Genomic DNA, 138559 nt, shown 5'->3' on the forward strand with positions numbered 1-138559 from the left:
CTGCCCTTATGAGGGCCAAAGTCCTGCTGGTTCAAATCCTTGCTTCACAGCATTCTAGCTGTGTGGCTTGGGGCGAGTCATTAACTACTCTGTGCCTTAGTCTTCTCTTCTGCAAAATGGGGTAAGAATGGTATCTCCTTTCTCCCTTGTGGTGTTCTTATAAGGATCAAATTGAGTTAATAACACAATGCGTTTTGAATGGAGCCTGATGCGTGCTAAGTGCTCCATAAATGCAGCTCTTGAAGAGACCTGATGGCTTGAGAATGTTCCAGCATGGCCCTCACAGGCACTTATGCTCACAGTGGTCCCTCCCCACACCCCAGTACCTGCCACGGGATATGTTCACTGAGTGAATGTGCATATTGGTAACAGGTGAAGGGAGGAAGGAGAGAAGAAAGGGAGGGGAGGGCAGGAGAGCTAAAGAGGTTCCAAGAACCTGGACTTGTATGTGAATTGGAACCGATGTGGCCAGCGGAAGGGACAGAGCCTGCAGGCACTGGGACCTCTCACAGCCCCACCAGGGACTGATGACACAAGTTACTCAGGGGGCCTGAGCTGCTCTGGATGCTTCCTCTGAAGGGTGGCAAGAAAGCAGCTCCTTGTAGAACCTTCTATGCTTCAGCCTCGGATGGTGCGCCCCTGGAGCTGGACCAAACTGAACTCCTTGGAGGGAGGAGCCCTGGCTATAACAATATTTTGAGGACCCTCTCCCCAAATTTACACGTATATGTTGAAACTTGGGATTCTGTGTGCCTTGGACATTTCGTTTTTATTGACTATCTGCCTGATGGCTTGCATGTAGAGTGACACTGTTGCTCTTTCATTTTATTCTTAAAATTTTATTTTGGGGCAGAGTCCAGGGAGGAGCACAGGACTGGCAACAGGTAATTTGGATTGAGTCTGTCCCTGTTGCCTGACCTCCCTCCGGCCACCTTGGGTTTCCAGCTCCCAGGGTGTTCTGGGAGCCCCTGCTGCTGGGAGGGACCGCACAGTGGAGGAGGCCAGGCTGGGTGACACACGAGGAGTTTCCATTCTGTGTCCCCAGCTGACTGTGGCTTGAGGAGGCACGGCTCAAACCCCAAGCCCCTGATCAGAAGCCACTTTCCTGACCTCTGACTGGGAAAGCTTCAAAGGGCTGGGCAGGGGCCACGCCTGCGACAGAGGCCAAAGGCCAGGGCCCAGGGTGGGGACAGGAGGGGTGAGGGGCCCAGGAGTTGTGGCATGGCAGGGACAGAGGGACACACACACGGCGGTCTGGGGGCTCGACCACCAGGGGGTCCTGAGTTTGAATCTAGCACTTCTCGGCTGTGTGATGGAGACAAGTGACATCTGCTTTCTGAGTCTCCACTTCCTTAGCTGTGAAATGGGGTAAGTGGCCATTTCTTTTTACAGGGGGATGTGGCCTGTCCTGCGTCTGGTTGGCTGTATCACAAAGCTAGTCTTAGGGCCTCCATAAGGGTCCCAGAAGCCCTTTGGGACCTCGCATCCCCTATACAGGTGAGGGAAGTAGGGCCACTGAGCAATGACTCCCGAAAGGTCTCACACCTGAATCGATGACCGGCCGTCCTGGTGGAGTCTCATCCTGAAACACTGAGAAGCACCGTCAGTACTGCTGAGGGCCTTGACCTCTGCCTGCTGCTGGGAGGACAAAGGGGCGTCTTCCCCCAGTGAGCTGCATCCCTCAGAAACCAGATGAGGCCTCGTTTATTTCTTTGGCCTGGAAGCACAGCCCAGGCTGGTACCACGTTGGTGCTGACACCTGGTTAATAAGTGAGTGAGCAAGCGAGGTGCAGTGCTGGACAGAGGTGACAGAGATGACAGAGGCGGCCTCCGGGGACCCTGCCTGGCCACCCTTGAAGGCTCTGTTGAGACCATGGGAAAGCTGTGTGCAGCTCACAGAGCTTCCTCTCCTTCCAGTCACAGGAGGGCTCACAGGGAGGCCCCAGGGGCCACAGGAGGGAGAAGTGACAGGCGACACCTGTGTGTGGAGGGGAGGGGAGTGAGTGTGCTAGTAGCTCAGGCATAGAGATAGAACACGCTTCAGCAGTGACATGAGGACTCAGGGTTACATGGACCTTTGGAACGGCAGCCCGTGGCTCGGCCAGTAAGCAGCCTGTCCCCACCTCTCGCCCCATCTGGGATGGGTTGGACTGTGTCCCATAAAAAATATGTTGAGGTCCTGGTACTTCTGAACGTGACCTTGTTTGGAAATGAGGGTCTTTGCTGAAGTAACTCAGGTGAGGTCCTTAGGTGGGTCCTAATCCAGTATTACTGGCGTCCTTACAAGAAAGTAGGGACAGAGAGGCAGACACAGGGCGAAGGCCCTGCGACGACAGAGGCAGAGACTGAATGAATGGCAAGGGTTGCCAGCCAGCTTCGCAGCTAGGAAGAGGCAGGAGGCATCCTCCTGTAGAGCCTTCAGAGGGAGCACGGTCCTGCTGGTCCTGCACCTTGACCTTGGGCTTCTAGCCTTCAGAGCTGTGAAAGAATGCGTTTCTGTTGTTTTAAGCCGCCCCATCAGCCGTACCTTGTTGGGACAGTGCTCGGAAACGAATACCCTACCTTGGAGCCTAGAGGAGCTCGGTCCCCCAAATACCTGTCTAGACAGCACTGGCTGGAGCACTTGGAGCCCGCCCCCTGGGCCCCCACTGCGGCGCCCCCCACCCCCAGGCCATGAGCCTGCCTCAAAGGGATTCAGAGGGAGGCTCAGCCGGCAGGACACCCCCCCCCGCCCGGGGAGGGCTGGATGCCCAACTCCACTCTCAACCCCAGCCTTTGTGGGCTCTGGGGCTTGGCTGACCCACAGCACAGGCTGACCAGGAGGGTGGCCCTTCCATTGCTCCCAGGCTAATCCCCTCCAGAGCGGCCCCGCAGTACCACCACTTCCTTCCTGCACCCGATTGAATAGTGTCCCCCCCCACCCCATTCAGGCCCCCTGGGAACCTGTGAACGTGACAATGTTTGCACACAGGTCCCCTTGCACGTGTAAGTAAGCTAAGATAAGGTCACGCTGGACTAGGGTGACCCTGACATCCAACAAGATCGGTGTCCTTATAAGTAGGGGGATATTGGGCACAGAGACACAGGGAAGAGGCCCCATGAGGAGGGCGGCAGAGGCTGGAGGGATGCCTCCACCAGCCAAGAAACACCGAGGGTGGCTAGCAACACCCCAAAGGCAAGAAGAGGCGAAGAAGGAATGTTCCCTAGAGCCCCCAGAAAAAGCACAGACCTCTGACATCTGGTCTAGGCCTCCAGAGCTGTGAGAGAATGCATTTCTGACCTTTTAAGGGCCGGATGATGGTCATTCCTCGTGGCAGCCCGGGAACACGACACGCCTCCCATCAGGGGGTCAGGCCAGAGCCCCTGGGTTGTGGGACCCGGGGCACATCAGCCTTGGTCCTCCCAGAGCCTCGGTCTCCTCCTCTGCTGAGCGGAGACGGGGGCTTGTTCCTCAAGGCTGGGCCTGGGGGTCTCACTCTGACCGCCCCCCTCTGTGCCTGAGCTGCCCCCACTTTTCCACCCTGTGGCTTAAGACGTGGCACTGCCTGAAGGCCGCCCGTAAAAACGCAGGTATCTCGGCTCTGCAGCCTCTCTGGTGGGCGCCTTCCTCCGGAGGGCTGCGGGGAAGACCCGTTCCATGTCCCTTCCCCGCTTCCTGGCGCTTAGCCGGCCGTCTCCGGCCTCCCCCGGCCAGTGGACACACCACCTGATCTCTGCCTTCATCTACGCAGAACTCCCTCCGGGTGGCATTTCCCCATCTGTAAGGACATCAGGGGGACCCCTGCTCCATCACTCCGCTAGGACCTCATCTCCATAAATGATAACGCTTTTTCCAAATAGGGTCATATCCAGAGGCCCTGGTCAGGACTTCCATCTGTGAATCTGGGGCGCACATCAGCACGTCCAAGCGCCTTCCCTGTGCCCCCCGGGAAGGCAGGCAGCACCCCTCCCGCTGAGTGGAGGTCAGGGCTATGACTCGCTGGCCTGGTGGCCTCTCTCCTTGGACCCGAGCCCATCTTTAGAATGTCTTACAAGGGGTGCCTGGGTGGCTCAGCGGTTGAGCGTCTGCCTTCGGCTCGGCGTGATCCCGGGGTCCTGGGATCGAGTCCTGCATCGGGGTAGGGAGCCTGCTTCTCTTACCAGGTCACTGACAGGGGAAGGGACTAGACTCCAGCCAGGTCCTTTAACTCTCCAACCCCTGGCTAGATCCTTGTCACCTGAGTGCAGTGGGCCCACTGAGGCCTGTCCCTCCTGTCCTGCTGGCTTGAGCCCTCTCTGCCAGCCTCCCGGCCTCCAAGCCTCACTGACCACCAGGTGGCTTCTCTGCCCCTAGAGCCCGAGGGCCCAGGGTTAGGTGACAGGCAGAGAGCCTGGGAGCACTGAGGCTCTCATCCGGTCTATGTGTGGATGTGTCCCTCTGCCACCGGGAAAAGGGTGTCCTGGGCACATGTTGCCCAGTTCGCAGAGGGAAGCCTTGACTCGGGGGGCAGACTGTGCCTCCACCCACAGCTCTCTGAGCTCTTGGGGAGTTGGTGCCACCGTCCCTTGTACCCCTGCCTTCAAACACCCCCCTGAGTACTTTGCTGCCCCTCATGCCAGCCCCTCCCCTCAGGCCATGGTTGATCAATGGCCCTGTGGCCGCCAAGTACAGAGGACCTTGATTGCACAAGATCTTCTGCTTCTCACACTGTCCAGCTACTAGCCTGCCTTGCCCCGGGGCCTGGGCCACTTTGCCTTCTGAAGGACAGGATGCGGTACAGAGACAGGGCTGGGGTCTCTTCGCTCCCTGCCCCCCACCGAATCCCATTCCCCTTTGGAAAGCTTGCAGCAGCTGTGGGGGGTGTGAAGGGAGCAGGGCCAGGGAGGCGGGGAGGAGGGAGGAGGAGGGGACATCCTGGGGTGGGGGCCGTGGAGGGTGGGGCAAAGCTGGGGGCCTGGGTCCCCGGGTCCCTGCAGGCTGAGGAATAGGAGGAGTGGGGGAAGGAGCCCCCCACCCAGGTTCCCCAGCTAGCCCCACCACAGCCAGCGAGGTGCAGAGATTGTGCACCCAGTGCTTGGACACTGGATCCTGATGGACACACTCGAGAACACACACTCACACAAGCACACGTGCACACACGCATGCACGCTGGCACATGACGGGGACACACACGTTCAGCAGGCCCCTTTAGAGCCCACGAAGGAGCGCTCCTTACCCTGCAGCCATCCTCACCCTGCCTGCTCCTCGGGGCGCCTGGCAACCTGGCCCAGACACGCTGGACACACTCCTCCCCTCCACACTTACACACACCCCTTACATTTCACACTGAAACCTCACACCTCCCCTTCCACACACTCACCTCACACTCACACCCCTCCCATTCCACTCATACCTCACACCCCATACTCCTCACACACACGCACTTTGCACTCCGCACACACACATCTCACGCTCCACACTCATACATTACCCTACTTCACATTCACATACACCCTGGGACTCATATAACACAGGGTTCTGGTGAGCAGCCCCCCACAAGGGATAAACACGGACCAGCCTGTATATACCCGGGAAATCCCGGTTTATAGCACGTGCTTCAGAGCACACTCGGTGAGCCCCTCTGTGTCCACTGCAGCTCACCAGCTCACTAGCCCTGGAATGTGAGCCACACTTGTGGTTTCAGGGGTCTAGGAGCCACGTTACAATTATAAAGAGAAGCAGGTGCGTTGAATTTTAAAAATGTTTTTATTTAATCCAATACAGCCCAACTGTGCTGTCTCAACATAGCATCGATGTGAAATATTCTTGTCGAGGTAGTTTACATTCTTTGTGTGCACCAAGTTTTTGAAACCTGGTGTGCATCTTACCCATGAAGCACATCCTCAGGCCAGACTGGCTGCATCCCAGGGGCCCAAAAGCCACGCGTGACCAGTGGCCACCAAGATGGAGAGCACAGCTCTAGAGAATCATGCAGTAATTCAAACAATTTCCAGCTGAACAGAAAATAATATCAAACCCCATCCCCACCCCACTTTCTCCTTTTCTGTCTCTGGACCACGTGGGCCCAGCCTCCCCTTCTCTCTGCACTGGCCCCTCCGGCCTCAGCAGTCTAGGTAAGGAGACCCGTGTGAGCCCCCGCCCCACCGCCTGGGCCCCTCTGCGCAGCCCCCCATCTTCAGCCATCCCCGCCTCGTGCTCTAAGGGACCAGGGGCTGTAACCAGGCAGGAACATCACCAGGCAACAGGCCTCAGGGGAGAGCTCAGATCTCCCGCACCTGCCTGCCAGGCTCTGGGGTGCCCACGGGGCGGGCCGGGGCGGGGCGGGCACTGCCTGGCTCCTGCCTCCGGCCTGTTTACCTGTGCTCAGTCACAGTGCCGACCTGAACCCGGCAGAAGGCCCATGGAGCCTGGGGCCACAGGCCACAGGGGACAAGGGCCAGACACCCTGGCCATGGCTCTGGGCCATTGATCCAGCCCAGGCTGGCTGGGTGGGGGTGGGGAGACCTTGGCCCGGACAAACAGAGGCTCTGTGGCCTGCGTGCAGGCCCGGCACCCACCTGCCACTCCCAAAGGTAAGCGGGGGCCTCCGGAGCAGGGGCCCAGGAACCAAGAATGACCTGGTGTCAGTGTCCCTTCTGAGAGCCAGGCCTGACTCGCTGGGGCTCAAGCCATCTGCCCCGCTCTGAGGCCAGGTCTACGGGGCCTCATCGGCCAGACAGTGACTGGGTAAGCGGGAGGCCAGGGGTCCAATCCCTAGAGCTGGGGTTGAGGCAGGACAGGGTGGAGTGAGGCCAGGCTCAGGGACGGTACAGGGGCAGTGGAGGGGCTGCAGGTTTTGGGTGCTGGGGGCCTGGGCAAAGGTGGGGTTGGTGGACTCTGGAGCAGGGACTGAGTGGACGAGAGGCCCAGTTTGCCAGGCTGAGCACCCTACCCTCACTCTGCAAGACTGGACATGCCCTCCTCCTTACCCACACACTTACCTGGGCTCCCTGATGTGGGAGACAGGCCCAGTGTCTCACACTGCAAAGTAGTCTCACCCTTAGTGCCCAGGCTCAGAGTTGAATGCAGTTGGCTCTGCGTGTGTGTGTGTGTGTGTGTGTGTGCATGCTCGTGCACATGCACACATGTGAAGTGTGAGCAATGCACCCATGAGTTTGTGTGTCACGACAGATGTGTATGTACCTCAGTGTGTACACTGTGTATGAGTTTATAACGGATTTGTGTTTGTGGAAGGGATTTCCATGCACAAACCCCCACTCCTGGGCACACACAAACTGCTTGTAGTAGGGATCTGCTCTAGGCCCGAGGAGGTGCCTCCCATGGCCCAACATCAGATTTCTGGTTCTTTTCCTCCCTGTTCTGTCCTGCCTTGGATGAGTGATTTTGGTAAATCATTTTAGTTCTCTGTACCTCTTTTCCCCAGCCATTAAATAGAGATAACAAAGCAAACATCCCAGGCTCCTGGAGGCTGAAAGAGATTGTGGTTTGTGGGATTGTCCAGAGAAGAGCTTATGGGCAGGAGGAGGCCCGGCCCTGCAGCCCCCCATGAGCTCAGCTTCCAGTGGGCAGACTGAGGACACCCCAGTGGTCGGAAAGCAGGAGGAGCAGGTGCCAGGTGCTCAGGTCAGAGAAGAAGCTTCAGGCCCTGTGTCGGTTGGGGTCAGATCCAGCCTCTTTCCAGGGGCTCCCCATTAGGGGGCAGAGAATGCCCCCAAGGTGAACTGTGCAATGATGGGGGTGGCCCAGGATGCCTCAAGAGAGGCAGCTGCCCCACCTGGGGCACTCTGGGAGAGCTGCCAGGAAGTGGTGGGAGCTGTGCTGAGGTGTGCAGGGGTCAGCTGGGAGCTGGCCAAGTCAGAGGAGGGATACAAAGCCAGAAGGAAGAATGCGTGGGAAAGCCAGGTGACAAGTAAGCATTTTCAGGGCTCAAGAAACAATCTGTGTGATGCTCTTCATGCAGAGCGAGCGAAGAGCCCTTGATCTAAGTTTTCTACCATCTTCATTATTGATAGAATTGATAACCAGCAAGTCCAATGTCACTAGGGTGCAGAAGGGAAAAGAGGGAGCCAGGAGAAAGAAGGCAGGACAGGCTGGCCAGGCCACGCGTGCCCGCAGCACACTCCAGCTCCAGCTGTTGGAAAGGAGCGGGGATCCTAGCGTTCACTGACTCGGCAACAATTATCAAGTGCCGAGCTCTGCTGTCGGGACAGGGCACACGGCAGAGAGCAGCATCCCACCCCTGCTCTGGAGCAGCTTACAGCCAGAGAGGAGACAGACAAAGGACACATGAGCATATCATGCCATTTGGGCCATGGGAAGTGCTCTGAAGAAATCTGAGCAAAGAAAAAGGATGGAACGGAGCAGGCAGTGGGGCAAACTGAAGGGAAAGCGTTCCTGGCCGGGGGAACAGCAAGCTCAATGGTCCTGGGGTGGCCTGTACTTGATATTTTGAAGGGAGTGGCTGCAGTGGAGGGTGGGAGAGGACAGAAAGACCAGGACTATGTCACATAGGCCCTTGTGGGCTGGCATCTGGGCTTTGGGCTCTGTTCTGGACAGATGAGAGCCGTGGGAGGCCCACGAGCAGGGAACACGGTGGGAAGTCCAGTCTGGCAGTGGTGTGGGAATTTGCTAGGGAGGGTGACCAGATGGCTGGCTACTGCAGGGGTCAAGGTGACAGATGATACTGACCTGGATGATGGTGGGAGCCATGGAGGTGCCAGGAAGGGGTTGGGTTCTGGGGGTGGTTGGAAGTAGAGCCACAGACCTTTCTGATGGACTAGATCCTGAAAATAATGGGGGTGGGGGGAGAGGTCAGCTGGGAGCTGGCCCAGTCAGAGGAGGGCAGTCTAACAGTAAAAGACAAGAGCAGTGGGTCACCTTCACAGCTGTCAGTTGTCACAATTGTCTATCTCCTGCTGGGCTCTCAGCCCCAAAAGGATGAGAGTGAGGTCTCTTATTCATGTGAGCCCCCCCGCCACCCTGCTCCATGGCCGTAGCAGAGCCTGGCACCAAGCAGTTACCTGACAAAAATGGGATGGGTTAGTAACCGAACCCAGGCCTCCATAGACAGGCAAGGGATGTAAGCCTCAGCTCCTAGCCCCCCAAGTCCCGTGTCCTGGAGACAACAAGGTGTAGGAGAGAACACTGCACCAGGAGCCTGGAGAGAGGGAGGCCCTAGCCATTCATTCTTTCATTCCTGTAGCAGAGCCTGTCCTGGGTCCAATGGGAAAGCAGGGGTGAATAAGACACAGACCTGTCCTTCCTGTGGGGGAGAGACATGGAGCCAAAAGCCAGGCATACTAGGGGCGCCTGGGTGGCTCAGTCGGTTGAGGGTCTGACTCTTGGTTTCAGCTCGGGTGGTGATTTCAGGATCATGAGACTGAGACCCACTTCGGGCTCCACACTCGGTGAGGAGTCTGCTTGAGATTCTTTCTCTCTCTCTCTGCCCCCACTCCCCATGCTCTCGCTCTTTCCCAAATAAATAAATAAATATTTAAAGAGTGCGTGTGCGTGTGTGTGTGTGTGTGTGCGCGCACATACACACACAAGCCAGGCATACTGTTGATCTGACCAAGGGCTGCCCAGGAGAGGAGGCCCTTACTACTCAGGGCCTGGGGGCCTATCACTGGGCAGTGGCCTTGCACAGGGCCTTTGGGGAATCCCTGTGGTCTTCAGGCAGAGGGTGTGGCTGCACGAAGATGTGGTTTGTAGGCCTGCCGGGTGATGTGCATGATGGAAGTTAGGGCTACAGGAGAGGGTGGGCAGCAGACTGGCCATGGAGGGTCTTGGGGTCCAGAGGTGGCTATTAGCCATGAGGGGATTCTGAGCAGGTGGATGGCTGGACATGAAGAGGGTGTGCTGTCTGGAGACACTGTGAGGACATGGCGTGGAGTAGAGGGGAGACAGGGAGCCCAGGGGGGAGTCGGCCCTGGGGGTCCAGGTGGGAGGTTCCTGACTCGGCAACAATTATCCCCCGCCAACTTGGACTGTATCTAATCTTGGGTCTTTACACAGTGGCCTTTCTTTCTTTCTTTCTTTCTTTCTTTCTTTCTTTCTTTCTTTCTTTCTTTCTTTCTTTCTTTCCTCTTTTTAAAGATTTTATTTATTTAGTCATCAGAGACAGAGAGAGAGGCAGGGACACAGGCAGAGGGAGAAGCAGGCTCCCTGCGGGGAGCCCAATGTGGGACTCGATCCCAGGACCCTGGGATCATGCCCTGAGCCAAAGGCAGATGCTCAACCGTTGAGCCACCCAGGTGGCCCTACACAGTGGCTGTCCTAAAAATGAGCTCCTAATACGCTCACAGTCCTCCCAGACGGGTGTGAAGGAGCTGAAATCCATGGAGTGAAGGCCTGGCCTGGGGAGTGGGGAGAAGAAGAGAGGGGAGGCCTACTGAACACCCTACCCTGGACTCTGCTCCCCTTGGTGCCTTCTCTAATAGACCTATGACCTTCTCTGAGCCTCGTTTTCCCTGCCAGTACTCTGATCACGTGTGAGGGGGTAGAGCATAGGGGTCAGGACAGTACTCTGGAGACACACCGCTTGGCTTTGCAGCCTGGTTCTGCTGCTAACCCAGTGTGAGACCTTGGCCAAGCCACTCAGCCTCTGTGCCTCCACTTTCTCATCTGTAGAATGGGGATAATAAGAGAACCTACTTCCCTCTCTGAGGGCGAACATGAGACAGTGTGTATAAAACCGTTGAAGTAAATGTCCACTATTGTCACCTCTGTGCCCCAAGTCCCCCTGGCTCTGCAAGTCATCATGAAATAGCTCCTTAGCTATTCATGATCCAGACTCAAGAGGAAACCAGGGATGTGGCCACCTCTGGCAGAAGGGGTAGACCTGGGCTGAGAGAGGGCAAGGAGCTGGCCTGTCACCTGGGCTCCCCCGGATCCAGCGCTGCTCAGCTTGTCAGGACAGCCAGGTTCTCGCCAGGGATGCTGTGGACACTTTGGGCAGCGGGCAGGGCTGTGCCAACCATTGCAGGATATGTACCATCCTTGGTTGTGGCCCCAGGAGAGCCAGCAGGACCTGGCCCATATGTACTGATGCCCTCTGGTTAAGGGTGGATGGGGTCTCAGCACAGCTGAGAAGCTGAGAATTGCCAGCAGTCCCTCCTCCCTTGCACTGGGTGGGGACACTGTGAGGGTCACTGTGACTGGTTGCCAGACACTCTTACCTGGGAACCGTGCTAAGAGGAGTGACAGGGAGCAGGGAAGCAGGGAGGAGGGCCAGGAGGCCCCTTGAATCCAGGTGGGAGGTCTCTGAGCTCCACTGAGGAGCCCCATTTTCAGAAAACCCATGACAGCCCAAAGGAAACCCCTACCACCACCCACATATCTGGGGGTATATTTTTATTTTTTAAAAAATATTTTGTTTATGTATTTATTTGACAGAGAGTGCACAAGCAGGGGGAGCGGCAGGCAGGCAGAGGGAGAGGGAGAAGCAGTCTCCCCCGCTGAGCAGGGAGCCCGACATGGGGCTCGATCCCAGGACCCTGAGATCATGATCTGAACAGAAGGCAGACACTGAACCGACTGAGCCCCCAGGTGTCCCTGGGGATGCATTTTTAAAGCCACCGTGGCATTTATGGATGTAGTAAGAGGAAACCTCTCGGTGGCCTAGAATCCTCGCTCTGCTGGTGGGTGGGTGGCTGGAGGGCATTCTCTGTCCTGTGGGAAAACCTGCCTGAGAACCCGAGTAACTCTCAGAGGTTTCCTTGGGGGGCAGAGGGTGGTTCCTGAAAATACAGCCGTAGACCGGGGGCACTGAGAGGGCAGAGCTCAGTTACTATTAAATCATAATTTGTTCATTAACAGCTCATTTCAGAGGAAGCAGCCCAGGGTGGTGGGAGGAGCAGGGAGTCCGACGCCTGGGCTTGACCCATGCTGTCGTCTGTGGGTCAAGCTCAGGTGTCAAGCCATTGCCTCCAGTGACCCTGGGCCAGTGGCTTAGCCTCCCAGGCTTCGGTTTTTTCATCTGTACAATGAGGCTGATGGTGAGTGACAGGTATTCAAATCACATAGGGAACACGAGGTTAGGAAAACCTTGGGCTGAACTGTGGCTAAAACACCCTGGGTCTCAGTTTCCTCATCTGTCCAATGGGTACAGAACCTCGAACGGTGTTTGGAGGTTTGAGTGAGATAATACACATCAGGTGTCCACTCAGAGTGGGCCTGAGGGAGAAGAGTGCACGGGGACCACGAGCCCCGCGTCCCTGGGTGAACAGGAGATTAAATGAAATGTGTCCCATTGAGGCTCAATGAATGTGAGTCGGTGCCTCTGTCCCGAAGAGACCTTTGGTGAAGTGAGGAGATAAGAGGTATGGGAGCCCTGGAAGGACAGGTCCCTGGCCCAGCAGGGCACTGGCTCAGGGGCTTCCAGGGAGGGTTCAAGTGAGTGGAAGGCATCAGGATTTCGGGGAGTGTGCTGTGGAGAAGCTAGAGGAAGGAGAAGCACCCGAGTGGAAGGAAAGCTAGAGGCACCACGAGCTGGCTTACAGAAGTTGTGTGCTCTGGTTGTGGATGTCATCTCGGGGAGCCTGGGGCACCTCAGGCACCGAAACCTCCATCTGTCCTCTGATCACAGAGGGGCTGGTACGGCTGCAGGGGCGGGGGCTCCAGAGCCACATGGAGTCCGGCTCTGCTGCTCGCCCTCGGGAGCGGGCCCCTCTGAGATTTGTTTCCTACTCTACGAGCTGACTCGGTGTCCTCTCTCAATCGCTGCTTCCTGCAGCTATGGTCTTCCTCATCCAAAAGGTGGGGGCGGTGTGGGGGGTGCCCGGGCGGCTCAGTGGTTGAATATCGGCCTTCAGCTCAGGGCATGATCCCGGGGTCCTGGGATCGAGTCCCGCATCGGGCTCCCCACAGGGAGCCTGCTTCTCCCTCTGCCTGTGTCTCTGCCTCTCTCTGTGTCTCTCATGAATAAATAAATAACATCTTTAAAAAGCAAAATACAAAAGGCGGGGATGCTGTCTCACTTCTGTGCACCATTGGTCTTTGGCAAAAGCCCCCCTGCAGATGCCAGGCCGTGGCCAACCCTGATCTGCTTCTCCACCAGGATGCCCATGGCCGAGGCCCCCCAAGCGGCCGGCGGACAGGGCGACGGAGGTGACGGTGAGGAAGCAGAGCCGGAGGGGATGTTCAAGGCCACCGAAATTTCCAAGAGAAAAGTTCGGGACTACCTCCGCCTGGTGCCCCTGTGGCTGGCCCTGGTCGTGCTAGCTTCGGTGGGGGTCCTGCTCTGGTATTTCCTAGGTAAGCGGTGGGCCCTCCTGGGAGAGGCCCCTGGGGGCGACCTGGGAGGCTGTGGGGGCTGCAGCAGGACAGAACGCATTTCCAGGCTCAGCGGTGCCTGGCAACACCCTTCCTTCCGTCCCGTGAGATGGGAGAGCTACCTCACCTGTGTTCTAGTCCCGGGGCTCAGGCCAAGTGCAAGTTCCTTGCTGGAGCCAAGTGCCCCCAGCTCCCAGCAGCTGGGGAAGAAGAGCTCTCACAGCACCCTGGTCTTGTGAACCAACAAGCAGAAGGAGTGTGAACATTGCCTTCATTTGCCTGAAGCCCTCCTGGGCTGCCCCTGGGCTCGGAGCCAGTTGGCTCAGTGGGAGAAGGCCCAGTGCGCCGGTGGTGCCTGGCACGAGTTAGTGCCTCTGCTCACTTGAGCCCAACTTGAGAACTTTTCCAGGGTGGGGACCACGGCTCTGTCACCTCTGGGTCTCCAGGGCCCAGCATGAGTGGGGAGAAAAGGGAGGGAGACGCAGGACTCAGGTACCCAGGGGGTGTCCTTGCACAGAGCTGGTTTTCACACCCCGGTGCGGGCACGCATGCACGCGGGCAATTCAGCACACGGTGCAAGGGGATGGAGAGTGTCCAGAGCAGGCAGCCCGGGGCTCCTCCTGAAGCCTGGCTTCCCACTCTGGTATCACAGCCCTCACCTCGTCCCCTGGCTCCAGGAGTGAATCACCCCTCAGGGAGTGGGTGCTCCAATGGGGCTGAGGGGACCCAGGGGAGGAGCACTCCAAAGCCTCTGCTAGGGGGAAGCCAACTCCTGCGCCCCCAAAGGGATTAGGTTAAAGGCGGCACTTCGGGGAGCTGTGTGAAGGGCTCCTCCCGCCCAGGCTCAGGCTGTGCTGCGGGTACTGGGTGCAGGGCAAAGAGATGCGTCTGGAAGGGGAGAGACAAGGGGCCTATCCTACGGGGGCCGGAGAAGCCCGAAGTGAGGAGCCAATGACTGGTTAGTGGCAGTCTGACTCAGAAAGGGGTCCTGGAGAGGAGAGGTGGGGGTGGCGGCTGGCTCCCCATGCGGGCGGGCCCCGGGCCTAGGGTGACCTCTGCTTGTGGTGCGAGCCCTTGGTACTGCCCAGTTATGTGCCTCACAGTTTCCCTCCTGCTCTCCTGGCTGACAGTTCGTGCTTTCTTCCCAGACCTGCCCTCTCCACACCCACACCCACACCCACACCCACACCCACACCCACACCCCCCCCCACCCACACACATACACACACACACACTTTGCCTCTGGCTTCAATGAGCAAATGGAACCACTCGGAAGAGAAGCCCCATGGATGCTGGCCGCATGCCTTTCCAGATGCACCCATGGGACCTGCCCTCCTGCCCGACCCCTGGATGAACCCTCGCCCTGCCCCTCCCAAAGGCAGCCATCCTTCAGAGCCTGGGGTCCCGCACTGGGGCCGGGCTCCGCGACCCATCCCTGTACAAGCATGCTCCTTGCTCCCACACCAAACCCCCGCTGGTGCCCCTCATGTCTCTGCTCCTCTTTGTGGCCAACTCCTAGAAAGAGCTGTCTGCAGTTCTGCACTCCCGGCCTCTCTCGCACCCTTTCCCATCTGGCTCCCCGCCCCCACCCTCTCCAAGGATGCCAATCCTCAGGTTGCTAAATCCAACGGCCAGTCCCCAGTCCTCCTTGCGTCTCACCCATTGGCAGCATGTGACCAGACATCTCACTCCCTCCTCCTTGAAACCCTTTCCTTCCTTGGCTTCCAGGGTGGCTGTCACTTCTTTCCCCCCAGCTCGTGGCTGCAGCTTCTCCTCCCTGACTGTGACCTGCTCCACCTACTTCTTTCAGGGTCACATCTAGCTGGCTTTCAATGTCGCTGACACCCTGATGACCTCGAATGTGCATGTCCAGCTTGGGTCCCTCTGTGAGCTCCACTCTGTCGCTGGGGCCCGCTCTCTCCGCCGGGATGTCTAAGGGCACCTCAGGCCCCACTGTCCAGCCTGCAGCTCTCCCTCGTTCCCTCCAGACCCACCCCTCTCCATCCCCATCGGTGGCCATTCCATCCTTCCAATTGTTCCCCCTTACTCCTCTCTTTTACACCCCAGCCCCAATTTGCCAGCAAACCTGGTCATCTCTAACTCCAGACTATATCCTGCCTCCCATCACGTACTTCTCACCACCTCCACCGCGCAGCCTGGTCCAGGTTCCGTTGTCCCTCACCTGGCCACTGGACAGGTCATTGTATGACTGTAGGAGCCTCCTGCAAGTCTCCCTCCTTTTGCCCTTGCTTCCATAGAGCCTGTTCTCTGCACGATAGCAGAAGGATCATTTTAGAAAGGTCCCTAACCTCTCTGCTTAAACCTCCCATGGCTCCCACCTCACCCACAGTAAAGCCAAAGTCCCCTATAGTCAGCAAGACTCCGTGGCTATCCTCTCCCCCATGTCATCTCTTCCTACTTTCCTCTCCTTCATTCTTTGTTGCTTCTCAAATACACCAGATGAGCTCCTGCCTCAGAGCCTTTGCACTTGCCGGTGCCTCTGCCTAGACGGCTCTTCCCATAGACTGACATCCACATGACTGATGTAACCACCGTCTTCCCTGGCGTCCGTGTTGCAGCCCGCCTCCCTGACTTTCACAGCACCCGCACCTCTAATTTTTTGTTTGCTCTTCTTGTTAATTGTCTGACTCAGTCAACTACAAGCTCTTAAGGGCAAGGCTTTATCCTTTATTATTTTATTCATGGTTACACTGATGTATTCCTGAGTGCTTTAGGTCGGTTCCTAACACAGTAGGTCCTCAAGTAGCACTTGTGGGATGACTGCATAAACGAATGAATAGGAGCATAAGCCCGGGGCTATGAATCTAGTCTCCTCATATCAGCCAAAACGGTCTTTACAAAGTGGAAATCTGATGACATCATCCCTGACTTCAAACCCTTCGTGGTTTCCTTTGTGCATCGGTAAAGACCCAAATCCTGCCCTGCTGAGGTCCCAGCCTCTCTTGTAGCCTCTCCCCTTACCTGATTGCTCCAGCCAAAGAGGTTCTAGCTCAGTCTTTACCATGATCCCTCTGCCTCAGGCCCTTTGCATTTGCTGTTCCCTTTGCCCTGAAGGTACTTCCCTCCCTCCTCTCTTTGCAGCTGATGCTCCAACTCTCCTATCCCGGAGGGGGGCGGGGGGACGGTGGGGAGGGGGGGTGTCACCCTGGCCCAGGGCCAATTTCTTTGTGATGTGTCTTCAGTTGTACCTTGGGCATCCCGTTGAAGTCACTCCTCCCAGATGGACCCTGTGTGCCCTGAGGGGTGATGCTTGGAGTAATGCCCGTCTTCCCCGCCACCGGCAGCTCCGCAGGGGGAGACGCAGCGGTCTAGGTTTACTAGCGTACCCCCACAGGAGGTGTGGCCAGGCCGCCCTGGGGAATGGAAGGGTGCACAGAGGTGCTATCCCACAAACTTGACCTTCGAGGCCGTGTGGGTCTCCCAGCTTTCGTGTCCTCTGTATCCTGGACTGATTATTGCATCAGCCTCTGCCTGGGAGCCTTCAGGACACCATCCGTCTATGGGCCTCCTTCCTCGCTGTCACCAAATACATGGGGTGACATGACGACAATGACAGCGATGATGACAGTGGTGGTGCCTCGGAGCCCACGATGCTGGAGGCTGAGCCGGGGGTTTGGGTGGCAGGAGAAGGCGTGGGGGAGACAGGAGCTCCCCTGTGGGTTGACCCTGTCGGTTTCATCCTGGGCAGGGTACAAGGCGGAGGTCACCGTCAGCCAGGTGTACTCAGGCAGCGTGCGCGTGCTCAACCGCCACTTCTCCCAGGACCTCGCCCGCCGGGAGTCCAGTGCCTTCCGCAGCGAAACTGCCAAAGCCCAGAAGATGGTAGGGAAGGACCGCGGGGATTGGAGGGGATGGATGGGGCGGGGGGCGTGGGAAGGGCCCTGATCACACCAAGCCGGTTGGTCAGTCCCTTCAGAGCACGCACTGGGAGCAGAGCCCCATTCCAGGCACGGCGGAGAGGGACGTGGGACAGGGTGGTGGGACAGTCAGTGGGCTCTGGGTCCAATACACGTGGATTAATCCTGATTGTGCCCCTTACAGCATAAGCAGGGGGGTGTGGGGGAGAGACAGGGCAGTGCAGGGACCCTGTCAGGACCCACCCCCAGCTCCTCCCGACCCCAGCAGTGGTTTCCTGCCCTGGGGATGGCCTCTGGTCTCCAGCACCTTCCACCCTCTGGCTGTGGGTCTGCACCCCGCCCAGTAGGGTAGACCAGAAGCGCAGAGGGGTCGCTATTCCTAGGAACCACCCCTGGGTGGCTTAATACCCTGGCTCCCTCGGCCTTGGTGCGGGGACAGTCCTGAAGATGCCCCACCATCGCCCAGGGCTCCGTGTTGGCCTCTGCCTCCGCGCCCGCAGCCCTGCCGCCCCTTCACAGCCGCCTTGGCGGTGCCGCTGCTAGCCCGCCTGCCTCACCCCCGCCAGAGCTCTCCAGAATCCACCCCGAACAAACCACTCTCCCACGGCCTCATCTCAGGACTTGCTTTTGGGGGACCCGCCCAGGGCTCTCTTCCCTCCTCTATAAGGTGGATGAAAGTGGTGCCTGCCCAGAGGGTTGTGGGGTGCCGGTTTCTGCCCCATGCAAAGCGCTTTGCAGGCATACAGTCCTGCTGCCCCTCCTGTCCTCAGCACCGGCCTGGAGCAGGTGCCCAAACTGCCCGGCCCAGCTCCCGTGGCTGCTGGCTGGGGGTGGGGAACAGACTCCAGAGCCTAGTGGGGCTTTCCAGAGCTCAGGGCGACTTTTTTTTTTCTTTTTCTTTTTTTTTTTTAAGATTTTATTTATTTATTCATGAGAGACACAGAGAGGGGGAGAGGCAGAGACACAGGCAGAGGGAGAAGCAGGCTCCATGCAGGGAGCCTGATGTGGGACTCGATCCCGGGTGTGGGATCACACCCTGGGCTGAAGGCAGATGCTCAACTGTTGAGCCACCGAGGTGTCCCCTTTTTTTTCTAATATTACACAAATTTTTTCCCAATTTAAAAATTTAAATTCAATTAATTAACATAGTGTATTGTTAGTTTCAGGGGCAGAGGTCAGTGATTTGTCAATCCTACAGAATACCCAGTGCTCATCCCATCACGTGCCCTCCCTTAATGCCTGTCACCCAGTTACCCTGTCCCCCCACCCCCCTTCCCCTACAGCAGGCCCCTGTTTGTCTCCTATGGTTAAGAGAAGGGTGACTTGAGCAGAGGGAGAGAAGCCGTTGGTGGTGTGGTGTAGGCCAGAGCTGGTGGAGGGGGCAGTGCTGGGGGGCAAGGCCTAGGTCGACGGGGAAGGGAAGGTATTGGGGGTGAGGTTTGTTTTCCTGCATGGCTACCGCTTCCGGAGGGATAGGGACAAGCCTCTCTACCCGGTAGGTTCCTCCTCCTGCAGGGCTGCAGGGAGGAGCAAAGGGCACCCCAAGGGAAGAAGGGGGTTTCTGCAGAGGGTCACAGCGGGCTCTTGTATCCCCTCCTTTTAGCTCAAGGAGCTCATCGCCAGCACCCGCCTGGGTACTTACTACAACTCCAGCTCGGTCTACTCCTTCGGGTGAGTCACCCTGGCCCCCCAGCTGGCCCTCACTAGAACCTTAGACTCAAAGAATAGGAGGGGATGCTAGAGGCTTCAGATGCAATGGCCTTTTTTAAAATGGTGAAACTGAGGCATGGAAGGGCAACTCGGCTGCCTGTGTGTGACCTCTCTTTGCTGAGCTTGGTTTCCTCACCTGTAGAATGGGCGCAAGGATGGGGTAGTGGCCACAGCGTGCTTGAGCCTGGAGCGTATTGGGTGAGGCCATGGTTGGAGTGGGAGCAGGGGTGACCCAGCTGTGCCACACATATCTGTCTCCGGTCGGTGGCATACCCCTAACCGCCTGTGCTTCGGTCCCTGCCCGTGACATGGGGAGGTAGAGAACACCTGGGGGGTGTTAGGAGGCTTCCAGGTGAAGGTGGCAGCAGTGCCTGGGAGGTAGTAAGCGGGCCGTACTTGTGGTGTCTCCCCAGAGCAGAGGGGAGGGCAGGGCCACGAGTTCGGGCCCCCTCCCACCCCTCTCACGTCTGTCTGCCTTAGAGAGGGGCCTCTCACCTGCTTCTTCTGGTTCATCCTCCAAATCCCCGAGCACCGCCGGCCGATGCTGAGTCCTGAGGTGGTGCGGGCACTGCTGGTGGAGGAGCTGCTGTCCACGGCCAACAGCTCGGCCCCCGCCCCCTACAGGGCCGAGTACGAGGTGGACCCCGAGGGCCTGGTGATCCTGGGTCAGTACCAGGGAGGGGGACGCGGGATAGTCTGGCCCGGGTGCTGCAGGCCCCCTGCCAGGGCTGGGTGCTCTCAGGGGCCGGGCCTTGAGGGGTCAGTGCTCAGGGTAAACCTCAGTCAGGCTGGCTCAAATGGCCTCTTCGATTTTTATTTTCATGTTTTTATTTTGTTTTCTTTATTTACTTTTGGTCTTGTTTATTTGTTTGTTCCTTTCCTTTTAACAGAAGCCAGCGTGAAAGACATAGTTGCCCTGAATGCCACGCTGGGTATGCTCTTTGGTTTCTCCTCTCCACTTCCTTTTGAGTTGCTGTTTTGCTTGGCTTGGTCAAGTGTCTTTTGGGGCTTTTGGGGGGTACAGGGAGCAGTGACCCCAAGGGACCCAGGGGATGCCATGGCAGACTTGGTGATGAGTCCTGAGCAGGTGGGGGGGGGGTGGAGGGATGTGAGGGGAGGGGAGGTATATCACGTGCATGTGTGTGTGCACGTGTGCGCCTATTGCCCGTGTGGGGTGTGAGAGTGAGTAGCACGTTTAGGTGCACATAAATGTGACTCTGCTTTTTTTTATTCCTGAACACAATTAGCTCACAAGCTAGTTTCCACTGATGGTAGAAAATCATCTTGCCAGGCCGAAGTGTATCGGTCCCTTTGCCTGTAAACTTGGTCTTTTGGAGATACTCCTGTCACATTCAGGGATATTCCCTTCACATGTTCCTTCCCCTTCTTCACCAGGCTCATCTGCCCCTCCTCCTACCCCACACCCTTGCCTTATAACCAGAGTCACCTGGCTTCTCTCCCAGAGGTTCCAGGGCTTCCTCCTGAACCCTGGGAAGCAAAGTACCAGCAGGGCTACCGTGCTGCTGCTCAGTGCCAGGGAGCACTGTCTACATTGTAGTTGTGGGACTGGAGACTCCTTAGTTGTGCAGTGCACCACTTGTGCTACTGTACCCTGTCATCCTGAGCCCTTGATTTCTCAGATTCTTCTTATACTACCTAGAGCTTCTACCCAGAGCTGAGGCCAGGCTGAGGGCATCGGCTACCTCGCAGTGAGGGAGGCAGAATTTGAATCCTTGTTATGCCCTCTCTTATCTTCTGGCTGGTCAAATCCTTACTTCCTTGGTGGATGGAGGCGATGAGGTCAAAGTACAATTTTCAAATAGCTGAAATTCTCAAGCAAAACTGTAGTGAGCACACACCAAAGATTTAACTTATTTTTTTCCTTTTTTAAAAAGATTTTATTTATTTATTCATGAGAGACAGAGAGAGAGGCAGAGACACAGGCAGAGGGAGAAGCAGGCTCCCTAAGGGGAGCCCGATATAGGACTCGATCCCGGGACTCTGGGATCATGACCTGAGCCAAAGGCAGACGCTCAACTGCTCAGCCACCCAGGCATCCCTTCCTTTTTTAAAATTTAAATTCAACTTGCCAATATATAGTATAACACTTATTATTGAGGAAGCCAGTAGAATAGGAGGGTGAGAAGCTGATCTATCTATCTGTCTACCTACCTACCATCTGTCATCTGATGCTGCACTGGTGCCCACATCGTCCTGACTGTTGGTCTGAGATGGGCCTTTTGGCTGCCCTTGCCTCTGCTGGCTGCCCGTTCGTCCCCAAGTTTCTGGCAGTTGCTTTGTACTTATCTTCACGTGGTTCGGTGTCCAGTCTAGAGTCCCTGCCCTCCAGGAGCACAGCGTCCAATGTGAGGGGGGGGGTGACAGTTCAAATCCTTTATACAGGCCTTGTGAGCTTTTCCCCCATGCCAGCCCCCATACCTGCTCTGGGGACACAAGATGACCGTGTCCTCACCCCTGCCCTCAGAGGAGCTCTGAGCCCATGAGAGAGACAGACAAATAAACAGCATCTCAAAACACCAAGTGCCAGAGCTAGAATAGAGCTCCCAGGGGCAGCGGAGAAGGGGAATTATGCTGCTCCGGGGATGGAGGTGGACACCAGGGGCCACAATCCAAAGCAGAGGAAGGGACCTGCCTCTAGGGGGAAGGAAAAGTTTCTCCTGACTGTGGGAGGTGGGCGGAGGGGGGGTGTCCTGGCTGCCTTCATGGGGGCCAGGGGGCAGACTCAGGCATGCGACGGGGGTAGGAATCTGTCAGATGGAGAAGAGGAAGAGGCTCTCCAGGCAGAGGGAACAGCATGAGCAAAGGCCAGGGGAGGAGAAGGCACCAGGCGTGTTCACATACTTTCTCCCAGTGACCAGAGATAACAGGTCACCAGAGATCTTTCTGATTATCAGCAGAGACTGACCAGCACATACCTCTCTGCTTAATTAGCCTAAAAATAAATAAATAAATAAATAAATAAATAAATAAATAAATAAATAGAATGGCAAAAGTGAAGCATCAACTTGGAGCAAAATTTAAAGACTAGAAATGATCAACAACAGCTGAGCAGCTTTCCTAGTTGATGGCTCAGGAGGTGCGGCTGAGCGTGGGTGCCGCTGGAGAAGGAGGCGTGAAGGGAGGGGTGAGGGCAGGCCCACGAGACTGGCTCTATCTGAGCCTCAAGGGGGGCCAGCCGAAGGGTGACAGGTCTCAGCGCTTGCTTCCCAGCTCCACCCCCTGCCTCTCCCCACACCTACCTAGAGAGCAGTCACTCCGGGCACTGAGCACCTACTTAGAGTGAGGTTCTATGCTGGGCACACAAGCATGCGTCATCCCCAAGCATGTGACCCCCTGCGAGGCTGGCTTCATGGCCCTCGTTCTCCAAGGCCCAGGGAAGGATGCGGTGAGCCTGGGTCTGTCTGGCCCAGGTCTGTAAACAGGGACAATCACAGCAACAAGGGGCACCTGGGTGGCTCAGTGGTTGAGCCCAGCCTCCTCAGAAGTGTCTGTGACACAAGTCCGGCCACGTCCCAGCTCTACCTAACACTCCGTGGCCGCGGGAGAAAGCACCTCCTCTCCTGGGCGTGATCTGGGCCCTGGCTCCCTTCTGCAGCTTGCTCTCTGGCCTCAAACTCCACCCTGGCCCCCGGCCCTTTGCTCACACTGCGACCCTGCACCCCACCCCCTAGGTCTTCCCTGCCCTACCGCCAGGCTTGGGGTCCTCGCTGCCTGAGCTAAGCTACTACCGCTGGGCTCTGTATCTGTCCTCGCTGTTCTTGGCACTCCCAGGCAGCGACTGGACCTTTCTCTGGCCCTCCTCTGGCATAGAGAACTCAGTGAGTGCTGAATGAATGAATGAATGAATGAATGATTGAGGAGACGAGAAGGAACCCAGCAGGACATGGAGGGATGGGACATAGCACATCTGGGCTGATCCCCATCCAGCTGCTCTCCCTGCACCACCCCCACGCAGGTGAGCACCAGCTGGCCCCCCGGGTCTCTCCTCCTGGCTAACAGGGGTCAGGGGGCCTGTCCCTCTCCCTCCTCCAGGCTGCTACCGCTACAGCTACGTGGGCCAGGGCCAGGTCCTCCGGCTGAAGGGGCCCGATCACCTGGCCTCCAGCTGCCTGTGGCACCTACAGGGCCCCAAGGATCTCATGCTCAAACTCCGGCTCGAGTGGACGCTGGCCGAGTGCCGGGACCGACTGGCCATGTACGACGTGGCTGGACCCCTGGAGAGGAGGCTCATCACCTCGTGAGTCCCGGGAAGGTGGGAGGGAAGAGGCGGTGTGACACTGGTTTCTGAGAGACAGCAAGGCTTAGCCTGCAGAGAAGCAGAAAGGAGGCTGGAGATGGCTATGTACTGTGGGCAGGCCCGCTTCCCTCCCTGAGCCTCAGTTTCCCCATCTGTAACAAAGCAGTTGTACTAGACTACCCCTCGGGTCAGCTCTGGGAGGCAACATGGCTTGTTAGAATGCTTCAGAGTCTGGCAGCCCCAGACTTCCAACCCCCTGCTCGGTTGCTTCTTAGCTGCATAACCTACAGCAAGTCTCTGCCTCCTCGAGCCTCGGTTTCCTCACTTGTAAAATGGGTGCACAATCACACCCACCATGCAGGGTTATGGTGAGGACTTAAACCAAACCATCTGGGGGATGCCTGGGGGGCTCATTTGGTGAAGGGTCCAACTCTTGATCTCAGCTCAGGTTTTTTTTTTTTTTTTTAAGATTTTATTTATTGATTGATGAGAGACACAGAGAGAGAGGCAGAGACACTGGCAGAGGGAGAAGCAGGCTCCCTGCAGGGAGCCCGACGCGGGACTCAATCCTGGGTCTCCAGAATCATGCCCTGCTGAAGGCGGCGCTAAACCGCTGAGCCACCTGGGCTGCCCTCAGCTCAGGTCTTAACCTCAGGGTCGTGAGTTCAGGCCTCGTGCTGGGCCCCACGCTGGGCGTGGAGTCTGCTTATGCAAATAAATAATCAAACCATTTGTGCCAAGATTCTCACACAGAGTGATGCCATCCATTTTTACGGATGATGGATGTTATCCACATGTTAAATGTACCCATTAAATATCCAGGAGCTGCTCTCCGTTATTACTATGATTACATATAGTCTAGTTGGGGCCAGGTCACAAAGGGCATTGAATGCCAGGAGCACTTTGAACTGTAATACTTGGAAAGTGGGGAATGTAACTGAAAGTTCTCAAGCAGAGGAGCAGGGCTTTAGGACATGGGACTTGAGGATTGCTGCCTGCCTTCTCTGTGTTGCTGGGGCTGGCTCAGCTTCCAGGCAGGAGCCAGAGTGGGATCTGTGTGTTCAGAGCAAGGGCAGCCCTTGAGGGTGAGCGGGGACGAGGTTCTCCCCAGCGCTGCCCCCCTCCCGGGCGTCTCTGAACTCCTGGCTCTGAGGCTGCATGCTCATTTGCAACACCTCTGACGTGGTGACCTCAATCTGGGGTGTGCGTGGGCTGGGTTCCTGGAGGGCTCTGGGAAGTGCAGAGAAGCTACACACCATCTGATTTCTAGGCCTGATGAGGGTGGGGATGCTTACAGGCTTCCCCTGGGGCTTCTTCAAGGACCCCACCCCCTGACCACACACACACACACACACACACACACACACACACACACACCCCAGCCAGTTGTTGGGGGGTGGGACTGGGCTCACTGTGGCACCCAGGCAGCTCATCCCGTCTCAGATCTTTGGGAGGTCTAAAATGATGGCTCAGACATGATCAGGGGATCCTCGGCCTTGCACCCAGAGTCACGAGGAGGTCTTCAGTGGTGATAAGGAGACAGAGCAGAAGGGCCCTCAACCAACTTTGACCACGTGGTCTGTTTTCTGGGCTCCACGCCCTGGGAGACTGGGGGACGTTTTAGTCTCAGCACCGGCTCTGCTGCTAAGTAAGGAAGAGAAAAGAAACCCCAAGATGAAAGCCTGAAGTGTCCATTGCAGGTGACCTCAGGTCCCTTAACCAGGAAACTTCACCTCCCTGCAGGGTAGAGGCTGGGCACTCGGGGGGCACAGGCATCCAGGCACAGGGGTGGTGGGGCAGGCGCTGAGGGACAGGCTGAGTCAGCTGGCACATCCTGGCCTGTTTCCCCTGAGGAGCTGGCCCGAACCTTCCTTACAGGGCCTCCGGCTTCCTGGGCCAGAGAGGGTCGGAAGCCCGCGCGCAGACGCACAGCAGGCTGGCCGCAGAGCCCCTTCCCAGGCCCCACCCGCCCTGGCCACCTCTCTCTGTCCCTCCAGGGTGTACGGCTGCAGTCGCCAGGAGCCCGTGGTGGAGGTCCTGGCATCCGGGGCCGTCATGGCTGTGGTCTGGAAGAAGGGTCTGCACAGCTACTACGACCCCTTTGTTCTTTCCGTGCAGCCCGTGGCCTTCCAGGGTGAGGGGCCAGGGGTCCCTAGGGATGGGAGGGGTGCCGCCACAGAACCCCGGGGGGGCCGGCCGGCAGGACCTTCTCCTTCTTTGCTGTAGTTGGGGGTGGGATGGGGGCAGAGGGAAGGTTCCGGAAGCTCCTCGGCTCTCCGCCCTCCCACGCCCTTGGCCCCTTTCTCCTGTCCTCTGTTCTCACTCCATGTCCCCACCTTCTACCTCCCTCTCCTACCCTCCCTGGCCTGGCCCTCTCCCTCATTCTCTCTCCTGCCATATTCCTGTTTGTCTGGTCTGTCCCCATCCTGGACCCGTGTCTCCTCTCCTGGCTCCTCCCCTGATCCTCTTCCCTCTGCTCCTGCCTGAGGTCTCCTGACCACAGACCTGAGAACCCCAGATTCACCCCCAGACCATCCTCTCCCACTGAAGGTGAACCCCACAGGTCTCCCTGGCGATGGCCCCCAGCTCAGGGAGAGCTACTCATAGCATTTGCAGGAAGGGTGCACCAGGCTGCCTGCTGGCCTAGCCACTGTCCTCCTGCTCTGATCCCCCGAACCCCTTTCTCAGGGAGAACCCCCACCCCCACCCATTCAGGCTCTGGCTGTCCTTGGGCCTGGATGAGCCAAGCAAACCCTGCAGGTCCCAGAGCTGGCGGAAAAGAGGGTTGCAGACGGGAGACCACAAACCACTGCTTCCCCCACGTCCCCTGGCAATCTGCCTCTTCCCGCCTCACTCCCTCTCCTGCTGTTGACCCCAGAGGTCTCCTGGCAGTGGCCCAGGTCCCCTGCTGCCCCTGCTGGGTTCTGGCCGCCCTCTGGGGGGGGGGGTCCTGGGGCTGAGGAGGTGCCAGAGCTGGCTCTGCTTTGGTGGGACTCACCCACCCAGCTCGGGGGACACGGGATCAAGGGAACCCTGACTCCAGGGAGAGGCGGCAGCCAGCTGAGCATCCTCTGACCTCACCCTCTTCCTGTGAGGCCTCAGCCAGGGCCCCCCTCTTCTCTGAACCTCATCTTTGAGAGGGAGGTGGTTCTCCCTCCCCCAGCCCCCGTAACTGCGAGGCTCCCACAGTTGTGAACCTGTGTAGTAAACGGTCAGTGCAGCCAGTGTCAACAGCCAACATTTATTGAGCACGTACTACTACATGGCAGGCTGTTCGAGCATTTTCTATTTCATCTGCTTAACTGGCCTGCGAGGTGTGTGTAATGTAATCCTTACATTACAGATGGAGAAACCGAGGCCCAAGGTCACACTCAACCACTAACTTCTACTGTTCAATGGCAGGAGGGCGGTGGGGTTACCTGCTGGGAGGGGCAGTGAGGGGGGGACCAGGGGACCCTGTGTAACAGCTGTTCTTGGCCCCCAGCTTGTGAGGTGAACCTGACCCTGGAGGGCCGTCTGGAACCACAGGGCGTCCTCAGCACGCCTTACTTCCCCAGCTACTACTCGCCCAGCACCCACTGCTCCTGGCACCTCACGGTGAGCCCCATACCCTGCCACCTGCCTGCCCACTGCCCAGAACACCCTGTGGGACCTCAGGGGGCCCCGGCTGGGAGGGGACCACTGTCGTGCCTCTGCTGGAGTGCCCCCAGGCTGAGCCCTGGGTGCAGATCCCTCTGGGAGGGGGGTGACAGGTGCGGCCAAGGTCTGCCTCTGTGGGCCACAGTAATGCCTGTTTGTTGGGTGACTGGCAAACTTCAGCCCCAGCTGGACGGTGTGACTCCTGACCCTCCTCCCGGTGTCGTCCTGGGAAGTGGGGCCACCACCCCAGCCACAGCCCACAGGCCACTTGGTGACCAGCTCCTCTGTTCCAGGTGCCCTCTCTGGACTATGGCTTGGCCCTCTGGTTTGACGCCTATGCTCTGCGGAGGCAGAAGTATGACCTGCCATGCACCCAGGGACAGTGGACAATCCAGAACCGGAGGTACCCACCCCCCGGGGCCCCCTTCCTCTCCCACAGTTACCCACCCTGGGAGCCCAAGTCCCAGACCTCAGATGGGCAGCTGAGGAAGAGGACAGGCCAGGCGCTCAGGCCTGAGCCCCCACCCCTTGACCCATTTCTTGTCCTGGCCCCCACCCCCATCCCCGCCTCCCCTCCTGCCACCCAAAGGTCTCAGCCACCTTGGATACTGGTTCTAGTTCGAGTGAAATGCTTCACTTCCTTGGGTGCTGTCACCCCACGGTCTGGCACCCCAGATCCTTAAATGAGATGGTTCAAGAGCCACAGGACTCGGCAGTGCTAGAGCGCCTTCCCCGAAGCCCATCCCCGTGCCATCCGAGGCCTGTCTTCCCTTCTGCCACTCTGGGCTGTCGGCCACTGTCAAGTGGCTTCCGGGCTGCAAAGCTGCACGGCCAGAGCCGAGGCCGCTTTTGCTAATCGGACCCTTTCCACAGGGATGGGCGGTAACCAGGGTGGCCCCATATCACCCACATCGCCGGGGGATGCTTACCCTGCCATATGTCCTGCCCTTGCCCCCTGGTGACAAAGTTTCTAAGGAAGAAGTGAGTCCCTCCAGGGAGTGGGACAGGATGCAGGGGGCCAGGCCACACGAGGGTGGTCCATGGGTCAGCGGGGGCTGCAGTTTGATCAGTAGGAGAAGGCCTGGTACATGTCCCCTGGGGCTGGCAACCCAGGCTCACCGGGGGCCTGACCGCTGCAAGGAGTGAGGTGGGGAATGGACACAGTGCGCTCCTCTGTCTGGCGAGAGGGGGGTGACCTGGGACATTCAGGGGAGGGGACCCTTATGATGGGAGGGGCCCCATGTCTAAGCGCTGGGTGGGAGCATCCCCTAGGGAGAGAGGAGGTGCTGGAATGAAAGTTAGAGAGAAGAGGGCCAGACGAAGGCACAGAGGGAGAACATTGTAGGGGGGACAGAGGTTTGGGGAGAGAAGAGCGATCTTGAAGTAGCCTTGCAGAGCTGGCGGGGGGTCCAAGGATGCTGAAGAGAAGCTTCTGCATCTTATAGCAGGTTGGGCCTCTGCCCTTCCTTCCAACCCCAGGATCCCGGGGGTCCAAGAGGCTGGGGTTCTAATATGCAAAGTTCTTGATTTCACAGATTTTGCACCTCCAAGATTCCAATACACTAAAGTTGGAAGGTTCTAGGACTCTGGAATTCTTGGGTTCTGGGGCTGGGGTCCATAATTCACCAACGGGGACTTTGCTTGTTTGTTGATTGATCCTATTCAGACAATAGGTGACGGGACTTGACAATGCTCATTAACTCGCCATTGCCATCGTGCTTCCCAGGACGTTTGCAATTTATCAGGGACTGTGATTAAAAGGGAAAGGAAGAAATGCCTGTGGTGTGACCTCAGGCCTGTGATGCTCGGTGGTGACAGGAGATGGTGTCAGGCCTGGGCTGTTTGTGGGGTGATGAGAGATGGTGTGACTCCAAGCCAGTGCCTTTCATCAGATAATGGGAGATGGTGTGACTCCAGACCCATGCTGTTTGCGGGGTGACGGAAGACGGTTGTGACCCCAGGCCTGTGCTGTTTGGGAAAGAAAAGGCATCTTGTCCCACCCCTACTAGCATGTGGGTGGCGTTTCTGGGCATCGCTACCTTCATCCTCAGGGAGCTCCCTGGAGACCCCCTTGCTACCCGCCTGGGGCCTGCACTGACTGAGGCCGGCTGGGCTCCCCACTCAGCATCAGAAGCCCACAGAATGACCATAGGAGTGGCCCATGGCCCACATTTCATCACACTTGTTCGAATGGTGATGATGTGTTTTCCTGCCCCGGCCCCCAACCCCAGAGCTGAATCCGCTGTCTCCTCTGGGAAGGAGCAGGAGGGCCCTGGGTCTGGTGCTCCTGCCCTCACCCCCCGCACCCACACGGCTATTCCATTTGCCAGGAGCCGGATCACCGGCCTGTGACGTCAAAGGCATCATCATCCCATTTCCTAGAAAGGGGGTCAAGGCTCAGCACAATTAGGTGGAGCCCCGACAGGCCCGTGGTCAGAGCCTCTCCCACACCCACTGCCAGCCAGGGGCTTGGATGACGGTCACGCCATGCTCCCTGTGGAGGGCCTTCTCTCTCCATGACGCAGCCGGGAAGGGTCGGGCAAAGCTATGGGCCCTGGTTCCAGGGACTTCCTGAGCTACCCTTGGATTTTATTTTTTATTTTTTTTTATTTTTTTTAAAGAATTTTATTTATTTATTTATGATAGTCACACAGAGAGAGAGAGAGGCAGAGGCACAGGCAGAAGGAGAAGCAGGCTCCATGCACCGGGAGCCCGACGTGGGATTCGATCCCAGGTCTCCAGGATCGCGCCCTGGGCCAAAGGCAGGCGCCAAACCGCTGCGCCACCCAGGGATCCCTACCCTTGGATTTTAAATGTGGGTCACAGTTGAGGAGGGTCCTAATTAAGAGGAATGATGCTGTGATGGTGGGATTTCAGGCACCATGGCAGGTTCTAGTGGGGTTGCAGGGGGCTCCCTCCCAGTGTCTCAAAGCACCACTGGGCTATGGAAAGTATGGGCTGGACTGGCCATGGACCCAATCCTCACCCATTGTACAGGAGGGGAAACTGAGGCCTGAGATGCCTAAAAACTTAGCTTCTTTTGCTGGCCTTTCACCTTTCGGAGGGATTTCCCACCAGCCAAGTGGTGGATGGGGCAGGGAGACGCGGTCTGTCAGGGTGCAGGTCTCCTGTCTCTCTTCTCTCTCGTCCCAAGCCTCCCTGTGATGCATGGCGAGCTGGAGATGTGTTCAGGGAGTCTAGACACTGGTTTCTACACGTGACCCTGGATATACCACCTTCCCCATGTATAAAACAGAAGGGTTAGGCCAGCCCCAGGCCCCAACCTTTTATCATTTGCACATCAGAAAGCTGTCTCCCAAATAGGTTGTGTTTATTAGTTCCTATTGAAATGCCATTCCAAAGAGCCGAAGCCAGACAGATCAGGGTTCGAATCCTAGCTCCTCTCCTTCCTGTGAGGCAAGGGCTCACCTCTCCCAGCCTCAGGGAGCTCATCTGAAAAACGGCCATGGGCCAGATCCCCACTCAGACAAGACTAGGTGAGATCATGGGTGGAGGACGCTGGCTCCTGCAGGCCCAGACAGAGCACAGCTCCAGGAGGCACCAATCACAAATTAACAACCGGCTCTGAATGCTGTGCCAGGCACCAAGCGGGCACCAAGCTGAGGGCTTTGTGGTGCCATTTCTTTCACCCTCAACAACTTGGTGTGGAACAGGCCTCCCTACCGTCTTCTCTGGCCAGTGAGGAACCCAAAGCACAGAGAGGCAAAGTCATTTGCACAAAGTCACCCAGAAGGCAAATGGAGAAGCCAGGGTTGAGCAAGACGGTGGGATCCAGGGCATGTGTGGGTACGCACACCTGTGCCTGTGTGCACGAGTCCAAGCACGTATGTGTGCACCCATAAGTGCTCACCCTCGTGCGGATTCTTCCTGAAGAGCCTCTGAGCAGCTTGGCCTGCTGTTCCCTCTCTTGGCCATGGCACTCCTGACCAATCCACTGGCTTCCTGGTGAGAAGACTGACAGCTTCTGTGGCTCCTGCAGCTTCTGAGAATGGCCTGGGAAGTCCCATCTTTATCTTCTGAGACTTCCGTTAAGGATCCGGGTCCCTCAGTGGAGACTCTGGTCCCCAGGCCTGCCCCGAGGCTGCTGCCCATGTCTGAGCGTGAAAGGGAAGGCAGAGGTGTACCTCCAAATCAGAAGCACCGGACAAACCATTTCCTTTAGTTATGATCTCTTTTGATAATGATCATCCAGTGTAGATGCTGGGAAATTCTTTGAATGAGCATTTGTTGGAAAATTTGCTTGTGTGGGTGGCAAAGATATGAGAGGTCTGGGAAACTGTTGATTTGCAGGCACAGGGTGTGCAGGGAGGGGGAGGCGCGGTCCTTGGACCCAGAATGGCCATGGACGAGGAGCACTAGAGGGTGGGCTGCGGGGGAAGGTGACTTGCCCCGCGGGTGTCAGCACAGTGATGAGGGAAGGCGGCCCAGGGCTCCCTCACTGTCTGGGCACCCTCGGGCTGTGGCCTTGCCCCTCGGAGCCCTTTCTGCCCTTCCCCACCTCCCTGCTTTCTGTCCAGCTTCTACCAGTGCCCATGGCCAAGGCCTGGCCTGGGGGCGGGGGAGGGACCTGGCCTAGTAAGATTGGCCACCAGCCACTTGGTTTCGCAGAACCCGCTCTGGCTGGGCGTCACCACGACACAGGCTTCCCCCTTTCGGGGAATCTGCCTTCTGCCAGCTTCCTCTCCTGTGATGTCACATTTCTTGTGATCTGCCCAATCATTTCCCCTGGTGTCCCTCTGATGGGACAGCAGAACCACTGGCTCCTTAGGCCTGCTGGAGCCCCCTCTGGCCTGGCCTGGCCGTGGGGCAGCTCTTCTGCTCCTCTGGGCCCATGGGTAGCCCACCGCACTGCCTGCAGCCACAGGGGTTCCTGGTCAGGCTGGGTGTGTGACCCTGATGCTGGCTGGGTGCTGGGGATGTGGTGGGCACAGCTCCTGCTGCTGCCCTAGATGAGCTCATAGCCCAATAGTGTCAGCGGTTTGCTTTCAGGGAAGTAATTTTCTCATCTTATTTCTCATTTTCTCACTCCTTAAAACATCCTACAAGGGAGATATTATCACCCCCGTTTTACAGACATGAAAACTGAAGCTTGCTGACATCGACGTGCCCAAAGTCACACGGCTGATTCATGTGGCAAAGCAGACCTCCAACTCAGCTCTGGACTCTAGGTCTAGTGCTCTGGCACCCCTTCTTTAGTGCTTGCCTTCTCTGACCCTTGTTCCCGCTAATCTGTCCTGGGGAAGGGAATGCGCGCTCGCGCGCGTGTGTGTGTGTGTGTGTGTGTGTGTGTGCATGCATCCATCTATCCACTCACCCACCCACCCTTCCTTCCTTCCATCTACCCACCTTTCCATCTATCCATCCATTCACCCTTCCTTCCTTCTACCCACCCTCCCATCCATCCATCCGTCCATCATCTATCCATCCATCCATCCATCCATCCACCCACCCACCTTTCCATCTATCCATCCATTCACCCTTCCTTCCTTCTACCCACCTTTTCATCCATTCATCCATCCATCCACCCACCTACCTTTCCATCCACTCCCTCACTCATCCATCCACCAATCCATCCACCTACCCATACACTCTTTCTTGAATTCCTCCCTGTGTGGAGTTGCTGATATGCAAGAAGATTGATAGGGTCCCTTCTTACAGTCTGGGTGAGGCAGGAAGGAAAAACCCCCAATCCATAGAGGTGAGAAAGCAAGCCAGCCGCTGTGAAAAAATGTGCCTCCAGACCCTGCACTTTGTAGCTGTGAGGTGGGTGCTGCAGCCCTCAGACTCCTGGTGCCTCTCGGAGGGGGCCTTTGGGGGAGGAGGTGGCATTTGGTAGATGGGGAGGAATTAGCCAGAGGAAGCATACCCTCTCCCAGAAGGCTCTGCAGCAGGATCCAGAGATGCAGATGCACACAGGGCCCCCGCTGGTGCAGAGTCCTGTGAGGCAGGCTGTGTGGGGGAGCGCGGGAGAGGGAGGGACTGCTTAGCAGGGCCACACTGTGCTCTGCCTAATTTGGGCCGCCTCTGATTATTTCCAGCCAGTGTTTCTGGGGCTTGTTTTTCAGAAGCAGCAAGAATCTAGATTATTATGTGAAATTAGTGGGCAACTGAACCTGAAAAAAAAAATTATTTTAACCCTGCACAGACTAAACAGACCATCTTTAAGTTCGGTGACTCAGCCTGAGTCACTAGATTGTAGCCTCTGCCTTGAATTGTTGTGGAGAGACTTGGCCCAGGAATGCTGCCCCCAGCCCCTGCCTTGGGCCTCCAGGTGAGAACCACATGCTGCCCAGGCAGGTTCCCAGGCTGAGCCATGGGCTGATTCTGGACTTATTGTTGTTATTGTTGTTTTTTAAGGATTTTATTTATTTATCCGTGAGAGACACAGAGAGAGGCAGAGATACAGGCAGAGGGATAAGCAGGCTCCATGCAGGGAGCCTGATGTGGGACTCGATCCCAGGACCCCAGGATCATGACTTGAGCCATGGGCAGACATTCAACCGCTGAGCCACCCAGATGCCCTTGATTTGGGACTTCTTCCTCTCAGACGCCAGTAGAGAAAATGTCCTGTCAGCCTGCGCTGGTACCTCAGAGCCCCAGGCCAAAGCTCAGTGTGACCACGCAGCCCTCAGATTCTTCTAGATTGAAATGTCCCACTGCTCTCCAACCTGGCTCCGGCTTCTTCCCTGCAAGCTCTCAATGACTCTGCGGGCAGTGTCCCATGCCCCCAAACCTTCAGCATGGTCGGGGTTGTACTCGGTGCGTCTCCCCCTGCCCAGTATTTCCTGCCCCCTAGCTCCCCTGTCCACTCCTCAGGGAAACTTTCAGAGGACAGGAAGCCACGATAACATTTGTTTATCTGCTTTAAAAACTGACAGACAAAACTTCCAGCGTCCTTTAAGTTTTAAAGGGCAGAGAGGGCCCAGGCCTGCCCGGGGGTGCCCCCTAGTGGCAACTCATCCTCATCTTGTCCCCCTGGGCTGGAGGATGAAGGAATCCTGGTGTAGAGCAGGGCTTCTCAAAACTTTTCACCTCCGGACCCCTTTATACTCTTTAAAGTTATTTAGCACCCCAAAGTGCTTTTTTTTAAAAAAAAATTTATTTATTTATTTATTTATTTATTTATTTATTTATTTATTCATTCATGAGAGACACAGAGAGAGGCAGAGACACAGGCAGAGGGAGAAGCAGGCTCCTGTGGGGAGCCCGATACGGGACTCGATCCCAGGACCCCAGGATCACGATCTGTGCTGAAAGCAGACGCTCAACCACTGAGCCACCCAGGTGCCCCCTAAAATGCTTTTATGCAGGTTATATTATCTATGTTTGCAGTAGTAGACATTAAAACTAAGAAAATGTAAAAACATTTATCAATTCATTTAAAATATGCCCATGGCAATTTAAACGTCAATAACATATTTTAGAGAAAATTAATTATATTTCCATTTGGCAAGAAAAATATCACCGCTTAACCTTTTTGCAATTTTCTTTTAAACTGGACTAATAGGCCAGAGCTGGATATGCACATCTGCGTCTGCATTCAATCAGGTGGCAAATCCCACATCATGTAGTCTCTAGAAAATTCCATCATATCCTGGTGAGAGAATGAGAGTGAAAAAGGCAAATATTACCTGAGCATTATTATGAAACTAATTTTTACCTTGGAGCCGCGATGGTCCCCGGAGTGCACCTGGAGGACTGTTTGTTGGTTTGGAGGCAAGAATGGGGGGGGGGGGCACACAAGACAACCCCAGACCTTCCTCAGTTGTTTGTTTGATTAGCTCGCTAATTAATTGAACTAGGAAGTGCTTGCCATATTCTACAAGTTCCGTGGAAGTACCCGGCCCCCGGGAATTAGGGGACCGGCTCCGTGGGCTGTTGTGTCTGCTGTGGGATGCTCCCATCATGCTTTGGGGCATTCCCACCTGCTCTCTCGACTTCCTCCTGCCTTCTCGACCTTCTCTACTGGGGGCACTTTCAGTTCTCACTGCATATGTTCTGACCTGTGTCCTGGGTGTGTTTCCCTGGTCTGCAGAGGCGTTCCTATTTGCTCTGGGAGGGTGCTCCCTTCGCTGTGAGGGGGCTGACCCACCCGGGGAGGGAGGAAGCCCCGGGTGCTGTCTGGAGAGCAGCCCGTTGCTCTCGGCGGGGGGGGGTGGCACCCACTTGGTGAAAGCGTACCCCTGTGCTCTGGGTGGCAAGTGTGCCCCGACGCCTGGTGGGATGCACCCCCTGTGCCCTCCATCCCCGGAGATGGGAAGATTCCTACCTGCTCTCTGGGAAGAACTTCACGCCTCTGTAGGGCTTCTCCCACCTGCTGTGTGGGAACAAGTGGACCATGGTGGGGAGGGGCCTCCCCTGGTTGGGGAATGGTCCCACCTTAGTGGGAAGGACACACTGCTGCCTCCTCCCCGACACTGAACCCAAGGGCAGCGTCCTCCCTGCCTACACACAGCAGACCCGCAAAGACTCCTGCCTCTGCTGACACGCTGAAGTCCTGTCAGATTGGGAGCCAACAGAGAAATGATAATTTCCCTTATTTGAAAGTGAGGCTCAGGGAAGGACCCTGACTTGCCAGTCTCACAGCTCCTAGGTGACCAGGAGGAGAATTCAGACTTTGAATTTTATCCTGCAGGGCAGGGGAGACCACTGAAGGATTCTGAGCAGGGGAGTGACATAGGCTGATTTCTATAAGATGACTCGGGGTGAGTGGTCACCCAAGGGAGAAATCAAGACAGAGAAGGTGAAGGTGGGGGTGCAGCTCCCCCTTCCTCTCCGGCTGCTCTGCCCCTGTCCTGTGTGTGCGGAGACCTAAGCTGTCCCTTCCCTCGGGCTGGCCCATGGGGCCCTGAGTCTGCCTCTGTCACCCCCAGGCTGTGTGGCCTGCGCACCCTGCAGCCCTATGCCGAGAGGATCCCCGTGGTGGCCACTGCCGGCATCACCGTCAACTTCACATCCCAGATCCCCCTCACCGGGCCCGGTGTGCAGGTGCACTACGGCTTATACAACCAGTCGGATCGTGAGTATGGGCAGCCCTGGGGAGGCAGGGCGGGCACCCCCGATGCCCCTGCAGCTTTCCCCGGAAGCACCAAGAGGCTGGACCAAAGGACTGGATGTGTGTGTGCATGTGTGCGAGTGTACACAATACCTGCAGCTTTGTGTGTGCCCACACACAAAGGAGTCCTTGGCAAGGCCGTCACCTGTGTTCCTAGGGATACACACTCACACATACGTGTGCATGCTGTGTACATGTGCCCGAAAATGTCTGTCCACATGCACCGTGTATACAGGTGTGTGTACATGTGGGTACATGTGTGAGCACACAAGTGCATCCCGTCTGCATGAGGACACGTGTCCTGATGGCGCACTCCCCGTCCAGCCTGCCCTGGAGAGTTCCTCTGCTCTGTGAATGGACTATGTGTGCCTGCCTGCGATGGGGTCAAGGACTGTCCCAACGGCCTGGATGAGAGAAACTGTGGTGAGCAGCTGCCTGTCCCATCCCTCCCTTGTCCTTGCCTCCCCTTCGGGACCACCGTTTGGGGCAGTAGCAGGGACAAGCTGGGACCCAGTTCTCCTGACTCCCAGATCAGGGCTGCTCTCCACCAGGCCATCTGTCCCAGCCAGCTGTCCAAGAAGGAACAGAGTGGAGGGAGGACCAGGGAGGGGAAGGCAAGCCTGGGGTGGCCACAGAGAGAATCTTGCGTCTTCCTCCCTTGAGTGGGATCTCCACCCCTCCGCTTCAGGGGTTCAGACTAGAGCTGCCAACTCTTACTGGAGTTATGCTCACCACTGCCCAGCCCTGGCAGCAGGGGCCCCGGTGGGACTGTCAGGACTGTCTTAGAGTAACGCCTCTCCCTCTGAGTCCTGCTTCTGGCCCCCACATTCACCATCAGGGCAGCCTTTTCTTGTCTGATCTCCCCAAACCTCCCACGGCCCCATCCAACCAAGTTTTAAATCCTTGGGGAGAAAAGCAGGAAAGAGAGGAGATGTGCCTCATATTTGGAACCAGAGCACCTGGCTTCAGGTTCTGGCTCAGCCAGATGACCTCGGACAGGTCATTTCATTTCTGTTTCCACTGATGAAATGGGGTATCTCAAGGGTTGCTATGAAACTCGCACGTAAAGTAGCTGAGAAAGAGATCTGTAGTCACGGCATATAATACAGTACAGGTTCTACAGGCAGCACAAAGTCCCAGCCTGGCTCCTTGGCCTTCCTCTCACCTGCCTCCTCTGTGTGTCCCCATGTAGTTTGCAGAGCCACATTCCAGTGCCAAGAAGACAGCACCTGCATCTCACTGTCCAGAGTCTGTGACCGGCAGCCTGACTGTCTCAATGGGAGTGACGAAGAGCACTGCCAGGAAGGTAGGGTGGGTATGACCAGCTCTCTAGAGGGAAACCAAATAATGGGCTTAGCCAGACAGCCCAGACTTCCTGCATGCTTCTTCAGCAGAGGTTTCTGCCTTCTTGTCAAAGACTCACCAACTATCTGAATGGATGCTTATCCATCCATCCATCCATCCATCCATCCATCCATCCATCCATCCATCTTATGGTCTCCCCAACCATCTATCTGTCCATCAATTCATACATCCACTCATCCATCCATTCATCTGCCTGTCCACCCACCTGTCTCCCTATCCACTGAGCCATCAACCTACCCATTTATCAGTTCATCTGTCTTTGTGTTCATCTTTCCATCTTTCATCCATCTGTGAATGCGTGTATGCATCCATCCACTGAGCTAACTTGTTGTTGTTAGCTGTTGGTCTGTTGGTCCTTATATCCACTCATTTATCCATCCTTCTGTTTGTCAGTCTCCCCACTGGACCATCAATCCACCCATTTGTTGGTCTGCCCAATCTCCTGTCTGTGTCCATTGTTTTATCCATCCATCCATCCATCCATCCATCCATCCATCCATCCATCCACCCCACCCACCCATCCAACACCTACAGACCCCCAGTGATAGGTGAGCAGAGTGAGGGAGTGGGAATAAAAGACACCAGAGAGGTGGTCCCTGTGCTTTGGGATTATCTGCTAGTAGGAAGACCTGATGGGTGACTGTCTCTGGCCCAACGCCTTCTGGACTTCATGTCCAGTAGCATGGGAAGACTGGAGTGCAGGAGAACATCAGGCAGGGAAAGCTTCCTAGAGGAGGTGGACTTTGAACTTGGCCTTGCAGAGAGATAAGATTTAAATAGGCAGGAGGGAAGGAGAGTAGGCCAAGACCAGGTGGTGGTGCAGAAAGTTCTTTATGGCAAAGACAGTGAGGAGCAGGTGGGCGGCTAGGTGGGGCCAGGGTCTGGAGGAAGGCCGGGCTCGGAGAGGAGCCTTAGACTGACGGGAGAGGCACAGCCCTGCTCTTGGGAGCCGATGGGCAGTGGAGGAACAGTTCTGCCTTCGGGTCCACCCGGGGAGGCAGACGTGACCTCAGGAGGCGCAGTCTGTGGGGGAGATGCAGCCTTGCTCTCCACAGGCCAGTCTGAGGGGGGTGAAGGGACACAGGGAAGCGATATGTCCTGCCTTTAGACCTTTCAGGAACCTCAGGGGACCCTTCAGCGAGCTCAAGGGACCCCTCCCCAGTCTCCTCCTGGCCTCTTCCAGGCTCCATCTTCCCTGGGCCTCATCTTGGAGGCTCCCTGGGGCTCAGGGGCCCACCCTCCGTGTCCTGCCCCCACCCCTCTCCCCCAGGGGTGCCTTGTGGGACATTCACCTTCCAGTGTGAGGACCGCAGCTGCGTGAAGAAGCCCAACCCGCAGTGTGATGGGCTGCCTGACTGCCGGGACGGCTCGGACGAGCAGCACTGTGGTGAGCCCCCAACAGGCGGGTGGGCAAAAGCCCCTGTCCCCCTGGGGGCCCTGGAATGTGGGAGGGAGGGGGCCCACGCTGGGAGCTGAGGGAGAACTCACGTTGTCTCTTTCTGTCTCTCCTCTGCACCCGCCCTGGGTCCTGCCTCTCCTTCATTCTCTCCCATCCCTTCATCTTTCCTTTGGCCTTCCTGCCTCCCCTTCTCTGTCTGCCTCTGTCCATTCCTCACTGGCTTCTGGCCGTCCCTGTCCTCCCCCACCACCCCCTGCGCCCCCAGACTGTGGCCTCCAGGGCCCTTCTGGCCGCATAGTGGGCGGGGCCGTGTCTTCAGAGGGCGAGTGGCCCTGGCAGGCCAGCCTCCAGATTCGAGGCCGACACATCTGCGGGGGGGCGCTCATCGCTGACCGCTGGGTGATAACAGCTGCCCACTGCTTCCAGGACGACAGGTGAGTGGGGGGACATGGGGACCTAGACCACGAGAGATGGAGGAGGAGAGATGGAGGCCTGGCAGGGAGGGACATGGGTCTGAGATCCAGGAAGGAGGGAAGGATGGTGAGCGGCCGGGGGACTTGCTGTCCTGGCTCCACCACGAACATAGTCTGTGCCCCTGGAAATGTTGCTCAACCTCTCTGTTCCATTTCTGGTATCTTGCGTTAGGTTGGGTCAGTGATTCATTCATTCATTCACTCATTCACTCACTCATCCATTCAGCAGTATTTCTTGTACTAGGGAGCTGTGCAGACACTAGGGGTACAGCACAGAACAGAAGTGCCTGGCCTGGCCACAGGCCATGACCCCCCTCCAGGTGCTGTGACCTGGTGAGTGGGGCCCAAGAAGCCTCCAAGAAGGGACATCCCACCCAGCCCCACAGACATCTTCTCCACCTGCATGGTGGCTGACGATGCCCCCTCTCCACCCCCAGCCCCATCTCTTGGGCCCCGCCCTGACCCCCAGAACAGCCAGTCCTGGATTACCCTCCACACCTCCTCTTCTGTCCTGGGTCTACACAATCCCCAGCTATCAGGGCACCCCATCCCCTGCCCCTTACATCCAGAGCCAGATGGCAAGTCCTCTTGGTGCATCAGACCAATCCTTAGCCGCTGCCTGTCCACACTATCACCAGCACTGTGCACACATCACTCCAGGTGGCCCAGAGCCCGGCTCCATTTTGCATCCCCTACCCAGGAGGCTGGGTGCTCTTTCTGGTGCAGCCTGACCTCTTCTCTCACTGCCTCCCTGGCGCCCCACAGACCATGAGGTAAAGAAAGACCTGGATGTTGACCTGGCACCCATGGTCCTTTACTGCCCAGTCTCTGCTGATTGCTCCATACTCAATGCCCACCCCTCCTAGTGAGGACCAGCAGGTCTCAGCGAGCTCACAGCAGCCCCATCTGTAAAGTGCAGAAAAAAGGAGGGAAATATTCCATTGCCTGGTACTGTGCTAACTTTTTTTTTTTTGCATGCACAGTCATAGTAAATTCCTTCCAGTAACATAGGAGTAGAAGACACTGTTCCTGTTTCACAGATGAGGAGACTGAGGCCTAGAGAGGTGCACACACATCCAGGGAGGGATGAAGCTGGGATTGGAACCCAGGCAGGTGGACTCCAGCACCAGTGTCACTGGCTGTACGGCCCAGCAGCTACGGGCTTTCCAGAGCAGGGAAGGGATGGGTGTCCGGGTAGGAAGCTGGCTAGCCTAAGGGCCTGGGGTCAGAGCAGCAGCGGCTGAGCGTGGACCCCCACCCCCACCCCAGCATGGCCTCCCCAGCGCTGTGGACCGTATTCCTGGGCAAAGTGTGGCAAAGCTCGCGTTGGCCGGGCGAGGTGTCCTTCAAGGTGAGCCGCCTGCTCCTGCACCCTTACCACGAGGAGGACAGCCACGACTACGATGTGGCCCTGCTGCAGCTCGACCACCCCGTGGTGCGCTCGGCCGCCGTGCGCCCCGTTTGCCTGCCTGCGCGCTCCCACTTCTTCGAGCCCGGCCTACACTGCTGGATCACGGGCTGGGGCGCCCTGCGTGAGGGTGGTGAGCCGGCTGTTGGGGAGCGGGGAGATGGGGTGTGGTCTGCCTCCCCATGCTTACCAGCCTGGAGTAAGGTGGGGGTGGCAAGGGGTCCCCAAAGCTCCAACCCCCGGTCCCTCTGGTCCTGTGATTAACGGGGGCTCGATGTCACAGAAGAAAACAAGCTTTTACTATAGTGGGTGGCTCCCGCCTTCTCAGCCCTTCCCTCCTTCCTGAAGGCCTTTAAAGGGAACTGAGGGCATGGGAGGTTATCTTGGGGGATATGTGGGAAGTGATGGGGCAGGTGAGGAAGGCAACAGCCCACAGGCAAGCTCCAAACTCTGCTCCTTGCACAGAGATGGCTTCCTACCTTGAGGTTGGATTTTAGGGAATGTGGTCTCATTTAAGCCAACCAATACCCCTAGGGGTGGGTATTATTGTCCCATTTTAGCAGTTGCTCCAAGTCACATAGCCAGAGAGGGTTGGCACCTATGACTGCCTGACCCCAGAGCCCTGCTGTTCTTGCTACTGCCCCTGAAGCAGGAGGTTTCTCCCCTTCCCACCTAAACTGACCACCCCTAGGGGCCACCCCTGTTCTGTGAATACAGGCCCAGGCTGCCATATCCACAGCCATGCCCTGCATCCTTAAAACAGGCACCTTTAAAGATGGGTACAATAATTTACAACCTGAGGCAGGAAGGGGTATAGAGATAAGTTAAAGATGGACAAACTGAGGCTCAGATGCACAGTAACTCATTCAAGGGGATGATGGAGAACAGTGGTAAAGCAAGGATTGGTTAATTTGGCTCACTCATTCAAGGACATGTTTATGAGCACCTACTACATGCCAGGCTTTGAGTTGGCATAAAGATGGAAAGAACATTCTTGGGGCGGGGGGAACAGTGCTAAGAGTGGACATAGGTAGGGGAGTAGAGCTGGCCTTGGCAGCCCAGAGGAGGTACCCAACCAGGTGGGGTCAGGGAAGCTTCTAGAGGAGGGGCTGTCTAAGCTGAGGCTGGAAGGATGAGTCAGCAGTGTCCCAGTCCCAGCTGGGGAGAAAGGTGTTCTGGTTAAGGGCATAGATGGCAACCCAGGGTCCTGAGAACACCCTGCACCAGAGGGGAGTTGGGGGCAAGCGAATGTGGGTGAGGATTGAGAGGAAGGACAGGAGGGCCTCGTAGGCCATTGTAAGGAGCCTCAGCCAGGATTTAGCCTGACCTGCACTTTAAATCCAATCTGAGATGCTTCCAGGAAAACACCATCATTGAGCCCCACCCTAGCCAAACAGACCAGATCTCAGGGTGGGACCAGGCGCAGTGCAGACTGAAGCTCCCTGGGGGCTCTAACATGAAGCATCGTGGCAAAGCACCCGGCTGGACAGTGGAGGGATACTAATGAATTTTAGGCAGAGAGTGTAAGGGTCAGATGTGCTCTGGAAATATCTTCCAGGGGCTGTCACAGAGCAGAGTGGGGTGGCCAAGAAGTCTCAAGCAGGAAGGACAGTGTTTGTGTGTGTGTGTGGGGGGGGGGCTCGTCCGGATAGGCTTTGGGTAGGGACTCTTTGGAGGGAGCCCACAAGGGGCCAGAACAGAGCAATGGAGAGGTGGAGGCAGAGGAGACGGGCAGAGCAGGAGAGATGAAGGGGGATCCGGAGAGGCAAGGGGAACAGCGGAAGGAAGAGTCAGATCTCATCTCTGCCTTCCACCCTCCACCGCCCCGGCAGGCCCCACCAGCAATGGTCTGCAGAAGGTGGATGTGCAGCTGATCCCGCAGGACCTATGCAGCGAGGCCTATCGCTACCAGGTGACACCACGCATGCTGTGTGCCGGCTACCGGAAGGGCAAGAAGGATGCCTGCCAGGTGACTCCTGGGGCAGGGGACTGGGGGGCCCGGAGGTGGGAGGGAGGGCGGCGCTCACATCACACAAGGCCTGGCCCTCTGCTCACACCAGCCTGCTGAAGCCTCACAGCCTTCCTGCAAGGTGGGGATCGCTGTCCCAACTTTACAGATAAGGAAACTGAGGTTCAGGGAAGTGGAGGGGCTTGCGCCAAGTTCACAAGAGAGCTGGGTGGGCAGGTCTAAGGCTCCAACCCAGTTCCACTGCCCCTCTGAGCGAGGCGCTTGGCCCACGGTGACACAGTCACTAGGAACAGGAGCGCACAGAAGGGAGGTAGAAAGGAGTGGGGCATGGGGACACACGCACACTTCCACAACAGCCAGGACCCACAGAAGGACGGGGCCGGCTGCTTTAGCCTCTCCCCATCGATCAGGGGCAAGGCAAGCAAAGGTTTCAAAAGGGGATGTGACTCTCTTGCTATCCCTTGGGAAACTCCCGGCATCAGGACGCCGGGCTTACCCTGATGCCACCCCATCTCTCCTCTCCCCCTTTCAGGGCGACTCGGGAGGCCCGTTAGTGTGCAAGGAACCCAGTGGCCGCTGGTTCCTGGCAGGGCTGGTCAGCTGGGGCCTGGGCTGCGGCCGGCCCAACTACTTTGGTGTCTACACCCGCATCACAGGTGTGATTGGCTGGATCCAACAGGTGCTGACCTGAGGAGCTCCCCTTCCTGCAGAGCTGGGGCCCACCTGCTGGACTCAGAGAGTCCAGAGCACCCACTAGTCAGGGGAGCAAGTAATTGTGGGGGCAGCAGGGCCCCGCGGAGGTCAACTCCCCCTGCACCGCAGGGCCTGGATGGTCAGCCAGCCCGCTGGAGGGGTTCACATCTAGCCCTTTTGCCTCCTGATTCTCTCTCCTCCTTCCCCTTCCTCTGCTGCCCACTGGGAATGGTTCAGCAGTGATAACGGGGCTTCCAGGTCCCAACAGGGGTGTCTGAGCTCCAACCCCCCCGCCAATGCAGAGAGCAGATCCAGCCTGTGAACTTGAGGGGTGGGATAGAAGGCGCCCACAGGGAGGGGCCCCCAGAGCCCTAGAGACAGCCAAGTGGGCCAGCTGCCACCATAAGCCAAAGGGTGGGGGAGCCCCAGGTCTAGGGTCCTCACCCTACCACCTGTCCCCTGGGCCTCCACTGCCCACTCTCACCTGGAAGTGAGCTCCACCACCCTGTGGAATAAAGTTGTTTGATCTGAGGCCCTGCTGTGGGGTTTGACTGGGGCCCTGGGGCACCAACCCTACATTTTGACAGCGGACCCTGCTTCCAGCTCAGCCTGTTTGCCAAATGTCTAGAAGGCCAAGGTGGGGTCAGGGGTCACCTTCAGGCCAGTTGTTCAGGTCCTTGGAGCAACCCCAGGAAGGCAGTGGTTTGGTGACCCCTGGATAGGAGTGAAGGATGGGAGGAGTGATGGGCTCTGTCTGCAAGCTTGGGAGGAAACTGAGGCAGAGGGGCGGAGCCATCTCAGGATCATACCAGGAGGCTTCAGAGTGAAGCCTGGTGTAGAACCCTCTTGGTTCCCAGTCCAGCACTTCTCAGCACAACACTCCCTTTGCATTCAGCAACCCCTCAGTCTCCTACTACGCGTCAACCACAGTGCTGGGGTCACAGAGAGGCACAGAACTCAGCCCCTGGTCTCAGGAAGGGTGGGGATGACAATCCAGCGTGAAGGGGCTCTGGAGTAGCATGGAACTCGGGAAGTCAGCGAAGGCTGCCTGGAGGAGGTGAGATTTGAGTTGAAGCCCAAAGGTGACCAAGGTGGAGAAGGGCATTCCAGACAGGGGAACTGCATGTGTAAAGGCCTATGTCCTAAAAGAACAGGGCATGTTGGTGAGCTGTTTTGAATTAAACAGAGGTTGAGAGGCGAGCAAACTGAGATCAGATGAGAAAGAATCTGGAGTTGAGCTAAGGACTTGACGCTGGGTGCTGTGGGGAGCCACAGAAGAAGGCTCTAAAGCAGGGGAGTGCCACGAGTGGATTCACATTTTAGAAGGACCACCAGCACACACCAGTGTGGAGGCACCAGCGCAGGAGCGGGAGGCAGGGAGGCTGAGAGGAGGCCACTGCTGAGATCCAGCTGGGGAGAGGAGGGGATCTAATGAGCCAGCCAGGCAGCGGGGATGGACATGAAGGACCCTCAGTGTTGGGGTTGGGTGAGGCAGGAGCCGCCACCCAGGACCACTCCCTGGGGTCTGTCCCAAAGGCTAGTGGAGTAACTGCCACTGCCTGGCCTGGGGAGGGACTCTGAGGAGGTGTCAGAACTTGGGGTGCCTCTGGGAGGGAGGTGTGCTGGAGGTGGGTGGGGCTTGAGGTCTGGAGGAGGTATTTCAGAGACCCTCTTCAGAAGAGACTGAAGGGGGGGGGGGAGACAGACACGGCAGGGGGGCTCCCCCAGAGGGGGCTGCTGAGGAGTGTGGAACCACCCAGAGCTGGAGGGGAACTGGGGGTGGAACTTTAGCAACCAAGTGGGAGTGGTTAGGGAGAGTCAGTGGTGCCGTCTGGGTGCAGAGGAAGAGGTAAGGAAGTGGGGAGTCAAGTGTGGACACATTTTCCTCGGAGTCTAGCTTCCCAGCTAGGGAAGGGGAACCTGGGTGAGGGGAAATGTCAAAGGCAGGGACCCTGGGTGGGGAGGATGTCAAAGCCAGGGAGTGGCTCCTGGGGGCACAAGCCTAAGTTCACTTGCCCGCTGGCCCCGCCTAGGGGAGGAGCAGAGCAGACACTTGCGGGGAGCCCTGGGTGGGGACAGGATGTTAAAGCATCCCACCCTGAGCCTCTCAGGCTTCTCACAGAGGCTGCAGATGCAGTGTTGGGGGCCCCTGGCTAAAACGCAAATTTGCAGGGCCCTCCCTAGCCTTAGGGGGTCAGAACTGGGGGGCCACAAAGGACAATCTGTTGGCTTAACAAGCCTCCTGGTGACTTTCTACAGAGTTGGACACAGAACAGTGAGGTCAGTCCAGCGAACCAAATGTCCTCAGGGGAGTGGCAAGGGTCCCCCAGGCTTGAGTGGAGCGGCGGGCAGCTCTGGGGAGGGTCTCTGCGTAGGGGACCCCTGCTCTGCAGGGATGTTCCTAGCAGTGCTAAGAGGCCAGGGCAGGGAAGCAAGGTAGACATTTGGGAGGACCAGGTCTGTGAAGGGACTGGCCAGGTGGGCTGGGGTGGGAGGTCCTGCTGAAGCCTGGGGTCCAGAGGACTCGGAAAGAAGGCGGAGCGCGGGCCCAGTGTTTCTATTTCCTGGGACTTGGGGCAGAAGGGTGGTAGCGATAGGGAGGAGTAGAGGGGACCAAGGAAAGGCACAGCAGGAAGCAGAGGGGGTATGGGGTTGGTCAGGGTGCAGCAGAGGTTGGAGCAAAGGGCCACAGGAATGGTGGGCTGAGGCTGGGAAGTTGGGGGCGGGTTCTGCCATCCTGATTCTGGGAGCCCCCTACCCCCTCAGCATTCCCTAGTTGCTGCCCAGAGGCAGGAAGAGACCTGCATGGCTCCAGGGGTTGGGCCTAGGAAGTCACCTGGTCCAAGCCTTCACTTTACAGGTGAGTTACTGGAGGCCCAGAGAGGGCGGGGAATTGCCAAAACTCTCCCAGCAAGGGGGAGTTGGTGCCCTTGTTTGGCTGCTGGGCAGAGGATGGAGCTGTGACCTCCCTCCCCCAATACACAGCACAGTGACCACAGGGCAGTGTCCCCAGGCTTTAGGAAAAAGCCTCATTACCCACATGTCATTGACCCCACCTTGAATTTAGCCCCGTCCCCGACAGTGGCCCAGAGGAAGAGAGGGAGGCAGCCCAGCGGCTGTTTCTTCAAGTTTTATTACATGGCGGGGTTGGACACAGCCCAGGGTGTGTGGGGGGGGATCATAAATGCAGGAGGGGCCCCTTGCTCAGCCCCTGCTACCCCTAGGCTCTCCCAGGGCAAAGGGAGGAGTGGCCCCCTGGCCCTCATCACTAGTTCCTGAATGGCCGCACTGCACCCACCTGCCCCTGCCTGCCCTCTCCTGGCCAGGGCCCCCTGCACCCAGCAGTGCAGACAGGGGTGGGAGCAGCCCAGGTGGAGGCTGAGCCACCCTCCCCCTTCTTCCCACACGGCCAACCCCGCACCCTTCATCCCACCAATACCTGGATCTCCTTCTGGGGCTGAGCAGGCCCTGCCCCTTCTGGGGGAGGGCCACCCTCCAGTCTGGTGCTCGGTACACTCCCCGAGGGCATTCTGGGGCCTTGCTCCTCCTTGTTAACCTCACAACAACCCTGTGAGGTAGGTGGCGGTGGGGAGAGTGACCCCGTTTGACAGACGGGGAGACTACGGCTCAGGGAGGAGACGTGACCGGGTGGGGGGGGAGGGTACCATTCATGCAGCTGGGGGACCCGGGGGAGGGCCCGCGGGGGCGTGGGAAACACAGCTGGACAGCGCCACACTTCGGCCACGCGCAGGCAGCTCTGCCCAGGGGTCCCGGGGCCCACCTCGGGCCTTGAGAGGTGCCAGCGGGCCCCCGCCCGGCTCCCCGAGGCGGGGGGCAATCAGAGCCCCGCAGGTGCAGACAGAAGTGGCAGGGGGGAGAGTGCTTCCTCCGCCTGGAGCCCGGGGCCCACCCCGCGGTACAAAAATAAAGGATTTCAGATCGGAACCCCAAGTCCCTGGAGGTGATCTGGGGCCTCACATCCGGGTGCCTCTGGCTTGTAACAGCTAGAAAAAAAGAGGGGGAAGGGGCAGGGGGGTGGGGGTGGGGTGGTCAGAACAACAGGAGGGGGAAGAGAGGGCGGGGCCGGTGAGGAGGGGGTGAGGCAAGGCCAGGGGAGGGCAGAGAGGAGATTGAAATGGAGGGAGGGGCAGGGAAGAGAGGGAGAGAGAAAGAGGTAGGTGAGTCACAGGCTCCCTTCTGAGAAGAGGGTGGGGGGCTGAGGCCCAGAGAAGGTGGATTCAGAGCCGAGGAGGGGAGCAGGAAGGGGACCCAGCTCGCCCATCCGGGAGCCCCATGCCCCATCCTGGGCTGGGTGATGGCTGCCCCGGAGGCCGGAGTCGCCAAGACTCTGGCCAGGGGAGGGGGGGTCAAGGCCAGGTTCCTGCTGTCTCAGGCAAAGGTCACAGACAGCAGCTGTCTGTCCCCATTTTAGAGGCAACTGTGGCCCAGAGAGGGACAGTGACTTGCCCAAGGTCACACAGCGGGCAGGTTAGACTGAGCCGCGGGCTCGGGGGCACCCGGTCAGGACGTCTCCCGTGACACCCCGATCCTCAGCCGGCTCTGGCTGACCCCCTAAAGGCCCAGGGAATCCAAGGGCGGCGGTCGTCCCCCCTCCCGGCCCCAGCCCCCCACCCCCAGACAGGGCACCCCGGGGCGGGGGCGGGGCCGCCGGTTCCCCTCCCGCCTCCCCAGCCCGGCTCTGGCGCTCCGGTGCAGGCGGGCGGCTGGGACCGAGGCCGGGCCCCCTGACTCCCCTCTCGGAGCCTCGCAGCCAAGGCCAAAACGGGCGAGGGGGGAGTCAGCCGAGCGGCGGGCTCCGGTCCGGGAGGAGGAGCGCGCCCCCTCCTGGCCTCCGCCCTCCCGCCAGCTCCGCCAAGCTACAAACCGGGGGTGGCGGCTCTGGGGGCGGGCGAGGGGCCGAGGAGGAGCCCCACGGCCAGCGCGGCCTCAGCTCGGAGGGGTGCGGACGGGAACCTGCAAGGAGGAGAGGTGAGGGCGCGGAGAGCGGGCAGGCTGCGGGCGGGGAGGCCCGGCCTCAGCGGGGCCCGGCGGCGGCGGCGGCGGCGGCGGCGGCGGGGGGGCGCCCGGCGGGCCCGGGGCAGAGGCGGCCGGGGCCCCCCTCCCCAGGCCGAGGCGCGGGGGGAGCCCGAGGGGGCGCGGGCGGCGGCGGGCGGGAGGCTCGGGGAGGCGGGGCCGGGGCGCCCGGGGGGAGGGCGCGGGGGGCGCGGGGGGCCGGGCCCGGGGGGGCGGCCCCGGGAGGGAGGTGCGAGCAGGCAGAGAGGAAACCCGGGCAGGGGCAGAGAGGGAAGAGGCAGGGTGCAGATGAGATCCAGGAGGAAGAAGAGGTGGGTGGAGATGAGGCGGGGCCTCCGGCGGGAAGCGGAGGAGGAGGAGGCGGTGGTGGTGGGAGGGAGAAAAGGTTAGCGGGCTCCTGAGATGACAGGGCTGCGAAGAGAAAGTGAGAGAAGGGATGGTTATGCAGGTGAGGCGGCCGGCGCGGCGGAGCTAGCCCTGCGGCCCGTCCCCCCGCAGGCCCCGGCCCCCGGGATCTGCAGCTGGCTCCAGCGGGCAGTGGGTGGGAGGCTCCGGCTTTTATGAGCAATCATTCTCCTCGGGGGGTGGCTGCACCTTTCTCCTGTGTATCTGCCTCCACCTGCACCTGTTCCACCTCCACCACCTCCTCCTCCTGCTGCTGCTCCTCCTCCAGCTGCTCCTCCGCGCTCTGTGGACCAGCCGGCGGACCCAGGGAAGAAAGAGTGCAGAGCTAACCGGGGGCCAGGGCCTGCTGGCGCGGCTGTCCCCAGGGGCCCCACCTCGGGGCGGGCAAGACGGAAGGGGGCCTTGAGGAGGGAGAGGCTGGGGCACCTGGGCCAGGCCCCTGGGAGCCTGGGAAGGGACTAGAGCAGGGGTGGAGAAGGGGCCCTGCCGGGGACTCTGGCATCTGTCTGGCTACTGTTCCGTGGAGCAAGGCCGGGTGTGTGGCCGGGGTATCCTGGAGGGGCATCTGGGAAGGCCTCACTTTAGGAGGACCCAGAATAGAAATGGGGCCCGGGAAGGCCCCAGGATGGACACCACCCCCATCTGGAATGCCCTCAGCAGGCTCCAACAGCCCAGGCTCTGAGGCTTTGGCCTAGAGAGGCAGGAGCAGTGGGCTCACTCTGCACTCTTACAAGGCAGTGCCAGCACTGGCCCTGACAGGGCGAAACGGGAAGGGGAAGTCACAGGACAGGGAGGCAGAGAGACAGACAGGAAGCCAGGGTTCATAAGTCTCCAGCACGCTGGGACAGGCCCCCAGGAGAAATCGTCTCTCCCCTTCCCAGCCTGGCTTCCTGCCCTGCCCCATCGGCCCCATCAATGGCCCTCAAGGCTTCTGACGGGCTCTGGGTTCAGGGTGGCAGGACCTCTGCTCAGTCCCCTGCCCACGGCTGGCTGTTGCTGCCTCAAAGGCCAGGGCAGAAACATAAGGCTGGGCCCCATGGAGTTCCTGACGGGGCCCTCCTGCAGAGCACCTGAGGAAGGGGCCTGGGAAAGAGGCAGGATTAACAGAGTTGGCTTCCCTGCTCTGGCCCAGGCCAGCTAGGAGGGCGACATTGACCCGCTTCTGGGAAATAAATGGGCCATCTGGATCCCAGAAGTTCTAAGCTTGATGGCACCACAGAGAGGACATGGTCTACCTTTGCTTCTCAGAAAACACAACAGAGGGGCCGAGAGGGCCAGGGATTGTCCAAGGTCACGAAGAGCATGGTATATACCATGCCAAACCCTTAGTTCAGTGCACCCTGTGGCCACCTTTCAAACAGCATCTAGGTCTCCTCCTGCTGGGCCCTGAGGACGATCCCATTTCATGTCTCCCCCTGCCTAGGCCTGGGTAACCGGCGTGAGCAGATGGGACCATGGGTGGCATGGGATGGATGGCATTGGCTGTGACCAGGTGGTTATGTGTGTACAGCAGGAGGGAGAAAGAAGCAGGGATGGCTAGGTGGAGGGCGGGGAGAGGAGGGAGGGGAGGGAGGGTGGGAAGCTGAGGTTGGGGGCTCACCTTGGTTTTGCGGCTGGACTCAGAGCTCAGCCCATGTGGGGAGCTGTACAGCTCCTTGGACACCACACACAGGAACTCAGCCTGGTCCTCACTGCCGTAGTTGTAGGAGGAGCCGATATTCACCAGCTGGGGGGCGGAGCAAGGGGAGAAAGAGGACAGGCTGGGTTGAAAGCAGCTAGCGGGGAGACAGCAGCACAGGTCAGGATACCAACTTCTGCCCTGATCTTGCAGTTCCCGTTCTCACCCAGCTTCGAGTTTCCACAATAAGTCAGAGTCTTTTCACCAACCCCCCATCTGGGTGGCAGGTCTGCTTCCAACAGGCTTGGCTAGGCCTGTTCCTTGGAGGAAGACTGCCTTATCTTTGCTGCTCCCCACCCTTCACCCCAGCCCCAGATCTAGAGGCCAATTTCTACAAGCAGATGGAGGCCCTAGGATGGGCAGGTCGTCCCCCTCCATCCCAGATGTGGCTGAAGCAGCCCCAGAACCAAGTGGTAGGGAAGGTGGGGTTAGGCATGATGCCACCCCGCAGAGGTAGAACAGGTTGGAAGCAGAGGTAGAACAGGTTGTCTACTCCTCAGGCCAGAGGGCAAATGAGCAGTGGTCCCTGAGCCATCAGCTCATGGGGAGCCCATGCAATTGCCAGAGACTCCCTTAGACTCCCAAGAGCAGCTCCAACTTTGTTCTGGGGTCCCTGGAATAACCACAATCACAAGGCCCTGTGCATGACATTCGGCCCCCAGGAGCCCTCACCCGACAGGCAGTGAGAAACATCAGCCACTCTGGCAGACAGGGTTTGAAGAGGTGGTGACCTGCAGGACGTCCCACAGCCAGGAAGAGTGGAACAGGGATTAGAATCCGAGTCCTCTCTGGAGTCTTACATGCTGACAGTCTGCATGACACCGGCTGGCTCCAATGCCTGAGTCCTACCCTAGGCTAGGGACTTTATCAGTGGCCTTTCCCATCTTCATGAGAGTCCTGCGAAGGGAGCACTATTGGCCCATATCACAGATTAGGAAACTGAGGCCCAGAGAGATGTGACTTGCTCAAGGTCACATGGCACATAAATGGTGGATCTGGGCCTCTGGCTCCCAGCTGCGGCTAGTTCCTCCATACTGGTCGGCCGTCCTGGGGAGCCCCAGCCTTCTCCCTTCTTCAAATCCCACACACAAGGAGCTATGGTGGGTACAGATAAAGGGCTCGCCAAACTCCTCTTCTCTAAGGACATGTGCGACCTTGGGTTAACTTGCTGGCTCTGTGCATCTGGAAACCCAAGAGGTGGGCCGTGAGCTGTGTGGCTAGGGCAACGCCACTGTGATAAAGTGTCTCCTGATGGGTAAACTGCACGTGGACCGGGGGACAATTGGCCACCGTGAATCCTCAGGGGAAGTCACTGCTTGGGCTTCCCTGCTGTAGCAAGGCTGTGACTCGGCCTGTCCCTTGTAGGGACCCTGGAAGCTGCACCTATGGACTTGTCGCTAGAGGTGCTGACCCAAAGGGGAGTCGACTCGCTTATATGGCTCTTATATGGAGTCGACTCGCTTATATGGCTCAACTTGCCCGAGCTGTCGTTTGGGAGCCAGACACTCGCTCGTACTGCTGTGTAGACCCTCCCCGTGGCCGTGAGAACCCCACCGAAGAGGTTGCCTAGAGCTGCCCTGCGGCAAGCGGGGCTTCCATCCTCTCGTTCTGGTTGGTCAGTTGCCAGAGGTGGCCTTGCCGAAATCTTGTTCAGTTTGATGGCTGGGGCTGTGGCGGGGAACCCAAGCCTGGGGCTGCAGAAGGGAAGGACCTGCTTTGCTCGGAAGCTTGGAGGTTTCAGGTGTGGCCCTGGGGCCCCAGCACACCTGCTCAAAGCGCCAGCCGTCAGACATGGTGGAGACCATCTGTGTCAGCTCCTCCTCCTGGCACTGCAGCACACGGTACACGTGCTTGGGGGGGACCTGCAGGCAGAGAGGCCACGTGGAGGACACCCGTGGGAGGGACAGGCCCCCCAGGAGGGGGACGATGGATGTACCTGTCATCTTCTCTCCCCACCCACCACATGCCCCTGGAAGGAGAGGGGGCAAGGCAGGGCAGCGGGGGAAGGTGACAGCCAGGTTCTGAGTTTCTGCTGCCTGCCAGGCACTCGACAGGCATGACCACTTCATCCTTCCACAAACCCTACAAGTTATGGATTTTCACAGAGGCTCAGAGGAGGTCTTACTTGCTCAAGGTCACCCAGCTTAAGTGCGGCAGAGCTGGAACCAGGTGACACACGGGGGCAAGAAGGAGGACCTGGAGCCTCCCCACTTCAATCTCCTGCGGCTGGGAGATACTGCCTCACCACCTGCCTACCTGCCCCCAGCCACATCTCCCCCAGGGGCAGAGAACCCCTCCAGCTCATCCTGTAGACAGGACCCAGGGTCCAAGCTCAGGAATGTGAACTCCAGCACCTGTGCCATGCCCACCTGGGGTCTGCTGATCCCACAGAATGGACCGTTTACTCATCCTGCATTGCCCCCACAGGGCCCCCTGGAGCTGCACCCTGACCCCATTTTGCTTGTGAGGAAGGCAAGAGTGCAGGTCTCAGCACCTCTGTATTCCATAAGGGGAAACTGAAGTACAGAGATCAGTGTGATGGGCCCAAGGTCACACGGCAAACAGAGCCCAGTGAGGGACAGAAGCCCATGTCCTTGTCCCAATCTGGGGAGTTTGCTGGGCAGCCTGGGAGCTGGACAACACCCTCCCCTTACAGGCTAGCTTGGCCTCCCCACCTCCGGAAGCTCCCCCTACCTCCCCCAGCCCCAGCCTCTTCTCCCCCCACAGCTGCTCTGTGGCTGCTGACCTGTGTGACTGGATAGTCCTTCTCCTCCATCCGATCTTTGATGATGCGGATGAGTGGCCCGATGTTGTAGAATTCCGCTTCCTCCAGGACCCCTGGCACAGACAGAGCAGCCCCAGGTCACTCGGCTGCCCCCATGCCCTCCTCTCCCCTGTCCCCTCTGCCTCCATGCCCACACTCGCTCTAGTCATGGTGGGTGATCTCTGAGCATCTTTGAGTTCAGGCCTCAAGCAAGAGGGCACGTGTCCTTCCTTGGATCCCACACTCTCTCTGGAAGGGGTGAGAGGCTGCCACCCAACAAGTCCTCCATCCCTGCTGTGCTGAGCCTGGTGACCTAGGGACCCCTGCCAGTGCCCCCATCTGGGGGCCGCTTTAGGGCTAGCAAGAGGCAGCAGGCTTGCTGGGGCTGCAGCCTAGAACGCCACACCAGAAGGACCTTGGGTGACCTCCTATTATGTGCTCCCGTTCTTGAAGCACATGCTAAGTGCCAGTACTGTGCTAAGCATTTTACATTCTCTCCTGTGGTTAATTCTTAGCACTAGAAGTAGGCACCTTCATGCCCCCACTGAACAATCAGGGAAACTGAGGGCAGGAAAGAGAAGCAGCTGTCCAAGGCTACGTAGCCAGCAAGCGGCAGAGCTGGGATCCAAATGCAAACTCCTCTGACTTTGGAGCCCTCCTATGCTCATCATGAGCGCTGGGGACACAGGGAAGCAGGTGTTATGGCCCCTACACAGCCAAGGGATTGGAGAGTCTCAGAGACTGAGTCACCTCTCCAGCGAAAGGGAATGGGCACTGTCTTTAAGTTCCCTTAAATTTGCACAGGGCAGGGACCCCTCTGGTCCTTTCCGTGACTGGCCTCTGGGCTCCCTGAGGACAGGGCCCACGTCTGATCTGCCCTACTGTGCCTGGCGTCCGCACAGCACCTGACACAGGGTGGGTGGTCACCGAGTGTCACTGCCTGAGTGTGCCCTGTGAGCCCTGCAGGTGACAGACAGACAGCTAATAATGGCAGCCCAGGCCTTGGTGCCAGGTGCTGTGCCAAGTGACATACTTGTATTAGTTTCTTTTACCCTCACAGAGGCCCAGGAAGGCAGGTTCTAGTGTCACCCCATTTCACAGATGTGGGCATGGAGGCACAGGGGCATTAAGTGACTTTCTGGTGTCCCACAGATCATAAGTCTCTTCCCAGATCCTCCGGCCCCTTCAGTGGGGGCCCCGGCCCTGTCTGAGGCCCTGGGAGTGGAGAACTAGGAGAATCCCAGAATCTGCAAATAGGTATCAGCTGTGACGCAGCTGGAGCGTTCACCTCCCCTCCCTGCGGGCCCTGCTCCCAGGCCCAGGCACCTGAACTCCCTGAGGGGCTGGTGCCTACAGTGGGCTCTGTGTGAAGCCCTAGGGCCTCTAGATCACCACGTCCCACCACCCGCGGGTCAGGAAGGGAGACCATGAGAGGAAGGATGGGTTGTACTACAAGCACTGGGGCTCATGACACCCGATCTCCCAAAACATGCTCTCCCCAGCAGCTCACCGCCCCTAATTCATACACACGAGAGGAGGCTCAGAAAGGAGAAGTGACATGTCCAAGCTGGCCTGGCTGGATCAGCTGACCCAGAGCCACACCCTGTGCCCCAAGGAAGAGTTGACTTGGCACTGACTGTATGTAGTCCCTGCCCCTGCTGAGGCTTTGCCAAGAGGATATTCTCCAGGCATGGCTTCCCCACCATCCGCTGGAGCCAGAAGTGAGCATCTATAGGGCCTCAGTCACCTGGGCCCCGGAGGAACCAAACCCCTGCTGGGGGGTAGGCTCCCCCTCCGCCCCCCTCCACCCACAACCAGCTGTGCTACAGAGGCCACTGGATTTGAGGAAGAGTCACCTGCTCCACCCACCTGCTGCCAGTCCTCACCAGGCATCTGAGATACTGGATCACCCGCAGAAAAAGAGCCAGACCCCCTCCCGTACCCACCTCCAGCCCGTTCACACCTGGCTTCCCAGGAGGTGAGGAAAGGGCATCCCTGCCAACAGCAGAGGCTGCGGGCCTCACTGGCTCACTCCCTCTGCTCTCTGTTGGCACCCAGCAAAAGCTCAGGCTGGTCAGCTTGGCAGAGCCCCGAGGCTCAGCCCAGGCAGAGGCTTTGGGATTCAGTCTTGTCAGGGATAAGGCAGCAGAAAACAGGGAAGAAGTTAAATGTCTCCCCCGGCCCCCTGACAGGGAGAAATGGCTCTGGACCTCCACGGAAGGCCCTGGCAGACTTTAGAGGATGCAGGTCCCAGCCAGTCCCCTGGACCAACTCACCCTCCTCAGCCATGTCCTTGTCCAGCACCAGCTTGCCATGCCGGAGAAAGTTCAGGATGGGCCCAAAGTAGGTGGGGTCACGGTCAATGAGGTAGGCCCCGGTCTCATCCTATGGAGATGAGGGACACAGGCAGTGAGAGGAGAGTGAGGCTTCCCCGCTCCTCCCTTCAGGCCCAGTATGGATGGGAGGGAGGGAGTGAACGCAGAGTCTTCTCTTCCCTGGAACAAAGTGGCATGATGGAGCAGAAAGGCCTTGGGGTCAGAAACACCTAGGTTCAAATCCTGCCTCTGCCTTTTCCTCACTGTGTGACCTTGGGCCAGTGACTTGGCTTCTCTGATCCTCACTCCGCTCCCCCATAACCGGCGGCCATTGTGAGCATCCAGTGAGTTCAGAGGGGCAGCCGACCCAGAGTAGGGTTCGGGGACCGTCCCTCTGAGAGGCTGTTGCCCTGAAGCCAGCCCTACACTATCTCCATCCGATCCCCAGTCATTCTGGGGATGTCAGATGTTTACAAGTTTCCAAAGCAGCTGCTATCTCATTGGACAGGCTCGGCCTGCAGGGAGGCAGGGCGGGCATCCGGACAAGTCTACAGGGGGGAAACGGAGACGTTAAGGGGTGAAGGGACTTGCCCAAGGTCACAGCATCAGAGGGCTGGGGAATGAGGGACAGGGGCCCTCGAGGTCACCTCCACAGCAGCCTCCTCCGGTTACAGGCAGGAGGCTGAGCCCAGAGCAGGGAGCAGGGAGCAGGGAGGGGTCCCCCCCAAGGTCATGCAGGCAGTTTGCCTCGGAGCCGGAGCCGGAATGGGAGCCCAGACACGGTGCCTGACGGCCGGGGCTCCTCCCTGATGAAGCCCGGCTCGGGAGGCATCCCAGGACTTCGCCGAGCTCCCTGCACCCCTAGGCCACCCACACCCCAAAGGGCGGGGAGCGGGGAGAAGCAGCCTCAGCAGCTCCCGTCCCAGGGCGGCAGGCCCGTTAGGGAAGGAGGGGGAGAGTCCCGACCCCTCGGCCTCCTGGGGTGGGAGCCCAGGGCAGTGCTCAGAATGCTCCAAATGGCCGCGGCCTGGCGTCGTCCCGTTGCCACGGCAATGGGCACATCCCTCGGTCTCCCATCCCCTTCCTCCTCCCCGCCTCGGGCCAGGTCTTCCTGCCTCCGGCTCTCGGGGAGGGACGCCCGCAGGTTCGCGGCCCGGCCGCCCCGGGTCGCGCGGAGAGGACCCCCGCCCCCGACGCCGCCCCCCGCGCGGGCCTCACCCGATCCGACTGCAGCTCTTCCCCCTGGCACAGGCGGCTGAGGAAGGATTTCTGCTCCCGGCACAGCGTCTGCCGGGTGGTCAGGAACACCGTGCCCCCCACGTTGAGCCGCACCCACTTGCCCCAGCCGCCCGCCGCGCGGCCGCCCGTCCCCGCCGGCGGCGCTGCCTCCCCGGCCTCCATCCTCCCCGCTCGCCCGGCGTCTGCACCCGCGGGCGCGGCGGCTGGGGGCGGGCAGGTGCCGCGCGCCGGGCACGCCGGGAGCTGTAGTCCGCGCCGCGGGGAGGGGAGCGGCGGGGCGGGCGGGCGGGGCGGGCGGGGCGGGGGTCCCCGGGCCGCGGGGGCGCCTTCCCGGCCCCGCCCATTCCGCGCCTGGCGGGCGCCCGCCGACCCGCCTCTAGCCCAAGCCCTGGGCCGAGTCACGGTGTCGGGGAGGTCACGTTCGAGGCCAGCGGGACGGCCGGCGGCGAGGGTGCTGCCCCGCGTCCGCACCCCTGCCGCCCCCTGTGTGCTCCTCTCGTGGCTGTTTCCTCCCGTCCCGTCTGGGTTATCAGACAGCCGGGACGGCAAGAAACCGCCGCTCCCGGGATTCCCTGGCGTCTGCCTGCATCGGGTTCCCAAGATGCTTTCATACTGCCCTTGGCGGGGCGCGGTGGGTGCGGGGACTGGGTTCCTGGCCAACACGAGTTCCTTGAGGACAGCACAGCTGGACCTGACGCTGACTGACCACCCACCATATTCCAGATGCTTTGTGCGTCTCTATTGGTCACTGAAGCTCTCAGCAGCCCTGCGGCTTTGGTATTACTATACCCACTGTACAGATGAGGACACAGACGTGAAGTGGCCTCCCTGACTCACACAGCAAGAACCCGGGTGGCTTCCAGGTGACCTGCCAGCACCAAGACCGCCTTCCTGCTCTCCTGCCGTGGGCTGTCAATGCTCCTTGGGTAAGATTTCTAGGGAGGAACGGTGGACAGGGCACTGGATCAGTCAGAGGACTGGGTTTTCATCTTAACTTTTGGAGGCTGAGGTATTGGGCAAGGTCTCAGTTTTCCCATCTGCAATTTGGGAGGGTGAGGAGGGATGGGTTCTGTGGACCCCCTTCTAAGACAGGTAACAGAGTTTGCACTGACCTCATGGGGACTGCAGGGCGGGGGAGGAGGGGAGGGGACCAGGGAGGGACAGGGGCTGAAGGGGAAGCTGTCCTCCTTAACTCTTTCCTTGATGTTTCAGTCCTGGTCCTGGATTACGGGGCAGGGGTCTGAGGTTCCCCTCAGGAATCCCAGTGCCCCCTCACCCCAGGTTCCCCACCAGGCAGCCTGGCCGTGTGCTGAAAATTCAGTTACCACCCAAAGCTCTGCCTTCTCCACAAAGCCCTTCCCCTTGGCAGGGAATAGGCCACAGCTGCTAACATGTTGCTCCTGAGAACTCACCAATATGTTCTTAAGCAACTTCCTCTCTAAACCTCGGTTGCTTTTTTTTTTTCTTTTGCAAAATAAGAAATAATATTTGCTCCCGAGAGCATTGTGAGGATTACAGTATAGAGCGTCTGTTAAACATCTGGCATAGTCCCTGGCTTTCAGTATACTGGGTGGACAGAGGGATGGATGGATGGGTGGGTGGATGGGCAGATGGGTGGATGAATGAAGTGGGATATGGACTGGCCGTGGTCAGTAGCACTCCTGGAACGTAGCATGAGCCCTCAATCCTTGTTAGCTAAAAGAAAGCTAGAGCAGGAAATACGTCTTTGTCCACTGAAAGGTTGTAGGCAGAGAGCAATGTAGTCTGACTTGCAACTTGGATCATTTCAGGGGCTGCAGGGAAGACAGTTCAAAGCACTGAGAGAATGGTTAGGAGGCCATCTCGGTCAGGATTGGCGGAAGCTCAAACCACAGCAGTGTCAACAGGCCAAGACAGAAGTGGGTGGATTCGGTGGATATTCAGGAAGTGGAAGTAAAAGACTCAGGTTCAAGGGGCTGTGGGAAGGAGGGAAAAGGCAGAAGAAGAAGGAGGTTCTATAAAGCAGAAGCAGGTCTGGGGAGTGAGTAGGGGGATCAGGAGGTCAGTCTGGGGCCAGTGTGTGTTTGCAGTGCCTGTGGGGGCAAGTGACATTTGTCCCTCTGGGTGTGATATTCAAGAGAACTGCTTGGACTTGAGAGGACAGGTGGGGTTGTCCTGAGCCTCCCTCCCCAAAAAAGAGGACATGAAACGTCCCAGGGCTAGGAGCCTAGAAGGGCTCTCTGGAGAGGTGTCGAGAAGGGAGGGTGGATCAAGTCAGGGGAGAGGACAGTGCCACGTCTGGAAGAGGAACAAGAGCCATACTCCAGAGACCAGGCGTGGGCCAGTTTGAAACAAGTTCACATGAGGGGTAAGTTGAGAAAGCTGAAGGTCAGTGCCCTGGAGTTGTAGAAACCTGGGACCAGCCTGACCCTACCTGCTCCCACACATGTGACCCAGGACTGGAGGCACAGTGTCACTTGCATGAGGTCACTTAGCAGGACACGAGCTGTTCCCACCTCCGTCTTACAGAAGATAAGACTGCCGCTCCAAGACCATGGGCCTTCACAGATCGTGCTGGAAATGGCTACCAAGTTCAGAGGCAGCCTCCAAGCCTGCTCTCGTGGACTCTGAAGCCCAAGCCAATAGTCACCTGCTCTCCGGCCTCCCACGGAGTCCTGTAGCTCCTCTGTGCAGGTGTCCTTAACCCTGCCGTACAGAGGAGGAACCGTGGTCACGGGGCTGATACCCTTCCCTCCCACCGACCACCATTCAGGGCCTCACTGTTTGTTGAGCACGGATTATGTGCCAGACCTTGAAACAGAGATGAAGACATCAATTGTGGTCCCTGCTCTAGGGAGGACCTTGGGTGGGGGAGGTGGGTTTAAGTGGCTTTGACAAAACATGAAATCCCAGACGGCCCTATTTCTGATTACAGACTGGCACTCTTCATAGTTTTTTGCATGTCTTCCCCGCTTAGAGGGCAAAACCGAATGTCCCTGAGACAGTTTCTCAGGATAATGGTTACCCAGGAGGAGAGCCAAACTTCAAACGCTTGCTCCTTACACTGCCCCCTGCTGTCTCCTTCTGGAAAGAGCAGCTTTCAGGTGCTTAATACGGCTCTGAATTTGGCTTTTTTTTTTTTTTTTTTTAAGATTTTATTTATTTATTTATGAGAGACACAGAGAGAGAGAAAGGCAGAGACATAGGCAGAGGGAGAAGCAGTCTCAATGCAGGAAGCCCGACGTGGGACTGGATCCCCCGTCTCCAGGATCAGGTCCTGGGCTGAAGGCGGTGCTAAACCACCGAGCCACCCGGGCTGCCCTGAATTGGGCTTTTGTTTTTTGTTTTTTTGTTTTTTAATTTTAATTTTTTTTGAATTGGGCTTTTGAAAGCAAATGAGACTGGAGGAGGGTGATGCAGGGGTACAGGATCCCAGACAAGGATGTCAGCCCAGGCTCCATGGCTTGCTAGCCTGGTGACTTTGGCAAAGTCACCTAACCTCCCTGCACCTCAGTGAGAATAGTGATAGTACGGAGCTCATGCAGTCGAGAGGATTCCATGAGCTAACACAGGAAGGCATGTGATGAGCACTCAGCACACTGCCGAGGAAAACTTCAGTGAGCACTGGCTTTGCTGGAGCCAGTTCTGCCTCCCTGTCTACTGTTGGTTGGACCTGAGATCTGTGCCTGAGCCAAAGCACCTTAATGGACCTTAAGGTCCATTCCCATTGCCCAGGGATGAACCAACCTCACCAAGCCCTCCATGCCAGGGTTGGAGGGACAGGCAGAGAGGAAGGCCACCCCCAGGGAACCAGCCTCCAGGGCACAACAGATACCATGTCTTCACACTAAACTCCCGGGACCCACAATGACCCAAGAGTCCCTCTGCCTCCCGATGGAGCCGAAGGAACATAAACTATATCCCAAAGACCTCACCTGAGCTCATCGCCACAGCCTGTTTAGAACCTCGTGTTAGCAGCATCCCCCACATCTGAGTGGCTTATTTCACATCTGCTGTCGGTTCCGTGATGAAGATGTCACTCAGCCCTTCTGGGATCTTGTGTTCAGTCTTCCTCTTCCCACGTTCAGATGTTAGAATATTCTGATTAGCCTTGACGCTGCTGTGTTTACATCCAGCCCCATGAGATCGCTGCCCTGGCCCCTGTCTCAGAGTGGGGGTTGTTAGTTCTGAGACCTTTTTGGGTCTCCTGAGGCAAGAAACAGGCATATTCAGTCAGAGAGAGTGTCCTGAGCATCCAGAAATATTCAGACAGGATTTTAGGGGCCAGTGGTCCAGAGCGTGGACTCTGTGTTTCCCCAGCTGTGCGACATCTGGCCAGTTCCATACCCTCTTCAACCCCCACTTTACACCATTTGCAATGTTTACATCATAACGTTATTCACACTTCCTAGCGCTATTACATGCAGTGGATGTTAGTTATTACAACTGACCACGTAGCTATGTGCCATACCGGTGCTAGAGGTATCCTTCTAGCCTACGTTAGTATAATTGTGCCCATTTTACAGATGGGGCTCTGAGGGTCTGCATAACTGGCCCCGGGGACTTGGATATTTTAGAACAAGTATGCCTCTGTGCTTTTACCTAGGACTTCCTCTGACTGTCAGCATTCACCAAGCCTGCCGCCAGCGCCGGGTTTGGAGTTTCAGAAGTGAAGGAGGTGCACCCCTTCTCCTGGAGGAGCGGGCCCTAATTTCTGCGGGCTCCCGGGGGCGCCGTTGGCACCGCGGAAGGGCCGTCGAATGTCTGGAGGAAGGCGCGCTCTGCTCGGGTTTTGCACGAACGGGCCCCAGCGGCGGGCGGCGATGGTTCCCCGGGCCCAGGGTGCTCAGCCCCAGGGTGCTCAGCCCCGGCGCCGCCCTCTTCAGTCAGGGGTCCCGAGCCCGTGGGAGGCGCGGGCGGTTCGGCCTTGCCGGCAGGGGGCGCGCCAGCCCGACGGGCCGTGGAGGGCCCCCCACCCTCCCCTACCCAGCGCCCGCTCCCACGCCTACTACGCGGTCCCTCTGCTCCCACCCCGCCTACGCGGTCCCTCTGCTCCGACTGGTTCTCTTTCCAGCTCAGCTCCCGGGAACTGAGGCCCTGACGGTCGGCCCAGTCTTATCGGCCTGCTGCAGGGACCTCACTGCCCTGCAGACGCCCCTGTGGCTCCTGCTGCTATCCTTCCGCAGCTCGATAATTGCACAGAATGGGAATAGGGCCCATCCCCGGGGGCCCCTTGGACCCTTGGACCTGCTGCCCCAGGGGCGTCTATAGGCACTTCCACGGGCCCAGCTCCGCGCCAAGCACTTTCACGGATTATCTCTTAATCCCAACCCAACAGGGAGAGGCGATGGTAATTGCCATTTCACAATGGGGGGGGGCCCATGGGGGTGTTCTGTGTGCCCCCAGATTCTCCTGCTCCTCCACCCTCCTCTCTTTGGCTCCTCCGTGGCTGGGGTGGAATGAGGATGGGAAAAGAAAGGGAAGATTTTTCCCTGCCTGCCGCCCATGTCCTCTGGTGTGTTTTTGCTTTGGCCAAAGCAACGATTCAAGCTGTCTAGGTTTTTTCCTGGAGGATTGTTTTGAGATTTTTGGGAGCCCCCATCGCCAGGAATGCCTCACACTGCTCTTCTTCCTGGGCAGGGCCTCCTCTGATTGGCTGTGGGTACTCTAGGACCATCTCCACGGGGTCCCACAGCTCACTCCCCTTCTGCCCCAGCCCACAACCCTCATGCCTAAAGCCCCTCTGAACAACTCCAAGTCACCATTCCTCACCCAGGTCCTGGCTTTGGACACAGGGTTTACCGTGGAGTGGCCAGCCAGGTCCGCATCCCACCTGCAAGCTTTCCCAGGCCTGGGACCCACCCAGTGGCTGAGCACCCCTGGAATCCAGGACACACAGGCCAAGCCCTGCTCACTCAGCCTTCCAGGAGGGGAGGAATCCCATGCACCTCCCCCCATGGGTTGGGAGAAGTAGAGCACCCCAACAGTTCCCTGTAGAGAGAGCGCCCCTCTGCCTTCCACCTGCTCCTGCTGGCTCTGTCTCCACTGTAGGCAGGAGGGGCCCTCTCCTGAGGTTTCTAAAGCTAGTTCTTAACCACCTGGGTTGAAAGGACTACTTTAGATGGTCTAGCACCTTGTTTTAGAACGTGGGTGCAGTTGGCAGCTCTGGCTGAAACTGAATCTGAAAAGCCTGCATTTTAAAAAATAGCATTTTATTTTGAAGCAATTCCAGACTTTCAGAAAAGTTACAAAAATAATACCAAAAATTCTGGTGAAGGCTTCACTCAGATTCACCGAATGCTCACATTTTACTACATTTGCTCTTCTGTTCTCTGAGAGTAAATCACAGAGCTAATGATCTTTCACTCTTGAAGTGATCCATGCATTATTTCATATAACCACAGTGCAATTACCAAAGTCAGGAAATGAGCATCGGTAGGATACCACTAACTAATCTACATATTTCTTCAAATCTCCATTTGCTAATGTCGTAAATTTACAGTAAAAGAGGGAAAAAGTCTGGCACCTGGGTGGCTCAGTGGTTGGGCACCTGCCTTTGGCTCAGTTCATGATCACAGGGTCCTAGATTCGAGTCCCACATCGGGCTCCCCTCAGGGAGCCTGCTTCTCCTTCTGCCTATGTCTCTGCTTCTCGCTTTCTGTCTCTTATGAATAAATAAATAAAATCTTAAAAAAAAAAAAAAGGAAAAAGTCCTGTAGGATCCAATCAGGAAAGCATCACATTTCATTGTCATATCTCTTTACTCTTCTGATATGCAAAGTTTAGTTCTTTGGTCTTTCTTTTTCTTTCCTTTTTTTTTTTTTTTTCTTTTTGTCTCCTATTTTTGAGGAGCCTCCTATTTTGAGGCTGTTTATTTTGTAGAATGCCCTGTTTTGTTTTGTCTGATATTTCCTCATGATCACACCCATTGTGTGCATTTGGGGCAGGAACACCCAGAAGCAGTGCTGTGTCCTCATGCCTCCGATAAGGAGGGACACGTGTCAGTTTGTCCCATCGCTGGTAAGGGCACCTGGTCACTTGTTAAGGTGGTCTCAATCAAGTCTGAAATGTGCAGTTCATGTCTTGCGCTTTGAATTCATCGCTGTCTTGTGGGGAGATAATTGAGACTACATTAATATCCCACTTTCCAGGGGTGCCTGGGTGGCTCAGTCAGTGAAGCACCTGTCTGCCTTGGGCTCAGGTCATGATCTCAGGATCCTGGGGTTGAGCCCTGCATCAGTCTCCCTGCTCAGCAAGGAGTCTGCTTCTCCCTCTGCCTCTCCCCTTGCTCATGCTTGCACTCCCTCTCTCTCTCTCTCTCTCTGAAATAAAGTCTTTTAAAATAATCCTGCTTTCCAGCAAACACTTTTTTCTCATCATTAATTTTAATATTCATGGATGATTCTTGCTATCACTGTTACTATGATGATTGCCAAATTGTGATTTTTTTCCTGATTCCATCATTTGTTCTACATTTTTAAAAAGATTTTATTTATATATTCATGAGAGACACACACAGAGAGAGGGCAGAGACACAGGCAGAGGGAGAAGCAGGCTCCCTGCAGGGAGCCCGATGTGGGACTCAATCCCGGGACTCCAGGATCACGCCTTGGGCCGAAGGCAGGCGCTAAACCACTGAGCCACCCAGGTGTCCCTTGTTCTACGTTTCTTCATGGCATGTTATTGTCAGATGCGAGCTGCCAGAGCAGACATCACAGTGAGTCAGGCCAAGGGCCAAGTCAAGATGGCAGAGGCTGGACACAGGTACCAGGCTCATGAAGGGCAACCAGGCAGCCAGAAATTGCTGCTGGGGGGGCCAGGGGATGGAGGAGCCAGTCGGTAGTGTGAAGGTGGGCGAGCCAGAGGCCCCATACCTCCCCAGGGGACGTCTTCAGCTCTGCTCCCAGAGCAGCTCTTGATGGCTGGGAGCTCTTGCCCGGCCCAAGGCAGTCTCTGGCCGGTTCTGCCCATCACAGCACGCACCTCACCTCTCCCAGAATCCTGTGTAGCCACAGGCAGTGCATTTGTAGCCCTGGCCTATCAAAAGAGCCAGCATGGTTCTGGTACTGAATTCCTACCCAAACCCACTCTCCACAGGTGGGAGGGAGCATTTACCTGCCATTTTGCACCCCAATCCCGGGGGGGGAGGAGAGATAGCAGTGCTTTCTGGAATCCTAGAGACAGAAGTAAACCCAATGAAACAAAATTCATTATCTACCTGCTTTCTTTATTTTATTAAGATTTTATTTATTTGAGAGAGAGAGAGTGAGAGTGTGCAAGTGAAAGAGCACAGGCAGGGAGAATGTCAGAGGGAGAGGGAGAAGCAGGCTCCCCACTGAGCAAGGAGCCTGTTGTGGGGCTCAATCCCTTCACCCTGGAGATCATGACCAGAGCTGAAGGCAGATACTTAACCTGCTGAGCCCCCCAGGCACCCCTGCTTGCTTTATTTTAAAGTCAACCAGGCAGCATCAAAAACATTCCCATCCTTGGGTGAGGCTCTCCCTCTTCATGGCTAGCTCCTGGGTTATGCAAGCACCAAAGCCGATGCCTTTCGCTCACTAAAGCAGCCTGTGGGCTCCCACTCAGGCCTGGTTCCTCTTACTTGACTTGCTCTCTCAGTGGGCTTGTAACTGATTTTCAAGCCTTTCCTGGCTCAGAAATGGGGATAGGCTGTGGGAGGGAGCGGAGGCTGGCAGAGGAAGAAGGTGAGAAGGAGGCGTGGATGCAGCCAGGCTCACTGGGGGTAATAATACCCTGCTGCACCCCAGGGAAGCATCCCTGACCCCAGGAGACCTGGGAATTCCGCCCCCCCCCCCCCCCCCCCCCCCGCCACCCGGACGGTTCTGGGCCCCATGCTCTGCAGCTGGGCACATGCCTCCAGCTAATTAGGGCCTGTACTCATCCCATCCAGGATTGTAATCCTAGCCCGAATCTTCCTGCGACCTCTCTAGGACCCAACCTTCCTTACCTGTAAAATGGGGCAGAAGAACATTCTTCCTCAGGGTTGTCAGATGAAATGAATACAAAGACACTAAGCATCCTCCCTGGCAAGGAAAGTGCTGGAGAAATTGAGCGGCTTATTAGGGTCTCCCTCAACCTTCACAGAGTTATATGTATAAATGTCAAGCATTCATTAAGACCTGTCCATGGGAGCACCTGGGTGGCTCAGTGGTTGAGCGTCTGCCTTCGGCTCAGGTCATGATCCCGGGATCCTGGGATCCAGTCCCACATCGAGCTCCCCACAGAAAGCCTGCTTTTCCCTCTGTCTATGTCTCTGTCTCTCTTTCTCTGTGTCTCTCATGAATAAATAAATAAAATCTTAAAAAAAAAAAAAAAGACCTGTCTGTGCCAGTCACTGCGCTGGGGCCAGAAAGCAGAAAGAGGACTGTGAATAAGGCAGGCATCCTTGCAGGGGTTCAGGCTGTCACAGGGAGGCAGGAATGAAGGGAGGACAGAATGTTAGTAAGAGTAATAAGGTGTGTACGAAGTGCCTACGATGCTGGCTTTTATTCCCAGTGCTTTGTATGAATCTGATCCTATGAGGTGGGTACTGGATTAGCCCCATGTCACAGAAGAGGTACGTGAGGCACCTGCCATACTCACAGCCAATAAGCAGGAGGTCTGGCTGCCTCCAGAGGCTGTGCTTTAAACCCTGATCACTATTACTTCTTTTTTTAAAAAATATATTTGTATTTATTACTGAGAGAGAGAGAGAGGCAGAGACACAGGCAGAGAGAGAAGCAGGCTCCATGCAGGGAGCCTGATGTGGGACTCGAACCCGGGTCTCCAGGATCAGGACCTGGGCTGAAGGTGGCGCTAAACCACTGAGCCACCAGGGCTGCTCACTTCTTTTTTCTTTTCTTTTTCTTTTTCTTTTTTTTTTTTTTTAAGATTTTATTTATTTATTTGACAGAGAGAGAGCTTGCAGGAGCATGAGCAGGGGGAGTGGCAGGCAGGCAGAGAGAGAAGGAGAAGCAGGCTCCCCGGGGAGCAGGGAGCCTGATGTGGGACTCGATTCCAGGACCCTGAAATCACGACCCAAGCTAAAGGCAGACGCTTCACGGACTGAGCCCCTTAGGCATCCCCACTATCACTTCTCTACATGAAGCCTTGAGGTGGGGTCCAGGGAAATCATAAGGGGGCTGTTGGCCCCATGCAGAGGTGCCTCTCAGACGCAGAACCAGCAATTCCACCCTCTCCTGTACTGTGTTCCGTTTCTCAGGTCCTCCTCACTACACCTGTCATGGTATGTCTGTCCCTGCCGCCACCCCCACATCCCCCCCCGCCAATTAGGCCAATTCCCCTCCCAGGGTCTATATTTAGCTTCCATGCCTCAGATCCTGGTACAAGGCCTGTCTTGAAAGCGGGTGCTGGAATTAGTGGATGAGACACGGGGCATCTTTGTATCTTGAGAGTCGGGGTGGTAAGAGGTCCAAGGTAGTGGGAATTGGGGTGGAGCTCCCCAGGCCTGAGTGCTGACTGGCCATGGGTGAGGGAGGTAGACTCTGGAGACTCACTGCCAGGTCAGGGCACAGGTGACCCCTTGGTGGTGGCCGTGCATACTGAGACAGGGAACATGGGTCAAGGAGCAGGGTGAGAGGCCCAGCCAGCAGTGGACACAGGGGATCTGAATTCAGATGGGACCTGGGTCCAGCCAGCTGCCAGAGACCCAGATTTGAGAGTGACCAGTTCAACAAAGTGGGAGAAGCCACTGAAAGGGCTTATCCATATCCAGAGAGTGTGGGCCCACCTAGAAGCAGGCAGATACTCTGGGGAATGTGACAGGAACCAGGAAGGATGGGCAGCAAGAAAAATTCAGACTTGCAAGGACCTGGATGGCACAGCAGCTGGAGCCATTTAGGTCAAGAGCAAATGGCCCCAGAAAGGATCACTGTGCAATGGTAAAACAAAGTCTCTTGGTATTCAAGTATACCATGTTCCACCCCCACCAGGTAAATAGGTTGAAACTTCTGGTGCTTAAAATTGTAAAGCTTCAGTAACCTAAAAAATTCCATCTCTTCCTGAATGACTCATTCCCCCATAAATTCGGAATAAAGCTCCATTGTGCGTATATAGCTGGGTTATTCCAGTAGGAGTTGACACCTTATATTGTTTTGAACTTGACCTTACCTGACGGCACACCTACAATTTGCTCCCATTTCTCAGATTAGACGATGGTGGCCCCGCCCCAAAGGATCTAGAAGGCAGACCCTCTGGGGCCTCATGCAGAACTGATTCCAAGCACCAGGATCGTCCGCTGTGGGTGGGGCGGGGGCTTCGGGCCGTGATCCCTCGAGGCAACCATCCAAGGAATGAGCATGTTCCAGTGTAGCTGGTTAGACAAGCTGGGAATTGTCCAACTGTCCCTGACACAGGGGGGTGCTCAGCAAATATTTGCCAAGTGAACAAAAATTTCATCATCCTTGTTGTCCAGTGTGGCAAGTTTCTGCCTGGAACACACGGGGTGGGTGGGTGCTGGCAGAGGTGGGGATCCTGCGGTAAGTGGTTAATCATTCTGGGAGTTCAGCCTTGCAAGAGGCAGGGTGGAGCCCAGTCAACTCCTCAAAGTTAAACTACAACTTTGGGAATCCTAGAAAGGCAAGGCTCCTTTCTCCTGCCTCTGGGCAATTCTCTGAACCTGTCCAGACCCATCCAGGACCTTCCCAGGAGGAAACATCTCAGCTGGGATCAGCAAGGGTTCCTGGCTGGGAAGAGGCCAGGGTGGGGGAAAAAGCCTAGCCAAACCCCTTGCTTAAATGCCATAGCTCAGAATGTCTCCTCACAGAATTGGGAGACGACACTTGGCCTTCTTCCCTGAACTTGTCACTCGTGTTTCCAAACCCTGAGTGACACCCCATTCTCCCCTTGATCCTGAAATCTGGAAAGCCACCAGAGGAAAGACCAGTGGGAGGGGCTTCCACCCTGAGATTTCTAACTCCAGTTAGGCCCCTCTCTCAAGCCGTGTGTCCTCGGGGAAATCACTCAACCTCTCTGAGCTTGTTTTCTCACTTGTAGAGTGAGTCTGTTGCCACCTCACAATACTCCCTTCTTTCTGGAAATATGATAGCATTGGCCAGTTTCACTCCCTGGCTGGGAAGCCTTTCGAGGGCAGAAACATAATTCTTGTATTTGTTGTCCTCTCGCCCCAAATGCCAGAAGTACATGAGGCACGCGACATGCCAAATAAGTAAAAGTTCTTTTAAAAAAAAATAACAGGGCGGAACTTTCCAGAACGCTCGGTGAGATGCGGAGGAGCAGTGGCTGCCCGAGCTGCGCCCAGCAATGCGCTCCTTCCCGCTCCCCACACCGGCTTCGGCCCTCTCACCGGCTATAGAAAATGGTGAAAGAAACCACTTACTGTGATGTTTTGGGGGTCAAACCCAATGTCACCCAGGAGGAATTGAAAAAGGCTTACAGAAAACTGGCCTTGAAGTACCACCCTGATAAGAATCCAAATGAAGAAGAGAAGTATAAACAGATTTCTCAAGCTTATGAAGAGCTCTCTGATGCAAAGAAAAGGGAATTACATGACAAAGGAGAACAGGCAATTAAAGAAGGTGGAGCTGGTGGTGGTTTTGGCTCCCCCATGGACATCTTTGATATGTTTTTTGGAGGAGGAGGCAGGATGCAGAGAGAACGAAGAGGTAAAAATGTTGTACATCAGCTCTCAGTAACCTTAGAAGATTTATATAATGGCGCAACAAGAAAACTAGCTCTGCAAAAGAATGTGATTTGCGATAAATGTGAAGGCCGAGGTGGTAAGAAAGGAGCAGTCGAATGTTGTCCCAATTGCCAAGGTACTGGAATGCAAATAAGAATTCATCAGATAGGACCTGGAATGGTTCAGCAAATTCAATCTGTGTGCATGGAGTGCCAGGGCCACGGGGAACGGATCAGTCCTAAAGATAGATGTAAAGGCTGCAATGGAAGGAAGATAGTTCGAGAGAAGAAGATTCTAGAAGTGCATATTGACAAAGGCATGAAAGATGGCCAGAAGATAACATTCCATGGTGAGGGAGACCAAGAACCAGGACTGGAACCAGGAGACATTATCATTGTTTTAGATCAGAAGAACCATGCTGTTTTTATTTGACGAGAAGATCTTTTCATGTGTATGGATACACAGCTGGTTGAAGCCCTGTGTGGCTTTCAAAAGCCAATATCTACTCTTGACAACCGAACCATCGTCATCACCTCTCATCCAGGTCAGATTGTCAAGCATGGGGATATCAAGTGTGTGCTAAAGGAAGGCATGCCAATTTATCGTAGACCATATGAGAAGGGTCGCCTAATCATTGAATTTAAGGTAAACTTCCCCGAGAACGGCTTTCTCTCTCCTGATAAACTTTCTTTGCTGGAAAAACTCCTACCTGAGAGGAAGGAAGTAGAAGAGACTGATGAAATGGACCAGGTAGAACTTGTGGACTTCGATCCCAATCAGGAGAGACGGCACCATTACAATGGGGAAGCAGGGGATCCCTGGGTGGCGCAGCGGTTTGGCGCCTGCCTTTGGCCCAGGGCGCGATCCTGGAGACCCGGGATCGAATCCCACGTCGGGCTCCCGGTGCATGGAGCCTGCTTCTCCCTCTGCCTGTGTCTCTGCCTCTCTCTCTCTCTCTCTGTGACTATCATAAATAAATAAAAATTAAAAAACAAAACAAAACAAAACAAAAAAACAATGGGGAAGCATATGAGGATGATGAACATCATCCTAGGGGTGGTGTTCAGTGTCAGACCTCTTAGTGGGGCCGGTGAATAACACTGCTGCTGGCATTTTATATGCAGTAGTGGATGAGTGAAGGACTATAATCATAGCTCACTACTTGCTATTGTTTTTGTTTTAATATTCAACTCTAGTAGTGTTTTAAAAGTTAAATGAAGAATAAACTCAAATATAAAAGCTCTGACTTTGCCCTGTATGTATGATGACTTAAGTGTGCAAGATAAGTTTAATACTGTAAAAACTACTTTTAAAAAATCTCCCCTAGCGTTTGTTAGGCCATACCTTGTAATTGATTGCAGCTCTATGTATATGAAACAGTTTAGACTGAAATGCTAGGTGTATGTATTGACTTCAGTGTATGACCCTTAATTGTTAAGCTATGAAGTTAAAACTTGTATTTAATTGGCAATCAAAGAATTTATTAATTTGTAGAGAAGTGTTGGTCTGTAGTTACGTTAAGTAGGATTCATTGTGATGCCTCTGCATTTTATTGCCTCAACTGTTACTTGAAGATGGCATGCTATGTAATTTGGCCTGTGGTATCAGTGATAGAAAGGATACCTCTCTAAAGAAGGGGTTTATCATATGCTGCTGCTTGAGGGCTTGCACTTGTAGAATTGCATTTCCTTCTGTGCCATCTTTTATATATATATATGTATCAGTCCTGGTTACACTTTTTTTTCCTTCTCTTTGGACCGTGATAAACTTCAGAGTAGTGATTTTAGGAGCAGGGTACCTTAGAGTGAAGAGACATTTACGTGGAGAAGTTAATTTGCATGTATGAGACAGAAGGTGTCTTCTAGGTATGTGACAGGCTTACTTTAAACCATTTAACTTAGGCTCCGAAGTAACTGTAATTTCATGTTGGTAGTATAGCAAATTATGATGAATAGCTTTAATTGTATGTTTAAAAGTCATGTTCACAAGCTTAAATCTGGAATCAGAATTAAGCAATTGAAATGTATGAATGTCTCCTTAATATACTGACTACAAAGCAAATAAATAAACAAATAATAAAAAAATAAAAAAAAATAACAGGAACACTTGATATTTACTCTGTGCCCAGCACCACACTCAAAGGTTTCAGTGGATCCGCTCACTTAATCACCATATTGCTCAAGGGAAATGCTATGACTCCCATTTTAAAGATGAAGAAACTGGGGTACCTGGGTGGCTCAGTGGTTGAGTGTCTGCTTTCGGCTCAAGGCATGATCCTGGGGTCCTGGGATTGAGTCCTGCATCAGGCTCCCCACAGGGAGCCTGCTTCTCCCTCTGCCCGTGTCTCTGACTTTCTCTCTCTCTGTGTCTCTCACGAATAAATAAATACAATCTTAAAAAAAATTGGACTCTGCAATGAGCTCCTGCCTAAAGCTTTGTCTGAAATCCCTCCTTCTGAACTATGCATTCTTCCCATTTTAGGGGCTCAGAGAGGTTGGGACTTACTTTAGAGCTCCCATTCAGAAAAACCAGGATTCTGTCCTGTTGGCTCCCTCGTGGCCGTGGACTTGGGAGGGGACTCAGCGTCAGAGGAAATGTGATGGGGGTCGCAGCTACAAAGAGTAAACTCAGAGTCAGGAAACCTGGGTCTGGCCCAGCTCTGTGGTAAATCCATCGTGTGCCCTTGGGTAAGTCACTGTCCACTCTGGTTTCCTTCTCCTCGGGTTCTCCCCAATACCGACCCATGTTGCCTCTTTGCCCTGGGGGCTTGGATATGGGGAGATGTGACCCAACTTCAGGCAGGGGCCATCTGGGGCTTTCTCAGACACCATGTCTATCTCTGCACAAAGGGCAAATATAGAGGGAGGAGGACAGAGCCTCCTCTGGAGCCTCAGGAAGCCTGCAGGCAGAAGTGTCCCTTGAGCAGAAAGGATCAACCCCCCCTGGGTCCCCCCACCCCACTCCCTGGTAGCTCCAGACGCTGGCCTCCAAGTGTGGGATCCCAGAGAGGCTGTACTCAGCCCCTCTCCCAAACATCCTGTCCTGGCCAGGACAAGCCTCCTCAGTGCGGTACAGCCTCTTACCAGTTCAGACCCATCTCTGTCTCAAGAGGAGACACACTATTGACCTGGGTGGGCCTTTGGGTGGTACTCCAGACATATCACAGCAAGATGCATCTTAAATAGCCCAGAAGCCAGAAGCGAGGCCCCCAGCATTACGGAGTGGGGGACAGCTTGCTAGGGGCACTCTGGTCATAGGAATGGAAGGGCTCTGGGGCTCCTGTCCTGCTCAGAAGGCAGGGATGGGATCCCCAAGACCCTCAGGCTCCACGGAACTACCTTTGCTGGGCATGCTGGAACCACCAGCTCCTCAGGAAAACCAGGCAGCCCCCCAGTTAGAAAGATTAGGCACTTGGCCATTTTATTTCCTCATTAGTGAAACAGAAGGGAGGGAGGGCCTCACCTCAGCAGGTGGGAGGCTGCCTTCCCCTGCGCCCACCACCACCTTCTCTCCGGCCTCTGTCGGAAGCCCACAAGTCAACAGAATTCCTGGGCTCTGGGATGTTCCCCTGTGTGCCACCTGACTTGCAGGAAGAAACACACACTTGGTCAAAGCAGAGTCAGAACTGACTCTGGCACAGCTCCTTGCGTCCTGCCCAGCCTCAGTGGGTCTTCCCCCGGCCCTCGGAGATGACTTCCTCCGGCTGGGCGCGCATGTACCACTCCACCCAGGAGCCGTCGTAGATGGGCACATCGGGCTTGCCGCAGAGGTAAGCTCCCAGTGCCACGTGGCAGGCTGTGACGCCGGAGCCACACGTGGCCACCAGCGGCTGGGACAAGTCCACCTTCTTGTCCTGGAACAGACGGTTGATCTCCTCGGGGCTCTTCTCCAGACCCTCGCTGGTCAGGAAGTCTGTGAAGGGGATGTTCACAGTGCCGGGGATGTGGCCAGGTTCGATGCCTACAGCAGGAGGGCAGGAAGGAACAAGTACAATAGTGTATGAATGGTCCCCGCTGTACGACAGCCTCCCCGACAGCCACGGCAGTAAAGCCTCTCTAAATGCGTCATCCCACGTAATCCATACAGCCAGGCGACCCAGGCACTACTTACGGGCATTCCCATATTACAGACGGGCATGTTGAGGTTTGGTACTGTGCAAGGTCCCACATCTAGCAAATTGCTGGCTGGAATTGGGACCTAAGATTCTGACCCCATCAAGTCTTGCCCTGCCCCTGGCTTCCTGATCACCCATGTGCCCTGAGGGTGATAAAGATAAACAAGACCGGGATCCCTGGGTGGTGCAGCGGTTTGGAGCCTGCCTTTGACCCAGGGCGCGATCCTGAAGACCCGGGATCGAGTCCCACATCAGGCTCCCGGTGCATGGAGCCTGCTTCTCCCTCTGCCTGTGTCTCTGCCTCTCTCTCTCTCTGTGACTATCATAAATAAATAAAAATTAAAAAAAAAAAAAAAGATAAACAAGACCTCTGCCTGGCTAGGACTCCTTGCACTTGCAGTAAAGGAATTGATCTGGCAGGGTGGACAGGCATAAGTGAGCCATTACATGTATGAAAGGTGTTACAAAGGCCCTACGGGGTGCCATGGGGCACATTATAAAAGATATTAACAGTAATAATAATAGTTGATTATTATTGAGCGCTTACTTTGTGCCAGGCACTATTCTGAGCCCCTCTGTGTATCTTCTCCTTTAATTCTCCCCCAAACTCTACGGGACAGAAATGATGATCCTCCCCTTTACCTAGATGAGGAAACTGAGGCACACAGACTAAGTTGCCCAAGTCAGAGAGGCCCCAGAGCTGGTGCTGCTAACCGCCAGGCCATGGGGGCAAGGAAGCTTCTCTGAGAAGGCACTGAGGGTGAGAAGGGGTCTGCAGGCAGAGGGGTCTGGGCGTTGGGGGCTGAAAGCACCACAGACTGGAGAAAGGTGGGGCAGGGCAGGGGGGAATCGGAGGAGGCAGGAAATCACATGGTGTTTACAGGGATAAAGGTCACTGGGCAAAAGCACAGACAGGGGGGAACCTGAGGCCCAAGGGGAACCGTCTGGATTAAGGCGTTGGGCTTTGACCTGACTGCAAGGGGAAATCAGACTCCCATTTTCAAAAGATTGTTTCGATCATAGCACAAAGCACCTGGGCAAGGCTAGAGAGCTGGTCACCTCCCCTCCCCCAAACCTAATCATTTTGCCTTCACCACCTCCTAGGAGGCAGGTGTCACTAATATTCCCTTGTTCACGACAAGGACTGAGATTTTACAACAGGATAAACCTTCATAGCCTATGACTCAAAAATCTCCACCATTCAGACTCAAGGGTGGGGTTCTAGACTGGTGGCTTCTGCCCTGGTTTCCTCCTGCAGAGGGGTGACCTCCTCCAGGGAACTGCTGACCCGCATGGGTAGCTGCTGCCAGGACTTAGCGTGTAGCCAGCACTCGAGTTCCTGGTGAGATTGGAGTGCATCCTGCAGCCTCGCGTAGGTGCAGAAACGGCTCGCTGGGAGACGTCACAGAGAGACCAACCCGGAGCAAGGACGAAGAGCAAGCTCTCAACCCAGGTTGGCCACCGTCACCGCAGGGCTGTCCCTGTGCCACGAACCCCCATCAAGTAAAGCATGCTTCCCCCTACCCTGCCCCACCCATGTGGCCCCTCTTCAAGGGGTCACTTGTGCAGGTCTCAGGCTGTGTGGCGGGAACAATGAGGTGATGTTTGCCACGGATCTAGATCCAGCCTTTATATGCAGTGGCTCAGGCCACCTCCACAAGCCTGCAAGGTGTGTACCACGGTGGCCCATTTACAGATGAGTAAGCAGGACTGCGGTAGCATTAAGCACCATTAAGCACCTCCATGAAGAGACACAACCACAGAAGCACTCCTTAATTATGTCATGTCCTGTTTCTTAGTGCGCCTTGTGTGTGCAAACACTGAGCTGAGCATTGTATACATTTGTTCTCATTTTGACATCTGACCCTCACTGCTTCCTGTAAGCTCTGTGTTTCTGCTCTTATTTCACACAGTGCAAAAGCTGCAGTTCAGAGATTAGATTAGCTGACTTGCCAAGTAGCTCACTGCCCTCTGTTGCTCCCCCTCCCCCAAGGGCTGAGCTACAGCACCTCACAGGCTCAAGGTGGCATCCTTATTAGGCTGAGCCACATAAAACTGTCACTTATGTAGCATCAAACATGTTTGGCCATCAGTAATTTCCTATGGTTTGACCTAATGTCAATATTGTTCTGCACGGTTCCATGTGGCAGGGTCCTTCCTTCTCAATTCCCCAGATCTCTCTAGGACATTTGACTCTGTGCCAGCTGTTGGGTCAGTCTTTGGGATGCACTGGAGGCGTGGATGACCCTTGTCCTCGGGCCGTCCGAAACACTGTTAGGATAGGACAGCTCAAGCTGCTTTATAAGCACAGAATAGAAGCCCCAACCCTGATTCAGGGGAATGGGGGGATGCCATTCAGGGCCAGACTCCCAGAGGAAATGGCAAGTACCTTGCCTCCTCCCCAAAGAAGGCACTAAAAGAAAAGTCTGGGTAATTACTGGTTGCTCACTGCAGCTAAATTTACTGACTCAAATCCCGGCTGGGCTGCCTTCTGACTCATAGCAAGGTAGCTACCCTGAGACTCCATTTCCTCCTCTGCCCTATGACAGCATCCACGTCTTGGGATCATACACAGGCTCGCACCAATGTGGCCACTGACCCACCTGTTTGTGGGAACCCCTGGCCACCTCATACATGGCTTTCCTGTAGTCTCCTTGCCTCCAGCTCATAGGCAGAGGCCTCTGCCCCAACCCCAGCCAGCAACCATCTCAAGTTTCTCTGCAACCTGGGGCAGCAATCTCCCCCATTCTCTCTAGTGGCCCCACTATCCTGCCCTCTGCAAGTCTTGGTCCCTCTAAGGGCCTTTCCACGGACCCCTCCTCCTCCTCCTGTTTGTCTCCATCACCAGCAGGTGTACACCTGACCAAGCTCCATCCTTTTGGGTTTTTCCTAAATTGGCCTGCCACCCTGCCTATTCCTCAGAGACCCCCTTACATCCATAGAATCCAGGTGGGGCTGTTTGGCTTCTCACCCTAATACAGGACACTCAATGAGTTTGGGGTGGTCACGGCCCCAAGCACCAGTGGGCGGTGGCGCAAGTATCACTGTCCTCTCTTTAGGAATAAAGCCAGTGAAGCTCAGAGAGGGAGGCGACTAGAATCCAAATCTCAGGATGTCCTTTAAGGGCAAGGACGAGGCACGGCTCGGGGGCGCACGTGCGCCCGCGCCCCAGCGGACCGCCCGCCCCCGTGCGCGCGTTCGTTACCGTCTCGGGGCTCGGGCTCGGTGCCCCGGAACCGGCCGGCGGCGCGGGCGTCCACCACCTGGAAGCGCCGGGATTCCAGGTTCTCCTTGAGGTCCTCGTAGGTCTTGACGAAGGCGGGGTCGAGCGCGGCGCGGAAGTCGGCGGCGGGCGCGGGGCGGCTTTTGCCCGAGCTCAGCGGGAGGCCCAGGCGCAGCCAGTGGCGGAGGCCGCCGTCCAGCAGCGACACGGTGCGGTGGCCGAAGGCGCGGAACATCCACCAGACGCGCGGCGCGGCGTACAGGCCCTGGTCGCTGGCGTCGTAGACCACGACGTGGGTGGCGGCGCCCACGCCCAGGCGGCCCGCGTACTCCGCGAAGTGCTCGGCGCTGGGCAGCATGTGGTCGTAGGGCGACGTGCGGTCGCTGCACTGGTCGATGTCAAAGAAGGCGGCGCCGGGGATGTGGCGCTCCTCGAACTCGCGGCGCGCGTCGCGGCCCAGCTTCGGCAGGTACCAGGAGGCGTCGAGCAGCTGCAGGGGCTGCCCCGCGCGCGGAGCCCGCAGCGCCTCAGCCACCCACTGCGCCGACACGAGCGCGCGGAAGAGCTGCTGTGGGGCCATGGTGGCGGCGGCGTCCCTGGGGCTGCAGGCCTGGGCGACAGGGAGGGTGTCAGGAGGGAATCCTGCAAGAGGCCGGCGCAGGGGTTGGGAAACGCCTGCACCGCTGGGGCTGGCCTGGCCCCCAGGGCGGTGGAGCCCCGGGGAGGGCAGAGTCCAGGGAGCACAGAAAAGCAGCGGCGGCGGCAGTGAACCCAGGGGCACACTTCCGTCGTCGCCAGAGCCTCTCCTCCCCTCCCTGCTCCAGGACCTATACACAGTGAGGAGCAGCGGAATGACCGGCCTGGGGGGCAGGGGAGGGGGGCTTTCACCCGCTGCTGGCTGGGGGTGGCAGGTGGGGGGCAGTCGGGACAGAGCACAAGCACCGCAGGCAAGTAGGGGCCAAGCTTGAGGCCCTCCCCAAGATGCAGCTCTGCTTCACTTGCCACCAACCAGGGTCCCTGGTGGAATTCATTCACTCATTCATTCATCCAGCGTTTATATAAGCGGCCTCATGGGAACAGTAGCTGGGATATGCCGACTCCTTGCTGTGCGTCACTTAATCTCACAATACTTCAGAACACTGCAGGACACAGAGTAGGCTCTCAATTTTTTGTTGGACCAGGAGCCTCAAGAAGGTTGGTAATATTCTCACCGTTTCACACAGGGTGACAGTGAGGATCATATAAGTGTACTGAGTTGGCTAAGGTCAGCAGCTAAAGCCCTGCTGCCAGGCTTCACCCCGGGCATTCTGACACCAGAATCCAGACGCTCGAGGGCAAGCACTGTGCACGCTCTGGGGATCTGGCAAGGTCAGATTCTAACCTCTGAGTCTGAACTTCTCTCTCTGAACCTTCATGCAGCAGCTGCAACAGTGACAGTGCCTCATGCCCTCTCTCCTCCGCTCCTCTGCGGGCCAGCAGCTGAGAGTACACCAGCCCAGGATGTGCCAGGTCACAACCTTCCCGGGCTGGGATGCTCTGAACGTGTTGAGCCCCTGTACAAACAGCTCCTAGTCCACTGGGTGCTTTGCAAAGGTTAGAGAAAGGTGCCCCTTCGGCCAGGGCACGTGACCCGATGGGTAAGTGAGTGTGAGCTGCAGGTCTGCACTCCCTTACCCCTTTAGCAGTGCACAACCTTACCATCCATACCAGGCAGTCCTGCCATGGAGGGGAAGGGGTGGGTAGAGAACAGGCGCTTTGTGGGCCAGGCCACATGCTAAGCACCGCAGCCTTTAATTGTGGGCATAGAAGGATGCCTATCTGCTGCATGAGGCAACTAGAGACGGGAGTGCCTTGCCCTTGCTCACACAGCTAGTCAGGAGCAGCCTCAGGACCTGAAGCCAGAGTTCAGCTCCTGAGGCTGGACTTCTTCCCCAGCCCCGGGTCAGTGATGACCAGGGCCTAATGAGTTCGCAGTGTGACACCTTGTGCCCCAGGCCTCCCAGACTCATCACAGTCTGCCTTTTAGGAAGTCACTCTACCCACATGGCCAGGCACTGTGCTGGACACCCAGAAACTCTTGATTTTACCAGGCCCTGGGGGTAAAGATGTCACAGGCCAGCTCAACAACAGCATAATTGAGGAAAGTCTGGAGTACTGTGTGAGCACAGAGGGGCCACTATCTCAGCCCAGGGTGGGAGAAGAGGTGGGAAGTCTTCCTGGAGGAAGAGGAGGGGCAAACTGATTTGACCTTTACAGAGGTCCAAGAACCTGCAGCTTGACCTTTAGGATAAGGAGGCTACCAAGGGGACTTTGGCTAAGGGGTGATCCTGATATCTGTGGGTTATGCCACAGCTAGATAATGTTCGGGAATGCTGCGAGCCCCTTCTTGAGGAATCCATCCATGAGCCATGGTGGCTTCACCCCCCCCCCCACTATTCTTGGGGCTCCTTTTTTTTTTTTTTCCGAGGATCCACTTACAGTAGAAAGAACCCCGAATTTTGAGTCAGAGCCCCAGTCTCAAGTCAGTGTGAATCATTCTGTTCCTTAACTAGCTGTGTGAGGGCTGGCATGGTGGGCTCCCTGGCCATTTTCACTTCTTATGGAGCGTCCAACCTTCAGCTCTTATGGTGGAAATTAACGAATGTCAAGGGGCCACCATAATGCACTGCATATGGCTGGTTTTAATAATCACTAAAAATGGCCTAATAAAAATCCCACTATTTCTGAAAAGTTACTCTCACCTTCGAACAACAGCAACATATCTAGAATCTTAGAATTTCAGGATTGGGTGGGACTTCAGGTCTGAGATCATCCTGCCCTGATGCCCCCCTTGATTGGCAGTTTTCACAAAGGACTGATGCAGGCAAAGAACCGTCTGGGGGAGCAGGCTGTGTGTCACTGAAGGGCACAGACCCGGTCCTTGTGTGCTTGCCAGGCCTGGATCATGCAGGGCCATGTGCTCTGGGAGTGAAGGACTCTAGGACACACAGGACAGCCCCAAGCCCATCTCAGGAGTGTACAAACTACACTAGGGGAAGTGTGAGGCCCAGGCTGTCATCTGGGGTGGGCCCTGGGAGAACAGGGCTCCAGTCACACTGGGCAATCCTCAAGAACTTGCCCCCCACCTACTTCCTCCTGAGAACCCCTCTGCACCTCAGAGCAAAACACAAAGTTCAGATGATTCTCCAGGGAAATGCTCATCAGAGTATGAATTTTTCAACTTCCTGTGAGAATATAATTATTTCAGAATGAGAAGAAACTTTAAAAGGGGGATGAGAAAAGCATAACAGACATATGGAACAGACATATGCAAAAAGCTGAGTAAGAGGAGGGGTGGCCCACCAGCTTGCAAGAACCAATTGCTCCATTTTCAGGAATGACGGTTCAGTGGTGGTGAAACACAGCCATTGTTAAGAAAATAAATTATATAAATTTACAATTAATTAGGTTAATTAAAAACAAAGGCAATTTTTTTTTTTTTTTTCAAAAATCATGAGGCTTTGGCGGTGAGCCAGGTAAACAGAGGCAGCAGGCAGGCCACGCAGGCCACCTGGGCTTCAGATCTGAGATTAACCACTGAGGGGCCTCAACCCCACTTCGAGCTTCTGGGGTAACTCGGGTAACTCGCTAGGCCTGTCTCTCTAGTCTTAAAATAAGTTTCTGGGCTTGCTCCGCAGTTGTTGTGGGAAGTCAGTAAAACCGGAGGAGCAAAGCGCTCACCGCGCAGGCCTTGGCCACTGCTAGTTTCATTTCACTCCAGCAAGTTCTGTGCCAGTTTCTTCTCTTGGAGCCTCTAGGTCACTCGGCCTGGCCTCCCTGGCCCCTCCGTGGGGCTTTATTAGTCCTCCCTCCCTCTCACAGTCTCGGGTGGCACCAGGTGGCCCCACCCCACCCCCACCCCCAGCTCCCCACCCGCGGCTCACGCGGAGGCCACGGTGCAGGCCGCCCCAGCGGCTGCGGACAGCCATCCTCAGGGGCAAGCCAAGGGGCCGCCTTCCCTCCCGGGCTGAAGCCGCCTGCCCCGCTCAGGCCCCGCGGGGGAGCCCCGCGCCCGCGCCCCGGTGCTCCACCTCCCCCTCGAGAAAGGCAAGCGCGAGGCCGCAGCAGTTACCCGGCTCTCGGGCTCCGGGCTTCCGGGATCGGTCATGGCCCCTGCGCCGGGCGCCCCCTCCCCGCGCCCGCAGCCGTCCCCGCCTCCCGCCACCAACCTGAGGCCGGCCAGAGGGAGGAGCCTCCGGCACAGCCCACCGCCGCGGCCACTTGGAGCCGCCGCTGCCCGCGCCTTCCACTCCCCGGGCAGGGGGACCCCCGCGCCGGCGCCCCCGCCCCGCGCCTTCCCCGCGCCGCCCGCGCCCGCCGGGGGGGGTCCTCGGGGTCCTCGGGGGCGGCGCGCGGGGGGGGCGGCCGGGGGCGGGCGCGGCGGGGCGGCGCGGGGCGGGGGCGCGGCGGGGCGGCGCGGGGACCCCCCTGCGGCGGCGGCGCGATGGTGCGGGCCGGCCGGGGAGGCGTGGGCTGGGGTTTGGACCCGCCAACTTCTCCGGCGGTCAGGGGCGAGCGCCAGGGCGGCGGCGAGGGCGAGTGAGTGCGGCCGGGTGGGGCGGCGGCCAGGCGCCCGGGCCGCTCGGGATTGGGCCGCCGGGCTGGCCCCGGCGACCCCGGGGAGGGTCCCCGCCGACGACAGCGGGGCGGGGGAGCGGGGGCGGGGCCGGGTAACCTCGGGCCGAGCAGGGGCAGAGGGCACCGAGCCGGGGCCGGGGCCGGGGCCGGGGCCGGGCGCGGGCGTTCTGGAGGCGGGGGGAGCCCGCGCAGGCTGCGGAGATTGGCGGCGGGCGGGCTGGCCGGAGGCGCGGGCGGGGGCGTGTGCTGGCCCCAGCGACCCCTCCCCCGGCGCCCACTCCCCTGCCCTCCCGGCCGGGGGCTCTGAGCCCCACGGGCCCTCCCCCGCCCCTCCTCCTGGGCATCCCAGCGCCGCTGTCTCCTGGCACGATCCCGAGGACGAGCACCGTCGCTCCCCGGGCCGGACGCCCCCCCGCCGGCTCCCCCTTCTGGGGCCCTCCGAGGCTCCGGCCCCGCCCCCCCCGCGCGGGGGCCCCAAGGAGGGGCGGAGCCGCCTTTCCTCGGGGAATGGGCAAACCCTTCCCACCGCCTGCGCGGGCGCCGCCGCGGGTTGCCGGGCCGCCGCCAACACGCCACCCTCGGGGACAGCGGTGGGAAAACGAGCTCCTCCCAGGTCCCGCCCCACTGCACACACACAGACCTCATGCCGCTCTCTCTCCTGGTTTCCACCCGCGCCAGGTGATGCGCAGAGCTGAAACCATGGTTCATCAGGTGCTCTACCGGGCGCTGGTCTCCACCAAGTGGCTGGCGGAGTCGGTTCGGGCTGGCAAGCTGGGGCCCGGCCTGCGGGTGCTGGACGCGTCCTGGTACTCGCCGGGCACCCGCGAGGCCCGCAAGGAGTACCTGGAGCGGCATGTGCCCGGCGCCTCCTTCTTTGATATGGAGGAGTGCCGGAACACGGCGTCGCCCTACGAGATGATGCTGCCCAGCGAGGCCCACTTCGCCGACTACGTGGGCCGCCTGGGCATCGGCAACCAGACGCACGTGGTGGTGTATGACGGTGACAACCTGGGCTGCTTCTATGCGCCGCGGGTCTGGTGGATGTTCCGTGTGTTTGGCCACCGCACCGTGTCCGTGCTCAATGGCGGCTTCCGGAACTGGCTGAAGGAGGGCCACCCGGTGACATCTGAGCCCTCGCGCCCAGAGCCGGCCGTCTTCAAAGCCACCCTGGACCGCTCCCTGCTCAAGACCTACGAGCAGGTGCTGGAGAACCTCGAGTCTAAGAGGTTCCAGCTGGTGGATTCACGGTCCCAAGGACGGTACCTGGGCACTGAGCCAGAGCCAGATGCAGTAGGTAGGTGTCCTGGTGGGTGGGTGGCCCCTGGGGAGTAATGCCCGGTGGAATGATGGACCCACCCTAAGGATGTCCGGGGCCCTGGCCAGGTGTTGTCCTCAGTCTCCCCTTAGGTAGGGCCCCCAGGTCTGCATCTGTGAAATGAGAGAACAGAGCCAAATCTAAAAGCTTTTCTGGCTCCGTGGCCCGAGGACCTGCTTATGTGTTCCCATAGCCACGGGCTAACAAGCAACCTAGCATCCGCACGGCGGTGGCATCAGAGAGGTGCCCGGTGACATCTCCACCCACATCCATGCCCAGGCACTACTCCCTTACATGCACAAAAGTGTGTCCACGAGCCAACACACGCATCTCTGTACCAATGCTCTCAAGGATACCTAACTTCCCAGCGCCTCTCTAGTTCCCTAGAAACCCATATAGACATCAACAACGCCCTGCCCGCAGCACCCCCTCACTCCTTCCAGCTCTCCGGGGCCCCCTGACCTTTCCAAACAGCTGCAGCCTATTTACAGAGCTTATAAAAGTAACTGCCATTTCATGCTAAGCACTTTGACTCTGCGTTATCTCATTCAAGAAGGCTTAACATCCCCATTTTAGAGAGAAGGAAACGCAGATGTGAGGACATTAAGTTACTTGCTCGGTGAAGTGGTAGGGTCGACATTGAAACTAGTTTTAAACCAGTACTCTAAACCAGGCATCTGCCGGGCATCCACAGGGAGGTGGCTCTTCAGTCCTCTCCTGTGGACAAAGGGGAGGCCGGGAGGGTTCCAGATCACTGGAGGTGGGGGGAGCCTCAGGGGAGGAAGTGCTGAGTTCTAGAACCTCTGAACAGGGAACCATAGATGTCTCACCATCAACCCTGGCCGGGTTTCCTTCAGCCCCTGCCTGGGCACTTCTGGTGGCCGAGATCTCACTGCTTTAGGGGCCTCTCTCTGGTGGCCTCTCTCAGAGTGGCCGGCACCTCTTGGCTTTGGGCTCTGTCCTCGGTCGGGGTCTGCAGAATCTAAGTCCTGTGCAACGTTTTTCCTAACTTGCTGAAAAATTGCTCCTCCTTTCTGTGCCTCTGAGGGAGAGGAAAGTTTTCTGTGAAAACTGTGTTGGACACTCTTAGAGCTGGAGGTCCTGAAAGGTCATCTCATCAGACAGAGGGGAGCCGGAGGCACACAGAGGAAGGGGCAGGTCAAGGCCCTAGGGCTAGCTAGTGGCAGAGCCATGGCTTTTTGCAGGCCCTGTGTTTTTCCTGCCCACCTTGTTCTCTGAAAATCTGGAGTTGAAGATTCAGAGACTTCTGGAATGGAACTCCTGCAGCCCCCTCCTGGCCTTGGTCCAAGATACCTTCTCTCCTTGGGACTTACCACTGCCACTGAGGTGGGGGGGGGATGATAGAATTGTTTCTCTACCTGCCTCACGGCTTGCCCTGAGTGAGCTGCAAATAAGCGAAGAGATGTCAGATCCAGTAAGGTTAGAGATGTCAGAGCCGATTTCCTCACTCCTGGTTTCGGATGAGGGCACCGAGGCTCAGCGAGGGGGTCCTTCCCCATCACCCTGCTCCCTACTTCCTCCCACCTCTTCTGGGATCCCCCCGGGGTGGGGGGCGGGGAGCATGGATCCTCCTTCCTGCAAGATGAGCCCCTCCATTGTGGTGGGACTTCCATTCCCAATTTCTTGGTCTCTCTGGGTTCTCTTATTATAAAATGAGAAGAGGGGATACCAGCCTTGGCCACCTGGCTCTGCACTTATTTAAATGCTGGAAGGGGATTTTGAGAAAGGTAAGGAGCTGTGCAGAGGCCAGGGCCATCTAGAAAGCCTGCATGTGGCACTTCCTTCCCTAGAAGGCTTTGCTGGCCTCCCAAACCGCACACTTTGGGGGTACAGAGGTGTATGAGGCTCCTTGACTTTGCAGCCCCCACCTTGGGGTGGGGTCAGGAAGGAAGCCCGTGGGCTCAGCGGTCCAGATGTAACATCCAGGGTAGTGTGGATGGCAGGCTGTGGAAAGAGTGCCCTGGAGGAGGAGCTGGGACCAGGGCCCTGGACACCCGACAGCTGCTTCCTACTGACACTAGGCAAGCAACCTCTCTGGCCCCAGCTCTGTGCTCCCCAGCTCTGTGCCTCCTGGCACCTTTGTTCCTGTTTGTAAGGGGCTGAGAGTCAGGCAGACCTGAGCTGACACCCTGTCCTCTGCCGCCTGTTGTGAGCCCTTCATCTCGAGAACACGCTCACCTTCTAGAGCGCTGGGGGAAGAAGCCAGCGAAGGAGTTGGAGCCAGCCAGCTCTTGACAAACCTCACTCTCTTTTCCTCCCGTGAGGGTGAAAAGGGAGGAGATTGACCCTCTTTTGGGCATTTTTATCTGCACAATGATTTATGCATGTTTTCTCCTTGACACCTACAGCCACCCCGCGTGGGGTGGAAGATGGCAGTTCCCACTCTGCAGTTGGGAAAAGGGAGGAGAGGGTTCTCTAAGGAGGCAGAGTGGCCAAGATTTGACCCCAGTCGGCAGGCCTCAAAGTGGGGCTGTTTCCCAAGGCCACTGCTGTGTCAGCAAACACAGGGACTTGGGGGGAAAGGTCATAGCTTCACAGTGTAGTGTTGCTTCATGGGATCCTGTGGCCCCTTTTCCTGTCTCCCCCCACCTCCACCCCCAGGGTGCAGAAGAGTGCTGAGCTGCCTCCCAGTGGCCAGGATTGGGAGCTGCCCACCGCGGCAGCCTGCACCGGACTGCGCTGTGTCTTTAGGAGGAAAGCAAGAAAGAGCCAAATGGGTTTTCCTGGCCCCAAAAACCCACACAGTGGGTATCAGTGGCCTGGAAGACATTACCTCACACCCTTGACTAGTTCACAGTCTCAGGAGCTGGGAGCTTCCTGGGGTCATCTGAATCCAGCCCCCAGATGCAGAGGGCAGGGAAGGACCCAAGAAAGAGCAGGCCACTCCAGACTGGTTGGCGGCAGGTTGAATAAGCAAAGGAACTTACTCACAAGGCTTGTCTTGGGTGGCCGACCACAAGATGAGATTTCCACACCCACCTGTCAGATCTTAAAAGTTTATACAGAGGTCTTAACCGGGTTGAATCACATAGACACTGGTCTTGGCACCACATCACTATCAAGGCCATGTCCTTAGGGCAGCCTCTGGGAGTGGGGAAGGCAAGCGGAATGCACATTCCAAGGACAGGGGAGGGGAAGAGGAGCCTCCAGTTGTCCCGGTCCAGTTCATGGGTCAACTGGTGGTTATGTCCTCTCCATGGCCTCCCCCAACTTTCTACCCCTCATATCTGCTCCCAGAACCTCACATCCTGCCTCTTCTGTGTTGTGCCCTGAGTGATCAGCAAGGGGTTTTGTGAGCATGGCGGGGACTCCTTTGGTGGCTATCTGGTTACATTGGAGGCAGATGAGGCACATCCAAGAGAAAGTACAGATTAAGACAAAGATTGCCCAAGTCAGGGTAATATTTTCCATCAGGAGCCCCGTGATCTGAACCATTGATTTATTGAGTCCCCTAGGCTAGGGGTCAGATCATTCAGGGCATTCACTCGTATTCTCATGTGATTTAGTGAAGATGACACAATAGACTCCTGAGATATGAACACACAACATTCAGGGTAAGGGCACAGGTGCCTCCTTGCAAGGCAGCAATATATCTAAGGCCACCCTGTTTTAGAGGACAGCTTTTCTCATTGACGATATTTCAGTGTTCAGCAAGGACAGGTTTTGTTGGCTATCATTCAAGGCTTGCTGGGTGAGTTTAGTAAGGGCCTCTGTGTGTGTGAGAACTTCCCTCAGGCCAATGGAGGGGAAAAAGCAGGTAAATGATTGTACCAGTGGGAAGCAGAACATACACACCTGGCCTTGAGGAGAGGGAGGTTGTCTGCGCTGTCAGGAGTGAGGAGATGGATGGGGGACAGGATGTGCCAGCCCAGGACCCCCACCTCTTCCCCTCTCCCAATGGCATTCATTCTGTTCCAGGTGTGCATTTTAACAAGTCTCCCTTACAGCAGCACCATGAGATCCCAGCAGAGATTGAACAGTTCCCCCTCACCCAAGGATGTGAAGCAACTCCCCCATCCTGGTGGGACATCTCAGAAAATTCCAGTAGATGACACCTTGCCCAGGTGTGATGAGCTTAGTGTTCTCAGCAGTACAGCACGATGATCCGCAGCTAGCAGGGCTGTGGTTATCTCCCTCCACTTTCATACCTTTACGGTGTTGAGTGTCTCAGCAAGGGTCCCCAGTCTGGCATATGGGGAGACAGGCCCTACGGGTTGATCATTCAAATGTATGACAGCCTAGGACAGTGCTTCCGTGCACCCAGCCAAGGTGGTTTTCCCTTTGAGTCTTTTAATCTGCTGCTTTAATATTCATTTTTCTTTCTTTCTTTCTTTCTTTTTTTATCAACCCTACTGCTTATGGGTTATAGGGGAAATGGGACCTCCAGTCTATGTCATGCCCTTTTGCCCAGTTTTGCAGTATGACCCCCAATCGCTATCTAGTCGATGAGGGTATCTAAACACAGTATTGCATTTCTCTAATACCTTCATGGTGGCAGCCTGGTTTGTATAGTGACAAGGGAAGGCTGGATTAGGGCAAACACAGTGTCCACACAAACCAGGCATATGAAAACCCCTCACTAAGGGGGAGGAGGGGCAATATAACCAGTTTGCCAATCTGTCATCAGTTGGGAATTCTGATGAATGGCCCCAGGCTCCTTTGCCAGTTGCCTTGGTTGTCATGTACAACACACAGGACATGCTGTTACGGCATTAACCAAGCCACTCTATTTCAGGGGCAAGTCAGCATCCTTGACAATATGCCGACCCCCCAGGCACAATGGTGGCTGCTCTTCCCATGCATCCACTCTGCTATATCCACTGAAGAGCCAGTTGCTAGGGATTGTACTCACACAAGGGCATTGGCCTTCTGAATGCTCAAGGGTGTCAAGATGCCCCATGAGCTGGGATATGGAAAAGTGAGGACTGCCTCAGGGTCTTGGAGGCAAGCCCAAATAGTCCATCACATATCCTGACCCCATAAGGGCCCATTCATGGTCATCCACCCCACAGCTTCCCCCATTGCCCAAGCAATAGGGTTGATCCAATTAAAAGCAGGGCTCAAGAGTGACTACCAGCCAGACCTGAGTTGAGCCCACTGGCTGCTGCGGTTCATTCCTCCCTGAGCATCTCTATCTGGAGGGGGCTGTGGACACTGCTGGGAGCTGGTGCTCCATGGAGGTAGTGTCTGACTACCATAGTGCCTGACCCATATCTTCTGGAGTCCCAGACTCTTTTACTCAAATGAGAGCACTGCTTGGGAGATGCCCAGAGATGCAACATTTCATTAGTATTTTTTACCCTCTCAAAGGCAGCTTGCTATTCTGATCCCCAGTCACCGCTTCTTCACCAGGCAGCATAAGGAACAATGGCACTGTGCCATGGGAAATAAAAGTGCTCAGAAACCAGAAACTCTGAAATCCCTACAAAGGCTTGCATCTCTTTCACCACCTTTGGGGTCAGATGGACTTGTATTTTACCAGTCACAATATCTGGGAACACATCTCACCCGACCAAACAATTCCCAAAAACTTTATTATAGTGCCTGGGTCTTGAATTTTCTGTACATTTACCACCATTCTTGCCTCACAGATGTTCCAGCAAAGCCTGCAGCATGTTTTGCAGCAGATAAAAGTTTTCACGTTAGCATTATAGCATCAATGTAATGGGCACATTTTACTGATGTGAAGGAGAGAAGGGGCAGTTCTTGGGTTACCATCCCATGTAATTAATTCTTACTCAGGTCAGTGATATGATCTTAGTTAGCAGAAACCTCTATTCATCCCTCTTGCCCATGAATCTCCCTAAAGATGAAACATTTTTTTGCAAGAAATGCTTTGCAAAACATCACAGTAAAAACAATAACTCCCATGAGAATTCATTCTAATGTAATCGACAAGGGAATGAGGTTATTTTTTTGATATTTTATTTTTTTAATTTTAAAAAAGATTCTGGGGATCCCTGGGTGGCGCAGCGGTTTGGCGCCTGCCTTTGGCCCAGGGCGCGATCCTGGAGACCCGGGATCGAATCCCACGTCGGGCTCCCGGTGCATGGAGCCTGCTTCTCCCTCTGCCTGTGTCTCTGCCTCTCTCTCTCTCTCTCTGTAACAATCATAAATAAATAAAAAAAAAATTTAAAAAAAATAAATAAAAATAAAAAAGATTCTGTTTATTCATGAGACACACAGGAAGAGGCAGAGACACAGGCAGAGGGAGAAGCAGGCTCCCTGTAGGGAGCCTGCCCCAGGTCTCAATCCCGGGACCCCGGGGGTTCACGACCTGAGCTGAAGTCAGACGCTTAACCACTGTGATGCCACCCAGGTGCCTCTGTGATAAGTATTTTAAAGTAAAAACCAAGATTATGATTGGTAACATTATACTAGGACATAATCAGATGTTTAGGAATTTTATATACCTTCTGGAACACTTCTATTGATAACTTCAATATAAATAGTTCCTAAGGAAAAATTAGCATCACTTCCTACTTGACTATGCTCCCCATGTAATTTAACATATGAAATGTCTGGCTAGTTTAATATTTCCCTCTTATAAGGAGAAAAACTAAATCTTTTGAGCTGGCCCAGGAAAATCCCAAAGTTAGTTCAAAGTCAGTAAAGCTTCATTTAGAATTTGATTTGGCAAAAACATCAAAAGGTTTTAAAATAGGTGTTCGCAAAGGAGTATGGATCATCGTGAAACAATATTCAGTTATCCATTTAGCCAAAGCGACAATTTAAGGCTTCAGAGACAAATAGAGAAATTGCATAATGTAAAAACAAACGAGCAGCTCTTTTAATAGATAAGACTCCATTTTCTTAACTAATCAAAGACCTGGTAAAGACTGCATGAAGCACAGGATTTTATTTTGATAAAACACAGAACCTTTGTTTTCTAGGTAGGTTACCTAAAAGGCAAAGAAAAGCCTTTCACAGTCCCATCAAGAACAGACCAATCATCTGAGAAAACTTTATCTGTTATAGCAGATGAGAGAAATTTAAATTTCAGTTTTATGAAAGTTCACTTTGATATAGCTTATATTTAAGCTAATTGAAGAACTCATGTACAGATTAATTTTGGTAATACCTTCAGGAGGTAGAAAAACATGTATATTGAACATATATCCATAGATATATAAACATACAGACAGAAACCTCATAACTTAGCCCTTGGTGAGTAATTTTAGGGAGTCTGTGGACTAGGTTTTGGGCAAGGGAACTTCTTTTTTTTTTTTTTTTTTTTAAGATTTTATTTATTTATTCATGAGAGACACAGAGAGGTGAGACACAGGCAGAGGGAGAAGCAGGCTCCAGGCAGGAAGCCCAATGTGGGACTCGATCCATGGACTCCAGGATCATGCCCTGGGCTGAAGGCAGGCGCTAAACCACCGAGCCACCCAGGGATCCCTGGGCAAGGGAACTTCTAGAACAGTGTGTATCCACCACCGCCCCCACCCCTAGATTTTTTCCCCACTGTCTCTGTGGGTACTATCTTGGTTATCTCATGGGGTGTTTACATCTCAAAGACATAAGATTTGCAACTTTGGATTTAGTTTTCCCCTAGGTTTGGGGATTATTGCTATTTAAAATTTTCCTTTGCATTAGGGGTGGGAAGGTGTGGGGGCAACTCCCCGGTTTCCTCCTCAACCACAACATCCTCCTCTTCCTTCTGGTCACTTGCCTGGGGGATCCACCTCTCAGCACTCTAATCAGCCTTTGTCACAAACTCCGGAGTCTTCATCCTAACTTGACTTTGAGCCTCTAGCTGGGGCATCAGTGTCCAGCTAAACTACCCACAGTGGCAGCCAGTGCACTGTGACAACCGCTCATATTTCATGTCTCTGGCACGATGCTCTGGGTATAGTTCCTCAAACAAGCTCAGTAAAGCAGTCAGAGTTTTCAGGGCGTCCCTGGACTCACTCAGAGGTCCACAGGCACCTAACGCATGGGCCACCCCTCCCCGCATAGAGGTCACTGGCCGACATAAGATTTCCTGGACAGATGCCACTTTCCAATTCTTCAGTCCCCTGGCTGGCCTGCCAACTTTTAGTTCACAGCCTCCTCTGGAGCCTCCCCAGGGTCATCTGAAACCAGCCCCAGATGCCGAGCTGGGGAGAGACTAAAGAAAGAGCAGGCCGCCCCAGATGGGTAGGTGGCAGGTTTAATAAGCAAGGAAACCTCCTTATAAGGCTTGTCCTGTCCAGCCCGAAGAGGAGGAGATTTTCACACCCACCTGCCAGATCTTAAAAGTTTATATGGAGGCCTTTGTTGGCTCAAGTCACATACACACTGTCCAGCTGGTCTCAGCACCACATCACTATCTCAAGGCCATGTTCTTGGTGCAGGCTCTGGGAGCAGGGAAGGCAAGCCGAATGCACATTCCAAGGACAGGGACCCAGAGTCCAGCTCATGGGTCACATCCTCCCCATGACCTCCCCCAAGGACTGGCATCTTGTTGGCCAAAGTTGCAGCACAAAGTCCCAGGCCTCTGAGCAGTTGAGAAACATGAGGGGGTCATCTCATCCATTCCCCTGCCTCAGTTTCCTTCTCCAGGAAGGCTCAGGGTAGTCAAAGGACACAGCTCTTAGGGGCAGACAGACCTGACTTCACTTCACACACCCGTGTGTCCTGAGGCAAGTTTCCTCACCTCTTTGAGCCCAGGCTCCCCATCAGAGGATTTGTAAGGATTCTGGAAGATAAACCTCTTGAGCTAACCCGCTGTCTGGTGCCCGGTGCGGAGGTCTGGGCATGGTGGCCTGCCTGCTGGGGATGGGGAGGAAAGCCAGGAGCCTCCAGGGGAAGTTGGACTTGGGAGCAAAGCAGCAGGAGCCCCTGCTTCTGGGCCCACATGCTTTTGCTTCAGTTGGCTCTTTTCCAAGGTTCTCCAGGCTGGGTTCATCCTGGGCCTTGCCACACACAGGCGGTCAGTGCCTCCTCATTGAAATTCCTCAGACAGGCCCTGGGTCCTCCTCGCTGGCAGATGTGAAAGGAGGACCCCCCCTCCCCCCCACCTCCTGAGGTTGACCCAGTTTGGGAAGCCAGAGTCACAGAAACCCCCCGACTCCTTTACTCAGAAGAGGTGCCTTTTATGCAACTGGAAGAAAGCACTGAAGCTGTTTCCATCGTGGATGGGAGGAAAGAAACAAAACAGTATTCAGAGTTTAACAAACGCTTGCACTTCTAAGTGCACTTAAATTCAGCCCACTGCCTGGATGCCGAGAGATTTTTAAGTTGGGTGTCTTGGCAAAGGGCGCCCTTGAAGCCAATGGATCTGTTGTTCCTCATTGGAAGGATCAGCACACATCGAGTCTCAGATTAAAATGTCCGGACAAAAAGATAAAAATTACAACAGGAAAAAAAAAAAATTACAACAGGAAGAACTCACTGTAATTTGTAAGTCAGGACAGCAATCAAAGGAACTCTTGACGCATGCCAGTGAATTTTGGAAGCCTCTTTGGCTCCAGGGCATGGGGAATGGGATGTTGCTGGCACGATTGTGCACCTACTATGTACCCAGGGTCTCTAGGTGCTCACAAGGCTGTGAGGTAGGTGGGGTTATCTCCCTATTTCACAGATGGGGAGACTGAGGCTCAGGGATGCAGGGCCTCCTGGCTGCACCCTGCCCCCTGCACCCTGTGTGCCTCCGTCGGGTCCTTTCCCTCCCACTGCTGCCCACCCTGGTCCTGCCCTGTCCATGGTCCAGGTTTAAGGGTGTGGTGGGGAATTTTGGAGGAAGGGGGGGCTCAAAGAGATGCCTGAATCTGTCTTGGGTCCCACTCCCTGGCATCCAAAGGCTGCCAGGGTGTGGGGTGCTTGAAGAAGAGAGGAGCGACCTTTGGTGTGCTGAGGGCAGGACCAAGGCCTTGGCCCAGACCCCTTTGCTGACTGTTCTGAAACTAGATGTGGCAGGGGAGCCTCACTGGGAGGGGAGACCGGTCCGGAATGGACCTCGGAGCCAGCTCAGACCCCCACTGCCTTCTATCCAAGCCTCTCAGCATTGCTAGGAAGGGTCTGCAGGGACCACCCCGCTCCCATACCCCGCTCCCCAGGGTAGGTGATAAAGGGCGGCAGCATCGGCATCTGCGGGTTCGTGGGCCAGGCGCAGTAGCTGGTGCTTTGCTCCTCACAGCAGCCCGGGCCCATCAATACTTTCAGTCCCATTTCACCCCCTGGAGAAACTGAGGCTCAGAGAAGTGACATCACTTGCTTAAAGTCACCCTTTTGGCAAGTGGCAGAGCTGGGATACTTATGTCTAGCTCTTTCTATGACTGCTTAACAGGAAGATCAGGGGATTTCCTGGGGCGGCCTTTGCCTCTCTGTGTGGCTGTAGGTGAGCCATTTCATGCTGCCCTGCCTCAGTGTATACATCTGTAAACTGGAGTGACTTTATAGTTCATGAATCTTATGCTATCTGCTTAGCATCTGTCTTTCTTTTTTTCTTTCTCTTTCTTTCTTTCTTTCTTCTTTCTTTCTTTCTTTCTTTCTTTCTTTCTTTCTTTCTTTCTTTCTTTCTTTTTTTTAAAGATTTTATTTATTTATTCATGAGAGACATGGAGAGAGAGGCAGAGACACAGGCAGAGGGAGAAGCAGGCTCCATGCAGGGAGCCAAACGCGGAACTCGATTCTGGATCTCCAGGATCAGGCCCTGGGCTGAAGGCAGTGCTAAACGGCTGAGCCCCCGGGCTGCCCTGCATTTGTCTTTCTTGCTAGACTGTAATCTCCCTGAGCCTGGGCCATGTCCACCGCTGTGTTCTTACCATTCGGCACGTAACAGCCACTTCTCCACAGCTCTGTGAGATAGGTCTGTGCCACGGAGCCCATTTTACAGGTGGGAAAACTGATCCAGAGAAGTGAAGCATTTGCCCGAGGTAAATGCTAGTAAAGAGCTCAGTAAATGGCAGAGCTGGGACTCACCCCTGTCCTCTCAAGCAGGTCTGACTTCGGGCATCCTTACTCAGAGGCAGGCTTTGGGGAAGGGGGCGCCCTTTGTCTTATGTCTCCAGCATTGAAGGTAGGTTGGGCCAGGGGTAATTTGAGCTCTGAGAAGGCCAAGGGTGTTACTTTTGTTTCTGAAGCTCCCTGTCCTTATAGCCACAGCTTCTTTGGCCATCTCCCCCCCCACTACCCCCCCAACCCCCATGCCGCTCCTAACCCTGTCCTCCCCTCTGTCCTCTGCTGCACCCAGGACTGGACTCCGGCCACATCCGAGGCTCAGTCAACATGCCGTTCATGGACTTCTTGACCGAGGACGGCTTCGAGAAGAGCCTGGAGGAGCTGCGTGCTATGTTCGAGGCCAAGAAGGTGAACCTAGCGCAGCCCCTCATCGCCACGTGCCGGAAGGGGGTCACCGCCTGCCACGTCGCCCTGGCCGCCTACCTCTGCGGCAAGCCCGACGTGGCCGTCTACGATGGCTCCTGGTTCGAGTGGTTCCACCGGGCACCCCCGGAGACCCGTGTGTCCCAGTGGAAGCGCGAGAAGGCCTGAGCAGGGTCCTTGTCGCCGGCTGGCAGCTCCCATCTGTTTAGTGACCGCAGCCTGACATGCAGCTCGTATCTCTTTAGCAAAGGAGACTGACCAGGTTTTAAAATTGCTGTGTAAAGCCCTCCTTTCCCCCCAGACACTGGAATAAACTGCCTTTTCTGAATAGCTGTGTTTGTCTGCCTCTCCCTGGGTTCCTCCCTTGCCCCATGTGCTCATTTCTTTCAGGCTCCTTAGAACCCACCAAGGCAAGAAATTTCCAGAGCAGTCCCTCGCTGGGGAGCCTGCACTCAGGCTGCCGCTCTATTATTTCGTTTTGGAAGCCAGGTATTGTCCCATGTCAGGTGGGGCATACTGGGGCCTACCTGGATGGGGTACCAAGGAGCTGGAGAGAAGTGAAACCAAGGCTAGCCAATGCCAACTGCTCCTGCTCAAGGCCCAGCCCTCTGGGTGTGGGGGATAGAGTAGGGGCCACCCGGCCTTCCAAAGGGGTGTCACACAACTCAGGCCTTGATGCCTCTCAGAAGAGGCGATGCTCAGAGGTGGGCCTGAGGAAAGGGGCCTCTACCTGCGGTGTCCTTTCTGGCTCAGAATAAGACCCTCCTGGGAAGCACATGAAAAGGGGCTGGAGAAGCAGCCTCAGCCCCGGGAGAAGGTTCCAGAGCCCTGGCAATGTGAAGCTACAGTAGAAGACTGGGCCCATGTGGCTGGGTTTTGAATTTCCTAGAAACAGGCTTTCTGAGCCCTCCTTTGGGGCCCTGTGCTGGGGGTCCCATAGCTGGTGAACCAAATTAAGAATCATCAGGTTAGGGACACTTGGGTGGCTCAGCAATTGAGCATCTGCCTTTAGCTCAGGTCGTGATCCCAGGGTCCTGGGATCGAGTCCCACATCGGGTTCCCCTCAAGGAAACTGCTTCTCCCTCTGCCTGTGTCTCTGCCTCTCTCTCTGTGTTTCTTATGAATTAAAAAAAAAAAAAAAAAAAAAGAATCATCAGGTTACAGCTTGCTGACTGAGGAGGCACAAGTCATCCCCAAAGGGTTGGCCGGTAGCCCCCTCAGCATCCTGGCTCCCACTTGGGAAAGTGAAAATCTAGGGTTTATTTCTACAGAAGAAGCAATTTCAATACACCCACACAAATGAAGTTAAGTCACAAGATTCACTACTTACAGATCCCAGACATGGGTGGGAGGTGATGAGCCAGGGAGGACAGACCTCTGTCCCGGGTGGTGCGTGAGCAGGGGAGACAGCAGGGAGCAGGGTCGCAGACACCTATTACTCATAAGGCGGTTGGGGCAGAGGGCACTACCTTTCCACAGGCTCAGCTCGAAGTGGTTATTTGACCAGGTGCCCTGGGAAGCGCAAAGCTGGAACATGAGATGGGAATCCTGAGCTCAGGTCTTGGTCTATGTCCAGGCTCTGGGCACAGGAGTGTTGTCCTATTGTCGAGTGTCTGAGTAGCACCTCGAGAGACCTGCTGTCCCCTGACAGCCTGCAAGCTGAGCCCTGGCCTCACCAAATGGGATTTCCTGCTTCCACTGTGCAGCCTTCCTGGGCAAGGACAGAGCCATGGAGGGCACAGACCAAATCCACCAGGGACACACCCCAGCCCCTAGCCTGGCGTTGGGGCAAGCAGGAGCTCAGTAAATGCTGAGGAGACTGGGGGTCAGGCTGGGTCAGGCTGAAGGCTGCAGGGTCTGCGGGGAAGAGGGCTAGGGCTGACCCCTCCTGCCTCCATGCTGTCTTGTCACACCAGCTTTAGGTCCTCAAATGGCCAGGGAACCCAGCTAAGCCACACCCAGACCCATGACCCACATCAACTGCCTTAGGGAATATGAGTGAAGCTGCCAAGTTTGTGATAATACTGTCACGCAGCCATGGATGATTAATGAGAGAATAAGAGCAATCCCAGGAGACCAGTGAGGCGGCAAGAGGTGGCGGTGGTCTGGACCTGGGGCCGATGGGCAGGACAATGATGTTGTGGAAGTGGCTGAGGCGGGTGCGAGTCTGGTGTACTTTGTTTTTTCGTTTTTGTTTCTTTAAAGATTTTATGTATTTATTCACAAGAGACATAGAGAGGCAGAGACACAGGCAGAGGGAGAAGCAGGCTCCCTCCAGGGAGCCCGATGTGGGACTCGATCCCAGGACCCTGGGATCACGACCTGAGCCAAAGGCAGACGCTCAACAACTGAGCCACCCAGGCACTCAAGTCTGGTGTACTTTGAAGGCCTTGCTGATGAGTCGCTTACGGGGTGAGCTGTGGGTTACAGGCCACATCTCTCCGTGGTAAGCGATGGGCTAGGCACTTGATGAAAGTGACTGTTCAATTCTAATTCTTACCCTTCACCATGAGCTGTGTCTGTTTCACATACAAGGAAAGTTCTGCCAAAGAATCTGGTCAAAGTCACTCTTTAAGTGGCAGGACCAGACTCAGGGGCCCTGAGTGTCACCAAGCTCTCTGCCTCCCAGGGAGCCCCTGGAAGGCTGGCGTGAGGAGGCCTCCTCCATACCCCCACCCCTGCTGAGCAACAGCCAGACAGGGCTGAGATACTGCGGGTGCCAACTGCAGAAGCCACTTAATTGTTCATCTTTGGTAGCCCTCATGGTTTGAGGGGTGGAGAGCAGAGTCTCATGTCACATCCTGCTCTCATACTTGGTCCCTGATCCCTTCATGTCCAGCTGAGAGAGCTCAGGTGCACCTTTCTCTCCCCTCCCCACTCCTCTTGGCCTATAGCCATGCTCAGAAACACATCCACACCTTTAATATTCAAGTCCCTTCTAAACTGTTTAGCTCCTACGCATCCCTCAAAGTCCAGCTCATGTGGCCCTTCTGAGAACCCTGACTCCTTCCCCCAGTCAAAACTCATCACTCTATTCAATCCTTTGTAGTCACTAGAACTAACTTTCCACCTGATGGCAGCTGAGCCCTCTGTGTCTGACTCCCAACCTGATGCATGTGGGGGCTCAGGAAACATTTTGAGGGAGTGAGAGGGTGAGCGATGCCTGAGGGCTCCTCCATGCCCCACAGTACTGGCTTTCCCCAGCCCAGAGGGGCCCCTGGAGTGGGTCTGGGAGCCCTCTGAGGTAACAGAGCCCTATGAATAGTGGTCACCATGGCGACTCCAATGAACAGTGGAGGGGGGCTGCTCCCTGGCAACCACCCAGTGGTCTTCACCAGCAGTTCTGCAGTGTGGATCTGCACTCCTGGGCTTCAGCACACACCAGAGTGGTTCACGTGTTTTCTGACGTTATGAGAGAGAGTGGAGAGGTGAGGCAGAGATCTGTGGGGTGGACGGGGGTCTTCCAGGACCCGGGATTTCATCTCCCCTCTCTCCATTCAGGGCTGCTCGTGAGGGAAGAGTGCCCAGACGCAACGGGACCCCCTTCCCTGTCCTCCTTAACTGATGTCTCTTGGGACTTCCTCTCCAGATCAGAAGCTGGCAGTGAGTCCACACTTCTGCTCAAGCCGGTCTAGGCTGCTCTGGGCTGGGGGTGCCATTAGGGCAGATGGGACACTGCTGTGGGCACATCGGTTGGGTAACTGGAGATGGGGAACCGGGACAGGGCTGACAGCTCACTTGAAGGAGACAGAAGGTAAAGGGCTTGGTTTCAGTGCCACCTGGCTGAGGTCCTATTTCTTTTCTGAGCCTCACTTTCTCCATCTGTGAAAGAGGAGGAGTTATATTTTCTCTGAACACCTGAGTCCTTATGAAGACAGACTAACCTACTAGATGGGAGAATGTGTAACATATGAGCTATATTAGTTATCTCTTTCCATCTAACAAATTGCCCCAAAACTCAGTGGCTTAAGAACACTATTAAAAATTAATTAATTAATTAATTAATATTTTAGAGAGAGGGAAAAGGGCAGAGGGAGAGGGAGAAAGAGAATCCCAAACAGGATTCTGTGTTCAGCGTGAAGCCTCATGTGGGGCTCAATCTCACAACCTTGAGATCATGACCTGAGCCGAAAATCAAAAGTCAGATGCTTAAGCTACTAAGCCACCCAGGTGCCCCTAAGATTTTTTTTTTTTAATCTCACAATCTCTTTGAGTCAGAAATACAGATGCAGCTCCAATAGGTCCCATATCTCAGGGTCTTCCATAGACTATAATCAAAGTTCAACTAGAGAAGGACCCCTTTCCAGGGCCACTCATATGGTAGGACTCAGTTCCTCATGGATTATTGATCTGAGAGCCTCAATTTCTCATGAACTGTTGGCCAGAGGCCTCCCTCAGATCTTTGCCACATGGGCCTCTCCAGAGGGCAGCTCACAACATGGACCCTTCTTCTATCAGAGTGAGGGAGCCACAAAGAGCCTGAGAGAGTGTGAACAAGACAGAGTCACAATCTTCTATATTCAATCTTCAATAACCTTGGAAGTAGCTTCTCATCACATATTTAATTGGTTAGAAGCAAGTCAACAGGTCCAGCCCACACTCAAGGGGAAAGATTAAGCAAGGGTGTGAATTCCAAGGAACAGGATCCTTGGGAGCCATGTCAACTGCCCAACTTGGTGGCAGTTGGCCCTCTTGGCCCTGATAACATACATTGTTTCCATATGCAAAATACATTCATTTCTGCCCTACAATCTCCAAAAGGTTCATTCCATTACAGCATCAGCTCAAAATCTAGAACCTGGCTACAAATCAGGCCTGGGTGTGGATGAGGTTCCTTGAGTGTGGTTTCTTGGACTCAGTCCTATCTCCCCATCAGTAGATATTAGGAAACTAAACTATCTGTTCTGAACACACCACCATGCAATGAATGGTGTGGCTGACCTGGGATAAGGGCTATGAACATCCCTATTAAAAACTGAGGACACTGGAGACACAAAGGTGTCACTGGTCCATAGCAGTTCTGAAATCCAGCAGGGATTGTTGAACTTTTCCTGATTGGGTTTCATGGAGGGTAATTCTCCATGGCTCTCAGCTCTGCCCCACAGGTCCTTGCTTCCACTCTCTAATTTTTTTTTTTTTTTTTGAGAAATAAAAAAAGGATAGCACATGTGTATGCTGAGTAGTTTTTTTTTTTTTAAGACTTTATTTATTTATTCATGAGAATACACAGAGAGGAGAGAGAGGGGCAGAGACACAGGCAGAGGGAGAGGGAGAAGCAGGCTTCATGCAGGGAGCCTGACATGGGACTCAATCCCAGGTCTCCAGGATCACACCCTGGGCCGAAGGCAGTGCTAAACCACTGAGCCACCAGGGCTGCCCATATGCTGAGTAGTTTTGTCAGACTCTTCTGCTGGTAGATTTGAGGGTCCCCTAGACTCCATTTTGTACCGTCTGTCCCTTTTGCTGCAAGCTGGTAGTACTTTTGTTAATATGGTTTTCTCCAGAACTTAAGCCTACAGGGGCTTGACAACAGCTCTGCTCCCCTCTCTGGGACTCCTGGGAAGACACAGCACCTCTAGGTTTCCTAGACGACCTATTACCCCACTGAGGGGGGCGATCTGTGAGGCGCATCCTTATCTCTTTAAAGGGTCCTTTGTGTGACTGAATAATATGCTCTGAGCTTTTTATCTTTATAAGCTTTTCACAAAAGGTGGTACAGTCACAGCTTTGGCTACCTTTTTTGGATGGTGCTCTGAAGCTATTTCTTAATTTTAGCCTCTTTTGGCACCTGGGGAGGATGAGAATTTCCAAAACTATTAAGTCCTGCCTCTTTTATGTTTAATGGTCCTTCCTTCGATGCTTTTGTCTCCTGTCACATTTCACTACAAGCAGCAGGAAGAAACCAGGAGGTGCCTTCCATGCTTTGCTTGGAAATTTCCTTTGCTAGATCCCCTGGCTCATTAGTCACATGCTCTGCTTTCCATATAACCATCAATGACAGTGTCACTAGGTTCTGTTACTACATAACTCGGACACGGCTCCCTCAAGGTTCTGAGAACATGTTCTTTGTCTGCACTGGCAGTATCCTCCAAATCTAGATTTCTACTCGTTATCTGTTTAAGGCAATTTAAGCCTTTTCTATCATGTTCCTCAAATCCATCCATGCTCCAACCACTGCTCAGTTCCAAAGCCACTCCTGTATTTTTAGGTATTTATTATAGCAGCAACCCATTCTTGGTACCAAAATATGTTTGAGCTATTGCTGCATATTAAATGACCAGAAGACTTAGCAATTTAAAACTATGTGCTTAAAAAAAGTACAAATTTATTATCTCACAGTTTCTATGGGTTAGGATCCTGGGTATAGCTTGGCTGGGTCTTCTGGCCCTGGGTCTCCCACAAGCTATACTTAATGTATCAGCTGGGCTATGTTCTCATTTAAAGGCTCAATCGGAGAGGGATCCACTCCCATGTTCATTCAGGTGGCAGGATTCATGCAATTCTTTGAGAACTATTGGACCACGGGTCTCCGTTCTTTATGAGCTGTTGTCCTCTCCATAGGACCACTCAAAACATGGCAGCTGCTTCTGCCAGAGTAAGCAAACAAGCCAAGAAGAGCCAGAGAAAGAATGTGAACAAGACAGAAGTCACTAATCTAATCTCGAAGTGACATCCTCCCATTTTTGTCATATTCTTTTGATCAGAAGCGAGCTGCTAAATCAAGCCCACACTCAGGGAGATGGGATGGAGAGTTAACACTGTGTATGAATACGGAAAGGATAGGGACCAGAAGCAGCACAGTCACACAGCACCACACAATTATTAAGTGTCAAAATGAGGGTGTTTCACTTTGTGATTTTTCAAAAGAATAAAATTTATCTTTTGTTAAAAGATTTTATTTACTTATTTGAGAGAGAGAACATGAGTCAAGGGAGAGTTGGAGGGCTAGGGAGAAGCAGGCTCCTCGCTGAGCAGGGAGCCCAACCTGGGCTTGATCCCAGGATCCTGAGATTATGACCTGAGCCTAAAACAGAGGCTTAACTGACTGAGCCACCCAGGCACTCCTAAAATTGATCTGGTTCTTAATGTGCTCTGAGCTTACCAGCAAACAAACTTGCTGGGTGACCTGACACAAGTCATTCCCCCTCTCTGAGCCTTGGTTTCTTTATAAAATGAAGAGATTGGATTAGGTCATCTCAAAAATCCCTTCCAGCTCGGAATTGCTGCTTCTATGCTTTCCTTTTTACAAAGATACTTAGTTCTTAGGCCGAGGCACTAAACATTCACTGTATACAATAAACTGTTTTACGTTTTCATATTAAAAGATTCACAAAGATCTTAAAAGACACTGCAATAAAATCAGATATTATGACTAAGAAAAAGTTCACTCGGAAAAGGAACACAAACCTGAAAGCCACAGAGGCTATTTGTAGATGTCAGAGCTGCTGCTCCTCAAAATTGGCCCAAAGGCCTGTCCTATGGAGCAAAGACTGAGCTCATAGCAGTGTGGCTCCTGTTCTCAGCTCTCCTATGTTGGCCAGGCTGGTTCCTTTCTGTCAAGCTGTTAAAAAGGACACAGTCTTACTTGCAGGGAGGCACATAGTCACCAGGATAGGGGGCCTTACCAAGGGCCTGCTGGGGAATCCTAGGGGGGCACTGGTTGCTGCAGATGGGAGAGAAGGTAAAAGGAAGAGGCTGCCAGGAAGAGGAGCTCAGGGCCCCCAGGGTGTTTGAGAAAGGTCTTTGGGTCATTGGCATGGGCTTTTCAGAAAGAGCAGAGTCTGCAGGGGTCCAGGGTGCAGGCCAGGGGGGATGGGTGATGAGGCCGGGGGCTTGCTGAGTACCAAAGAGCACTGGAAACAGTATGAGGGGACGTCTGGTTGGGGGTTGGGCATATGGTCACAAGCGTCCCTGATCAGCGCCCTGCTCATCCTCCTCTGCAGAGACTGTGTGTCATCTGAGACGACCAAATGTGTTTCTTTGTCTACAGGACTAAGCTTGGAATTACCCGTCCGAGAGCAAGAGTTGATGGAGCTGGGCCACCGAGCAGGTAGGACAGGCTGCCCAGGGACTTGCTGAATGCACAGTCAGGGTTTCTGGATGGGTGCCCTGTGGGCAGCAGGGAACAGCCTCTTTTCCTTCTCTCTCATCTCCCTTGGGCCTCCAGACCCACTGTGGGGCCTTGACTTCCTCCACAGAAATCAAAGGGAAGAGAACATGGCTGGGCCCCTCCATTCTGCCCCATTCAGTGCCCTTCTGGGGGCTCAGAGGAGACGTGTGCACCCAGAGGGCAGGGCTCACGGGGAACCCAGCAGGGGTCGGGTCTGGTCAGAGTGGAAGGTACCTGGAGGTCCTGAGTGAGCCTGGCCCAGGGAGTGCTGTGGCCCCAGGAGGCATGAAGGGAGTATTCCAGGCATGGGCAGCAATGAGGGCACAAGTCTGGAAGTAGAGCCGAGGGAAGTCCATATGGCTGCAGGGCTGGAGAGAGGCAGGTGTGGGAGGAGCGCAGGCTGGGTCCCAGGCCTGATCCCTGAGTGGGGGCTCTGCCCTCAGGACAAGGGGACGGCTTTCAACACAGGGGTGCCTGGGGCAGGTCAGCTCTGGCAGGCGCCCCACGCGAGTGGCCATCCAGTGACACTGCTGGAAGCTCTCTCCCACAACCCAAGGACCCAGGCCTCGTCAAATCTTAAATCAAATCCCAGCCTCTCCCAGGGTGGTTCTGATGCAGGTGCCTGGAGGGGCCCAAGAATCTGCAGGTGTAATGTGTGTGTGTGTGTGTGTGTGTGTGTGTGTGTGTGTAGGGAGTGGATTCTGATAAGGGGCCAAGCCGGGAAAACTGACCACTGAGCATTTGGGCCTCACACTCGCAAGTGAAGCTGGATTCACTTGGCCCATTTTACGGCCGAGGGGATGGGGGAACAGCAGGGCTCCGGGGAGGCTCCTGGGCTGCCGGCAGACACTCATTCATTCATTCAACACAGACTGAACTCCAAGAGGATTGGGGGGGGGGTGGAGTTTGTTTCCCTGTTGGATCCCCAGTGCTCGGCACAGCACTGATGCCGTAGGTGCTCCCCCAGTGGGTGAATCGGGGGGTATAGCGGCTCTCTGAGCCCAGCCCTGCCAGTGAAGCGTGCTCATCACCCCGAAGGGTGGGCAGCGGGGAGCAGGCGATTCCACTATAACATGCCCATAGATGAGGCCGTCGGGAAGGCGGCCTGGCGGAAACGGGGAGCTCTGCTCCTGGAGTCCCGAGCTGAGCATCCTGAGGGGCCCCAGGAGGAGCCCCTCACTGTGCTGGGCCCCAGGCCCCTCAGGAGCAGGAGAGGCTGTGGCTGAGCAGGTGGGTGCTGAGTGGGTTTCAGATGGGGCTTCCAAAATGGGGGGCCATTCCCTTCCTGAAAGCCTCCCTTGTCCCCAGAGGCACCTGCCATTTGCTTGGCTTCCTGCTCGCTGGGGCAGAACCAGAACTGGAGGGAGGAAAGGCCTTCTGGTCTCAGGCACAGATTTTCTCTCTGCCTTTTGTGTGGATGACAAAGGAGCAAGAATGAAATAGCATCTGATTTCGCAGGTGGGGGTAGGAGGGAGGGAAAGGAGGAAGCGGGCATCCGCGTTCTCAGTCTCCACCGCCCAGGGAAGGGTCTGCCTCTCCAGGGCTGGGCGAGAGGGGCTTTTCGCAGAGCACCATCATCACTTGGTGACAGCAGAGCAGGATTCGGTGAGAGCAAAATAAAACCCCCCAAAGCTGGTAAAACCCGCTGCTTTCCAGCAGCCTTTTCTGAAAAGGAAGCCTGGAACAATCTGAATGACCACCAGTGGGGCAGCTGCAAAATCCTGCCCGGTTTGAAGGGGAAGTCAGGTCTGTGTCAGCCAATCCCCCAGGCACAGGGTGTTTTTTAACAGCAAGTTACAAAGCGATACTTAGAATCCAATCTCATTTATAAACAAAAGCAAAGCAAAACTATGAATCCTTCAGGAGGGCTGGAGGAGCCATCTAGAATATTTTGGAGGGAAGCTCACCAAATGTGTTTATAGCTGGGATTGAAGACTGGGGAGCGGGGGGGGGGGGGGGGGGGGTGAGGCCAAGGCTGTGGGGGGATAGAGTGGGGGAGGGGAACGGCTCCTCTTCTGCATTTTGCACAGAAAATACAGGAAAGAATAAAGTAAGAAAGAATTTCTGTACTACTCCGGGATTATAGCATGTAACACGTTATACAAATCGAGTGTTAAGTCACCATCAGCTTGGTTGTCAGAGGCACTGTTACTTATGTGGCTCACTCACCACAAAGAAAGAGAAAACAGAGAAAACATTGCCGGTTAGACCAAGGACTGTCAACTGTCAGATGCAGCCTGTTTAGTTTTATGAAAGCACAGAGAGGTCAAGGTCCCACAGCTAGGCCTCAAGGCTGGAGCGTCTTGGGCTGCAGCTCCTACTGTCAAAAATGGTGTGGGATGATTCTGTCCGGTGGGAGGCTTGGCCGACTGAATTACCTCCTTCTTCCGTCTCTCCTGATTTCCCACCCTACCTCCTGGGTCCTGGGATTTTTCTCCTCCCTGTCCCTTTGATGCGGGCTGGCTGGGTCTGAGGACCCAGAAGCAGGGCCGGGGAGGGGGGCGCTAGGACCAGCCAAGAGGGCCTTTGGCTTTGTACAGCATAGAAATCCAACGTGTGCTGAGAAGAAATGAGAGCAGAGTTTGCAAGAGAGAGAGAGAGAGAGAGAACATACAGAGTGTCTGGAAGACCCAGAAAAGGAAAGCAGAATGAGTCTCATCTGTGCACAGGGCCTGGAGCTTTTACTGAGGACCCAGTGCATGGTCCCCTCAGGCATCCAGGAATGAGGGTGAGTGGTTAGGTGTTCCTCCTAAGTCACTGACACCCGGAACCAGGGGTCCTGGTGAGTCGGTGGTCTTGGAAAATGTTCCTGTCATTCCTTAGATATGATCTGTTGTGCTGGAAGACTCCAAAGAAATCGTTAAATCCTTGACCTTTACGAGGAGGACAGACACGATCTGTTCTGTAAGGCGTGTGTGAGGCAGTGGGGTGCAGGTCTCTGCAAGAACAGAGGCAGCAAAAGGAGCCAAGAAAGCAGTTTTTCTAGGAGTTTCCCTGCCTCCCCTTCCCTTGCTGTTCTGGGGCTCTGGGGCTCTCAGTCTGTCTCTTCCTCCTCCCCACCCCCATCGCTCTCTCCCTTCCTGCCCCCACTCTGCACCTGTCTCTCTCTCTCTCTCCCCTGCCCTGTTCAGGTACCACTACTTTGACCAGGGCCCATGGAAGGGCCAACAAAAAGGATGGCCAGCAGGACACGGACCCCTGGAGAACTGCCCGCAGCCCTTTGGACACCTCCAAATTCAAGTACCAGGCCCCAGTCTCCCCACAGCATTCCCTGTGCCGGGGAGGCAGCCCCCTAAGGCAGGCCCACGTGAAGGAGGTCCAGACTCCACCCCCATCGGCCAACAGCAGGGACTGTCTGTCCCCGGGGATGGACCCACAGCACGGGTCCCTGAAGAAGGGAGGCTACAGACCCTCCTCAAGGGAGAGCAGGGCTTCTCCTCAAGAGGGGGCTCAGCCGGACCAGGGGCTGAAGGGGGGCCCCAACACAGGAGTCCAGGGCCAGAGGAGCAGCGTCATTCCAGATAACATTCGTCACAAGTTTGGGAGCAGCATGGTGGACCAGCTGGTCTCCGAGGACCAGGTATCAGAGTGGGCACAGGACGCTGAGGGTGGCAGGAGGGTTATGCGTGGAGACTGCTCTTGAGCAGAGTCCCTACGATGATATCATTAGAGAGGAGCGTTGACTAGGCCCTTGCCATGTGCCAGCGGAGCCCACTTTATAGTCTTCGCATAAAACAAATTCATTCGATGTTCCCAGTGAGGAAGAAACTATTATCACCATCCTATGGATAAGGAGCCCAAGGCTTAGAGGAAGGGGTTAAGTAAATGAACCAAACTCACTCAGTTCTACGGGATAAGGATCCAAGCTGGGCCAGCATATTCTGGATGCCTGGAGCTTACTGACCTTTCAGGTATAAGTCTGGTGTTAGATTAGATGCTCTTAACTTGAACAAGTCTCCTAAAGGAGACAGCATTGGCTGGGATCAGAAGACTGGGGTTTGAACCCTGGCTCTGCCCCCTGAATGCTGGGTGACTTTGAAGGAGTTACTTCCGCTCTCTGGGCTCTAGTCTCTGCCTCTGTAAAGCGAGGCAGTTGACTAGACCAGGCTGACAAATACATGGCATGCATAGCCCAACGTCCCTAGACTGCATTCATGGCAGTCATCACTAGTCAATGCTGGCACTTTTCCCCACCTGCTACATTATTCTAGGTAGTCACTATTGATCAACTGAAAGTTGAGATAAAACTGCTATTTCTGGTCAAATACTAGGAATTGCTCTTGTTCTGGTGTTTTGAGACATGTTCTTAAAAGCCATTATCTCCACCTCCATAGCGACTACATCTTGCAGTAGGCCAGCCCAAGTTATGGCTTCTTTTTGAAGAAGGGTGACACGATCTGCTCAAGTCACACTGAGCAAGTGGGATCCCCAGGATCACAAAGGCTGTGGGCTGGGTCTCCCTCTACCTTGTCGTCTTAAGGTGTGGTGACCACCCTCACCTGCTAGTCTGGGAGGTCACAATCTTAAATATCCTGTCCCGCTAGGAAGATCTTGTCCCAATTTGAGGCTGGCTCTATGGTTGCTATCTCTCATTGCTCCTCTTGGCCCTGGAAGCCATCATTTCTCTCTTGGGCCATCATCATCCTGGGCTTGAATCAAGAGATCTGTTTTTTTTCTGTCTACCTTTGACACATCACATGGCTTTGTCCCTGAGCCAGCAAATATCAGAGAGGAAGCTACTTCAAAGACCATCCAGTTTGGCGCCTCGCCCCCATTTTACAAGCATGGAAACTGAGGCCCAGAGAGAACCAGAGACTCATCTAATGTCAGCAGCTGGGTTACTGCAGAACTAGGACTTGAACCCGTTTCCTGGCTCAGGCCTGGGCTCAGCCACTTGAGCCTCCCAGTTGCCTCCTCAGTAGAGGAAGGAGTTGGCCCCAGTGGAACCTAAGGAGCCACCCAGAGCTGACTTGGGTGATGCCTCTGTTCTAGAGGCAAGTGGGGCCCTGTGGTTCACTAGCTGTGGCGACAGGGTGAGTCCTGCCCTGAGGCCCGGCTTCCTCATTTATAAAATGGCAGGAGTGATTATGAAGCCCTTTCCTGATGGTGTAGAGTAGGTGCTCAAGGCAGGAAGGTTACTGTCCCCAGTGCCTGTGTGGGAGGTGGGGTGAGGGGTGGAGGGCCTTCAGCTCTTCCAGCTCCCAGCCCTGGGCCTGGTTGAAGGCTGCAGGGTAGGGGTGGGGTAGGGGGTGGTGAGGGCAGGGTGAGACGGAGGAGGGAGGTTGGAGGCAAGATGGGGCTGACCCTGCTTCTCTCTCTATCCCTTGTCTCTTCTCCCTTGCTTGCTGCTCAGGCTCGAAGGGCCATCGGTGAGGTCTTTGAGGGCCAGAAGAGGGCAAACTCGTGGCCCAGCAGGATCCAGAGTCCCATGGAAATCACCTCCATCTTCTCAGACTACTATGATTTGGGCTACAATATGCGATCAAACTTGTTTCAAGGTCAGGCCAAGGGGCAAGGGTGGGGACTGTCAGCACCTGTGGTCCCCAAGCCACCCTTCCCTGGACCCCTATGGGGTCTGAGACCCAAGATGTACTCCTGGGGACACGGGATGCTCCTTGCATGGCCACCAAGGCCCCTTTCTGGGCCAGGCCCTGTGCCTTGTGCTGGGAACATTCAGGTTCCAGGAAAATCTGCTCTCATCATGCACATGATCCACCTCAGTTGGCACATAGCTCCTCACTCCCTCGAGTACCTCTAAGCTGCCAGAGGGAGGCCCAGGCAGCCCTGGCCTCAGCACCTCTGGTCAGAGCGACAATATCAGGCTTCCTAGGTTCAAAGCTCAGCTCTGGCACTTCCTGGGTGTGGCCTCGGGCAGGACACTTCACCTCTCTTCACCTGCCCTCACCTCGGGCAGGACCCTTCAAGAAGGCCTCAGTCACCTTCTTAGCACCATGGGGATAATCATGATGACGTGGCCCTCACCAGGTCCTTGATGGCTCTCTGAAGTGCCTCCTGGAGACTCTTGGCCTGGGACTTGAAATGAGTAGCTGGCAGGCTATTGTTTTTCCTTCCCAGAGCCATGGTGGCACCGCCTGGGGAGCAGGGTGGATTGGAGGTTCAGACATCAATGCAGAGTATTTCCTGAGGGTCTACCATAGTCCTGTTTGTTTGGGGTGACAGCTAGTAGCTCCATCTCACAGGCTCATCGGAAATAGTTTGCCCAAGACCACTCAGTACTAGGAGGTGGGTCAGAGCTCAAATTCACATTTTCCTCCTGCCTCCAAAGCCCCAGTCTTTCCTCGGTTTCCAGTCACCTCCTCAGCCCTGACCCTGTTTGCAAGCTGTTTAATGGACCGCTCGGCTGGGGGTCCACAGCCAGCATGGAAGGGGCTTCTCTCGGCCCCCATGTTCCAGTTTCACCTCATTGCAAAACATGACATCCTTCCGGTGCTCTTCTTTCTTCCCTCCATCCTGCCAGTCTCTCTCCAGTGCCCCCACGGCCTGGCAGACATTCGCACCTGGCTCAGATCCCCGTCACCGAAGGAACCAGACAGCCCCTGGAAGCCTTTCTGGCTCTTTCTTTGAGCTTGGAGAAGGGGTGGTGCTGGAGGAGGAAGAGAGAATACAGCTCAGATTGTCCTCTGTTCTGGGCCTCGGGGTTCCTGCCTTTCACTTGTCTCCTTAATAATTATCACCCAAGAGTGTACACAACCTTGTCTGGTAACATCTACACAGGGTGAAAGAGTAGCATAAAACCATTTGGCACCTGTCACCAGCCTGCGAAATACAACCTTGGCAGCTGTGCCAGAGGTGGTGCTGGAGCCAGCGCAAACCAGCTTGCACCTGCTCACAAAGGTCAATTGGTAAGTTTTCCTTAACCGATTGACATTACGACGCTATATCACAGTGAACCACAGTGGTATTTATACTCCAGACCCTGGCAAGCACCATAAATCCGGGCTTCAACTTTGGCACCAGCTGCCAGTGTGCCTCGCCCATGCATCCCTCTTATTTCCACCCACGCCCTCAACCCTGCGCTTGCTGTTCCAGGTTGTGTTTGAACAAGAGTGGCAGAGGAGAAATCAGACAGGAGGAGATACGGGCTAGGTGGGGAAGGCTGCCAGAAAGTCTTTTCTCTCAGTGGTGGGGGGCATTGGGAGCCAGGGGAGTGTCTCAAGCAGGAGAACGGCCTTGTTTGGCGTAGGTTCAAGGACCATTCTAGTTGCCGTAGAGAATAGTTGCGGGGGAGCTGGGGCAGAGACGGGGAGACTCAGAGGAGTTGACTACAAAAATCCAGGTGGGACAGATGATGGTGGCTTGTCTGGGGGAGCAGGGCTGGGTGCTCCCTTATGACTCTGGGAGCACCATCATGCAATAGGGCAACGTGGAGAGGTAAAGGTGGTGAAGGTGGCCAGATGCAGTAGGATTCTGGATGTTTGTAATCTGGAGCACATAGAATTTGCTACTAACTGGATTTGGGTGTGGGACGCCTGGGTGGCTCAGCAGTTGAGCATCTGCCTTTGGCTCAGGGTGTGATCTCAGTCCCAGGATGAGTCTCGCGTGAGGCTCCCTGTGAGGAGCCTGCTTCTCCCTCTGCCTGTGTCTCTGCCTCTCTCTGTGTGTCTCTAATGAATAAATAAATAAAATCTTTTAAAAAAATAAATGGATTTGGGTGCATGAGAGAGGAATTAAGGTTGATTTCAAGGTTTTTGACCTGAAAACCTGGGAGGTTTATTTCCTGAAAGAGAAGGTTCCAGGAGGGGATGGAGAAATCCCATCCCATGCTGAGTCATAAAGCAAATCTTTTACCTAATCTTCTAAAATATTTAGTTTTGTTTTTCGTGTCTAAGCCTTTAATCCACCCAAAGTTGATTTCTGTTGTCATTGAGAAGCAGGGATATTCGCATTTTAAATTTCAGCTTGACTAGATTTTAGTTTCTTTATCTCTGCAGTAGGGATTCTCTAGTGCCTTCTATGTTGTTGTTGTTTTTTTTTTTTTTCTCAAACCCAGCTAGTATCCTTATAATCATTGTTTTAAATTCTAGTTCAGGCATCATCTATCTGCATTGATTAAATCCCTGGCTATGAGCTCTACTTCCTGTTCTTTCTTTTGAGGTGAATTTCTCCATATCATCATTTTGTCCAGAAAAGAAAAGATGAAAGAAAAAACCCAACAAAACAAAACAAACAAACAAAACTAGATCCTGGGTGTGTTTTAGTCTGCTTGTTAAAAGAATCCAGGGACGTCTGGGTGGCTCAGTGGTTGAGCATCTGCCTTGGGCTCAGGTCATAATCCTGGAGGAGTCTTGGGCTCAAGTCCCTCATTGTGGCCTTTGCCTCTGTGTCTGCCTCTCTCTGTGTGTCTCTCATGAATGAATAAATGAATGAATGAATGAATAAATAAATAAATAGAATCTAGATCCAAAAACAAAACAAAATAAAATGAAAATATATATAACCATAAAAAATTTTAAAATAATAATAAGAGTTAAAGGAATTTTTAAAAGAAATAAAAATAATAATAATAGTAAAGAATAAAAGTAAAAGTAAAAAGGAAGCTAGAGGCTCTTTCCCTTGGGGCCGAGGCTTTGCAGCCCTCTGTGGCCAGCAGCCTTGGTGTCAGCGTGGTGTTTGTGCGGGTTTGTGTCGGTGGGGACGCGCCTCCGGGGCTTGGGCATGCGGCTCGGTGTAAGCAGCTCCGGCCTCCGCTGGGTGGCGCCGTCTGGCTCCCCGAAGGCTTTGGGCGCGGGTGCGCAGGGTGAACGTGCGGTGCCGGCTCGCGAGCCCCAGAGCCGCAGGCTTGCGCCCCTCTCTTCGGCAAGTCATCACTCCTGCCTCCCGGGGCAAGAACTGCGCTCACGCTGCCACCCGCGCTGTTGAATGTCAGGCGTGCGAGGCTTTCAAAACTCCCAGGCTTCAGGGACTCGCGCGCGGCCACCCGCAGTGACCCCCCGGGGAGGGTCTCGCTGCGCTTCTGCCACTTGCTGGCGGGTCCCAGGAGAGGATGGCAGGAGCGCCCCGCGGTCCCCGGTGGCAACCGCAGCCCGAGGGCGGCTCGCGCCCCCGGCGGCTTCCCCGCTCCCACGCCCGGGCACCGCGCCGCCCTTCCCGCGACCCCGACCCGGGAGCCCCGGGCCACCCAGCCCCCCCGGCACTCCGCGCCACCGCCCCGGCCGAGCCCCTCAGGCCGGGCCCGCCCTCCCACCGCGGCATCTTCCGCTGGGTCTCCCCCAAGACAACTCTGCGCCCCTTCCCTCCCAAAGGTCACTTTTCCACTCGCAGCCTTGCAGTTTCTCCGACTGATTTCTCGGGTGTTCAGAATGATGTGCTAAGTATCCAGCTGCGTTGGAGGGAGGAGACCAGCTTAGGGCCCCCTACCCCTCTGTCAGGCCCCGCTCCTACCTCCTCTGCTAGGCTACTTTAGAACTTCATTTTTTCTTTTCTCGTTGCTTCTTACAAATGGTATCTTTTAAAAAATTACATCGTCTAATTCTGCTGCTTGCATACACAGATGGGGTTTTCAGTCTTGCATATTCATCTTTTATCCTGAAGTCTGGTTCTGTTAGCTTACTAATTCCAATAATTTGTTTGTAGGTTCTCTGGGGCTTGTTTTTAGTACTAATAGTGGCCGCACTTATGCACAACAGATGATATGTGTCACCAGGCATGGCTCTAAGTATTTTATTTTATTTATTTTATTTTATTTTATTTTATTTTATTTTATTTTATTATTTTATTTTATTTTTTAAAGATTTTATTTATTTATTCATGAGAGACACAGAGAGAGAGAGAGAGAGAGAGAGAGGCAGAGACACAGGCAGAGGGAGAAGCAGGCTCCATGCAGGGAGCCCGATGTGCGACTCGATTCCGGGACTCCAGGATCATGCCCTGGGCCAAAGGCAGGTGCTAAACCGCTGAGCCACCCAGGGATCCCTTCTCTAAGTATTTTAGATACATTTTGATTTTCACATAGTCATGGGTACTATGATTTTTTTTTTTTTTTTTTTTTTTTTTTTAGGGGAGAAACGTTGATGATGGGAAATGTTAAATAACCCGTTTAAGGCCACACAGCTAGGAATGGTCAGAGATGGGATTTAGAATCTGGCAACCTAGGGCTGAGTTCACATTATTTTTTAAATATTTATTTATTTACTTGAAGGGGACCATGAGTGGAGGGGGAGCCAGAGGGGAGAGAATTTTCAAGCAGACTCTTTGCTGAGCACGGAACCCAACTCGGGGCTCGATCTCATGACGCTTAAGATCATGACCTGAGTTGAAACCAAGAGTCTGAGCCAGCCAGGTGCCCCAACTATGGGTGCAGTTTAAAGCATAAGGGTAACAGCTCCCTCCTCTGCCACCTGCCAGGTTCAGGTCAGGTTTCACAGGTACCTGGGCAGCCTTTCCAGTATGTCTCCTGCTGCAGTACCTGCCTTTTGCTCACGGTTTCTGTGCTTTTCTTTATACTGTTAGCCTCTATGTGCGAACCTCTAAGCAATGGTAACTAGACCTGTCTGGGTGAGCCTCACAGAGAAGGTGGCTTTTGAGTAAAGACCTGCTGGAGGGGAGCAGGTCACCTGTGCATTGCAGTCAAGCAGAGGGACCATGACCATGCTGGGTACATTGTAGGGTTTTGTACAGAGGAGTGACTTAGGTTTCAAAGGATCCAACTGGCTGTTATGTTGAGGCTGGACCGAGGAACACAGTGGGTGTGAGAGAAGAAGCAGGGAGACCAGTGAGAAGGATCAGACGAGAGTAGGATTTTAATTTAAATGACTTTAGGTTGGTCTTCTATCTACCAGGCCACACCTGGGCTATGGAGCACCCTTGCCCCCTGCAGAAGGATGACTGGCCTGTACACTCTCTCTGCCCTGTCATCTTGGACCAGTGCCTTTTGCTCCAAGCCTTGGTAGCCCCCAGACTCTCAGGCTATACATCAAGCTCCCCAGGTAACCCCACTGTGGAACCTCTAATTCGATTTTACATGAGAAATGGGCCCCACCTTGGCTTTGACGGTGGGAGAGGTGACTCCGCATATAAAAAGCCAAAGAAGTCCTCTCAGAAACATCCTTGCCAGTTTCCCAAGTCGGACCATTTCACACCCTGATGCTAGTACATTCCTTGGACAGATTTTTAGATGCCAACTTGGAATTTCCATCCAGAGGCAACTGCTTCACAGCTTGCTTAGATTTCTGATCTCCGCCATCATTAGGCCTTCACTCTAAATTCTTTCTTTCTTTCTTTCTTTCTTTCTTTCTTTCTTTCTTTCTTTCTTTCTTTCTTTCTTTCTTTTCTTTCTTTTCTTTCTTTTTTTCTCTTTCTTTCTTTCCTTTCTTTCTTTTTTCTTCTTTCTTTCTTTATTTCTTTCTTTCTTTCTTTTCTTTCTTTTTTCTTTCTTTCTTTTTCTTTCTTTTTTTCTCTTTCTTTCTTTTTTCTTCTTTCTTTCTTTCTTTCTTTCTTTCTTTCTTTCTTTCTTTCTTTCTTTCTTTTTTTCTTCTTTCTTTCTCTCTTTTCTTTCCTCTTTCCTTTCAAGATTTTATTCCAATTCTAGTTGGTTAACATACAGCATAGTACTTGTTTCAGAGGTAGAATTTAGTGATTCATCAATTATATACAACACCCAGTGCTCACCCCAGCACATGCCCTCCTTCATGCCCATCCCCCAGTTACCCCCTCCCCCCACCCCATCCCCTCCAGCAACCCTCAGTTTGTTTGCTAGAGTTAAGAGTCTCCCATGGTTTGTCTCCCTCTCAATTTTCATCTTGTCTTATTTTTTCTCCCTTCCCCTATATTCATCTGTTTTGTTTCTTACATTCCACATGAGTGAGATCATATGGTATTTTGTCTTTGACTTATTTCACTTAGCATTATACCCTCTAGTTCCATCTGTGTCTTTGCACATGGCAAGATTTCATTCTTTTTGATGGCTGAGTAATGTCCCCTTGTATAAACATCATTTTCCCCCCAGATTATATTTTTAAGTAATCTCTACACCCAACATGGGGCTCGAACTCACAGCCCCAAGATCAAGAGTACCACACTCTACTGATTGAGCCAGCCAGGAGCCTCTTTAGTCCAAATTTCCTTTTTTTTTTTCTAAAGATTTTATTTATTTGAGAGAAAGTGAGAGAGCTAGAGAGAGCATGAGCACAGGGAGAGGGAGAAGAGGACTTCCCACTGAGCAGTGAGCCTGACACGAGGCTGGATCTCAGGACCCCTGAATCCATGATCTGAGCTGAAGGCAAAAGCTTAACCTACTGAGCCACTCAGGTGGCCCTCAAATTTCTAACTTAACTTTCTGTCATGTTAGCATTTAAAGCCATAAATACCAAACAATGAAAACTGCTCTAAAACTGTGGGTTTCTAGCTGGATGGTGGTGTCGTTAGTGAAAGTGGCCTGTCATGGTTTCTGTTCTTCAAAATTGCTGGAGACCTGCGTTATAGCCCAGCAGACAGTCAATTTTTGTAGATGATTGATATGTGTTTGAAAATAATCTCTTGAGTTCAGAGTTCTGTGTTTGTCTGATAGAGTAGGCTTGTTAAGTATTCCTATATGCATCTCCTAATGTCTTGTTAATATTCTTTGCTTGATCTGTTAATTACTACAGATGTGTCTTTACGTCTTTCCCGATGACAGCAGATTTGTCAATTTTTCCTTGTAGCTCTGGGAATTTTGCTTTATCTATTTTGAGCTTATTCTAATGCAGCAGGTTTAGAACTATTACATCGCCTGAATGAATTGCAGTCGTTTTAATTTTAATTTTTTAATTTTTAATTTTTTTTGCAGTCGTTTTGATTTATCTCATATTTTTATCTCACGATGCCTTTGCCTTACAGCCTATTTGTCCGATATCAATAAAACCAAAAGTGACCAGCCTGCTTTTGGTTGGTATGTGCTTGGCACTCTTTTTCTATACTTCCATGTTTATCCTTTCTCTGTGTCCTTTTGTTTTAAGTATGCTGTATATAATACATATTTGGAAAATATTTTCTGGAGTCTAATCATAGTTTTTAATCAACAGGGCTTAGTCTATTTATATTGTCACTAATCCCTGATACATGTGGAATTATTCCTATGACTTCATTTGATGTTTTCTGTTGGTGATGCTTTTTTTTCTCCTTCCTTCCTTGTTTTGCATGCGAGTGAAGTTTCTTTTTTTTTTTTTCTTTCCAGTTTGTGTCTTTAATCTCCCTATTTTTTTAGTGGTTACCTTTGACATTTCTACGTGCATAGCTAATACATTCTAAGGTTAAACACGATATTTAGGCTTTCCTGGATCATGTAAAGACACTAACAGGCTTCAATTTTATTCTCTCTGCCCCCATCTCAGCTTATATGTTATTATTTTACAGAATTTTAATTCTCCAGAATCCAAGCAGTTTAAGCTGTGGATTCTGGAGACACAGGGTCTGGGTTTGGGCCCTCAATCTTTCTAATACCAGCTGTGTGACTTTAGACAAGTGACTAAACCTTTCTGTGCTTCCATGACTTCAACACGAAAGAGGGATAATAATCATACCTACTTCTCAGGGATGTTGAGAAGATTCTGTGAATAAGTTCTATAAAGTTCTGGGAACTGTGCACTTGGCACACAGTAAATCTTCAAAGATAGAGATCACCGTCATTATTTTATCCCATAAATCATAACCCATGATATTATGTACAATATATATACATAATTTCTTTGTTTCTGGCATTTTAAGTTTTACTTGGGTGTGGTGAGCTAAAGAATTCTTTTTACATATGGGAATTGGGAAACTAACTCATGAACCTAAGAATTCATATATTGCACTAATTCTGGAAAGATTCTAGCTATGATTATCTTTTCAAATGCCTCCTCTCCCAGTTTCTCCAATCTCACCTTCAGAACTCCACTTACACTTATATATCAGACCTCCTCAATCAACCTTCATCTTAGCATTTTCACATTTTCCACATCTTTTTCCATCCTCTGTGCTGCATTCTAGTTAATTTCTTCTTTTCTTCTTCTTCTTTTTTAAGCAGGCTCATGCCCAATGTGGAGCCAAATGGAGGGCTTGAACTCATGACCCTGAGATCGAGACCCTGAGATTGAGATCTCAACTCATGAGCTGAGATCCAGTCAGATGCTTAACCGACTGAGCCACCAGGTGCTCCCTAGTTAATTCCTTTAGCTAAATCTTCCAGTTGACCACTTTGTTCTTAGCTGCATCTAATCTGCTATTTTCTCTGTCCCCTGAATTTTCTCTTAAACATTCTGATGCCAGTTTTCAAACTTTAAAGAGAGAATAATTTAATGACCACTATGTTGCACTTGTCACCTAGCATCAGCAATTAATCCATGGCCAATCTTATTCTATCTTTTCTCCCACCGACCCATCTGCCCACCCTGCATTATTTTAAAGCAAATCCCAGACCTCTTATCATCCATTGAACTTATTTTTCAATTACTAAAGGTTTCATTTCTGAAATATCATTTGCTTCTTTTACTAATCTGTTAAATACACTTACTCTGTATTCTGTGACTGAGTGTTTGAATCTGCTATCTTTTGGGATTTGGTCCTCTGATGTTTCCACTGACTCTTGATCCTGGTAACATTTCTTTGTGTGTGTATTTTAACTGTACACATAGAAATAAATTTTCATTTTTTTTAATTTAAATTTTAGTTAGCATTCAATGCAATATAAAAGAAATACATTTTCTTTTGTAAAAAAAATTTTTTTTAATTTGAGACAGAGAGACAGAAATAGCAAGAGAACATGAGCCAGGAGGAGAGGGAGAAGCAGGGTCCTCCTGAGCAGGAAGCCTAACACCAGGCTCGATTCCAGGACTCTGGGATCATGACCTGAGCCAAAGACAGATGCTTAACCAACTGAGCCACCCAGGCGCCCCTAGAAATGAACTTTCTGAAAATATGGGTATTAATTGTCCCATACTAGATGTTCCAACAAATTTCTAGTAATCTTCCCAATCTTGCAAGAAAACTTTATCCCTTTGAATAGATGGAAACCAAAGTCATGAGAGGTTAAAACTTGACTGAGGCCACACTGTTCATAAGTGCCAGAGCTGGTGTTTGAACCCAGGCCCACCTCCCCACATCCCTACCCTCTCATAGTTCACCATCCATAGGGAAAACTGACACCTGGGTATGAATCCCTGAGTGCCTGACCTTCATTGACTTGGGGCTTCTGGGGATTTCTTCATGGGGTTCCACAGGGGCCCCCCAGGAGACGAAGAGCCTCATGAAGGCCTCCTATACTCCAGAGGTGATTGAGAAATCAGTGAGGGACATAGAGCACTGGCATGGCAGGAAGACGGATGATCTGGGTATGTTCGAGGGCTGGGGCGCAGGAGGCGGGTGCTCCCCTACTTGGGTAGGGCATGTTGGCCCCAAGGTGCAGAGAGAAACCAGAGCAACAGGTGGAGGTCTGGGGTGGGCCTGGAAGAGGCATGGATCACCACTGGGGCCTGGGCACCCCAGATGTCCTCTGGGTGATCTGGGCTGGCTCTTTCCTTGCCCTCTGTAGGACGGTGGCACCAGAAAAATGCTATGAATATGAACTTACAGAAAGCATTGGATGAGAAATTTGGAGAAAAGAGCAAAAGCAAGAGCTCAAAGTACTAGATACGACCAAGAAGAGTGCCCTCCACTCAGAGAAAGAGCTAAAATTAAAAAAAAAGGCACACATCTGAATGTTCTCCTCCTCTTGTGGTCTCTCTTCATGTCGGGGTGGGGGCAGACTGTGGTGCTGGAAAGACCAATGGAGGGAGGAGAGAAACCCTGAGAGCCCAAGCTCTCCCCCAGACCTTCCGCCTAGACATACACCCCTTCCCTCATAATTCCAGGGCAGGATGTGGGAGCTGAGCACTGCCTGGCCTCTCCCTCATGCCCTGTGGGAGGGGTCTCACAGAGGATACTGTAGAAGCTTACTTGCATGCCCTTCCTAGCTGAACCCCAATTATTTCCAGACACTCATTCCTTCCCCAGCCCCCGAATCAGGCATATGCTGCCCACCTCCAATTGCAGGGGTGGGTTTGATTGGTCTCTGGGTAATTCTCGCCTCTCCCCCTGCACACACAAACTGATTGGTTCAGAAGTGGGCGTATGACTCAATTTGGGCCAATGAGATGCAAGGAGAGTGTGGGTGTGTGGAACCTTCTGGGAAATTCTCTTCTCTGCTGGGAGAGCTGGGAAGCATCCCTCTCTCCTGTTGTGTTGAGTGAGGAATGATGCAGTGCAGACTGCTCCTGGCGGACAGTCTGGGACAGGAGGAACTGGAGACACTGAGGCACAATCTGGGTTCTCCTTGACCTCACTGAGCTGCTCCATCCACCTGGCCAGAAGCCACCACCTCTTATAATGCAAGTTTGGGCAACTTTTCATTGTTTAAGACAAAGTCATCGTTAACCAATCAGGGTCTCTGGCAATAACAAGAGAGGAACCTAGGAATTAGGTTCCCAGGGAAGAGTCCCCCAGAGATGGGGTTCCAGTTTAGACAGTCTTGTCTGCCAGCTGATCTTGAAGCACTTTATCTGGTGGGTCTCCAAACCAGCAGCACATCCCACCCTGCAGGTCACTGACGTGCATTCTCAAAACATGTTCCACTCATGGGTTGTTATTTCCTGTGTTTCCAAACCACCCTCAAACCTAGAGGCTTAAAACAACAATGATTATTTATTTGCTTTTGATTGTGCAATTTGGCTCAGTGTGGCTCCTTTCTGCTCCATGTGACATCTGCTGTGAAAATGACCTCTTCTCTTGCATGCCTGGGACCTCAGCAGGGATGAGTGCCATAGCTGGAGGCTGCTTGGGCTTTACTCTTTCTGTGTGGGGCCTTTCCTTGTGGCTAGCTTAAGCTGCTTCTTGACTTGGTGACTGTGTCCCAAGAAGCGGCTTTCCAAAGGGACAGGACTCTAATGTGTAAGAGCTTATCACACCTTGCACTGGTTTGTTACTGTCCCCGTAGTCAAAGGAACATATGGCCCAGCTCAGACTCATAGTAAGAGACTGCACAAGAGTATTACTACAGGCAGGACAGGTTCAAGGGGATTCACCGCAGTAACAGACTACCATGGTGATCATGATGCTTTGGAAAAATTGAAAGCAGATAACTGTCAGGAAAAGGGAAACCACAAAAAGGAAAGACTTTAAAGATAGGATGGAAGGGGGATCTCTGGGTGGCTCAGTGGTTTGGCGCCTGCCTTTGGCCCCGGGGCACGATCCTGGAGTCCCAGGATCGAGTCCCACGTCAGGCTCCTGACATGGAGCCTGTTTCTCCCTCTGCATGTATCTCTGCCTCTCTCTCTCTCTCTCTCTCTCTCTGTCTACCGTGAATAAATAAATAAAATATTTAATAAAAAAAAGATAGGATGGGAACAGGATGCAGCATGGGGAAGTGAGTGGCTTAATATTGATTGGGTACCTAATTATGTGTGAGGTGTGGAGTTCAGCTCAACTTCTTTATTGGGTACGTAACCTCTACAAGATGCTATGCTTGTTTTTTGTTGTTGTGGTGGTGGTGGTGGTGGTTTTTTTTTTTGTTGTTGTTGTTGTTTTTTTTTTAGATTTTATTTTATTCATGAGAGACACACACAGAGAGGCAGAGACATAGGCAGAGGGAGAAGCAGACTCCCTGCAGGGAGCCTGATGTGGGACTCCATCCCAGGACCCCGGGATCATGCCCTGAGCCGAAGGCAGATGTTCAACCACTGAGCCACCCAGGCGTCCCAAGATACTGTTCTTGTGCTGGAAAACCAGACTTCATCTTTACTGAGTAGCTATCTGCTCATTGCAAGTGGCAGCTGAAGAAACATGCCATCCTGAGTATTGTAGTAATAGCGGACCTCATGCTGCTCTGACATAGAAGTTATAATATGGCAGATGCATATGATTATTTGTCAGGTGCTTTACACACACAGCCTTCTTTCATCCTGACACTAGTCCTCAGAGCTAAGATCTTTATGAAGTGGGAAAACCAAGACTTGGAGAAACCAAGTAAATCACCCAAGCTCATACCAATAGGAAGCTGGGACCGGAAGTCCAGAAATTTCTGACCAAAGCCATTTTCTACTCCAACAGACAATCATACTGTCATATCAACAAATACATACTGAACACAAATACTCGGCTCTGTTAGGCACTGTGAGGAATGGTGATGTGAATCCAATATAGTCCTTGTCCTCAATGGCTTTACAGCCTGCAAAGGACTGATGTGGGAAAGGCTGGCTTTGGGGCTCATCCATCCCTCTGACCAACATGTGCTGTGCATCTACCCTCTGAGCAGCACTGTCCAATGAACTGGGATTTCAGAAATGATTAAGACGTGGTGCCTGTCTTTAAGGAGCCAAGTCTGGTGGAGAGACCGATACATCAGTATATGGATGACCAGAAGTTTTGCTCATGCAGCGAGAAGTTCACACAAGGCAGAGGGAACACAGAAGACAACTTGGAGGGGTCTGAGGCTTCACAGAGGAGGTAGCTCTGGAGTCTTGGCACACGAATAGGCACATTCAGGCGGATTGGAAGAAGTGTAGCTTTTGGGACAGAGGACACAAGGTGAATAAAAACTCAGCACGATGTACTTGTCCACCCACACAGCCTGGATGTCTTGATAAGCTTGAGGGTAGAGCTCCCAAGGTGGGACACAGAGATCAGGTGGGAAAGGCAGATGGAAAAATCTGTGCCCGGCTGGGGCTGTGCCCTGGGAGAGCCTTAGATGTGAGACCCCGCCCCTTCCTCCAGAGGCTCACAGCCTAGAACAGAAGGGTTCAGAATGACCTCTTGAAGAAGCCAAACAGAAGAGTCGGAAGATGCTCAGGGTCCCCAGTGATCAGAGAGATGCAAACTAAAATTAAAAAGCAAGTGTAGGTGAGGTGGGAAGTGGGACCTCTCCTACACTCCATGAATCATGAGTGCAGAACATCAAGGAAGACTTTAGCAAAACGGATGTCTTATAACCTACAAACTTCACTTCTGTGTAGCCCGGAGAAACGCTTATATGCACATGAGGGGCCCCGCACAAGACACCCATTGCCACGCTGTGTGCACACGTCTCCCAGAGGGAGGATAGACAAACGGGTAATGTACAGCATGGGAAAGGAATGACCCAGGTCGCCATATGCCAGCATAGAAAGATCTCACAATATGTGACAGTGGGTTTTGGAAACGACAGTCTGCAGAACGAGCCCTACAGCATGAAACGGCACCATTTGTGCAACCTTCCGAAGGCACACACAGAACCAGTCGGTGGCTACTCGGTGGACCAGTGACAAGTAGAGGAGGCAGGCAGGAAGGACACAGTCATTCAGCTCCATATTGTATTTATTTAGCTCTTTTCAGATGCGTGGCTTCCTGTATTTGCAAGAGTTGCCAAAGCCCCTCCCCCACAGCCCGCCTGCTAGAAAGGGTGGAGGAACAGGAGGCTGGGGAGCTATTGAAAGTCAAGCCAGCGATTTCAATTTTGACATTAGCAAGTGAGTCTAACAGGTGGCATGACTTTGCCTCAGCTGAAGATTTCACCCCGGAACATTAAGACGAACTCCTTTAGGTTAGACATTGAATATTCTAGAAAGGGAGAAGCTGTGCTACAGGCAAAATAAAACATGCATAAAATATATATATATATATATATATATATATATTTTTTTTTTTTTTTAACTGACGTGCTTTATCCCCCTGGTGCTGTTTCCAACAGTGTTCTTCGTTCTTGGTGCTCTTGAAGTCCCTAGATGGTGGAATTCAGTGATTCTTAAAGTACAGGGACCAGGGTCTTTAAGTAGCATTAGTTCATGTGGGGGAAAAATTATGCATCCTTTAATCCATGCCGTCCCATTTGCTCAGAGGGACTCAGAACCATCTTCGTAATTTCTCTTATACCCAAGTACCACCTGAGGGGAAACCTAAAAAAGCAACCCCTGATGTTCTACCCTAGTTAGAGAGCCAGTCCATGGACCCCACGTGGCTATTGTCTTGCTCCAGCTCGCCCCCTGGTGGCGGTACCTCTAAATTGCAGGCCTAGTACTTGGGCTTCAAAAATCCAGGTCGTACAAATTAAAGAGGGGACCTAGAGATAGTTGGGTTACATCTTTCTAACCATGCATTTTATGCCTCTATTCATAGCTGCATTTACATATGAGGAAACTGAGGCCCAGTTGAGTGAGTTTATATCTAATCTGGAGGTGAACAGTCCGTGCGGCCAGCTTTGCAAATCCAAACTGTCAGCGGTGTTGCATGGGGGTAGGCAGAGACTTTTCCCTTTCTCCCTCGGGGAATCATAGTCCTTGATAAGGTTAAGGAGGAGCAAGCTGGAGCTACAGGCAACAGCAGGGGAGAAACCAAATGCAGGTTTGTAGTCTAGAGGCAACAAAGGATTTTACAGCCATAGGTGATTCTCAGGCTGGGCTTGAGTCCCTAGGAAGAGCACCTGGCTTGTCAGCGCTTGGTGCTCACGTCCGGCAGAGGTCTTTGTAAGGATGACCTGAGGAAGTGCTCACCCAGGGCCTGGCACAGTGCAGAGCCCTCTTACAGGTGCAACAAAATGCTTCTTCTTTTCTTTCCTTCCTCTACTTGTCACTGGTCCACTGAGTAGCCAGGTTTCCCCGTCCAGGTTTCAGGGAACACTGCTACATGTTAGTAGGTGTTCTGGAAAAATTGTCCCATTGTCAAGTGAATTTGGGTTATGCTGGTTTCAATTACACTAAATAGATTTCTTTTGTGCAAGACTTCTTAGAACCTGGAATACGCTAAAATTCACTGTGTCACTCCAAAGTATTGCACGTAGGGTCCACTGTTTCACAGTGTGCACGGCACAGACAGAGCAAGCCACTAATAGTTGGGACAATAGTAGTGATTTTACTAAAATTGCAGGTTCAGAAACCTGGGAAGTCAGCCCAGGAAGCATAACCCTGTTTTTTGGGAGGTGATAAATGGGCTGATGTGTGAACCAAGATGCCCATTATCCAAGTTCCAGGAGAACTGTGGCTGCCAAAGGGCCTGGCCACCCCTTCCCTCTGGCCAACCCCACAGGCATTCCATCTGGGGAGCAATGAAGTAATCAGAGAAGGCGTGAGCCTCTCCTCGGGATAAGGGGGATGAGTTTTATGACTGGTACTGCACCAGGCAGGCTGAGTGAGGGCTACCCCAGCCTCCTGCTCACCGCCCTGTGTTGCAAGCTTCCCTGGTTTCCAAGCAAAAGGGTGACCTGCCCCAGGCGGTGGCCAGGAGGCAGGCCTGGGCCTCTCTTATTCCAAATCTCCTTCCAAAAGTCTGGAATTTACTGAGCACCTACTATGTGTGGGGTGCTTGGCACCATGGGAGAAACAGGGATGAGTCCCTCGTCTGCTCAGAGGGATCCCAGGCTGGGGTGTGATCATGGAGGCCATAGATAAGCATGTTACATGGGAACAAGAGGGTCAGGACAGAGCAGGGAGAGAGGCTGCAGCAGGGGCTCAGGAGCTGTGATGTGCTGCCTCCTGTGGGGCCCAGGAGATTTAGGGTGAATGTTGCTGGAGCCTTGATGGAGGTCAGGGTCCTGGTGGGGTAGAACATTCCAGATCTAAGGGAAGGAGATTTGTGACTGCTGGCCTTTTGGAGGTCAGAACTGAAGAGCTCCACAGCTGCCTCTTTGCTCCTGTTAAGAAGGAAAGCACAGGCCCCAAATGGAGTCACTTAGGCCAAGTCACCAAGCCGGGGCTTAATACCTAACCTAAGGCACTTCCAGCCTCCCCGGATCTCTTCTGGTTGGCACCAGTGAGGTCATCTGTCACAGGGCCTCTCTGTCCCCTGAAGGAGGATGCGACCACCTGCACCTGCTCTTCCCCCTCAGGGAAGGTGACTGATAGGACCCTTTCTTTTCTTTTGCTAATTGCCCTGCCCTGTTTTTTCCCATAAAATCCTTCTATTTTGTACAGCCTGTCTGAACTCCACTCTACCCGGGAAGCCGCCTGATGCTGAACACAGCCCATTTGATCTTCAAATTTAGGGGCAGCTGGGTGGCTCGGTGGTTGTGCATCTGCCTTGGGCTCAGGGTGTGAACCTGGGGTCCTGGGATCAAGTCCCGCATCGGGCTCCCTGCATGGAGCCTGCTTCTCCCTCTGCCTGTGTCTCTGTGTCTCTCATGGATAAGGAGAAAAAATTCTTTGAATTTACTCAGTTGAATTTTGTGTTTTAATGGGTCCGCTCATTCCCACAGCTCTTCCCCTCTGCTTCTGTAGGCTGTCAAGCCCTTGTGATTTCTAAGTTTCTTCCTTCAATTCACCTCCACCTTTGGCTCTGAAGGGATTTCCTCTGGGTTTTGGTTTTGCCTTTCAGTGGGGTCTGCTAACCCATTTACCCACGCTCACTCCCCACTCCCCAGCCCTCCTGCGCACGTGCACCATGGAGAAGTTGAGTCCCAGGGGAGACCGTATCTCCCCAGGCTGGAGACTCGCACCCCAGGGTGAGCCCCGTTGGGAATAGTAGCTGGCTGGCGCTGATGGCTTCACATGCACTGAGTCAGTCACAACAGCCCTGTGATGAGGGAACAGAAGGCTGGCCGAGGGCAAAGCACAAGCTGCCACCCTGCAGCCCCCCAACCCTCCCCCTGAATCCCCGACTCCCGGGTGGGGTATGTGTGTGACATTCCTTGGCCACTCCTGGACTCCTGGCTGCCCTGTAACTAAGGGGAGGGAAAACCAATGGTTAACCGCCCTTCAGGACGTGAGTCTCCACCAGCTTACAAATGTCTTAGCAATTTACAAGAAAAAAGCATTCTTGTCAATGGCCTAACTCTTAGGGACCCATAGATTCCATTTCCTGGAGCCCTAATCTCACTCTCCTCTCCACAGCATATGGGAAACAAAGGCAGAAGGGAAGGTTAATAAAATGAGATTTCTTTATAACCTGCAGCCCACTGACAAATACTTGAGATAGGCAGAGTAGAACATTCCTCCAGGAAACTCCCAACTATCTTAAAGCTAATGCCTTACTAGAGGGGGAAAAAAACCCCTTAGCTTGACAGTAGCCGGCCTCCAGTATCCTGAAAGTCATCTTTAGCAGATGAACGTCCTTTTGGACACTTCCCTTTTTCCTTACCCCCCCAAGCATATAATTAGTCACCCCTTACGCAGAATGCAGCTCTTTCTGCCCATGGGTCCTGTCCCTGTGCTTTAATAAAATCACCTTTTTGTACCAGATGTCTTCTCAAGAACTCTTTCTTGGCCTTTGGCTCTGGATTCCAAAACCACATCAGCTGCAGTGTAGGAGCTTTTACTGTCCCACTTTATAGATCCAGAATGAGGCACAGGGAAGCCCAGTGATTTGCCCAAGGTCACACCAAGGTGAGTGAGTAAGTGCTGGAGCTGGGGCTCGAGTCCAGGTGGTCTAATCCTCAAGTCTACGCCCTCACGTGCTAGGTTACAGTGTTCTGAGGGAAAGTAAACAGTGGTTTTCTCAGGAATTAGTATGGGCAGGGGTGAGGCCCTGGCCTGGAATGAGAAATGTTTGTATTAAGAGTTCAGAGGAGGAAGTTCACACAGAGATTTTCACATGTGCTGCTTGTCTCTGAATGCTTCCTAATAATGAAATGTCAGTGATCTTTTAAAGCTGGAGAAGGAGGAGGAAAAGCTGCAGAGTATTTGATTGGAGTGAGCGCCAGGCAACGTCTGCAAAGAAAACTAACCTAAGTGATGTTTCTAGGTGACCAAGCACACAGCACCCTCTCATTTAACACATGGAGAAACTGAGGTACACAACAGTGAGTGAAGCAGTATCTCCGTGAGCCCTGTGACTCTCGCTAACTCAGCTCACAGCTGGCAGAGTGGGGTCCTGAGTCTCAGATTCTCCCTCCAGGTGCCGGCTTGGCCCCCACACAGCTGTGAGGTGCTGGGCAAGTTACCTAAGCCGGCTCCCAGCTGGGCTCCCGGCCTGGAGTGGGATAGTCAGAGATTCTCCATCACAGGGTGGCGAGAAGGGCGAGAAGTATCCCCGACACTGTGTGCCAGTAGTGCCTGGCACAGAGGAGGCGCTTGGTAAATGCTATTGTCTTATGATTTTCCGCATATGCCCTTGCTCCCCAGAAATCATCAAAAACAAAACAAAACAAAACAAAGAAGCAAAGAAAAGAGAAGCAGTTGAGCAAGCAGAAAAGCTGAGAGGGAAGATGGAGGATGGAGGACGTCCAGAGGGTCAGAAATCAGGCCCCCTTTCTGGAATGTGAGCAGGGCTTTGCTGTGCAGGAGACAGAAAAACATTACCCACCAACCAAGTGTCCTTGTCCATTGTCAGCTGGCTGAGCAGAGAGAAACTAAAAACAAACAACAAAAGCCACCTCAAGTACAGCCCCTAGGGGCAGAGCCCTGATGGCTGGGTACCAGCCTCAGAGTCTGGGTTCCCTGGAAGCAGACCCTGGGGTGAGGCTCCCATGAAGCCCTCTCCAGGAGATGCCCTAGGGGGATGGGGAAGGGAGAGAAGGAAGCCATTAAAATGCACATTATCTGGTAAATGACTGCTCAGACCACTGCAAGAAACTTAATTTTCCCCCAAGGAACTCTGGGTGCTGTGCGGGGCCCTGGGCTTCTGAGTTATGCCACCGGAGGGCGGGGGTGAGAGCCGCTCCCAGGACGCCAGCTCCCCTGTGCTCGCAGCCTTTGGCAAGGACGCTCCAGCAGCCGGACAGCATCCCCTGGGAGGCCATGCAGGTCTGGGCCGTGGACGTCAGGTCAAGTACTCGGAGTGGGAAAGGGGGCAGGGGTGTGGCGTCAAAGGTAAACAAAGCCAGACATCCATTAAAGAAGGGAAAATAAATTTTGAAAGGCAGAATGAGGGTGTAGCAGGGGGAAAAAGGGGCTCACGCAGCAAGTTACAGAAGGTTGGTCCATGCCAATGGCATTGGGTCAGCTGTGACTGGCAATTATGGAAGGTGGGATTCCATCCTCCCGCAGAGACTCCGAGACAGAGGCCCATCCTTCCAGATGACTGCATTTCAAAGGAATGGCTTTCAAGTCCTGGAAAAAAAATACTGGGTCGTGGGAGAGACCGAGGTGTTTCAAGGGGGCGGAAGAAGGATTTGCAAGTCTAAGCTCTTTCCTGAATTCCCTAAGAAAAGGAGTGCAGGGGCCTCTCTTCAGGTTTGTCTGGAACAAAGAGTAAATTCTGGCAGCAGGGATCCCTGGGTGGCACAGCGGTTTAGCGCCTGCCTTTGGCTCAGAGCGCGATCCTAGAGACCCAGGATCGAATCCCACGTCAGGCTCCCGGTGCATGGAGCCTGCTTCTCCCTCTGCCTGTGTCTCTGCCTCTCTCTCTCTCTCTGTGACTATCATAAATAAATAAAAATTAAAAATAAATAAATAAATAAATTCTGGCAGCAGCGAGCTTTCTCAGGCAAGCATTTCAGTGGGAGCCTGGGCTCATCCTAGGGACCCAGCTTTCTGTTGCTAGATGCCCATGCTAGAGCTTGGTCAAGCCTCTTAGTGCAAGGGTTTGAGGGGAGCGGTTACGTGCTGAGAGTTCTTTCAGTGCTGTAGCGCCTGTTACGGGTAACATCAAGGAAGCCCTTTGCCATTCTACTGCAGCCTCAGCTAGAGACCCGAGGCTCCCGTGACCCAGAACACAAACACCTGCTCTCTCTTTCTCTCTCCTACACACATAAACATGCAAACACAAACAGACCGTATGCGAAGAGACACAAAGTCACCTAAGCAAACGTGTATTCACATTGCACACGTGCTTCTGTGACAGGTGCCCATCGACGCGATGCACAGTGCCAACGTCCACGTGTGTGCACACACACCTGCAAATGCACGGCATACAAAAGCATCGCTAACATGCACACGCCCAAATACAAGTGCGTAAGCAGGGGTGGCTTCTGGGGGACCCAGCCTATGCTCGGAAGGGCCCCACACCTGTTCAGCGCACCCCCCACCCCGTTCTGGTTTTGAAATGCTTAATAATGCACACACAGATGCTCTCCCTCTCGTTCTGTTTTGCTCCGTCCTCCCATCTTGTCTTTTCACAGGAAGTTCCCACGAAGTTCTATCCTCAGCCTCGAAACCGGTTTTCTTAAAATGAAAACTGAAAACTGCAGCTGGAGGGACTTGCTCCCGCTGATCGGGCTCGAAGTCATGCCGGCCGTCGACCTCTAGGTGGCAGCACCGAGCCGAGCAGAGCGGCCGTCCACGGAGGGAGGGCGGGGTGGGGGCCCAAGCAAGTGGGTGTCACGGGCGCCCTGCAGGAATCTACCCTTTTCCAGAAAGCATGGAGATTTCGAGAAGCAGATGACTTTCCAAGGGATTTCCCAGTCCATTCTTCTGTGACTGTATTGTCATCCAATTTATTTTTTTTCCCATTCGTTTTAAATACATTTCTTTTTTTGTGGCTTCTTAAAACTTTCTGATGACAAGCGCAACGTATTTTATTGCAGAAAATACCACACACACAACAGCAAAAATCACTCATAAGCCGACACCTTTTGGTTCTTTTTGTGGAAGGAGGGGACAATACTTCTCCCTGTCTGGAAACTTGGCACATGTTTCAAGACACTTTCCCTAGCTAATCTACCCATATTTCTTCTTTTTTTAAAAGATGTATTTATTTATTTGAGGGGGGAGGGAAGGAGCAGAGAGAGACTCTCAAGCAGACTCCTTTCTGAGTGCAGAGCCTGAGGAGGGGGTGCAATCCCACGACCCTGAGCATGACCAGAGCTGAAATAAAGACCCCCAACCAGCTGAGTCACCCAGGTGCCCCTACCTCTATTTCTTACCTCCACATATAAACACACATATAAGTGTTTTATTTTCCCCCTGAATAGACTTATATTCTGTTCACATTCTTCAACTCACTTTTCACTTAATGTGACACATTTACACACGTTTGGATCCAATATTGCTAAGTCTGGCTGCAGCATAGCACAGGTGGCAGGTTAATTGAAGGATCTGCTCTCGGAAGGGTGCACCCACGAGGCAGCTTTATGTTCTCAAATTACAGCACCCTCACCAAACTATGTGGACTCTACCCTTCTCATCCCTTACTGACATCTTGGGAAAGTTCCCCAGGTTTCTGACCACTGCCAGTTATTTTAAAAGTCCACTGCTGCTCAATCTCACGTTCCTCCCCTAAGACTTGAACCCTTGCTGAGAGAACCAGAGAAGAAGAGTCTTGGTCACTTGGCTCCCCTCACTCCTCTCCCTCATGTTTCCAGCTCCTCTGACATTTTGGGGTGGGAGGGTCGGAGAAGGGTTGCTTCTTTTCTGTGCCTCTGTAGATGGCCTTTGTTGCTGCTCCTCTGGCCAGCTCCGACCAGCTGTCGAGGCCCTCTCTTGGAGAAGCAGTGCATGCTGCGTGGGGACATCTCCACTGCCCAGTGTCCCGATGAGGGAGGTGCCAAGGGGCTCAGCGGCTCTCTATCCCACCTCTGGTCCTGCCCTCCTTCTTAGAACATCCCATGGCCTCTGCCTGCTGGGCTGTCCTCACTAGTGGCCTGCCCTCTTGGGTGGGTCCTGGGTGGCCATCCTCAGAGTTCAGTGGAACGTTACCCATCAGATGGGGGAGTATAGGCAGCTCCTCTGCACCCACCACTGTACCCACCACAGGTTCCAGTTTTCTTTCCTCCTTGTTGGATGTTCAGAAGGCAGAGCAGCAAACCCCCTGCAGGTCCCAACTTTCTAACTGAGGAGTGAAATGTCAGTCTCCCTTTCCAGCCCACGACCCAGCCTTGACCAGTGGTTCTCCTGCAGGCATCCTCATCTGGCTCAGTGTAGTGGGGAGCAACCCCCCTTCCTCATAGGGAGGGAGGGGAAGAGCCACGGAGTTTCCAAGTGGCCGAGCACTCACCTCTCTGATACTCTTTTCTCCTCTTCACCCAGGCTTCTGCGATGGGACGTGAGGGGAAGAGCCAGAGTGTGTCACAAATGATTTGGGGTTGCAGAACCCAGAGAGGACATCTGACCCCCCTCGTTTGTGATTATTTTTATTTTTTAAAATTTATTTATTTATTCATGAGAGCCAGAGAGAGAGAGAGGCAGAGACACAGGCAGAGGGAGAAGCAGGCTCCCTGCAGGGAGCCCAAAGTGGGACTTAATCCCGGGACCCCGGGGTCTGCCCTGAGCCAAAGGCAGACGCTCAACCACTGAGCCACCCGGGCGTCCCTGTGTTCTTTTTAGATGTGGGGTCCTTGATACCTCTCTGTCTGAATTTAGAGGAACAAGATCGGATCATATACAATAATCAACTTGAAATAGATTGAAGACTTAAATGTAAGGCCTGAAAGTATATAACTAGAAGAAAACATAAGGGAAAAGCTTCTTGACATGGGATTTGGACCTGACACCAGAAGCACAGGAGACAGAAGCAAAAATAAACAGGTAGGACTCCATCACACTGACAATCTTCTGCACAGTAGAGGAAACCATCAAAAGAATGAAAAAAAAAAAAAAAACCAATGTACAAAAGGGAGGAGATATTTGCAAATCATGTATCTGATAAGGGATTAGTATCCAAAAAAATATAAGGAGTTGTTACAACCCAGTAGTAAAACCAACCAACCAACCAAAAAAACCCAAAATAAATACCATGATATAAATCACAAAAATACATATAGGATATAGATTTCATTCCATATATATTCTAATAACTATTTATATGTCTCATTACACAATATATATAGCAGAATATTATTTAGTCATAAAAAAGGAAATCCTGCCACTTGTGACAACAGGGATGAGCCAGGAGGACATTACATCCTGTGAAATAAGCCAGACACAGAAGGACAAGGATTGCATGATCTCCCTTCTGTGTGGGATCTGCAAAAGTTGAACTCAGAGAACCAGAGGGTAGAGCGGTTGCCAGGGACTGAGGGGTTGGGGAAATGGGGGAGAGGTTGGTCAAAGGGTACCAGCCTTCAGTCATAAGAGGAATACATTCTGGGGACGTGATATGGAGCGTGGTGATTGTAGTTAATGATGCTCTTTTGTGGACTTGAAAGTTGCTAAGAGAGTAAATCACAAGTGTTCTCACCACACACACACACACACACACACACACAAGATAACTATATGAGGCCATGGATGCATTAATGAACTCGATTGTGGTAATCATTTCACAGCATGCCCATGTATTAAATCATCATACTGTACACCGTGAAAAATCACCTGTGTACACTTTTTGTCAATCATACATTAGTAAAGCTGGGGGCGGGGGGAAGCATCTGTTGGTGTGATAAGACACGGTAGGGCCTCCTGAGGACGGAGAAGCCGGTTGCCACCAGTCATCTGGGGACACGGAGCTGCTCCTTGGTGCAGATGTGCAGCTGCGAGGGACAAAAATATTATCTAATGAGCATGCAGAGTGCTCGGAGTGAATCGTTAGAACAAATTCATAACAGGACGTAATTTGCGGTGATGTGCAAGCACTTGGTAGCTGATAGAGAACTAGCTGGATCGTCCAGGTGACCTCCCCCTCCCCCACGACCTCTTAGAGACACTTGGGGCAGGTGCATCTTACCGTTGGAGGACAGAAGCACAAAATGCTTGACACTCATGTCCCCAGAGCTCCTTACTCTCTTTCATCTATTTCTGTCATTTTCCATCAAACCAACCACCTGTTGTAGAGACCTCTGGAGATGTGGTCATTCCTGCCTCGGTGGTGAGAGGAACCCCGGCCTCCTTGAGAGGCTCTGTGGTGGTTCCTCTTTGCAGATCAGGGATGACAGTGGGAGATGCTCCAAGATGGTCTTGGAGCGTGCAGTGGGCATGGTGGGATCCAGGTGTAGAGGAGGCCAGGAGAAAGAACTTCCGAGGTGGCTGTGGCCAGCATGATGGGAGGCAGAGACACGGTAGGAAAAGTACAGCATGGCCTGAGAGAGCTTTAGCAGGAGTTAATTGGCCCTGGGGTACTTAGGACTGAAATAGCTGGGCAACGATTAGGATTTTCATCTGTACAAGTGAGAAAATTCTTAATGGACAGAGATGTGATGTGAGCCACCTCACTGGGGAGTCCTGCCCTCTTGACCAGTTCCTAGAATCGAGCCAGCTCACAGACCCAGAGCCCCTTGATTGAAGGGGCGAGTGGTTCTCTCGAGGAAGGAAGGACTTGGCTGTGCTGCCTAAAATGTGCATGGGAAGTGCTTCTCCCTGCTTTCTCCAAAGGCACTGGGTGCTGGGGAAGGGAAGTACCCAGACTTTTTGAAGATTATTGCTGCAGAAATAAGGTTAGAGCTGGGATAGGCCTCTCTTTCTTTTTTTCTTTCCTTTTAAAAAAATATTTAATTTATGTATTCATGAAAGAGGCAGAGATAGAAGCAGGCTCCCTAAGGGGAGCCCAATGCGGGACTCGATCCCAGGACCCCAAGATCACATCCTGAGCCGAGGGCAGATGCTCAACCACTGAGCCACCCAGGTGCCCCTGGAATAGGCCTTTCTTAATGGCCCTTAGCAAATATTTTATTCCTGTTTCTGCAACATTGGGCTGTGCTGGTTTAGGGGTTTTAGTTCCCGGGAGAATGCTTTTCACAGGAAATCAGACAAGGGTTCTGTTGACCTGGAAGCTGAGACTGCCACCCGGCTACTCGGCTACTCGGGGCTTCTCATCCCACTGAACCAACAGACCAGAAGGCAGGCACTGTCCCATTGGAGTGATTGGTGGTGATATCAAGGGGAAGAAGACTGTTATCCCACAATGCAGATGGAAGAAAGGAACCCAGGCATTGTCTGCAATGCTTCTTAATAATGCAGGTCCAGTAGCAAAAATCAGTGAAAATACTATAGCAACCCAATGCAGGCAGAACCACCTTCAGGACAGGAATGGCTTGGATCCCCCTGCGAGGGAAAGAACCATAAGTGCCAAAGTGGTGGCTGAGGACAAGGAAAGCACAGGATGAGTGATGGAAAAAACCGTTACTAATTCCCATCATGTTCACATGACCAGTTGCAGAAAGGACTGTGCAGGTGCTATTCAGTTTTTTGTCTCTGAAAAAAACTCATACTTCATCTTATTGCTTATTGAAATACTAATGCAGAGTATTCTGAAACATCAGCATTCAAAATGCAAGTCAGTTTTGATTGACAAACTTTTTTTTTTTTAAGATTGATTTGAGAGAGAGAGAGCACAAGCTGGAGGGGCAGAGGGAGATGGAGAGAGAATCTCAAGCTGAGCACAGAGCCTGATGTGGGGGTCAACCCTAGGACCCCGAGACCATGACCTGAGCCAAAACCAGGAGTTGGCACTCAACCAACTATGCCACTCAGGTGCCCAGATACACATTTCCTTTTAAGGGATTCTCCAGAGACATCTTCACTTTGAAACACACACATCGGAATGCCTGGGTTGCTCAGTGGTTGAGCATCTGCCTTCAGCTCAGGTCGTGATCCCAGGGTCCTGGGATCGAGTCCCACATCGGGCTCCCCATAAGGAGCCTGCTTCTCCCTCTGCCTGTGTCTCTGCCTCTCTCTGTGTCTGTCATGAATAAGTAAGTAAAATCTTTAAAGAAGAGGAAAGGAAAAAGAAGGAAAGAAGGAAAAGAAAAGACGCACATCATTAAATGAGAAGTTGCCCATGAAACACTGTTGCAACATTTTGTCTTGCTTTTTGACTTTTTTTCTCTTTAAAAAAATCTTTTTTTCTACTCCTCTCTATTGAATACACAGTATTTTTGATTCAACACTTACGTTATTGGATATTTAAGGGAGTTGTGATTGAGCTGAGAATGCATGTCTCTGAGAGAGAGATGCTTGTCTCTTCGGGAGAAGGTGAGCACAGTTTCATTGGATTGAGAGACAGTTGGCTCATGTTATGCAGAAGCCTGACATCCTCACTTCCTGTTTTTGGAACTTAAATACGGATAAAGGGATATGTGTGGATTCGGGGGGCCTGTGCCCAGCCCACTGAGTTATCTTGCAAAGGAGAAGACAGGAACTATAGTTCCCAGAATCCCTTTCACTGTGTGGTCCAGGATTCAAGTTTGCTAGTGAGAGATATTCTGGGAGTTGTGGAAGGCGTGATTGGTGACAAGGCATTACTCTTTGGAAGCAGATGCCTCCAGGCCAATGAGTGCAGGTGAGGCACAGTTTTCCTGGCAAACTCTCAGGACCCCTCCCCTTGGTGTTTGAGGCTGGGCTCTTTGGTTGGAGCTTTTCTGATCTTTGCTTTCTCTGCTCTTCCATAAATTGCATAAGCCCCCAATTCTTTTTTTGTTTTAAAGATTTTATTTATTTGTTCATGAGAGACACAGAGAGAGAGAGAGAGAGAGAGAGAGAATGAGAGAGAGAGGCAGAGACACAGGCAGAGGGAGAAGCAGGCTCCATGCAAGGAGCCTGATATGGGACTCGATCCCAGGGCTCCAGGATCACGCCCTGGACCAAAGGCAGGCACTCAAGCGCTGAGCCACCCAGGCGTCCCAAGCCCCCAATTCTTGTATTTAATCCTTCACGCTCAAAATGCATAGAATGATTTCCATTTTCCCAAATGAACCCCGAAAAACTTGCTCATACAGAACACCTATCCTAGCATAACTTCTGTGTGCTTTCATGCTAAAAATAATCTTTGAATGGCCACAAGTCTTCTCCCACCCAGGAGTGAGGAGATCAAGGAAAGATGATGCAGGAAAGAAAAAAAAAATAACTTTCAATCTGCTAGGTCTTTATCAGTCATTTGTACTTCTTCTGTTATATTTTTTAAAGATTTTATTTATTTATTCATAGGGACACAGCTAGAGAGAGAGGCAGAGACACAGGCAGAGGGAGAAGCAGGCTCCATGCAGGAAGCCCGATGTGGGACTCGATCCCGGGTCTCCAGGATCACTCCCTGGGCTGCAGGCGGTGCTAAAGCGCTGTACCACCGGGGCTGCCCCATTCTGTTAAGTTTTTTGCTCATTTATTTTCTTCTAGATTTTCCCCCCTTTAAAAAAAGAAGATTTTATTTTTAATTAATCTCCATGTCCAGCTCAGGGCTCGGACTTACAACCCCGAGATCAAGAGTGGCATGCTCCACAGACTGAGCCAGCCTGGTGCCCCTAGATTTTTTTTCCCTTTTAATTGCTCCTTTATTTTCTTGAGGGAGCCTTTTGTATAACATAGGTATTGATCATTTGTGGGCCATGTTTACCCTGGAATATTCGGAAGGGAGAGCACCCCTCCTCCCCCAAGGTACATGCACTCAACATGCAGACACACTCTGACACTCACACTCTCACACACTCAAACTCACTCTCACGCACTCAATACACTGACACACTCACAACCACTCACTCCCTCTCACACTCACTCATACTCATCCACTCTTACACTCCCTCTCACGCACTCGTTCCTTCACACACTCACACCCACACACTCTCACATTCATACTCCCATGCACAGTGCACACTCACGTGCACCCACACTCACACACATACAGCCCTGATGTCCACAGAGGGGAGGAATCCTAACCCCTCTCTCTAGCTTCCCCCTCCTTTCTGTCTTTCTTTTTCCCTAGGGAAGAAACCACACTTGGCTCAGGAGGCTGCTGCTCAGGTGTGTCCACACCAGCCTCACATGCCCTGGGGGATCCCTGAAATCATTCAAGCAACCTGTCCACTCCTCTCCAGCTGCTGGGACAGGCCACTGCTTTCCAGTCTCTCTGCCAGTGGCTCACAGGTATGTCAGGACGAGTGGGGACCACAGACCCAGCTCCCTGACCGGTTTGTGGGTTATAGAGTCTGGGTTCAGAGAAAGAGATGAAAAGACCTTCCTTTTTGCCTAACACGTTTTATGAGAAGTTTTGCAACTTGAGTTATTGACTAGTTTCCAGCCATTAATGAAGGTAATATTTTATTCTCCACTTGGTTCAATGCTTCACGTTTCCTTTGCTTAGTTAGGCTGCTTAAGAAAAACAGACAAGAGGTGAAGAAAGAAAATACAAAGCAAGGAAGGAAGGAAGGAGGGAAGGATGGGTTACCCAGCTCAAACTTGTCTGTGCACCCGAGGTGCAGGAAATCAATATATGAGACATGGTTCGAAGCAAGGAAAACTTTATTATCAGAAGGGCAGCCCACTGAGAAGGCAGGGGGTCATTCTCAAAGCTGCCTTGCTCTGTCTTGCTGAGGGACAACTGCTAGATATTTAGGGAAGGAGGTAAATACAGGAGAGGAGGGTTTCTTGAAACCTCGGGCTAGGAAGGCTTGAAACAGCCTGGAGGTGGCACTCTTCCAGACAGGGAGGCGCTGTTTGGGACCTGGTACGATCAGATAGGTCAAGACAAATGTTACTGCCCTGTCCCTATTAGGTTTCTACAATCAGTGGGTAAACCGGGAGTAGGGATAAAAAGGCAAAGTTAACAATAGATCTTGCATGAGGTTAAGAGGTACATAACACATAATTAAGTAGGGAACAAAACACAATGTGAAACTAAGTTAATAATGCAACTAATCCAACTATAGTTCTGCTTATGCTTTCAAAAGAGTTTCAGGAACTGAACATCTGGCCTCAGAAGAAAGAAAGATTCTCCTCTTCCCACCAGAAGAATAAAGTCCTGATACTTTGGTCTTAGGCTCCACAGAGAGTTTCCCCAAAGAAACCTGATAAAATGATCCACCGAGGTGGAATGTTAATGTGGATAAAGTTACAACTAGGAATCTTTCTGCTTCCAGATTAGACAGCATTGTACATTGAGGATATTAGTGGCTTCATGTAATACGTGGAGATTTTATCAATAATTTTATCTTCAGTGTTTAGAAGCTTTAATGCTGACCTTGCCCACCTCAAATTTTTAAGAGAGAAAACAATAGCATACAATGTACAAAGAAGAAAAGCAAGTGTTGTCATGGAGAGAGAAAAAATGAATAGAATTATAAGAAATATTATGTGCAAATTTATGCCAATAATTATCATGTAAAATATACCGAAACCAATTCAGAGAGAAGAAGGGATGCTAATGCAAAAGAGAAAAGAGGAAAATCTTACTGATGTTGGCTTTTAATCGGATGCTCAATTTCATACTCTGGCGCAGAAGCGGATTACATTAATACTCTCCTGCAGAAGACAAGCACAGCTCCCAGGAGGGGCTTTTGCTTTGGACACAGATCCTTGAGACATGAATGCCGGCTGTCCTGTAGGAAAAGATGCGTTTTTCAAAAACCAACGTCTCCTTTTATTTTATTTTTATCTTGTTTAAGATTTTATTTATTTGGTTGAATGTCTATTTATTTTAGAGAGAGAGAACACCCATGAACAAGTGTGAGCGTGAGGTAGGGGAGGCGGAGAGGGAGAGAATCTAAAGCAGACTCTGTGTTGAGCCTGGAGCCCATGCGGAGCTCGATCTCATGACCCTAAGATAATGAGCTGAGCTAAAACCGAGTCAGGGGCTCAACGGACTGAGTTACTCCGGCGGCCCCAATAATGGCTTCTTTTAAACAGTTAAGTACCAAAACCCAAAATAATGATAGGAAAAAAAAAGGAAAACCATATTTCATAATGAACCACTTATAAACCTATTGTCCAGACAGTTCAACAGTCATTGCTGTGTTTTTTAGATTTTAGATTTTTTGTTGTGTTGTTTAAAGATTTTGTTTATTTATTCATGAGAGACACAGAGAGAGAAGCAGAGACACAGGTGGAGGGAGAAGTAGACCTCCTGCGGGAAGCCCGATGTGCCCGATGCAGGACTCGATCCCAGGACCCTGGGATCATGACCTGACCCCAAGGCAGACGCTCACCCACCGAGCCACCCAGGCATCCCAAGGTCATTTCAGTTTTTAAGTTCTTTTAAGGCAAGTCACTTTCAAGCTATAGACAGTCCTTATGTTATTTAACTGATCCCAGAGGAAGGACATACAAATGGGAAGAAAACTTCCCCATTCATTTGGTGCAACTATCACAGACCTAAAATGTGGGGAAAGAGCATATAAGCCCCTCTTTGGAAAGAAAACCCGAGATGGGGAAGATCCTTTTCAGATTGGAGGTAGACTAACAGCTCATCAGGACCGGGCTTGCAGTCTAGGGGTTAAAACTAAAGAAAAAGCCTCAGAGCCAATGCATTTCTGCTTCACCTGAACTCAGCCCTGCCTCCCAGAAGCAAATGAGTCCCTCTGATGCTAATAAACATGTTAATTTACTCTTTGTTATTCATATTCAGACTCACTGAATAACTTAGCTCTTTCTAAGGCTGCTGAAACATTGCTCAGGCTAAATTATATAATTTGTGAAACTTGATGATGATTCAAAAATTATGTCAATGTACATAAAGGATTCAGCAGCAGGCTTAGCAAATTTCTTTAAAGAAGCATGAAATTCAGAGACTATGATGTGCCGATGGATGATTGCGGCATTAAGAGAGACATCCCTCTGTTCTCTTTGTACTGCAACAGAATTTTTAAATATGTGATATTTGCCAGTTTTTTAAAATACTGAAATCCAAATTTTAAAGCAATGCTTATTCATTACTATCATTTAAAACTTTTCCTTCCCCAAATCTGATAAAGCTAGCACAAAAAGAGATCTATAGATTAACTCACTTATAAATGCAGACACAAAATCATCAATAAGGTATTGGCAAATCAGGTGCCTGGGTGGCTCGGTTGGTTAAGTGTCTGTCTTCGGCTCAGGTGCTGGGATCAAGCCCCTCATGGGGGCTCCCAGCTCAGCGGGGAGTCTGTTTCTCCACCTCCCTTTGCCTGCCACTCCTCCTGCTTGTGCTCACTCTCTGTCAAATACCTAATAAAATCTTTTTGAAAAAAGA

At 53.9% G+C, this 138559-nt stretch overlaps 5 protein-coding genes and 1 pseudogene across 11 annotated transcripts; 4 read left to right on the forward strand and 2 right to left on the reverse strand.

Moving 5' to 3' along the window:
- The first annotated feature begins 6302 nt into the window (after positions 1-6302).
- On the forward strand, positions 6303-43651 carry TMPRSS6 (transmembrane serine protease 6). Its single transcript, XM_025460873.3, has 18 exons — positions 6303-6552; positions 13038-13234; positions 16962-17095; positions 18734-18801; positions 19321-19505; positions 19731-19772; positions 22894-23098; positions 25096-25232; positions 26583-26695; positions 27031-27140; positions 35632-35777; positions 36138-36236; positions 37006-37119; positions 38449-38565; positions 38843-39011; positions 40320-40591; positions 42291-42427; positions 42960-43651. Exons 2-18 carry the CDS (start codon positions 13039-13041, stop codon positions 43116-43118), a joined length of 2403 nt encoding a protein of 800 aa, XP_025316658.1. The 5' UTR covers positions 6303-6552; position 13038; the 3' UTR covers positions 43119-43651.
- Positions 34177-56751, reverse strand: KCTD17 (potassium channel tetramerization domain containing 17). Of its 5 annotated transcripts, none has more exons than XM_049115325.1 (7): positions 56535-56749; positions 55278-55386; positions 52984-53075; positions 52004-52099; positions 50160-50285; positions 48749-48842; positions 46238-47124 (listed from the first exon to the last, which is right to left on the reverse strand). In XM_049115325.1, exons 1-7 carry the CDS (start codon positions 56715-56717, stop codon positions 46748-46750), a joined length of 1077 nt encoding a protein of 358 aa, XP_048971282.1. In that variant the 5' UTR covers positions 56718-56749; the 3' UTR covers positions 46238-46747. The 5 variants fall into 5 exon arrangements, with proteins under 5 accessions (XP_048971283.1, XP_048971282.1, XP_048971284.1 ...); XM_049115323.1 differs by lacking the exon at positions 46238-47124 and adding an exon at positions 48141-48565 and having other exon boundaries at positions 56535-56750; XM_049115326.1 differs by lacking the exons at positions 46238-47124; positions 48749-48842 and adding an exon at positions 34177-34352 and having other exon boundaries at positions 56535-56746.
- LOC112668491 (dnaJ homolog subfamily A member 1-like) lies at positions 47982-70442 on the forward strand (annotated as a pseudogene).
- A 2147-nt stretch (positions 70443-72589) lies between these two features.
- Positions 72590-80763, reverse strand: MPST (mercaptopyruvate sulfurtransferase). 2 transcript variants are annotated; one of them, XM_035696453.1, is made up of 3 exons: positions 80741-80763; positions 76515-77142; positions 72590-73155 (listed from the first exon to the last, which is right to left on the reverse strand). In XM_035696453.1, the coding sequence occupies exons 2-3, from the start codon at positions 77110-77112 to the stop codon at positions 72857-72859; spliced, it is 897 nt and encodes a 298-aa protein (XP_035552346.1). In that variant the 5' UTR covers positions 77113-77142; positions 80741-80763; the 3' UTR covers positions 72590-72856. The 2 variants fall into 2 exon arrangements, with proteins under 2 accessions (XP_035552346.1, XP_025316702.1); XM_025460917.2 differs by having other exon boundaries at positions 80644-80751.
- Positions 80764-80984: 221 nt separating this feature from the next.
- TST (thiosulfate sulfurtransferase) lies at positions 80985-94123 on the forward strand. 2 transcript variants are annotated; one of them, XM_025460945.3, is made up of 3 exons: positions 80985-81110; positions 81828-82443; positions 93665-94123. In XM_025460945.3, exons 2-3 carry the CDS (start codon positions 81831-81833, stop codon positions 93961-93963), a joined length of 912 nt encoding a protein of 303 aa, XP_025316730.1. In that variant the 5' UTR covers positions 80985-81110; positions 81828-81830; the 3' UTR covers positions 93964-94123. The 2 variants fall into 2 exon arrangements, with proteins under 2 accessions (XP_025316730.1, XP_025316724.1); XM_025460939.3 differs by lacking the exon at positions 80985-81110 and having other exon boundaries at positions 81568-82443.
- Positions 94124-97071: 2948 nt separating this feature from the next.
- On the forward strand, positions 97072-117577 carry TEX33 (testis expressed 33). The gene is made up of 7 exons (XM_025460951.3): positions 97072-97223; positions 97297-97398; positions 101786-101845; positions 105037-105485; positions 107259-107403; positions 117100-117210; positions 117411-117577. The coding sequence occupies exons 3-7, from the start codon at positions 101824-101826 to the stop codon at positions 117506-117508; spliced, it is 825 nt and encodes a 274-aa protein (XP_025316736.1). The 5' UTR covers positions 97072-97223; positions 97297-97398; positions 101786-101823; the 3' UTR covers positions 117509-117577.
- Positions 117578-138559: the final 20982 nt, after the last annotated feature.

The sequence above is a fragment of the Canis lupus genome, chromosome 10 (assembly GCF_003254725.2).
Source record: "Canis lupus dingo isolate Sandy chromosome 10, ASM325472v2, whole genome shotgun sequence".
NCBI lineage: Eukaryota > Metazoa > Chordata > Mammalia > Carnivora > Canidae > Canis > Canis lupus.

Excerpts from the sequence above, each read along its gene's own strand:
- KCTD17 (XM_049115323.1), bottom strand. The coding sequence starts at position 56,717 with ATGGAGGCCGGGGAGGCAGCGCCGCCGGCGGGGACGGGCGGCCGCGCG. Across the intron at positions 55,387-56,534 it reads AAGAGCTGCAGTCGGATCGG|GATGAGACCGGGGCCTACCT; the intron begins GTGAGGCCCGCG and ends TCATCTCCATAG. Across the intron at positions 50,286-52,003 it reads ACGGCTGGCGCTTTGAGCAG|CTGGTGAATATCGGCTCCTC; the intron begins GTGTGCTGGGGC and ends TCCGCCCCCCAG.
- TMPRSS6 (XM_025460873.3), top strand. The coding sequence starts at position 13,039 with ATGCCCATGGCCGAGGCCCCCCAAGCGGCCGGCGGACAGGGCGACGGA. Across the intron at positions 17,096-18,733 it reads CTGCCAAAGCCCAGAAGATG|CTCAAGGAGCTCATCGCCAG; the intron begins GTAGGGAAGGAC and ends CCCTCCTTTTAG. Across the intron at positions 38,566-38,842 it reads CTCGGACGAGCAGCACTGTG|ACTGTGGCCTCCAGGGCCCT; the intron begins GTGAGCCCCCAA and ends CTGCGCCCCCAG.
- MPST (XM_025460917.2), bottom strand. The coding sequence starts at position 80,679 with ATGACCGATCCCGGAAGCCCGGAGCCCGAGAGCCGG. Across the intron at positions 77,143-80,643 it reads GCCCGGAGCCCGAGAGCCGG|GCCTGCAGCCCCAGGGACGC; the intron begins GTAACTGCTGCG and ends CCTGTCGCCCAG. Across the intron at positions 73,156-76,514 it reads CGAGCCCGAGCCCCGAGACG|GCATCGAACCTGGCCACATC; the intron begins GTAACGAACGCG and ends CTCCTGCTGTAG.
- TST (XM_025460939.3), top strand. The coding sequence starts at position 81,657 with ATGGGCAAACCCTTCCCACCGCCTGCGCGGGCGCCGCCGCGGGTTGCC. Across the intron at positions 82,444-93,664 it reads GCCAGAGCCAGATGCAGTAG|GACTGGACTCCGGCCACATC; the intron begins GTAGGTGTCCTG and ends TGCTGCACCCAG.
- TEX33 (XM_025460951.3), top strand. The coding sequence starts at position 101,824 with ATGGAGCTGGGCCACCGAGCAG. Across the intron at positions 101,846-105,036 it reads GGAGCTGGGCCACCGAGCAG|GTACCACTACTTTGACCAGG; the intron begins GTAGGACAGGCT and ends TGCCCTGTTCAG. Across the intron at positions 107,404-117,099 it reads GCGATCAAACTTGTTTCAAG|GGGCCCCCCAGGAGACGAAG; the intron begins GTCAGGCCAAGG and ends GGGGTTCCACAG.